The sequence below is a fragment of the Mobula hypostoma genome, chromosome 3 (genome assembly GCF_963921235.1).
Source record: "Mobula hypostoma chromosome 3, sMobHyp1.1, whole genome shotgun sequence".
NCBI lineage: Eukaryota > Metazoa > Chordata > Chondrichthyes > Myliobatiformes > Myliobatidae > Mobula > Mobula hypostoma.
In genome coordinates this window covers 118,361,751-118,505,929 of record NC_086099.1, presented here as the reverse complement: position 1 = coordinate 118,505,929, position 144,179 = coordinate 118,361,751, and the positions used below count along the sequence as shown (strand labels likewise).

General features: G+C 41.3%; 1 protein-coding gene across 4 annotated transcripts; it reads right to left on the bottom strand.

Moving 5' to 3' along the window:
- Nucleotides 1-25,159: 25,159 nt before the first annotated feature.
- Nucleotides 25,160-126,333, bottom strand: csde1 (cold shock domain containing E1, RNA-binding). Of its 4 annotated transcripts, XM_063043644.1 has the most exons (21): nt 126,193-126,333; nt 117,715-118,063; nt 104,703-104,847; nt 103,103-103,301; nt 99,112-99,221; nt 94,510-94,608; nt 86,668-86,765; nt 80,445-80,526; nt 79,283-79,411; nt 78,198-78,323; nt 77,068-77,280; nt 76,687-76,827; nt 75,028-75,192; nt 55,600-55,707; nt 52,280-52,455; nt 45,938-46,050; nt 38,645-38,764; nt 37,334-37,512; nt 34,328-34,491; nt 28,653-28,785; nt 25,160-26,135 (listed from the first exon to the last, which is right to left on the bottom strand). In XM_063043644.1, exons 3-21 carry the CDS (start codon nt 104,838-104,840, stop codon nt 26,088-26,090), a joined length of 2,541 nt encoding a protein of 846 aa, XP_062899714.1. In that variant the 5' UTR covers nt 104,841-104,847; nt 117,715-118,063; nt 126,193-126,333; the 3' UTR covers nt 25,160-26,087. The 4 variants fall into 4 exon arrangements, with proteins under 4 accessions (XP_062899714.1, XP_062899715.1, XP_062899716.1 ...); XM_063043645.1 differs by lacking the exon at nt 94,510-94,608; XM_063043646.1 differs by lacking the exon at nt 104,703-104,847.
- Nucleotides 126,334-144,179: the final 17,846 nt, after the last annotated feature.

Genomic DNA, 144,179 nt, shown 5'->3' with positions numbered 1-144,179 from the left:
GCCTTCTCCCTGTAACCTTAGATGTCATATCCAATCGCAGGGGTAAAAGGACCCTGATGGCAGTTATATAAAGGCCTCCAAACAGCTGCAGGGATGTGGACTACAAATTACAACAGGAAATAGAAAAGGCTTGTCAGAAGGGCAGTATTATGATAATTGTGGGGGATTTTAACAAGCGCGTGGATTGGGAAAATTAGGTTGGCACTGGATCTTAAGAGAGAGAATTTGTAGAATGTCTGCAAGATGGCTTTTTAGAACAGCTTGTTGTTGAGCCCACTAGGGGATCGGCTGTACTGGATTGGGTATTGTGTAATGAACCAGAGGTGATTAGAGAGATTGAGGTGAAGGAACCCTTAGGAGGCAGTGATCATAACATGATTGAGTTCACTGTGAAATTAGAAAAAGAGAAGCCGAAATCTGATGTGTCCGTATTTCAGTGGAGTAAAGGAAATTACAGTGGCATGAGAGAGGAACTGGCCAAAGTTGACTGGAAAGGGACATTGGCGGGAAAGACGGCAGAGCAGCAGTGGCTGGAGTTTATGCGAGAAGTGAGGAAGGTGCAAGACAGATATATTCCAAAAAAGAAGAAATTTTCGAAAGGAAAAAGGATGCAACCGTGGCTGACAAGAGAAGTCAGAGCCAAAGTTAAAGCAAAGGAGAGGACATACACCAGAAGCAAAAATTAGTGGGAAGACAGAGGATTGAGAAGTTTTTAAAAGCTTACAAAAGGAAACCAAGAGGGTCATTAAGAGGGAAAAGATGAACTATGAAAGGTAGCTAGCAAATAATATCAAAGAGGATACTAAAAGATTTTGAATGTATATAAAGAGTAAAAGACAGGTGAAAGTAGATATAGGACCGATAGAAAATGATGCTGGAGAAATTGTAATGGGAGATAAGGAGATGGCAGAGGAACTGAACGAGTATTTTGCATCAGTCTTCACTGAGGAAGACATCAGCAGTATACTGGACACTCAAGGGTGACAGGGAAGAGAAGTGTGCGCAGTCACAATTACGACAGAGAAAGTACTCAGGAAGCTGAATAGTTTAAAGGTAGATAAGTCTCCTGGACCAGATGGAATGCACCCGTGTGTTCTGAAGGAAGTAGCTGTGGAGATTGCGGAGGCATTAGCGATGATCTTTCAAAAGTCGATAGATTCTGGCATGGTTCCGGAGGACTAAAAGATTGCAAATATCACTCCGCTATTTAAGAAGGGGGCAAGGAAGCAAAAGGAAAATAATAAATCTGTTAGCTTGACATCAGTGGTTGGGAAGTTGTTGGAGTCGATTGTCAAGGATGAGGTTACAGAGTACCTGGAGGCATATGACAAGATAGGCAGAACTCAGCATGGTTTCCTTAAAGGAAAATCCTGCCTGACAAACCTATTACAATTTTTTGAGGAAATTACCAGTAGGCTAGACAAGGGAGATGCAGTGGACGTTGTATATTTGGATTTTCAGAAGGCCTTTGACAAGGTGCCACACATGAGGCTACTTAACAAGATAAGAGCCCATGGAATTACGGGAAAGTTGCATACGTGAATAGGGCGTTGGCTGATTAGCAGGAAACAGAGAGTGGGAATAAAGGGATCCTATTCTGGTTGGCTGCTGGTTACCAGTGGTGTTCCACAGGGGTCCGTGTTGGGGCCGCTTCTTTTTACATTGTACATCAACGATTTGGATTATGGAATAGATGGCTTTGTGGCTAAGTTTGCTGATGATACAAAGATAGGTGGAGGGGCCGGTAGTGCTGAGGAAACAGAGAGTCTGCAGAGAGACTTGGATAGATTCGAAGAATGGGCAAAGAAGAGGCAAATGAAATACAATGTTGGAAAGTGTATGGTTATGCACTTTGGCAGAAGAAATAAATGGGCAGACTATTATTTAAATGGGGAGAGAATTCAAAGTTCTGGGATGCAACGGGAATTGGGAGTCCTCGTACAGGATACCCTTCAGGTTAACCTCCAGGGTGAGTCGGTGGTGAAGAAGGCGAATGCAATGTTGGCATTCATTTCGAGAGAAATAGAGTATAGGAGCAGGGATGTGATGTTGAGGCTCTATAAGGCGCTGGTAAGACCTCACTTGGAGTGCTGTGGGCAGTTTTAGTCTCCTTATTTAAGAAAGGATGTGCTGACATTGGAGAGGGTACAGCGAAGATTCACTAGAATGATCCCGGGAATGAGTGGGTTAACATATGAGGAACGTTTGTCCGCTCTTGGACTGTATTCCTTGGAGTTTAGAAGAATGGGGGGGACTTCATAGAAACATTTCGAATATTGAAAGGCATGGACAGAGTGGATGTGGCAAAGTTATTTCCCATGATGCGGGAGTCTAGTATGAGAGGGCATGACTTAAGGATTGAAGGGCGCCCATTCAGAACGGAGATACGAAGAAATTTTTTTAGCCAGAGGGTGGTGAATCTATGGAATTTGTTGCCATGGGCAGCAGTGGAGGCCAAGTCATTGGGTGTATTTAAGGCAGAGATTGATAGGTATCTGAGTAGCCAGGGCATCAAAGGTTATGGTGAGAAGGCAGGGGAGTGGGACTAAATGGGAGAATGGATCAGCTCATGATAAAATGGCGGAGCAGTCTCGATGGGCTGAATGGCCTACTTCTGCTCCTTTGTCTTATGGTCTTATGGTCTTGTCTCAAGAACCTATCAATCTCTGTCTTAAATACACCCAACGACCACAGTTGCATGTGGCAACAGTTTCCACAAATTCACCACCCTTTGGCTGAAGAAATTTCTCTGCATCTCTGTTTGAAGGGCACCCCTCAATCCTGAGGCTGTGCCCTGTTGTCCTAAACTCTCCCACCATGCGAAACATTCTTTCCACATCCACCCTGTCTAGGCCTTTCAACATTTGAAAGGTTTCAATGAGATCCCCTCTCATCCTTCTAAATTCCAGTGAATACAGACCCAGAGCCATCAGGCGTTCATATCATCTTGTGAACCTCCTCTGGACCCTCTCCAATGCCAGTACATCTTTTCTAAGATGAGGAGCCCAAAACTATTCACAATACTCAAGGAGATGGTTCACCAGTGCCTTATAAAGCCTCCGCATCACATCCTTGCTCTTTTATTCTAGATCACTTGAAATGAATGCTAACACGGCATTTGCATTCCTCACCACTGACTCAGCCTGCAAGTTAACCTTTAGGCTGTTCTGCACAAGGACTCTCAAGTCCCTTTGCATCTCAGATTTTTGGATTTTCTCCCCATTTAAAAAATAGTCCACACATTCATTTCTACTACCGAAGTGCATGACCATGCATCTTCCAACATTGTATTTCATTTGCCACTTTCTTACCTATACTCCTAATCAGTCTAAGTCCTTCTGCATCCTACTCGTTTTCTCAACACTACCTACCCCTCCTCCGATCTTCGTATCATCTACAAATCTGGCAGCAAAGCCATCTGTTCCATCATCTAATTCATTTATATACAGCGTAAAAAGAAATGGTCCCAACACCAGACCCTGTGGAACACCATTAGTCACTGACTGCCAACCAGAAAAGGATCCTTTTATTCCCACTTGCTGCCTCCTACCAATCAGCTAATGCTCTAACCATGTTAGTAACTTTCCTGTAATACCATGGGCTCGTAACCTGGTAAGCAGCCTCATGTGTGGCACCTTATCAAAGGCCTTCTGAAAGTTCAAATATACAATGTCCACTGCATCCCCTTTATCTATCCTACTTGTAATCTCCTCAAAGAATTCCAACAGGTTCGTCAGGCAGGATTTTCCCTGAAGGAAACCATGCTGACTTTGTCCTATCTTGTCCTGTGTCACCAAGTGCTCCATCACCTCATCCTTAACAATTGATTCTAACATCTTCCCAACCACTGAGGTCAGGCTAACTAGTCTATAATTCCTTTCTGCTGCCTTCCTCCATTCTTAAAGAGTGGAGTGACATTTGCAATTTTCCAGTCCTCTGGCACCATGCCAGAGTCTAATGATTTTTGAAAGATTACTTCTAATGCCACCATAATTTCTAACACTACCTCTTTCAGAACCCTAGGGTGCAGTTCATCTGGTGCGGGTGACTTATGTACCTTTAGGTCTTTCAGCTTTTTGAACACCTTGTGTCTTGTAATTGTGACTGCACTCACTTCTCTTTCTTCGCCCACTACAACATCAGGCACACTGCTAGTGTCCTCCACAGTGAAGACTGATGCAAACTACACATTTAGTTCATCAGCCATCTCCTTGTCCCCTGTTGTATGATGGGTCAGCTAGTGTGTATATTTTAGTGCTGGGAGTTTTATGGGTAAAGGTGATGAACTTAGATCGTGGATCAGTACATGGAACTAAAATGTTCTAGCTATTACTGAAATGTGGTTGAGAGAGGGGCAGGAATGGGTCATTAATGTACCAGGTTTTCAAAGTTTTAGGAAGATAGAGGAAGTGGAGTTGCACCACTAATCAGGGACAATATCAGGGCTGCACTCAGGGAAGACATAATGGAGGGGTCAGACACTGAGTCCATTTGGGTGGAACCCAGGAACAGGAAGGGTGCAATCACACTGATAGGATTGTACTCCAAACCCCCTAATGGCCACTGGGACATTGAGTAACAGATACTGTATGTAATCAGATGAAGGAGATGTGTAAAAATAACAGGGTTTCTGTCATGGGGGATTTCAACTTCCCTAATATAAACTGGGACACTTTTAGTGTAAGCGGTTCAGATGGGGTTGAATTTGTGAAGTGTACAGTATCCAGGAAGGTTTCTGAAATCAATATGTGGAAGATCCAACAAGAGGAGGGTCTGCACTGGAACGGGTGTTGGATAATGAGCCTGGTCAGATGACTGATCCTTCAGTGGGTGAACAGTCAGGGAACAGCGACCTCAACTCCGTAACTTTCAGGATAGCTATAGGTAAGGGCAGGTGCGGTCTTTGTGGGAGAGTTTTAAATTGGATTCAGGCAAATTATGAGGGTATTAGGCAGGAACTAAGGAGAGTTATTTGGGAGAACCTTTTCTCTGGCACGTCCACGTCAGACATGTGGAGGGTGTTTAAAGATCAATTGCACAGAGTACAGGAAAGGGATGTTCCTGTTAGTAGGAAGAACAGGGATGGAAAGGGAAGAGAACCTTGGATGTCCAGAGAGGCGATGAACTTAGTCAAGAAGGAAAAGGAGAAGTATGTAAAGTTTCAGAAGTCAGGACCAAAGGAAACATATGAGTATAAAGAAGGCCAAAACGAACTAAAGAAGAGAATTTGGAAAGCCAGTAGAGGCCATGAAAAGTCCTTGGCAAGTAGGATCAAGGTGAATCCTAAGGCATTCTATACATACATCAGGAGCAAGAGGATAACTAGGGAGAAGGTGGGACCACCCAAAGATGAAGGAGGACACATTTGTTTGGATGCAGAGAATGCGAGTGGGGTACTTAATGAGTAAGTTGTTTCAGTATTCACCAAGAGAAAAGGGTATGGAGGACCAGGAGATCACAGCTGAGTGTATAAGTATGTTCAGGCATTTAGAGGTCAAGGAGGAGGATGTGCTGGGCCTCGTAATTAAGGTGGTTAAGTCCCCAGGGCCTGATGAGATTTACCCCAGGTTATTGAAGGAAGCAAGAGATGAGATTGCTGGGCCCTGGACCAGTATCTTTGTGTCCTCTCTGGACACAGGTGAGGTCCCGGATGACCAGAGAAAGGTTCTTGTTGCATCTGTATTTAAGAAAGGAACAAGGGAGAATCTGGGAATTATAAACCAGTGACTGTCATGTCAGTCAGATGGAAATTGCTGGAGAAAATTCTTAGGGATAGGATATATGAACATTTGAAAATCCATGGCCTCATTAGGGAGATGCAGCATGACTTTGTGTGAGGCATGTCGTGCCTTACCAACCTGATTGAGCTTTTTGACAGGGTGATGAGAGAGATTGATGAGGATAGGGCAGTGGATGCTGTCTACATGGATTTTAGTAAGGTGTTTGACAAAGTCCCTGGTGGGAGGCTAATCCCAAAGTTAAGATGGGATCTGCAGAGAATTGGCTGTTTGGATTCAGAACTGCTTGTGCAGAGAAGACTGAGGGTAGTGGTTGATGGGACTTATTTGAGCTGGAGGTTTGTAATTAGTGGTGTTCCACAGGGATCTGTGCTGGGACCTCTGCTGTTTGTAATGTATATAAGTGGCCTAAATTAGCCTCCCATGAGGTACTTTGTCAAATGCCTTACTAAAATCCATGTAGACAACATCCACTGCCTCACCCTTATTGATCTCTCTTGTCATCTTGTCAAAAAACTCAGTCAAGTTGGTAAGCATAACCTACCTGTGGCTAAAGACAACACAAAGATACCGGTCCAGGGCCCAGCAATCTCACCTCTTGTTCCCTCAACAACCTGTGGTAAAGCCTATCAGGCCCTGGGGACTTATCCACTTAAATACTCATCAGGAGACCCAACACTTCCTCCTCCTTGACCTCTAAATGCCCTAATGTATTCATACACTCAGCACTGAACTTCTGGTCTCCTGGTGTTTTATTGGAGTGGATTTCCCCGTGGACTGCATGGTGATAAATGGGAGAAAAAAACACAACAACAATGTGAAATAAAAGTATTATAAAGGAGTAGAAAAAAGCCAGAAAGGAACTAAAGAAGAGAATTGGGAAAGCCAGGAGAGGCCATGAAAAGTCCTTGGCAAGTGAGATTCAGGTGAATCCTAAGGCATCAAGAGCAAGAGGATAATTATGGAGAGGGTGGGAGCACTCAAAGATAAAGAGAGGATTATTTGCTTGGATGCAGAGGATGTGAGTGAAGTACTTGATGAATACTTTGCTTCAGTATTTACCAAGGAAAAGGACCAAAGCATCAGTATACACCATAAAAATCTATTCCCCAACCTTCTCTTTGGTCAGTGAAACGGCAACAGACTCTACAGAACTTTGGTGCTACATTTGATCTTCAATCACAGTACTCCCCTCACCGAGACCCCCTGTGACAGTCCGTCATCGAGACCCCCTGTGACAGCCCGTCACCGAGACCCCCTAAGACAGCCCGTCACTGAGACCCCCGTGACAGTCCGTCACCGAGACCCCCTGTGACAGCCCGTCACTGAGACCCCCTAAGACAGCCCGTCACCGAGTCCCCCTGTGACAGTCTGTCACCGAGACCCCCTGTGATAGTCCGTCACCAAGACCCCCTGTGATAGCCCGTCACCAAGACCCCATGTGACAATCCGTCACCAAGACCCCCTGTGACAAGCCTGTCACCGAGACCTCCTGTGATAGCCCGTCACCGAGACCCTGCATGACAAGCCCGTCACCAAGACCCCCTGTGACAGCTCGTCACGGAGACCCCCTGTGAGAGCTCGTCACCAAGACCCCCTGTGACAGTCTGTCACCGAGACCCCATGTGACAAGCTCATCACCAAGACCCCCTGTGATAGCCCGTCACCGAGACCCCGTGTGACAAGCCCATCACCGAGACCCCCTGTGATAGCCCGTCACCGAGATCCCGTGTGACAGTCTGTCACCGAGACCCCGTGTGACAAGCCCATCACCGAGACCCCCTGTGATAGCCCGTCACCAAGTCCCCCTGTGACAGTCTGTCACCGAGACCCCCTGTGATAGTCCGTCACCGAGACCCCCTGTGATAACCCGTCATCAAGTCCCCCTGTGACAAGCCCATCACCGAGACCCCATGTGACAGCCCGTCACCGAGACCCCCTGTGACAAGCCTGTCACCGAGACCCCCTGTGATAGCCCGTCACCGAGACCCCCTGTGATAGCCCGTCACCAAGACCCCGCGTGACAAGCCCGTCACCAAGACCCCCTGTGACAGCCCGTCACCGAATCCCCCTGTGACAGCCCGTCACTGAGACCCCCTGTGACAGTCTGTCACTGAGACCCCATGTGACAAGCCAATCACCGAGACCCCCTGTGATAGCCCGTCACCAAGTCCCCCTGTGACAGTCTGTCTGTCACCGAGACCCCCTGTGATAGTCTGTCACCGAGACTCCCTGTGATAGTCCGTCACCGAGACCCCCTGTGATAGCCTGTCATCAAGTCCCCCTGTGATAGCCCGTCACCGAGACCCCCTATGATAGCCCGTCACCAAGACCCCGCGTGACAAGCCCGTCACCAAGACCCCCTGTGACAGCCCGTCACCGAGACCCCCTGTGACAGTCTGTCACCGAGACCCCATGTGACAAGCCCGTCACCGAGACCCCATGTGACAGCCCGTCACTGAGACCCCCTGTGACAAGCCTGTCACCGAGACCCCCTGTGATAGCCCGTCACCAAGACCCCATGTGACAAGCCCGTCACCGAGACCCCCTGTGACAGCCCGTCACCGAGACCCCCTGTGAGAGCCCGTCACCGAGACCCCCTGTGACAGTCTGTCACCGAGACCCCGTGTGACAAGCCCGTCACCGAGACCCCGTGTGACAGTCTGTCACCGAGACCCCATGTGACAAGCCCATCACCGAGACCCCGTGTGACAGCGCCCCACTCTACCATGCTCACTCCTCTAGTGCCGAAACCACTACTCCTGCCTTTCCTCCACTCTTCCTCCTCTCCCTCCACCTTCGGACTCCTCATCTCTTTTTCTCCAGTCCTGCTGAGGGATCTTGGCCGGAAACATCGACTGTTTACTCTTTTCCATAGATTCTGCCTGGCCTGGTGAGCTCCTCCAGCATTTTGTGTGTGTTGTTCGGATTTTCAGCATCTGCAGAATTTCTCTCGTTTGACTCTTGCCTTTGTTGCTTTTAAACAGTACTCCAAAGTACAAAGCCCTCTCTTTCTCTCTCTAACTGCCCTCATTAATCTATAGCCAGGGACTAGGATCAATTGAGTAATCCTGGCCTCATCGTATTAGAGATCTTCCTTTTGTCCTCTTCCCCCCTCCCCCAACTGGAAACTAGTTCAGTTCTGATGAATGTTCTCTGACCTGAAACACTAGCTTTGTTTCTCTCTCCGCAGATGCTGTCTGACCCGCTGAGTGTTTCCAGTGTTCTCCGGTTTAATGAATTCCAGTGTCTTTCTCATTCGAACTTGTCAACTTGACATCAAGAAACATATTGTGCACCAGGTCCTGACTTACACTGACTACTGGGTAGAAACCCTCAGTCTGTAAACGTCTCAGCCTTTGGTTTCAAATTCCCTATCATCACCACCTCCATCATCCACCAGGTCCTCCTGAATAGCTGAGCTCTTCCGGTTTGAATCAGGTTATCAGCAAATGTAATGAATCCACTTCTTGCCTATAGACACCATGGTCCCAAGTTCAAGAACTCCCTCTCCAAATCTCTTCAGTGATCTACCTCCTTTCAAACAAACAATGTCATTAAAATTGTTGGGCATCTGAAGACTCCTACCCTTGCAGCGAAAATAATTTTGCTCATTTCACAGCTAAATGGCCTTCCTCAAGCTGTTTAACCTTTTCACACTCCCCTGCCCACCTGTTTTTCTCTCTTTTTCCTCTCCCATTTTGTCTGTTTCCATCTATCATTCACCTGCCACAGTCACTGCCCCGACATAACTTCTCATCTCCCTCTTTGGTCTACCAGTCTCCTCAGGATCCTTTCCCACTGCTTTCTGCTGGCCATCTCTCCTCTCCACTCTCAGCCCCCATACAGGGTTTCAACCTGAAATGTGCACAGTGCCTTTCCTGCCACGGATGGGTGCTGTTCGACCCACTGATTTCCTGCAGGTCCAGATTCCAGTATCTGCAGCCCCTGGCCTTCCTCCTACTTTGAGACTGTGAATCAGAGTCTCAGACTTCTTCTCTGGGGAACATCCTTTCTGCACCCACCTCTCCAAGGCTTGTTGGAATTTTCAAGTTCAACTTTATTGCCATCTGACTGTACATACAACCAAACGAAACAACATTCCTCTGGACCATGGTGCACCACACAACATATATCACGCACAGCACATAAAACAAAATATTTCCATAAATAAGTTAATAATAACAATAAGTACTTTATTGATCCCGAGTGGGAAATTCTTTCATTACAGCTATAACATTTAAAATGCACTTAGTAGTGTGCAGGCTTTAATAGGAGAGTGCAGAATAATAATAGATGCAATAATAATTTACCAATGTGCAATAATTTGCAATAATAATGTACCAAATAATACGATGGAGTCTATTGTACTGTGAAGTATCTTCTCCCGTTGCACAGAGATGAACTGTTGTATATGCTAGTCCTGACGAAGGGTCTCTGCCTGAAATGTCGACTGTACCTCTTCCTAGAGATGCTGCCTGGCCTGCTGCGTTCACCAGCAACTTTGATGTGTGTTGTTGTATATGCTTGTTGCACTTGGTAGGAAAGATTTTCTGTAACAATCCTTGTGACAGTGTACCTGAATGATGCTGTTCAAAAGGATGGTCCACTGCTGATTCAGTAGGTCATGGAGAGGATGTGCCTGATTGTCCATAATGGATAACAAACAGGAGAAAATCTGCAGATGCTGCAAATCCAAGCAACACACACAAAATGCTGGAGGAACTCAAGCAGGTCAGGCAGCATCTGTGGGAAAGAATACAGTTGACCTTTTGGGCTGAGACCTGTTGAAAGGTTTCACCCTGAAATGTCGTTTGTATGTTTTTCCATAGATGCTGCCTGGCCTGCTGAGTTCCATTAGCATTTTGTGTGTGTGTTGTAATAGATAACAGTTTGTTTAGTGACCTCCTCTCCATCACTAACTCTAAAGATTCAAATTAATTCAAAATGCAGCAGCACAAGTAAACAGTAGACTGTACAGATACAGTAAACAACACACCCACTGTCCCAGTGATCTTAGTTGTGGCAGGGTATTCATCAGTTTCACAGCCTGCAGGAGGAAGCTGTTATCCATTCTGGCAGTCCTAGTCCTCCTTCCTGACGATAGGGGGTCAGAGATTGTGGGATGGGTGGTAGGGATCCTCAACAGTGCTTTGGGCCCTTCATCTGCAACACTCCCGGTAAATGTCACAAATAATGGGGAGGGAGACCCTGGTGATGGTCTTGGAGATTTTAACTATTCCCTGTCAGGTAGTGCAGTCCGTTGCCCTGCAGCTTCCGTACCACAGAATGGTGCAGTCAAACAGGACACTCTGAATGGTACTCCTGTAGAAAGTTGTTAGAATGGGGGCAGAGGACCTTGCTCACCTCCATCTCCTCAGTGAGGAGATGTGGGTTCAGGTCAGATTCATCATGTGCACATCTCCCTCTCTGTGCCCACAGCAGAGTCCCTGTTGTGCAATGGAGAGTGGTCGACAGGCGCCTTCCTGAAGTCCACAATCATCTCTTCTGCCTACGCTGAGACTCAGGTTGTTGTTCCCACACCATTTGACAAGCCCCTCTCCCTCCTGTCTGCGTGCTGACTGGTCATTGTTGCTGATGAGGCCGACCAGTGTAGTATCAGTGAACTTGATGTTGAATCTGCCTGTGCAGTCCTGCGTCAGCATCATGGTCATTTTGTACATTTGACTGAGATCACCTTGTTATGTTAAACTATAGAGGAAAGAGACTTGATCTTGTATAACACACCTGTCTTCACAGGGACTAACCTGCTAAATTTTTGCAGCACTCTCTCTACAGACAGTATATGCTATTTTAGATAAGGAAATCAGAAAGGCACACAGCATTCTAGGTACATTCCCACAAAGGCTCCTAGACAGTTACATTAGCTTTCTTCCTCCTGTATTCCTATCTTCCTGGATGACAGGCAGGTAGTGCTAAGCAGGGGTGGTGAGTGGGGACTGTGGCAGGTGAATGATAGATTGAGACAGGTGGAAAAAGATGGAGATGGTTGAGGGGAAGTGTGAGATAGCTTAATATATCATTTGGTATTTTAACATGTTTTGTGTATGCCAGCCCTCAAGTCCAACTTCAATCAAATCCACCAAGATTTGGATGCACCTATTTTTGAATGCTGTGAAACTCAACTGAGTAATCATTGGATTGATTGAAATCAGTTATGCAGTGTCTCTCAGAAAGCAGCTCCAACACGAGATTCCGGACGCAACCAGCCACAACTTTACAACAGCAGGACAAGTGCCAGTTCTTAAAAGCTACACTCTTCATGTCAGCAGTACACACCATTGCTGCTGTGGAGGAGAGCGAGGCCAAGGGGAGAGAGAGAAAGAGACACATTTACTTAGCAATGGGAGTGGGACCCAGCAGTATGACCAAAACAGGAGCTTACAGGAAGAGGCTTGTTCACTCCAGGAGTGAGAATCCCTGCACAGTGAAATACTGTGCAAGAAATTTCATGACCTATGTACGTGAAGATGACCCGCAGACTACTGAAAATACAGACCTCTTCTACAGACGTGCACACACACACACACACAATCTATCAAACATCCCGCTGCTTCTGACCCAACAGTCACCCTTGATCCTCTACACACTGGTAAACCTCCAAATATAGGATAATACCATTCAACATAGCAGCAGAATTAGCCTATTCAGCTCATTGAGTCTATTCTGCCATTTGATCCTAGCCAACCCCATTCTCTTGCCTTCTCTCCATAATCTTTGATGCCCTTGTCACGAACCCCATGACGGGTTAAAGAACCAGCAGAGATGGAAAACACTTTGGAGTCCAGTATTGCTATTAACTAATGGCATTTATTAGTTCTACGTAATACAATAACATAAATGCAGATAAATGAAACAGGTTAGCAATGATTATATATAAGTAAGTGTGGAAATATATGAAAACCAAGCTTCTTCAAGTCAAGGGGTAAATAGATACTCTTACGATGATGAGTAAAGTTCAGTTCAGTTCATGGTATTGAGTTGAGTAGTGATGGAGAGAGAGAGAGAGAGAGAGAGAGAGATTTGAGTCTTCAGGCGAGCTGACGCCGTCGATCTTCCCGTTGTCCTCCGAAATCCTTTACAAGTCACTGGCTGTGACCACAACAAAGGGGACTGTTCTTCTGTGGTGGAGCTATCAACCCAGGCGAGGGTTGGAAACATGAATAACTCCCCACTGATCACACCCTGTTCACATTGCGAGAGCCACTGATCGATCCGCCTGATCGATCCTCCAAAAATTCACCTTTTCTGTGGGCACAACCAAGCTCATTCAGTGTCCAAACCCATGTGTCTCCAGGTCTAACAGCTGACCTCTTATTTATCTCACCGTGCTGAACACCAACCGTCCATCAAGCTGCTCCTCCCTTTTCTCCCTGTAAGAACTTGGAAGCTGCTAGTGTCCTTGCAAAAGTGTAAACAAACTGTGAGTAGTCTTCGCCTCGCTCTCTGTTTTTAACAAGGTGTCTGCGTTGAACAACTCTCTCTCTTTTCAACCAAGAATCTGTCAACCTATCAACAAGGTTATTCAATGTCCCTCATCTCCCCTTTTTTGAGGCCAAAACATGGAGGAAACAGAGGAGGTGCAACACCAGACAGGGGAAAGATAGTCCTCCCCCTTCTCCTCGTGGGCCAAGAGAGCATTAAGACGTCATGAGCAGAGACTATACAAGATCTTCCTGGTTTGCTTAATCGATGACCAACAATGCAAGTTACATTTCTGCTGTTTTGTTTATGTCCTTTCTTTTTCCATCTTTGCCACATCAGGACCAAGAAGATGGAGGGTGAGAAGATGGAGGTGAAGGGAGGGAATGATGATGTTATTATTGTTAGCAACACACAAAATGTTTGAACAAACAGTGGTATCAGTACATGCTCTGCCCCAACTCTTCATTTCACATATTGTTAAGATGGGGATGACTCCACTTACCCGATCGCTGAATTGTTCCCATGGACACACCTTCAAGGAGAATAATATCATTTAGACTCACTTTCAAGAACTCTTCATCTCAAGTTCTTGATGTTTATTGCTTTATTATTATATTTTTTCTCTTTCATTTTGTATTTGCACATTTTTTTGTGTTCTTGCACGTTAGTTGTCTGCCCTGTTGTGGGTGCAGTCTTCCATTGACTCTATTGAGTTTCATGTTTTTACTGTGAATGGCCACACAAAAAAATCTCAGGGTGTTTGTCCAGCACCGTTGAGTTGCTATTGACTTGTGTGACCCTGTGAATAGTGCAGTTGTCCACTGGAAGTCCATATAGAAGTAGATTGTCAGGCCATTCTTCCACGCAGACACTACTGCTGCCCAGATTTGAACTCAAGACCATCCATCTTGAAGCCCAGTGCTGATGCCACTGTTGCAATGGCTGGCCCCAATACACATACTTTTAATCATAAGATTACTTTGAACTTTGGTGACATTTGGGGTCTGTCTGACAGACATGGCTTCATTTATTGGAATGAAAAATAATAGCATTTGAAATCAAGGATGATGTACTTGAAATATTCAGTGGTGCTGAAGAATTATGGGATATTTCTGAAACATTATCACCTACAACTGCTATCCACATCCTGATGAAGGGACTTGGCCTGAAACATCAACTGCACTCTTTTCCATAGATGCCGCCTGGCCTGCTGAGTGTGTGTTGCTTGGATTTCCAGCATCTGCAGACTTTCTCTTGTTTTTTCATGTAAAAGAAACAGCTACAAGACTACAGATGTGGTTTATGAGGCAATCGTGTTCAAACGCACGAGGCAAGAAGCAAGCAAAACAGTGGATCAACACTGAACGTGTCCGCAGCAACTTGCAGATCAGCAGCACATTATCCCAAATAATTTTCTCTTGGAAAAGATATGAAACTGAAGAGTTTCTGAATTAGTCAGAAGGTAGAGCAGCTGGAAGAGTTCAAGCTGCTGTTGTGAGTAGGGTCAAAGAGGAAGATAAACATCAGAGCCGAAATCCCAGAGCATCTACCAGCATCACTGTCAGGCAGTTCAGAAACAGAATGCTCTGCAACAGGGCGAGTTATAGAGGACACCCAACTACTTGAGCCAGCAAACTCTGAAGAGTGTTGAAGCTCGTGCAAGAATCAATAACAACTCAGAACTTGTATTTGTAAGGTGTCCAAGCTTCTGACCACAGATGAAAGTGAAGTTCTGCAACTCGCAAGTCAATGTGGAGTTTCTGTCACTGACCTTTACCATCACCTGATTGTAACTCAGTGAGGACAAGGAGGGCATTTCCCTTCCAATCACTGCAGTTTGACAGTTCTGGGAATGATTTCATTGTAAATGAAATTCAGATCCAAATGTAATGTTCTAAGTAATCTCAGGTAACTTGATCTTGTGCTGAGTTTTGACACAGCATCAACTCCTCACATTGTCTTTATATCACATTGTTACAATTTCTATGAGGATGGGATTGTTGCTTTTAATTAACACAGGAGGGATGTGGTAGTTATTGTCATGTTTCTTTAAGAATTGTGTGCAATTCCTATTTAGACTGTGCAGTTCTGGACATACTTGTATCTTTTAGGTTGCGAAGAGGACATGACTTTCCCATATTTTCTTCAGAGTGGACAGAAATGAATGGGATTGACCATTTTGGAAGGAAAGGAAAAAATAGCAAGGAAGTCTATAGTAAGCTATCAGGATAGGAAATAATGTTATGGTTTCTTCCCAGGGGAAGTGTATACAACCTTAGGGAAAATATGCTTTAGTTAGGGAAAGCACTGGTGAATCTACATTTGGAGCACCATGTACAGTTTTGGTCTCCTTATTTAAGGATAAACTGGAAATAATTTAGAAAACATTGATTAGGCTAATACTTGAAACAGCACTTAAAAGAAAAGATTGACCAGTCTAGACTAGAATCCATAAGAATTTGGAAATGAAAGGCGACTTGAATGAACAACAACAACTTGAGAGGGGGTGGATGTAAGGAGGGCTTCTCTTGTGGGGATTCTGGAACTAGGGGGCTAATAGGAATAAGGCAAAAATTCAACACTAGTAACAGTTCAGAAGGAATGACCTCAAATAATTCAGAAAATACTGCTATTTGGGGAGAACAATTTGGCAGTGAACTCCATCTATTTAACCCACCCAATTAGAAATGCTAGCAATGTAGCGGTTGTGGTTTACTTGGTGACAAACTTGCCTCATCCTGACTTTGCTCATTGACTTGGCACTTTGGAAACGTTACGTTAACTTTCAATACAGATAATCCAAGTGTCCCTGTGATGTTAAGCATGATGTCTCAATCATCCCTGAACACCTGAAGCTTAAATTCAGTTGTATGCAACTTTACATTCCCAATGTTATCGCAGTTCCTGAAGACAAGTGAATGTATCACAAGCAGGAAATACTGGGGTACAGAGTGCTTTGGGTTAAAACAGCTGGTAGGTGAAATCCACAGTTCTTCTGCCTTTATGGATGTCTAAAGTCTGTGACCCTACACAATGATTCTAGTCCATCAACCTACCCACGTTGACTTAAAATGTACAACTTGCACCAGTTCAAGGTTTTCTTCCTGGTAAATGCCATATCTATCCTAAGTGGAGAGTCCCTGTGCCTGGTTGTGTATTGCACGACACCATGATATCCCATGTCAGGAAAACGAGGAAGATGGTGCACAATCAGTACAATAATTGTGTAACAGAGCTCCAGGAAATGGAGTTCATGAAAGGTGCCGGACAATTATGTAACCTGGCCAGTCACATTTCTGAATAGTAAATTTTCTAACGCCTATATGGCTATTTTTGAAGAGGAGTTGTGAGATTGACGAGGAAGATTCTAGGCCTATGGGCAATTCTGATAAGGTTGATGACAAAGTACAATCTGAGTCATTTCACTGTACTAGTGCAACAATGGACAGAAATAAGTCCGTATTTACAATGAAAGCTACTTATCAATATACTTTACATGGACTGGTGATCCAAGTTGTCCTATTGCATTGTGCCTAGTCTGTGGCAAACAACTTACAAATGTAGCAGTGCCTCCAGCAAAACTGAACAAACACTTAACTGCAAATCACAGAGTGCTGATTATTTTATACAGCTATTGGAATCTCAGAACAAGAGAAAAGCTTTTGTTAAAGTCACAGTCAATAAAAAGTTTCAGGAAGCAAAATTTATTTAGTAGCAGAACTTATTACCCAGAAAAGGAAAGTCACAGTTGTTGAGAACCTAATTAACACTAGTATATAAGATTATAGTGGGTAAAATGCTAGGACAAAATGCAGTATGAGAAATTGAAAAGGTTTCACACTCAAACAGTACAATAAGTCAACATATTGATGACATGCCACATGATGGTTTTGAGAGAAACTGAAAAACAGCTTATCTATCCAGGTTGATGAGTCAACAGATTTCACTAATAAATGTCATGTTGTAGCATTTATAATTAAAGAAAAAGATTTCTGCTGCAAAGAGCTGCCAGAAACAAGCAAAGGCCAAGATATATTTAACATTTTGTCTTCATCTCTGGAAACAGAAAGTGTCTTGGAGGAACTGTGTTGGCACCTGTACTGATAGTCCCCCATCAATTGTCGGCTCCGTGAGAGGTTTCCTTTCTCTCGTTTAAAGAAGAAAATCCTGACATTGTCATGACACTGCTTTCTTTGCAGAGGGATGCTAATGTTAAAAACTCAGATGAAGTGAAATAGTTCTGGATGATGCTGCAATAATGGTTAACTTTATTAAACAAAGACCAGTTCACTCGAGCACGTTTAAAAACCTAGACAAAGAGCTCGAATCTCCTGCTACATACAGAAATACAGTGGCTTAACAAAGTTAAGAGTTCTCAACAGGGTGTTTGAGCTGCAAGGTGAATTGCAGTAGTTTCAAGAAAATAAGCCAGATTTTGCTGAAGATGGAATGACTGCAGAAACTAGCCTACCTGGCAGACTGTTTTCATCATATGAACCCGTTGAAACAACTCTCTGTAAGGCCCTGGAGAAAATGTTTCGACTTCAAGTGACACGATTCTTGGATTTAAAAGGAAATGGAATCTTTGGAAAAATCATGAAATGTTCCCATTGCTGCTTGGGCTTGAGAGCGAGGAAGGATATCAGAAAGTTTCAAATCTTATTGAAAGCCACCTGGAAGGACTGCAGAACAAAACTGTACAGTATTTTTCCTTCTTTCAATGCAAGTGTATGACTGGGTGTGGGACCCTTTCTCTGAATCTCCTGCTTAGCCTGAGAACATGACTTTGAGAGAAAAGGAAGAACTTTGTGAGCTGCAGTTTGATCGTGCACTCAAGATGAGATTTACTGACTTGGCCCTGGAAAAATTTTGGATTTCTGTAAGAGAGTATCCTGCCATTCACAGGAAAGCAGTTTTCAACTTCTTACATGGGTGAGCAAGCTTCTTGTTTAAAAAGCAGTATCAAGAGGAAGGATAGAAATACTCTCATTTCAATTGAACCCACAATTGAGTATTTGTGCAACAAAAAACAAGCACAGGTTTCACATGCTGGGCCTATATTTGAGCCTGACATGTAAGAAAATGCTTTTTCAAATTCTTGTATAAAATTGTGCCTTAGGCTATATTTTTATTCATATTGCTTTGATTTATAGTAAAGTTCTAAGAACTATTCAACATTGTCAATAAATTTTCATCTTGTAAATAACATTAATTAAACTTTGCAATCTTTATTTAAATTAGAGCTGTTAGGGAGGGTTTAAACTAATTTGGCAGGTAGATAGGAACTGGAATGTTAGAGCGGAGGAGGGGGAGAACAGACATAAATCTAAGATAGTGAGCAGTAAAAATGTCAGGAAAGTCAGGCAGGTGATGGGGCAAATTTGCAGCCATTGTGATGAGTTGCAGTGCAATCAAAGCAAAAAGTACCAAATACTGGACTTAACTGTGTTATACTTAAATGCATGCAGCATAAGGAATAAGGTGGATGATCTTGTCATACAGCTACAGATTGGCAGGTACGATATTGTGGCCATCACTGAGACGTGGCTAAAGGATGCATGTCTCTGGGAGCTGAATGTCCAAGGATACTCGGTGTATCGGAGGGATAGGCAGGTAGGCAGAGAGGGTGGCATGGCTTTATTGGTAAAAGACAGGTGAGAGTAGATATAGGACTGATAGAAAATGATGCTGGAGAAATTGCAATGGGAGTTAAGGAGATGGTGGAGGAACTGAATGAGTATTTTGCAAACACGAGGGAATCTGCAGATGCTGGAATTTCAAGCAACACACATACAAGTTGCTGGTGAACGCAGCAGGCCAGGCAGCATCTCTAGGAAGAGGTACAGTTGACATTTCTGGCCAAGACCCTTCGTCAGGGCTAACAGGACTAGTATTTTGCATCAGTCTTCACTGAGGAAGACATCAGCAGTGCACCGGACACTCAAGGGTGTTAGGGAAGAGAAGTGTGCGCAGTCACAATTACGACAGAAAAAGTACTCAGGAAGCTGAGTAGTCTAAGGGTAGATAAATCTCCTGGACCAGATGGAATGCACTCTCGTGTACTGAAGGAAGTAGCTGTGGAGATTGCGGAGGCATTAACAATGATCTTTGAAAAAGTCAATAGATTCTGGCATGGTTCCGGGGGACTGAAAGATTGCAAATGTCACTCTGCTATTTAAGAAGGGGGCAAGGAAGCAAAAATGAAATTATAGACCTGTTCGCTTGATGTTGGTGGTTGTGATGTTGTTGGAGTCGATTGTCAAGGATGAGGTTACAGAGTACCTGGAGGCATATGACAAGATAGGCAGAACTCAGCATGGTTTCCTTAAAGGAAAATCCTGCCTGACAAACCTAATGCAGTTTTTTGAGGAAATTACCAGTAGGTTAGACAAGGGAGATGCAGTGGATGTTGTATATTTGGATTTTCAGAAGGCCTTTGACAAGGTGCCACACATGAGGCTACTTAACAAGATAAGAGCCCATGGAATTACAGGAATGTTACATATGTGGATAGAGTGTTGGCCGATTGGCAGGAAACAGAGAGTGGGAATAAAGGGATCCTATTCTGGTTGGCTGCCGGTTACCAGTGGTGTTCCACAGGAGTCCGTGTTGGGGCCGCTTCTTTTTACATTGTACATCAACGATTTGGATTATGGAATAGATGGCTTTGTGGCTAAGTTTGCTGATGATACGAAGATAGGTGGAGGGGCCGGTAGTGCTGAGGAAACGGAGAGTCTGCAGAGAGACTTGGATAGATTGGGAGAATGGGCAAAGAAGTGGCAAATGAAATACAATGTTGGAAAGTGTATGGTCATGCACTTTGGTAGAAGAAATAAACGGGCAGACTATTATTTAAATGGGGAAAGAATTCAAAGTTCTGAGATGCAACGGGACTCAGGAGACCTTGTGCAGGATCCCCTTAAGGTTAACCTCCAGGTTGAGTCAGTAGTGAAGAAGGCGAATGCAATGTTGGCACTCATTTCCAGAGGAATAGAGTATAGGAGCAGGGATGTGATGTTGAGGATCTATAAGGAGCTGGTGAGACCTCACTTGGAGTACTGTGGGCAGTTTTGGTCTCCTTATTTAAGAAAGGGTGTGCTGATGTTGGAGAGGGTACAGAGAAGATTCACTGGAATGATTCCGGGAATGAGAGGGTTAACATATGAGGAACATTTGTCCGCTCTTGGACTGTACTCCTTGGAGTTTAGAAGAATGAGGGGAGACCTCATAGAAACATTTTGAATGTTGAAAGGCATGGACAGAGTGGATGTGGCAAAGTTGTTTACCATGGTGGGGGAGTCTAGTACGAGAGGGCATGACTTAAGGATTGAAGGGTGCCCATTTAGAACAGAGATGCAAAGAAATTTTCTTTAGCCAGAGTGAATCTGTGGAATTTGTTGCCACAGGCGGCAGTGGAGGCCAAGTCATTGGGTATATTTAAGGCAGAGATTGAAAGGTATCTGAGTAGCCAGGGCAAAGGTTATGGTGAGAAGGCAGAGGAGTGGGACTAAATGGGAGAATGGATCAGCTCATAAAATGGTGGAGCAGACTCAATGGGCCTAATGGCCGACTTCTGCTCCTTTGTCTTATGGTCTTAAATCTACAGAGCCAACTTTAAGAAAAATTAAATCCCATTTTGGTTTCAGCCAGTTATTTAACAGAAATTATGTTTGCCTTGTTAGTTTTTAAAATTTAAGGGAAAATAAGATTCATTTCAAAAAATCTGTTTGACCTGTTTTTTTCCCAAAAAAGGTTGGCTAAAAATTCATTCACTGCTCAGAACAGCATTGACAATTACTTTGGATTATTTTATCTACAACTTACTGATCACATTAACATACCGTGAGCTGTAGATACAATTTTTTCCACATGGTGGTTCCCTGGGACCTGAAAACCATTTCAAGGGTTCCTCCAGGCTAAAAAGTTTGAGAAAGGCTCCATATTTACGCAAACATGCTAGTGATTTAGCTTTACTACTCACTTCTCCATATTTGTTATCCTCATTCCAGTAAAATTTCTGCCTCAGTTCCTCTAAAATTGCCATAGTTCACTTTCACTTGCATGAATGCAAGCGCTGAAAATTTGTTCTATCTCGCAAAGAATGCAGTTTCAGATCTGGTTCAGCAAAGTTTCATCATACATGGATGTTTCTCCCTAAAGCTAGCCCTTACTTTCAACATGTGGCTGCCACCCTGAAGCTCTCATTGTTCCAACTTTCCCCAGCTCTCAAATTTACCATTTCCACCCCCATTTGTCCTCCTTTATCCTCCAGCTACTGCGTTTACCTTCCTCAACAGGCTTACTCCCCAAGGAACCCCTTAAGAGACACCTTAATTTTGATCATGTGCTTTTCACTTTCAGTTAAAGCTACCAAAAGGTCACAGCATAAAGCCTATATTCTGCTCTTTGGACGTAAAAAAAAAAAATGGCAGGTTGCATGTATGCAATGGCAGTTCCTATTTGTGTGTTTGCCATCTCCAGTTGTTCACTGCTTGTCAGGCTGCATATTCAATAGAAAAAAAAAACAGCTAGATTTCAGACCCAAGCTAGTGTTTAGTCTCCAGCACAAACTTGCCCTATAACTTCATATCTTCCTGGCAACTGCCCAAATCAACCCTGGTGTATCATCTTGGTGTGGGCAGATGAAGTTTTGTCTATAAAATCTACTCCAACAAATACTTCCTCCTCCAACATACCATGTCTTTCTTCCTCAGCTCCCTTGCAAAAAACCTCTCACCCACATTCTTGTTGTGTTCTTTCGACAGTCTATTGTTTTACATCCCACTAACTTAAGTTACCCTGAATTACTCCCCATATTCTAACTTGTGATTTGTGCAGCTCACCAACCACCTTAACTTGCTAATGTACGACCTCCAACTTCACACTTCTATTGTAAAACTTTTTCAAAGCTTATTCTTTCCCCAAATTTCTGACCAAATGCTACATACAGGATTTGGAATGTCATTTTGGTTGCCTAAAGATAGAGTCTAGTGATGGGACAATGAGAATATCTCTGGAATTCTTTCCCTATCAAACTTCCCTTGTAATTTAAATTTTTGTTCACCTACATTGTTCTCAAGCAGTTTGCTGTCAGATTTTGTTTGTGTTCCTGTGAAGTAGTTGTTTTAGTCATCAAATAAAATGCAAACAGTTGAAGGGTTGATTCCTGTCTGGTGGCCAACTTCTGTATTAAGCATTTCATGATAGCACTTTCTACTTGTTACTCCTTCTACAAAAAACCTTCCGTATCAGTAAAAATCAGCAACTTGGTGATGACAAAATATGACCCTGTTCCAGGATTTTATTGATAATCTTTAGTTTCAGCTATAAAGTTCTTCGCTGTTCTTCAGTTTAATAGTAGCAAGGATAGAAACATAGAAAATAGGTGGAGTAGGCCATTTGACCCTTCGAGCCTGCACCACCATTCAGTACGATCATGGCTGATCATCCAACTCAGAACCCTGTACCCCCTGATCCCTTTAGCCACAAGGGCCATATTTAACTCCCTCTTAAATGTAGCCAATGAACTGGCCTCAACTGTTTCCTGTGGCAGAGAATTCCACAGATTCACCACTCTGTGTGAAGAAGTTTTTCCTAATCTCGGTCCTAAAAGGCTTCCCCTTTATCCTCAAACTGTGACCCCTCGTCCTGGACTTCCCCAACATCGGGACCAACCTTCCTGCATATAGCCTGTCCAATCCCTTTAGAATTTTATACGTTTCAGTAGGATCCCCCCTCAATCTTCTAAATTCCAGCGAGTATAAGCCTGGTCGATCCATATGAAAGTCTTTCTTCATATGAAAGTCCTGCCATTGCAGGAATCAATCTGGTGAACCTTCTTTGTACTCCCTCTATGGCAAGTATGTCTTTCCTCAGATTAGGGGACCAAAACTGCACACAATACTCCAGGTGTGGTCTCACCAAGGCCTTGTACAACTGCAGTAGAACCTCCCTGCTCCTGTACTCGAATCCTCTTGCCATGAATGCCAGCATACCATTCACCTTTTTCACCACCTACTGTACCTGCATGGCCACTTTCAATGACTGGTGTACAATGATACCCTGGTCTCGTTGCACCTCCCCTTTTCCTAATCGGCCACCCTTCAGACAATAATGTTTTCCTGTTCTTGCCACCAAAGTGGATAACCTCACATTTATCCACATTAAACTGCATCTGCCATGAACTTGCCCACTCACCTAACCAAGTCACCCTGCATCCTCCTCACAGCTAACACCGCCGCCCAGCTTCGTGTCATCTGCAAACTTGGAGATGCTGCATTTAATTCCCTTGTCTAAGTCATTAATATATATTGTAAACAACTGGGGTCCCAGCACTGAGCCTTTGAGTACCCCACTAGTCACTGCCTGCCATTCTGAAAAGGTCCTGTTTACTCCCACTCTTTGCTTCCTGTCTGCCAACCAATTCTCTATCCACATCAATACCATGTGCTTTAAGTTTGCACACTAATCTCCTGTGTGGGACCTTGTCAAAAGTCTTTTGAAAATCCAAATACATCACATCCACTGGTTCTCCCCTATCCACTCTACTAGTTATATCCTCAAAAAATTCTGTAAGATTCGCCAGACATGATTTTCCTTTCACAAATTCCATGCTTTGTCCGATGATTTCACTGCTTTCCAAATGTGCTGTTATCACATCTTTGATAACTGACTCCAGCAGTTTCCCCACCACCAATGTCAGGCTAACGCGTCTATAATTCCCCGGTTTCTCTCTCACTCCTTTTTTAAAAAGCGGGGTTACATTAGCCACCCTCCAATCCTCAGGAACTAGTCCAGAATCTAAAGTGTTTTGAAAAATTATCACTAATGCATCCACTATTTCTTAAATACTTCCTTAAGCACTCTGGAATGCAGACCATCTGGCCCTGGGGATTTATCCGCTTTTAATCCCTTCAATTTACCTAACACCACTTTCCTACTAACATGTATTTCCCTCAGTTCCTCCATCTCACTGGACCCTCTGTCCCCTACTATTTCCAGAAGATTATTTATGTCCTCCTTAGTGAAGACAGAACCAAAGTAATTATTCAATTGGTCTGCCATGTCCCTGCTCCCCATAATCAATTCACCTGTTTCTGTCTGTAGGGGACCTAATTTGTCTTAACCAATCTTTTTCTTTTCACATATCTATAAAAGCTTTTAGTCAGTTTTTATGTTCCCTGCCAGCTTTCTCTCAATCTTTTTTCCCCTTTCCTAATTAAGCCCTTTGTCCTCCTCTGCTGGACTCTGAATTTCTCCCAGTACTCAGGTGTGCCACTTTTTCTGGCTAATTTGTATGTTTCTTCTTTGGAATTGATACTATCCCTAATTTCCCTTGTCAGCCACGGGTGCACTAAACTTTCCTGGTTTATTCTTTTGCCAAACTGGGATGAACAATTGTTGTAGTTCATCCATGCGATCTTTAAATGCTTGCCATTGCATATCCACTGTCAATCCTTTAAGTATCATTTGCCTGTCTATCTTAGCTAATTCACGTCTCATACCTTCAAAGTTACCCTTCTTTAAGCTCAGAACCTTTGTTTCTGAATTAACTATATCACTCTCCATCTTATTGAAGAATTCCACCATATTATGGTCACTCTTACCCAAGGGGCCTCGCATGACAAGATTGCTAATTAACTCTTCCTCATTGCTCAACACCCAGTCTAGAATGGCCTGCTCTCTAGTTGGATCCTCAATATATTGGTTCAAAAATCCATCGCACATACATTCCAAAAAATCCTCTTCCTCAGCACCCTTACCAATTTGGTTCACCCAATCTATATGTAGATTAAAGTCACCCATTGTAACTGCTGTTCCTTTATTGCACACATTTCTAATTTCCTGTTTAATACCATCCCCAACCTCACTACTACTGTTAGGACCTACACTAAATCAACCAAGTCGTATCACCAAACAAATGAATGATAATGTATAGTCATCCACGTAGACAAAATTCACTCAAGATTTCAAAATTTATGGTAAAACTTTTTATTCTAGTTTTTTTTCATGACCATTAACAGAGACACAGGAGAAAGGCAGGTGTTGTTTTCCCTTCTTGCAAGAACAAAACCTTCTCCAGTTTAGACAACTGCAAACTGTGAGCAGAGGCAAAACAGAAACAGGACCCTGCCTCTGTCCCACATCAACATCAATTAAATTCCTGATCTTATTTGGTATAGGAACACCGACCAGTTTTTTTTTGATTACTAATGCTTGATATCAACTAGTCTCCCTGTTTCTATGCAAAAGGCATATATATATGTACAGTACCAACGATTAACATTTCCACATTGATGCATTAATATACTTTAAAAAAATTCAGCCACTTCCTTTTCCATTCGGCATTACACAGGGTGCCTTTTATGGGGAAATAACAGTGATATTTGTGTTTTTTTTTCCTTTAGGCACAAATCTGTTAGTTTCTGGGATTGGGAAAATGTGTTGCAAGGCTGCAGTGCTCCACTGAAAGGTTTAATGAAAGCCAGCACTCATGGCACTCAAGTTTCAGTTGTATAGCTTTCTTCACTGATTTCTCTCTCATTACTAACAAAAGGCAAATAAACTTAAATTTCAAATTAGCATTGATGTAAGATGCTTTTTGATTTTAAATCAAGCTCTATAAGGTTGTGAAACTAAGGCTTCCTGCTCATTCATTGCCCCGAGCCTGTGCGTTACCATTTTTTTTTGTTTTTGCTTCATTTTGTACTTTTTTTAAGCTTTTGATAAAAGCACAGACAAGTGGTAGAACTGTAGTTTTGCTTGAAAGTAGATAAATTGTGTTCCATTTCCATTTTGGACGAGGGAACACAGAGGGTGGTGGAGGCAGATAACCTTGCGTAAACCCTCCCCTCCCCAAAGATACTGCATTGGGTAATGTGCTTGCTGGGGGAAGAAAAGAAATCAATCTATCACTCCGGCTTGACGAATCTTTCTTTCCACAGTAAATCCCTGCAAAATAAAAAAAACAAAATAGTTAATTACCTCAAAGGTGTCACAGAAAAACTGGATAGACAGTTGACAAATGTGGACTTTAGAATTATTTTTAAAAATTGGTTAGACTGCTGAGATGGCAGGAAGTCAGTATAATAAAACACAGGAACCCAAGTCTTTGTACTGTAACTACTAATTCTAAGCAAATCTGGAAGATTTTTTAGCCTTCATTTGCAAGTCAAACAAGTAACCGTTAATGTGATTAAAAACAACACAAAGGTGGGAGACAGACTGCAAGTGCTCAACTCTGTTTGATTCAGAAATAGCAGAAGGGCTCACAGCCCATTCCCTCCCCCACTCAACCTTCACTTCACTGAATGGAAGAGTGGTTCAACAGGTGGCAAACTAAACGTCACAAATCAACATATCTTCATTCCAGATGTTACCAACAGGCCACTATGGGGAACCAGCATAATCCTAAACTCCCAAAAACTCAGAGACCAGAAATCTAAATTTTACAAAGAAAACACTTCCACAGTAAACAAAAACTGTAGAACTCCTACTGCAACTCCAGCCAAAAATTAGCACTGACATTGTCAAACCTACAATATTTTTGGTTCAGTTCCACATCAAATACAAATTACTTACAAGCCTGACAAGTGGGCTGAATTTTGGTTCTTCCGAACTATGAACCTATTCTTTAGCAGAAAACACAAAACCCATGGGAGGATGCACGCTGTTCACTAAATACAACTCAAGTTTCATTTCCCCTTGATCAGGCTCCCATTGCTCAGATTTAACCTTGGTGAATAACCAAGAGGACAGAAGATATATCAGTGCTTTGGCAGTCCACAGCACATCTACATCTCCATTCATTGCTTTTATTGGATATTGGAGTAACACTTGTACTGCAGCAGTTTGAGAAATCAAGACAATACTCAGGAAAGAGAAGGTGACGGAATTGATCAGGTAGCAGTAAATGTAGTCACACACATAGTATAGCTCAAGTCCCTCAGAGTCACGTCCTGTAGATTGCCAGTGCCTGGCTGCTGTAGGTAATCAGCCCGTCTTCCACCGGGCAAATACTGGAGAGCAGCACCAATGGGAGGGGCCTGTCCTATAGACAACACACCACACCAGCTGCGGGCTCTCCCCTCCTGGTCAGCGGCCCAGTCCGCGCTACAACCGAGGCCACACGGCTCCCCTGCTGGTCTCAACAATAAACCAGTGAGCAGGTCTTGCAATCACAAGTAAAGCGTTTAAGACAATCCTCGCTGTTAAGATTGCACACTGACTCAGCCACTTTCTGTGGCAGGCAGCAACCTAGCTCCCCTAACAAGCAACAAGCTGATGGGCTGAACCTGCAATACTTGCAGTTCTTAATGTCCAACAGTGTCTTGTGACCGGGAAAAAAAGACAAAAGCATCTCTGGCTGGCCTGAGAGGCTGCTGCATCTGAATGCGTTGCCATCTTACCAGAAGATCAAGTGCAAAACTTCAAGTTCACTGAATATGTCTGTACCTTAATATACTAATGACCAATTTTTAAAAATTAAGGTAAACAATGGACTCCACAACTGCATTCCCCCCAGTTTGCCACATAAATCGAACACATTACGAAAATCCATAAAGACTTCATCACCTACATTCATCCCAGAAACAACTGCTATTAAATCCAGTAAAATTAAATTCCATGTGTCTTGTCCTTGTTTAAACAATACTTTCTTAAATCTATTTTCCAGTAATTCACTGTAGGGATATTGGGTCAGCAAGTCTGTAAATCTTGTCTGATCCCTTTTAAAGACAGTGTAATATAAAACGAACAGGGTTGTTGAAAAGAGCCTGAGCAGAAGCCATTTCCTCACGCTTCCATTACCTGGGATACATTTGTCGGGACTGGTGAGATCTATCCACTTTAAGTTACTGGACCCTTAATATTTGCTCTCCATATTTTAAAATCACATTTAACAAGCAACTTGACTAACTTCAATGTTTGCCCTTATCGTGGCGGTGAGAAGTATCCCTAACTTCTGCTACCACATGTCCCTAACTAGAGATAGTCTGTTCCCTTTCTTTTTATACAAACAATGCTGACAGCTTCCTTGGCTTTACCTACAAGTTTTAGTACATCAATTCCCTTTACAATGTCACCCTTCTATACGTTTCTTGGTTTCAGCCATATTCAGCATTCATAAATTTTTCTTTCTTGTTGGTGTGCATGTGCGTGTATAGAGATTTGGTAGCTTACATGTTGTATAACCCTTTCTGTTGTGGGGTAAATACCTCTAGCACTACTATTCTAAGATTTCCACCTTGCAGTTTAAGCAACAGTCATTAGGTTAATCCTCAGCAGTATTGTTTTGAAAACCATGTCACCTTCACGTTTTAAAAGTACAATTAACTCCTGTACTCTGCCAAATGTTCATGAAGGTTCCTAACCAACTCGCTCATTTGCAATGCTGAGATGATATTAGGGAGCGGTATCTGGGTAATGTTGTCACCGGCAATAACACGTGGGATGATGTTCAGTGTTTACCTTGGTGTTATCAGGTCCCTTCGGCTGGCGAAGCACAACTAATTTTGGAGCACTTGCGTCATCCAAGGTGATACTCTTCAGACGATGTACTAAACGATCAGGACGTGGAGCTGCCACAGGCCTGACACCTTCACTAAAAAGAAGAAAGACACACCGTGAGAAATTCGCATTATTAGGATTCACAACTATGATAACATACATAGATTATAGGTATATTCTGGCAATAAAGTGTAGAACCATTAGGTCAGAATTCTTCTTACTAAACTTAGATTAGCCTATTTGTTTATTTGGAGAAAAGATAGATAAACTGTAGATAAAGCAACTCTTTAATAACTAATACAGTACTGGAGCAAGGAATTGAAGGAGGATTTGAACTTGTGTTCTAACTCAGGAACTGACATTCTCCATCAAGGGAAATTGTTGAATTTGGCATGGTAACAGTCAGTAAAAGTGTGCATCTTGAATTGCTCTCATTACATTGATTGTAAACAATCAAACAACCATTCAGAACATTGGCAGACACTTGATAAAGTTAGGACTGAAAGGTTACCATGAATAGATGGGAAAGTAAAACGCAGAAGTGAGATTACAGCCAGGCATGAAATTATTACAGCAGTCTGCTGCTTGGAAATTCCAATGGTTCAGCGCTTGGGTCTTATTTCCCCAAACACTGGGATCTTGGCTCCCCTACTCTTGTTAAACTCTTTCTGCCTACTCCTGCCCCACTGAACTCATGTCCACATACTTCAACTCCATTTTATCTTCGATTCAGTCCCTGCCTACTTATATCTGTGACACATCACATGCTCTCAATCTCCTCAAAAACTTTGAATTTCCTGACCACCTCAATTTCACCATGGATGTCTAGTCCCTAAACACTTGTATCCCTCATCGAGAAGGCCTTAAAGGTCTCAGTTTCCTTCTTGACAGCAGACCTGACCAGATCCCCTCCACTACCATCACCCTCCGTCTGACGGAACTGATCCTCAACAATTTCTTCTTGATACTCCCACTTTCCGCAAACTCAAGAGGTAGGGCATAGCAATGCTCATGGGCCCAGCAACACTTGCATTTTTGTTGACTATGGAACAGTCTACATTCCAAACTTTCCCTGAAAATGCTCCCCAACACTTTCTGTGCTACACTGACATCTGCATTGATTCTACTTCCTGCTCATGTGAGCTTGTCAATTTCATCAACTTTGCTTCCCAATTTCTAGCCTGCCCTTAAATTCACTTGGTCCATTTCCAACACTTGCTTCCCTTTCTCAATCTGTTTCCATCTCTGGGGATAAACTGTCTACCGATATATTTTATACACCTACCAATTTCCATGGTTATCTTGACTAACTCTTTCCACCACATTGGATCCCAGGATGAAGCTTTCCATTCCATGACAGAAATATCCTTTCTTTATTGATGCTGCCCTCACTCACATCCCTTCCATTTCCCAGATATCCACCCTCACCCTACCTTCCCACTGCTGTAACAGTTTCTCTGGTCCTCACCTATCACCACATGAGCCTCTGCATCCAACACATCATTCTCCACAACTTCCGCCATCTTCAACAGGACCCTACCACCAAACATTTTTATTTATTTATTTTCTTTTAAAGATCACTCCCCCTGTGATTCACTTGTCCAGTCATCTCTCCCTACTAATATCCTTCCTGACACTTATCCCCTGCAAGTAGAAATGCTACAACTGTCCATTCAGGGACCCAAGCAGCCCTTCCAGATGAGGCAACACTTCTCTTGCAAATGTATTCTTCCCGAAGTGGTCTTCTCTACACTGGTGAAACCTGAGGCAGACTGGAGGGCTGCTTTGCGCAGCACCTTTCCTCCATCAGCAAGGATTTCTCGGTGACCAACTATTTCAATCTCAATTGCCAGCCCCATTCAGACAAGCCTGTCCTAGGCCACCTTTTCTGCCACGATGAGGCCACTCACAGGTTGGAGGAGCAATACCTGATAATTCACCATGATAGCCTCCAACTTGATGGCATGAACATTGATTTCTCCAACTTCCACTCATTTCCCCACTCTGCACCCCCTTATCTCTTCTCACCTGGCTATCACCTCTCCCCGGTGCCCCCCTCTAGCTCTCCCGAGGTCCACTCCTTTCAGATACCTTCTCTAGCCCTTTACCTTTTCCACCAATCACCTCCCAGCTTCTTACTTCATCCCCCACCTGGATTCACCTATCACGTACTAGCTTATACTCCTCCCCCAACATTATTGTAGCACCCCCCCCTCCTTTTCCAGCTCTGACGAAGGGTCTGAGCTCAAATGTTGACTGTTTCCATAGATGTAATTGAAAGGTATTCTGTTTAAATGCTTCAAATATTCTCTCGTTGCACCCCCCCAAAATTATATCAAGCATATTTTTAAAAAACCGGGTTGACTGGGTAGGTAGTTTTAAAATCCAGAAGGATAGCATCAGGCCATTTGTCAAGTAGGTGTAAGGTTCTTGTAGTCTATGTGGATAAGAGCAAACACTTCAGGGTGAAGGAGCAGCATCATCCTAAAGAGAACCACTTAAGATAAGCAAATAAAAAAGGAATGTAGAGTGATGATTATAGGGACAATGGATTTCAGGAATTGATTCAATTCTCAGTAGCCATGAACTACGAAGGCCATGCTGCCACCCTGGTGAGAAGTGACTTCTCTTTTTAAATCTTTTTATTAATTTTCAAAATTATAAACTAAATAACAAAGTTGGTACAGAGAGATTGGAGTAATCTTAATCAGCATATACAGAGAGGATTTTAACATAGGTATAATAGACTTCCAAATTCATAATGAAATTAATCATAAAAAAATAAAAAGAAAATATATAAACAAAGAAAAATCCCCAAAAGAAAAAGAAAGAAAATAAAAAGAAACAGAACAAAACAGGGCTAGACCAATATCTTGAATCAGACACTTTCAGTAATGTCGTCAACTCCGCCCCTCTACTCATCTAATTTAAGTTTAAAAAAAAATTCGGAAAGGTCAGATTATATCATATGAAAATGTTGCATAAAAGGTTCCCAAGTTTCTTCAAATTTAACTGAAGGGTCAAAAATATCACTTCTAATTTTTTCTAGAGAAGTGACATCTCACTGGAGCCATAGGTGACCTCAGAAGAAAGGTCGGGGGGAGGGGGGAAAGGTCGGGGGGAGGGGGGAAAGGTCGGGGGGAGGGGGGAAAGGTCGGGGGGAGGGGGGAAAGGTCGGGGGAGGGGGGAAAGGTCGGGGGAGGGGGGAAAGGTCGGGGGAGGGGGGAAAGGTCGGGGGAGGGGGGAAAGGTCGGGGGAGGGGGAAAGGTCGGGGGAGGGGGAAAGGTCGGGGGAGGGGGGAAAGGTCAGGGGAGGGGGGAAAGGTCAGGGGAGGGGGGAAAGGTCAGGGGAGGGACCCTTAGGAACCAGTGATCACAATATGATTGGGTTCAACTTGAAATCTGAGGGACGAAGTGGATGGAGAGGATGTTGTATATTTGGACTTTCAGAAAGCTTTTGAGAAGGTGCCACACACGAGGTTGGTTACCAAGTTAGATTCCATGGTATTACAGGAAAGTTACTAACATGGTTAGAGCATTGGCTGATTAGTAGGAGGCAGCAAGTGGGAATAAAAGGATCCTTTTGTAGTTGGCTGCCAGTGACTAATGGTGTTCTGCAGGAGTCTGTGTTGGGACTTCTTTTTATGCTGTATATAAACTTAGATGATGGAATAGATGTTTTTTTTTGACAGGTTTGCAGACGCTATGAAGATTGGTGGAGGGGCAGGTAGCGCTGAGGAAACAGGTAGGATGCAGAAGGACTTGGACAGATTAGGAGAATGAGCAGGAAAGTGGCAACTAAATTACAATGTTGGAAAACACACGTCATGCACCTTGATGGTAGAAATAAATGTGCAGAACGAGGAGAAAACCCAAAAATCTGAGATACAAAGGGAATTGGGAGTCTTTGTGCAGAACACCCTAAAGGTTAACTTGCAGGTTGAGTTGGTGGTGAGGAAGGCAAATGTAATGTTAGCATTCATTTCAAGAGGTCTAGAATACAAGAGCAGGGATGTAATGCTGAGGCACTGGTGAGCCTCACCTTGAGTGTTGCGAACAGTTTTGGGCCCCTCAACTTACTGGCATTGGAGAGGGTTCAGCGGTGGTTCACAAGGATGATACCAGGAATGAAGGGGTTATCATATGAGGGACATTTGATGGCTCAGGGTTTGTGCTCACTGGAATTCAGAAGGATGGGGTGGGGGGGGGGATCTCATTGAAACCTTTTGTATGTTGAAAGGCCTAGACACGGTAAATGTGGAAAGGATGTTTCCCATGGTGGGAGAATCTAGGACAAGAGAGCACAGCCTCAGGATAGAGTGGCACCCTTTCAAGACAGATGTGGAGAAATTTCTTTAGACAAAGGATGGTGAATTTATGTAATTTGTTACTACATGCAGCTGTGGAGGCCAGGAACTGGGGTTGAGGAGGAGAAAGCAAAAAAAAAATCAGCCATGATTGAATGGTGAAGCAGACTCGATGGGCAAGATGGCCTACTTCTGCTCCTATGTCTAATGGTACTTGAAATCTCATGACTCAAATCCTAGAATTTAAAGAAGCAGCTGCAGAGATTATGGATGTTCAGTAAGCTCTTATTTGGTAAGTGTACACAATTCTCATGCAGCTAGTAAATATTTGAGAAATGTCAGATGCTAGCATAGACACAAGGGATCAATTTAGCAAGGCTAGTAAGCTTCTATTTCTTCAGCACCCAACTCCCAAGAAATGCCATTAAAATAGTCCAGAACAGTGAATAAATTGCACTAAATTGCATTTAGAATTAAGCCATTTCAGTTTAAGTGGTAACATAAAATAAGATTGCTTTTATGAAAATGTACTCAGTGAATTTCAAGTGTTATGCAATAGTTGTAAGCAAACTAAAATATCTTACAAATGTAACACAAGAGCAGTTCAGCTGTGGTTTGACCAGTAGCAACTCTCCCGAAGGTTTATATTGATTGTATTTTACATGAATGGCCTCAATATAGAATTATAGTTGAAACAAAATTGTTACTTCAAGGGATGAGGTGGCAAAGTTTAACGCACAGAATATTAAAAGGCAATGTACATTATTTTTTTAAGCAATCAGCAAGATCTTCAAAAATGTCACTGATATAACCCATGGATGGTCTACACTCATCTTCCAAAAACTCCAGTTCTCTCAGATGAAGAGATAGCAATCATAATCCTGCTACTCAGGAAAGAAGCTCTTTAAGCCTCCAAACAGGGAAGCATAGCCACATTCAGCATCTGAATTACTGATTTTGCTCCAAGGACCTTGAATGAAATGAGACAAATCTCAATCCAATTACCTTAGCACAAACTGATGTCAGGAGGAGACATCAGAAACAGCAAGGTGTCCTTGCAATGTTGAGCCAGTTTATACACACATGGGTTGGACAGATGTGCATTACAATGGACATGTTTGACTTCACTGAGAGTTAAAACTGGATTTGATCCAGCACTGCAGACTGCCAAAACAGATTGTGAAAAACAATGCAAATGTAACTTGGTATTGAATTAAAATTACAACTGTATGTCATTTAAATCCCAAAAAGACAAACTACTGAACACGCCACCTGCGAAGAACATTTAGCAATATTTGATAACAATGATTTGGATTTACCAGCAGCTTACCTGACACGGAATACATTGCAGGCACTACACTTTCCTGTACGCTGATTTAAGATGACAGAAAATTCAACTTCATCTCCAGGCTGTAACTCCACACCATCCAACACCTCATTCACACGGAAGAACAGCTTTTTACCATCACCAACTTCATAGTTAATGAATCCAAACTGGGAAAACACAAGTCACAATTATGTTCATTACCCAAGTATTCACATGCTTAAACAACTAATTACAAAGTACACAAACTCCAATTCAGATTCCAATGCCTGAGTAATTTTTTTTCCTGTATAGCAGTTTTTAGCAAAATAAACCAAAAAGAGCAAAAACATGGAGTAAAAAACTGCAAGAGGCACAGAGTGAGGAACCTCTCACTGTGATAAAACTGGTTATTGGAATTTCATAATTTGTATTTTAAATGAAGTATTATATGCAAGGACAAGTATCCAATTGCTACAATAGGGTGAAAGGCAGGTACTTGCAGATTGAATGGGACCAGGTAAAGGACTTGCCATTGTAGCCGCAGTGCAGGCTGGAAGGCTACAATGTACTCAAACAAATGTAGTACTGTTTCTGAAACCTGCATCATAACCAGACGTCACCGAGGTTAAAGTGGGATGGTAAATTAAAAAGGTATGCAACTACAGAAAATCTCACTACAGAATGCAAAGCAGACAAGGCAACCAACAGAGTGGATTGGAGTCCCTGCAAGAGGAACTGTCACTAGCTGTTGAACTTCAGCAAGACCAGGAAATTAGAAACTCAAATTCATGAGTCTGTGGTGAATATGTGGAACCCATTGTCACCGACATCTGTGGAGGGCAAGTCATTGGGTTTATATTTAAAGCGGTGATTGATAGGTTCTTGATTAGTCAGAGTGTCAAAGGTTATGGGGAGAAGGCAAGAGAATGAGAATGGGGTTGAGAGAGATAATAAATCAGCAGTGACGGAATGGTGGGGAAGACCCAATGCGCTAACAGCCTAATCCTGCTCATCTTGTGGTCTTCAGATGCCACTTACCATGGAAGTGAGGATGGAATCAAGGTAGGAAGAAATGAGCTTACTAAGGTGAGAGCATGCTGAAACAGTGAATTAACTTTAACAGTCCTACTTGTGGATCTGGAGATGGTAGGAAAGATGAGAGGGGATGAGGATGCATCAGAGTTGATGTTTCTTTTGCCGAAGCAATGATCTGCTCAATGCTTCCTGTATTGCTTTCACCTTTACAAGATTGAGTTGCTCAGCATACCTGCCAGTTTATTTCCCCATTTTGCTTTGATGGAAGGAAGTAAACTTAAAGTCAAGTCACTCATCGCCCATGATATGTTTTTGTGCAGCAATTCCTTCAACTGATTCACAAGGTAAAAAAATACTGCTATTTGGCACATTTTCAAGGAAATTATTAACATGCATCTTAATTAGCCAATTTTATCCTCTGACATGGTAATAGAAATTAACACTTTTTCTCAACATTACACTAAACTTTAGGATTTGTTGACTGTCAGTGGGAATACAAATTCAGCAAAAGGTTCCTTCAATTTTCTGTGCTTGTTGGAGAGAGGTGATGGAGCCAAGTTAGCAGTGCCATGGATCTATTAGTGCAGTTAGTGAAACTTGCACCCCTCAATACACCCTTTACAAAAATCCAGCACAAATTAAATAATCCCATGGAACCATCCCTGCAGGGCTACGCAGGATACTTTGAGCTGCTCTCATAATAAGTTCGATCTGTCTTTATTTTGTATGATTTATATTTTCTACAGTAAGAAGTTCCAAATGTCTTGCACTTTTCCATTGGGTCAGTAGCTCAAGTCATTATGGTAGCAGGTGTATAAAGACCACTGTATGAAGGATTCAAATGCAAGCATCTCCACTGTACAGAACTGGGGTGGAAGCAAATCACTGCTATCTCAAGGGGATATTTTAAGGCAAATCTTAAGCATCATCGTCCACTTCAAAATTGAGCCACTTGTTTCCTTCAAGGCCAGTGAAAGCAGGGAAGTTTCAGACCAGAGGGCTTAGCCTCTGAATATAATGCTGTCCCTTTAGAACAGAAGAGGAAGTTCTTTAGGCAGAGGGCATTGAATCTGTGGAATTCATTATCACAAGTGGCTATGGAGGCGAAGTCGTATATATTTAAAGTAGAGTTTGATAGGCTCTTGATTAGTTAGGGAATCAAAGGTTACTGGGTTGAGAATAGGCTTGAGGGGAATAAGCCATGATGGAATGGCAGGGCAGACTAGAGGGGTTGAATAGCTAATTCTGCTCCTATGTCTTAAGGTCTTATGGATAGAATTCATACACACTTGGAAAAGCATGGCCTGAATATGGACAATCAGCATGGCTGAATTGGGGAATTGTGGATGAAGTTTTAAACAGTTGTTATACACTAGAGCTAGCAGTTCGAATTTACAAACTCAATTGAGCTCTGAGATGATGAAGTTGATTGACATAGGCGGGACAAAGTCCTTGTGGATTTTAAGGCATTTGGGCAAGGTCCTTCTTTGTAGGCTGGTCCTGAAGATTAAGATGCGCTGGATCCATGATAACTCGGGAGTTTAGGCTCAGAACTGGATTGCTTACAGACCACAAATGGTAGTGGTAGGTGTTACTCTGGTTGGAGGTCTGTAACTAGTGGTGCTCTGCAGGGATCAGTGCTGGGGCCTCTTATTTGGGATGTATATACATGACCTGGATGAAAATGTAAATGGATAGGATATTAAATTTACAGATGAGAAAGACTGAAGGAGTTGTGAACAATGAAGGTGGTTGACAAAGCACAGGGATCAGTTAGACATTGGCAGGAAGTTGTTGGCCTGTCCACACCTCAAAAAAAGCATAAGTTTAAGTTGGTCTAATTGTCTGTTATTGTGGCAGTCTCACTGACAAACACGGGTACATATACCCGACTTAAATACAACAGGAAAGTCAGAAATTTGACTGCCTTAGAGGAAAAACACCAGAAAGCCCAGGTGCTGACCCAGGTGAAATAAACCAAACATTAATTCTCACCTGGTCTTTTACACAGTCCACAGTGCCTCTTCGTAAAGGTGTGGCATTGTAGGCCAACTTTTGTCCTGTTTGAGCCACAGTGCATAGCTGGAACTTGATAGTTTCTCCCTTCTGAAGACAATCTGTTTTGTTTGCCAAACTGATTATGCCAAAAGGATATACTTCACCTTTCATAGTCCCTGCAAGAGCACATTCATTAATGAAGAGTATAAATGTGACAATCTGTTGCATATTTTTATTAATATTTGTGAAAAATTCTTTGATTTTGCTGGCTTGCTGTGCGTATTTAGCTATGGTGAAGGAAAACAAAACTTGTAGGCATAGTTGAAGAGCAGTCCTGAAGCCAGAAGTGACTGGGGCATCATTGTTACGGATGTTTAAAAAAAATGCCCTTTGCTTTTGAATGATTTTCTACATAAAATAGAAACACTGAGGGAACAGACAAGGGTTTTAGTTTACATTGAAAAATCACTGTATGGACTTGCATGTAACAAGTAGCACTGCAAGCCACATTTTCAGGTTCGAAGATCAGAAAATTGAATGTGTGGCAAAAACAAACTGAAAACTAAACATTAATATTCTTTAGTTTTTGAGTACAAAGTAGGATTAAAAAACAGAATATCTAATTGAGAAACGCATGAGAAGAATGCCCAACTTAGGTGTTTATCCTGATTAATTTTTTAGTACTCTCAAACTGAGATATTAGAATTTTGAAAGTTTTAATAGCAACTTGAGAGAAAAAATGCTTTAGTACTGTAAACAAAGTGGCAACCAAGTTTGCTAAGAGGTGCATCTTAAAAGCAAATTGTAAAGGAATACAGGAAGATTGAGTTTAAGCACATGAAGTCACTTAGTGACAAGCCATCAATGGTAGGGAGGGGTGAAAGAGGAAGAAAACAGGATAATCAACAAAACTTGGGGAAAAAGGGCCAGGGCTGGGAAATATTACAGTGAAAATGGAAGACCAAAAGAGTTTTAAACATTGAAAGTTATGAGGGGATCTGGGAACCAAATGCTAATGCAAGTTATTAAAACAGGAGTAAAAGCTGAAAACCACTTGATGCAGGAGTATTTAAAGAAACTGAAGTTTGCACAATGAAAGATAGCTGGTTGACTAGGAACAAAACATGGATGAAGTTTTAAACAGTTGTTATACACTAGAGCTAGCAGTCCCTCCCCACTATATTTTTATCATTAGTCTTGCATTCCCACCGATGTCCACAATCATATGAAATGCTCATAACCTACTTTAACACTCAAAGGATAGATTCAGCAATTTTGAAATAATACAGCCACACAAGAAAAACTCACCTTCCTCCGTAATCTCAACAAGTCCCTGATACTCTGCCTGCTGTGGATCGACACTACGCAATGGCCTCAACACTTTCCCAGTATAGACTGTTGGATAGACTTCGTCACTGGGACCATTTACTGCAAGTAGAAAACATTTCAAAATGGAGAACATAATAAATTGTCACAACAACTATTGAAACTGTAGCAGCTGGTAGCAACAGAAACTGAGAAAGAACCACTTGCAGCAATATGAATTTCCCCAGATACACTTTGTCAGTTTTGAAACATGCCACACCAGTCAAATGGCAGATGCAAGGATTCTGCAAACTTGCCACATGATACTTTCAACTAAGATAAATCAAGGATACTGCGTCTATTCTTCCTGCAGTTAATACTAATCAAGGTTAACATCTGGCATCCTAAAATGATTTTAAAACAGTGTTTTTTTGTCAGATTAAATCTCTATCAAAAATGAGATAAAACCTTGAAATAACAGAACAATTTTTGAAGTAAATGAGATTCCAACACTGCATCACATTTCTGTAGATTAGCACTAATGAATCTCAAATCTTTCCACTTTCAAAACATTAAACAATGGAACTCCAAGAACATTCTGATTATGCATCTGGAATTGCAGTCTTCATCTTGCAAAGGGAACTTGTATAGGTTCCCAAATTTACTTGGCAGCAGAATCTATTTACTTCAAAGTTTCTAGTGCTTTAAAAACTTCAATAAGCAAAACTAATCTCTGATGGTTCTGTGAAAAACATCTACCTTCTCTTTATACGAATTGTTACAAGGATAGAATTAACACAAAAATTTGGTATTGTGCCTGAATGCACTGCTTATACAAATTTCAATGGATGTTAACAGACTACATGAACAAAGCAATCATGGAGACAACTTTTTTGTCAATGACCTTGAAATAGTTTTATTGTTGATTTAACAAAGGCAGCAAGACACCGGCTATACTTCATTAGGAGTTTGAAGAGATTTGGCATGTCAACAAGTACACTCAAAAACCTTTACAGATGTACCGTGGAGAGCATTCTAACAGTCTGCATCACTGTCTGGTATTGGCGGGGGGGCTTCTGCACTGGACTGAAAGCAGCTGCAGAGGGTTGTAAATTTAATCGGCTCCATCTTTGGTACTTGCCTACAAAGTACCTAGGACATGCCCTTTTCTCACTGTTACCATCAGGTAGGAGGTACAGAAGCCTGAAGGCACACGCTCAGCGATTCAGGAAGAGCTTCTTTCTCTCTGCCATCCATTCCCTAAATGGACATTGAACCTATGAACACTACCTCATTTTTTAAATATATAGGGTTTTTTTTTGCACAATTTTTAATCTATTCAATATACATACACTGTAATTGATTTACTTACTTATTATGGTTTTTTTTCCTTCTATATTATGTATTGTGTGTTGGTGCGTGGCCAAGTGGTTAAAGTGTTCCTCTAGTGATTTGAAGGTTGCGAGTTCGAGCCTTGGCTGAGGCAGCGTGTGTGTCCTTGAGCAAGGCACTTAACCACACATTGCTCTGCGACGACACTGGTGCCAAGCTGTATGCGTCCTAATACCCTTCCTTTGGACAACATTGGTGTCGTGGAGAGGGGAGACTTGCAGCATGAGCAACTGCTGGTCTTCCATACAACCTTGCCCAGGCCTGCGCCCTGGAAACCTTCCAAGGTGCAAATCCATGGTCTCATGAGACTAACAGATGCCTATTATAGAAACATAGAAACATAGAAAATAGGTGCAGGAGTGGGCCATTCGGCCCTTCGAGCCTGCACCGCCATTTATTATGATCATGGCTGATCATCCAACTCAGAACCCCGCCCCAGCCTTCCCTCCATACCCCCTGACCCCTGTAGCCACAAGGGCCATATCTAACTCCCTCTTAAACATAGCCAATGAACTGGCCTCAACAGTTCCTGTGGCAGAGAATTCCACAGATTCACCACTCTCTGTGTGAAGAAGTTTTTCCTAATCTCGGTCCTAAAAGGCTTCCCCTCTATCCTCAAACTGTGACCCCTCGTTCTGGACTTCCCCAACATCGGAAACAATCTTCCTGCATCTAGCCTGTCCAATCCCTTTAGGATCTTATACGTTTGAATCAGATCCCCCCCTCAATCTTCTAAATATGTATTGCATTGAAGTGCTGTTAAGTTAACAAATTTCATGTCACATGCTGGTGATAATAAACCTGATTCTGCTGTTCCTTCATTTTTTTTTTAAAACTCTTAATGCCAAAAAAACACTACAGTTTTGGAAAAACTCAGAACATGAAAGAGCCATTTATTTAACATTTCTTAACATGAAAACACAGGAAACAAAAGCTTTGATAACTCTCAGTTGTTCTAAATGCAAATTTCAATCAAATTCTCACAATTTTAAAAACATTTTGTCCCCGAGGACTAAGATGCATAAGTAGCATTATAATCACCATACTGTGATCCTCAGTGAACCAAATTAGACATAGATAGAACATTTGCACTTGAATGTTACAATCACTGATTGCAGGGCTTCCATTTTGTTCAGTGAACCCCTAACATGTAAAGTACAAGTCTTGTTCCTATAATTGTCCAAGGATATACGGTGTCTCAGAAAGGTAGTTTAGTCGGCAGAGGGGGTGGTGTGGCCCTGTGTGCAAGAAATAATATTAAATCATTAGAAAGGGATGACATAGGTTTGGAAGGTGTGGAGTCTTTATGGGTTGAGTTAAGAAATGGCAAGGGTAAAAGGACCCTAATGACAGTTGTATACAGGCCTCTAAACAGCAGCCGGGATGTGGATTAGAAATTACAGCAGGAGATTGAAAAGGTGTGTCAGAAGGGCAATGTCATGATAATCTTTAGGGATTTTAACATGAAAGTGGATTGGGAAAACCAGGCTAGTACTAGATCTCAAGAAAGAATTTGTAGAATGTCTAAGGGATGGCTTTTTAGAACAGCTTGTTGTTGAGCACACTAGGGGATCGGCTATGCAATGATCCAGAGATGAGAGATTAAGGTTAAGGAATCCTTGGGAAACAGTGATCACAATATGATAGAGTTCACTTTGAAATTGGAGGAGGAGAAACTAAATTCCAATGTGTCAGTATTTCAGAGGAATAACAGAAATTACAACTGCATGACAGGGGAACTGGCCAAAGTTGACTGGAAAGGGACACTAGCAGGAAGGACAGCAGAGCAGCAATGGCTGGAATTTCTGCGAAAAATGAGGGAAGAGCAAGACAGATATATTCCAAATAAGAAGAAATTTTCGAATGGAAGAAGAACACTACTGAGGCTGACAAGTCAGAGCCAAAGTTAAAGCAAAAGAGAGGGCACAGAAGGAAGCCAAAGCTAGTGGGAAGATAGAGGATTGGGAAGCTTTTAAAAACCTGCAGAAGAAAACTAAGAAGGTCGTTTGGAAGAAAAAGATGAATTATAAAAGGAAGCTGGCAACCAATATCAAAGAAGATACTAAAAGCTTTTTTTTTAAAAAAAAGTATATAAAGGGTAAAAGAGAGCAATAGAAAATGACACCAGAGATATTGTATGAGAGACACAGAGATGGCAAAGGAACTGAATGCGCATTTTGCATCAGTCTTCACAGTGGAAGACATCTGCAGTATACATTCAAGAATGTCAGGGACGTGAAGTATATGCAGTGAAAATTATGACTGAGAAGGTGCTCAGGAAGCTTAGTCTGAGGGTGGATAAATCTCCTGGACCTGACGGAATGCACCTTCCGGTTCTGAAGGAAGTAGCTGGAGAGATTGTGGTGGCATGAACAATGACCTTTCAAGAATTGATAGATTCAGGCATTGTACCGGAGGACTGGAAAATTGCAAATGTTACTTTGTTATTGAAGGGTGGGAGGCAACAGAAAGGAAACTATAGACCTGTTAGCCTGACATCAGTGGTTGGGAAGTTGTTGGAATCGATTGTTAGGGATAAGATTATGGAGTACTTGGAGGCACATGACAAGATAGGCCAAAGACAGCATGGTTTCCTGAAAGGAAAATCCTGCACGACTAACCTACTGCCATTTTTAGAGGAAATTACAAGCAGAGTAGACAAACGAGATGCAGTAGTTGTGGTGTACTTGGATTTTCAGAAGGCATTTGTCAAGGTGCCGCACATGAGGCTGCTTAGCAAGATACGAGCCCTTGGAATTACAGGGAGTTACTAGAATGGGGGGGAAGCATTGGCTGCTGGCAGAAAACAGAGTGGGAGGAGGAGAAGATGGCGGTGCGACGGCAGTGCGCGCGGCCACTTCAGTGGTGATGTCTGTTATCTGTCAAGTAGGGGACCGTGCACAATTCTGATTTGATGGAGACGGACGTGAGAGTGCGGAGGAACATCTGGAAAACTTCTGAAATGCCCACTTCGCTGCCGCTGCTACTGCATGGTAACCGGAATCTCCGGAGCAGAAGGCGCCAAAATCTGTTTCAGCGGCCGGGGCGAGGTCGAAGGTGCTCAGGAGGCTATATCAGACAGGCTGGTCGGAAACTCGAAGTTTTCGGACGGATGAACTCAGTGTCGGCTGCTTCCAAGGCATCGGCAAGTTGACGGTGCCTGGAGGTTTGTGGCAGGGAGTTTCTCCCTTTGCAGCCTGCTATCGGGGACTCGGGAGTCGATCAGCTCAGGGACTTTTGAGACTTTATTTACCGTGCCCATGGTTTGTTCTTCATCAAATTATGGTATTGCTTTGCACTGCTGTAACTATATGTTATAGTTATGTGGTTCTGTCAGTGCTAGTCTTTGGTTTGTCCTGTTTTCTGTAATATCACTCCAGAGAAACATTGTATCATTTCTTAATGCATGTATGCATTTCCAAATGACAATAAGAGGACTGAGTGTTCTCATAATCTAATCTAAAATAAAGGGATCCTATTCTGGCTGGCTGCCAGTTACCAATGAAGTTCCACAGAGGGACTGCTTCTTTTTACCATGTATGACAATGATTTGGACTATGGGATTAATGGATTTGAGGCTAAATTTGCCGACGATACAAAGATAGGTGGAGAATCCGGTAGTGTTGAGGAAACAGCCTGCAGAGAGACTTAGTTTAGGGGAATGGGCAAAGAAGCGGCAAATGAAATACAACGTTGGAAAGTGTATGGTCACGCATTTTGGTGGGAGAAATAAGTGGGCAGACTATTTAGATGGAGAGAGAATTCAAAATGCAGAGATACAAAGGGACTTGGGAGTCCTTGTGCAAGATACCCTAAAGGTTAACCTCCAGGTTGAGTCGGTGGTGAAGAAGGCAAATGCAACGTCGGCATTCACTTCTATAGTGTGATATTGAGGCTCTGTAAGGCACTCATGAGACCACACTTGGGAGTATTTTGTGCAGTTTTGGGCTCCTTATTTTAGAAAGGATATACTGACATTGGAGAGGTTTCAGAGAAGATTCGCGAGAATGATTCCAGGAATAAAGGATTGTCTGGCAGCTCCTCGGCTGTATTCCCTGGAGTTCAGGAGAATGTTGGGGGGGGGGGGGATTTCATAGACACATTCCAACTGTTAAAAGGCCTGAACAGATTAGATATGGCTAACTTATTTCCCATGGTACGGGAGTCTAGGACAGAGGTCATGACTTCAGGATTGAAGGACGTCCATTTAGAACAAAGATGTGGAGAAATTACATTAGTCAGAGGGTGGTAAATCAGTGGAATTTATTGCCATGAGCGGCAGTGGAGGCCAAGTCATTGGTGTATCTAAGGCAGAGATAGATAGGTTCTTGATTTGCCAGGGTATCAAAGGGTATGGGGAGAAGGCAGGGGATTGGCGATGACTGGAAGAATTGGATCAGACTATGATTGAATGGTGGAGCAGACTTGATGGGCAGAATGGCCTACTTCTGCTCTTATCTGACAAGAAAATAACTTCCTTAAAGTCAGGAGGCAATTGGTGAAATATTCATAGCATAGCCCATATGAATTTACATTACAAAGTACTTAAAATGCTCCATTGAAGGATTTTCCAAAGAAGTTAGTACAACTACATTCCAGAACCTTCAATACAAAGAGCCCAGTACCAAGCTACTTCAAGAACTTGATTTCTTTTTAATATCTTTGCTTATTCACGTTTTAAAGCTCAAAATCTTGCTTCTACTACATTTTCCTGAAGATTAACAGATCTCTCCTAAACCTTGACCTTCCTAACATCATACAATATATTTCATTTTATCAAACTATCTCAGTTTGGAAGATTTCCCCTCAGTCCTTAACGTAAAGAGCACAGGAAATCTTGAGAAGTTAAACCTCCCTACTGCATGACAATACAGGATTCAACACTTGGCCATAATAGCCTGTTTGGTGGAACCTGACAAGCATGACTTGAGGGAGATTACTGTTCAGTTTATCAAATTTCCCAAGGAAAAATTTCAATGAAACAAAAATAAAAATTGCAATTGTCAGAAACTCAATTAACATGAAAAATACTCCTCAGATCAGACAGCATCCATGACGGGACAGAGATTCAACAGAACTGAGCAGCAGGGTGGGTTGGGAGAGGGAACGTGATAGGGCAAGTACAGCTTTTCAATTGGATAAATAATAGTAATGTGTAGAGAGCAAAAACAGAATGCATCAATATTTCAAATGGATGATCTACAGGAAAACTGGCCAGGCAATTCTAGTACAACCTGTAAGGTTCATGCACTGGGTTAGAGTTCTGTGGTCAGTCTGCCATCACTAAGGCTAAACAGAAAAAGCCATTGGATGCAAAGGCAAAGATTACAAGGATAGAATATGTAATGTTGATTTTCAGTTGAACAATGGCCATTTAAAAAATCTGAATGTAGCAAAAGGAAATGTGGATTGATTTTGGGAATGAAAACAGTAATCAGAATTGCTTTTTTAAAACTACTTGTCAGGTACAAATACAATTTTCTGATCAATACACCCAAAATATTAACTAAAATGAAAATTTGAATATAATTTTTTTTAATGGATTTAGAATAACAATCATAAAATAAAGCATAGTTTTTAAATACAAGCACAATAACAGAAGATAACCAGGTCACCGATTATAGGTTTTATGTACTATTAACACTGAGTGTAGTTGAGATAGAAACACCAACAACTTCAAGGTATAACAGGCCTGCAGGTCACCTAATTGAATCTAGTTGTGACAGGTTTTGAATACAGGGATGTAGGTCATGGAAACAAATCTGATTAGGTCAATTTTGGCCAGATTTTAAGCACTCAAAGCATATAACTAATTAAGTCTTATTAAAATTGCCTCCTCACATGCAATGAAATTTTATCCAACCATATTTAACCAAAAAGTGATGACAATGATCTGTTTCTTACCTGCTGTAATCTTGGCAACTTTTTCAGCACTCACTTTGTTTCCTTTTCCCTTTGACAAACTGTATTCTACAATGTCTCCAACTTCCAACTCATCAACATCGCCCGAGAACTCACTGGGAATTGGAATATCAATGCACAAAATGTTAGTAAAGCGACAGTAATGCCCAAGTGTTGAAATGCATACAGCACAGACATCTATATCCATTTTGTGCCAAGACCAATATAGTCAAATACTGTCCACAAGAATGAATTAAACCAGCCGGCTTAAAATACATTTAAATCACCCCACAATACTTGTATCCATGTTTACATGGACAAATGGTTATACAATGGTCTTAAAGTAACCATAAACTATTTACACTATTTTCAAAACTGCTGGTCAGAGCTGACAGACAAACATTTCCAAAAAACACTAAAATAACCTGATTACAAGGCAACCTGAGAACACTGTAATCACTGTCAAAGTGCTTTAGATTAAAGGTGATTTCTAGGTTGTGTGCTGAACCATTACAATTGAGAGATACTCAGCCACAGTAACATTTCCTGTTTTATATACAACTATCCAGGTGTATGGATTAAAAACAACAGCATTCCAAAAATTTCTTAGACGAATGCAAGAACATGGATCTTACTATATCATGCAGCCAAAAATTCTTGATGTAGAGAGATTACTGAGGACAACGTGCAGGAACATTTCCCCATGACAAACTGGCTAATAGTGAAAGAACAATGCAGTATGAGCAGGGAAGAAAATCACAATGTGATATTCCACTTCACTTACAATAATTTAGTTTGTTAAATTTTGTTGTTTGAACTGGAGTTGGGTGTTGGGAACTCAAATGAATCAACAGATGTGATAACCGTATTCAAAACCACTACGCTACTAGGGGTGCCACTGTAATGTTACTGTTAGTGTGACACTGTCACAGATAAGAGCATTGGATTCAATTTTGGTACCGTCTATCGGGAGTTTGCAAGTTCTCCCCGTGACCATGTAGGTTTCCCCTGGGTGCTCTGGTTCCTCCCACAGTTCAAGGACAAGCCAGTTGGCAGGTTAATTGGTCAATGTAAATTGTCCTGTGATTAGACAAGGATTAAATAGGTGGGTTGCTGGGCTACACGGCTCATTGAGCCAGAAGGCCCTGTTCCATTCTGCATCTCTAAATAAAATTAAAAAAGAAATAAAATAGAGGCAGTATTTTGGAATCCACTAGTATCGCTATGATAGCATCATCACAATGTTCAGTATGAACTAACTGGGCAGAAAACATAGCTTTGCCAATGTTGTTTGAGCACCAATGAAAAAGTTGCTACATTTAAATTCACTCCTAGAATAGTGCCTTGAAAAATTATTCAGTCCCCACATTTAGTTTCACATTTTTCTCTTTTTCTAAATTTAATACTTTGAAGTAAGATTTTTTGCACTAATGTACAAAACATTGTGCATCATGTCAAATCAAAAGAGAAATCCCAAAACCCGTCAACAATTTACTAAAAATTATAAACCAAAATTGAGAGTCTGAAGTAGTATTCATCCGCTTTGTAGTTCCTATACTAACTTTTCTCAGGTGCAATACTGTGTATCATCTTACCAAGTCACCCAATTTGTTGATGTAGAAAACTGGGGGATCAGCTCAATAATACCCCCTAAAGGTAGATTTTCAACAGACCAAACCAAAATGAAGACAAAAGAGCATTAAAGGCAAATTAGGGAAACAGAGAAGCACATCTCAAAAGCACTTGAAAGAGGCTACTGTGACACCAACAGTCACTGAGTGAGCTGCAGAAGTCAGTGGCTACAACTGGAGATGAAGTCCTTGCACAAAAAAGGCTAGATACTTTACTGATCCCAAGGGAAATTACACTGTCACAGTAGCATTAGAAGTGCACAGATATACACGTACTGGAAGAGAGGAATAAAAAGTTACCTTAAAAAATAAGATGTGCAAGATTTACAAGTCAAAGATTAAAGATCTAAAAGACTTCCAAGTTTACACTGATAAGATGGTGGTACAGTTACCATATTATACAGCATTGGTGCACATTCACATTTCCCAGATAGGAATGATGATAGTACTGCATACTGTCTGCAATAGCAGGGTATAGTAAACAGAGGTTAATAACAGTCTAACAGGTCATCACTTCCCTAGCTTTTGGTTGACTCATTATAGAGCCTAACAGCCAAGGGTAAAAATGACCTCAGAGTGCTCTTTGCAGCAGTGCAGTTGTCTTAAGTCTATTACTGAAAGTGCTCCTCTGTTCAGCCAGGGTGGGATGCAGAGGGTGAGAAACATTGTCCAGAATTGCTAGGATTTTCTGAAGGGTCCTTTGTTCTGCCACAGCCTCCAGTATGTCAACGCTTCTATAACAGAGCCAGCCTTTCTAATCAGTTTACTGAGCCTGTTGGCATCACCGTGTTAATGCCATTGCCTCAGCATACCACCGCACAGAAGATTGCACTGGCAACAGACATGTGAAGGAGAGGCCCGCATTCTCCAAAGGACCTCAGACTCCTCAGGAAGTAGATGAGACTCTGGCCCTTCTTGTACGCAGCCTGTGTGTTGGTGCTCCACTCAAGTAATCCAGGTGCACCCCCAGTAATTGTAGGTCCTGTCCACATCCATGTCCTCACCAATAGTAACAGGGAGCAGTGCAGGCTTAGTCTTCCTAAAGTCCATCACCATCTCCCATGTCTTCCTGATGTTGAGCTGCAGATGATTCAGCTTGCACCATTCACTGCACATTTATGTAAGAGTAGCAATGAAGGTGCCTTGGCTTGAAACAAAGACATATCCTTGCCCATAAAAACTTTTGTAAAGCGTCACTTAGAAGATAAAATAAAGATGCTGAAATAGATCTTGTGGTTGGATCAGACTAAAAGTGGAACTTTCTAGCCTCAGAACTAGGTGGTACGTGTGGCATGTCTAATACTGTCCATCAGCCAGGTAACACCAGCCCCAAAGCTTGATGGAGATATTAAACTATCAATCCCGATCAGATTTACAGGCCTTGCTGCTGAAAAAGCATCCCCATAGCATCATACTATCATGCTTTTCAGCAGCAAGGACTGTAAATCTGATCAGGATTAATAGAAAGATGAATGCTAAATATAGAGATCATGGATAAAAGCCTGTTGACCTCTGCCAGAAGCTTAAACTGGGGAGGAAGTTAGTCTTTCTGCAGGATAACAACCCAAAGCACACTGCCTGAGAAACCATGAGCGGCTTCAAATGAAGAAAATTGATGTCCTTGAGTGGCCCAGTGTCCTGACCTTAATCCAATTGACCATCTTTGGCAAGCTCTCAAAATTGCTATCCATCACCACTCCCCACCTAACATTGCACAGCTTGAGTAATTTTGCAAGGAGGAATGGGCAAATTATACTCCTTCACATTGTGCAAAGCTAGTAGAGACTCATATAAAAACACTGCTGGCTGTAATAGGCTGTGAGAGATGGTTCAACTGAGCAGAGAGGGATAAATACTTTTGAACTGCGGTCATTTCAGTTTTTCATGCTTCATAGTTGTCCCTGTCTTTTGGGCTCTTCTGTGAAAAAGGAGCATGAGATTCACAAATAAAAATTCTCAGTTAAATTGATCAAAATCCCTAGTTGTAATACTAATTAGTGTGAAGAGTTGGGGATGAATAGTTTTACAAGGCACTTATTCCTTTTGTGGAGGATCTGCTATCATTTCTTGGGGATATTCTGAAGGAAAAAAGAATTCACCCAAGTTTGAAAATGGAAACAAGTAGTGGAAATAAAAAAATATTGTATCAAGCAGGTCATTTGTATGTTCCAGATATGCACAAAGGGATGAAATACCCATTTCTATTACACTTTGATTTCTATACATCTTTGGTAATCAACTGTGTGCCTTGGTTTGGTTAAAGTTCAAGATTTATGCAGGGGAAAGAGGTTTAACATTTGCATGGGTCTAAGATACAGTCAAACTGATTCACCAGTGCTGTTGCTTTGACATTGATAGTTAAACATCCAATGTCAACTAAAACACTGAGCTCAGTATCAGCAATACCACATTTTAAATTAAATGCATGTAGCTTTGCCAAGGTTAACCATGCACTTTGCAACATCCTGTCCAAAAAGATTTTCACTTCTAAACAGGAAGTCATTTTAGATTTGAACACAAGTCAGATCAAGCTCAAATTAGGCTGATGTTCCAACTTACAGGTAGGATGATAAAGACTCGATTTTTAAAAAAAACCTGGTCTGCTCCCAATTATACCACAGTCTCAATATACTTAACCAAATTGTGCTTAAATCCTATAGTCTACTGTTCCTCAGCAAGTACTACATCACTGTTAAGAGCTGTCTCAAACAGGATTAGAACAAAATGAATTCAACACCGATATGGATGAGATTGTAGTTGCATCACGAAATGGCAAAGTCAATGCTTCTTCCATTTTCAAATCTTGTAACAGCCAAGGTTTCCATAAAATCTGACACGCTACAATAAATCTTGTTAGCAAAGCCAAAGTTGTTTTACATTTATTAAAAAGTTTCTGTAATTTATGGATATGTCTAAATGTATCCAAAAGGTACCAGACTGTCTAATGCTTGGGTATCAATTAACTTTGTTTCACTGAGCATATTCATTGCAAGACTTTTACATACAATGGCATTTTGGAAAGGCACATTTGTGTTAGATGATTCTAGAGTGGCTATTGTCATGAAAAAGAATGAACTTTTGGATAAAATGTGCTACTGAACAACATCTTCCCTCTTCCTTTCTTCCAGAGTGATTTTCTCAGTGACTGTTCAATCTTTCAGCCCTTTCATCTTATTCCCATTCTTAGAGCCTTCCCAAGCAATTAAAGGAGATGCAATCACTTTCCAGGTGAAGCATAAACTTTCCATTTCATGTCCTGTTTGGTCAGCATTCCACATTGAAGTGAAAGTACTTTGCTTTTGTACTTTGCATCAAAACGGACAATGTAATCCACATTTAATATTAGCACATTATTTCCTTCTCCACAGACACTGTCTGATGTGCTGGGTATTTCACAGATTGTCCTTTAGGCTTTTCCCCCCAGCATTTCACAGCTTTAACTTGTAACTGTTTTACATTCAATGAAACATTGGAATTACCTGGCCAATCCTGGCCTCACTCCTTCATAAATATTCCCCTTACCCTATTATATCCCTCCTGTAAGTAAAAACTAACATTATTTTGATGAAGAATAAGGAAGTGATAACCATTTTATTGCATAGATGCCAGTTTCTAACATTGTTTTTATTTGTACTCAATGTTGTTTGGCTTTGCTAAACAGCTTTTAAAGTAACAAAAGCCATCATTTCTCCCCCACACAGATGCACTGCTTAGAATACAAGACAATCCCTCCCTGATCCAGATTCTCCTCGACCCAACCACACCCTCAGCACACTGCTTCCAAGTTTGCATTTACTATTTGCAGTCCTGCAGGAGTAATGAAGCTGTACCCAGGCAGTCTGAGCAGTCTTACGTGGGTGAACAACTCTCGTGGTAACTGAACCTCGAGCACCAAAGCCCTGCCTGGGACCTTTATTCAGCCCTCTATCACCTCTACATGTTGCCTTAATTAGGGATTTCAAAAATTGTTCAAACAGATTTGAATCAAAATGTAAATACTATTATAGTGCTTTAATTTAAGCTAAATGTAAAGACAAGGCATGCATCTTTCCTATCAAGAGTGAGCAGCCCTTTTAGGTTATACTATGTACACCAGTTGCAGCTGGCATGAAGTTTAAAGGTCAGATATAAAACGAGTCTGACCCATTGGTTGAATACGTCTGCATTCCGCACTGCTCAATGAAGAGGTCAGTGTTACCAATAGGAGTTCTTCATCTAGTTAGATCTCTCTCAATAGATCATAAGACTGCAAGATACAGAAGCAGACTTAGGCCATTTGCCCCACCATTCCATCATGCTGACTTTCCCTCTCAAGCCCATTCTCCCGCCTTTTCCCTATGACCTTTGACACCTTACTAATCAAGAACCTACCAACCACTTTAAATATACCCAATGACTTGGCTTCCATAACTGTCTGTGGCAATGAAACTGCTCATCTGTTGTAAAGAGACATCCTTCTGTTCTAAACTCTCCCACAAGTGACCAAATCCTGGTTTCCAAATTCCCCATTAATGCAAATCTGAAAATACTCACTTTCAAAAGTAACTATAATAAAGTGTAACACTGGAAATATTACAAAATAAAATATGCAAATATTTCAGCAAAATGCACGTCCAATGTAAACAAGTTTGCTGAGAAAAGGCAATGCTTAAAGCATTTTATGAACAGCGTCATGGTCTGTAAATGCAGTGCAAGTGTCAAATATGTTGCTCACCTGTAGTGAAAGAAAATTTCTTGATCATGTTGAGAAGTTTCGATGAAACCAAAATTATCTTTCAATGCTGCCACATATCCTACAAGTCTCTTAGCACTGGGGTTACGATTTAGAATTTTGATTGATACTGCACTCTGTAGACCAGTTCTTTTAACTTCACAAATGCTAAATTCAATCTATATGAAGGATTAGAGACAAGAGCTACTTTAAGCAAGTAGTAATTAAATTGACAATCAATGCCCATTTAACAAACTATCTGTACAAAGCTAGCACAGATCTATCAATGGAAATGCACATAACGGTACAGAACAGCAATAGGTCCAAAAGATACTTAGTGAGTTAACAATTTATTCAGCTGTTAGCTCATTTCACAAGTAATGCTAATGAATAATTGATCACTGACACTCTGGTTAAGTGAGTGAAACTACCTTGCAAGTTTAACACTGAATTGCAATAATATATCACTGTATTGTATTATTTAATCTTTTTATAACAAATATTGAGAGGCACCAGTCCACTCAAATCAGATGAGGCATTACAATTTTGTGGCCCAAGGCCCATAAAAATCAGGTTTTAACCAGCTAGATTTAAATTTCCCCACATCAGATGACAGGTGGGCCATTTGAAGAGGACTGTGTTGCAGCTTCATACAGGAGACAATTCAAATACTATTCAATGTTTCATTTTAACAATGCCAAGTAGGTAGGGGCATATTTACAAGTGAAGGCATCCAAAGACAGAAATTCCTCAGAGGGAAGCATGCAGTGGATGGACACAAGCTTTAAGCTAGAATATACCACATGGATTCAGTTTACAAACTTACCCCTTATTATAATGTAATACATCAGCAACACCCTTCGTTCAGCCAAACATTGAACACTGCTCCATTGAGAGAACCGTAAACTGAGAGCTTCAGTTGGAACTACTGCTACAAGCTCTCCAATGATAAAATGGGCAGAGGGAAGGTATAGTCATCCCAGACCTTGCTTCATTCCCCACCAGCCTCTACATCCAATACACCCTTTATCATATCTGCACATAGGAACAAAAACCTTCCACCAGCCACTCATTTCTCACCACTTACCTTCCCAATTTTCCCTTATGAACACATGAGGTGTAGCACTCCTTGTTACACCTCCTGCCTCACCACCATGCCTCAGGGACCCAAACAGTGCTTTCAGGTGAACTGGAGGTTCATGTGCACCTGCTCCAAACGGTTTATTGCATTCAGTGCTCCTGATATGGCTTCTTCTACATCAACAGGATCAAGGTCAGATAATTTGCAGAGTGCCCGCACTGTCTGTAATGGACAACCCAAGTTCCCAGTTGCATGCCATTTCAATACCCCTTCCCACAATGACCTGTACATCTGTGGTCTTTGCCACTGCCGGGATGAGGACCAATGTAAAATACAGGAATAACACTTCATCTGGGTGCCTACAACCATGTGGTATGAACACTGAATTTTCCAATTTCAGGTAAATCTTGTTGTGTTCTTTGAGGGCAAGTGCAGAGCACACCAGCAGGATACAACGGAGCTTTACTGATAACCCTGGTTGTACAGTATATGACCTCCTCCCATGTGGGACTGGCTAACTCAATGGCATAGGAAGAACACTCAACTACTACTACAACTCTCACTCTGGTTCTCCTCAACTACCACTCCCCCACCGCTCAATCCTGATGCAGGGTTTCAACCTGAAATGTTGACAATTCCTTCCTCTTCACTCCTTGCTCCTTGATTATGGTTCTCTAGCAGACTGCAGCATTATGAACATCATGTTTGTCATCCACTGCAACTGAGTTTGAATTGGCTATTTGGAACTATATTATTTATCAATGAAGAGGAATACAAATTTTCCATTTATCCTATTCTGAAGACAAACTGAAGAGAAAGGGAATTGGAGAATAGGGCTGTTGTCCATTACATTCTCACAAGCAAGATTGTAGAAGTATGCATCAGTAATGTCAAGCATAGTGGATTAGAAATTGACACCTGCACTGCAGTGGAAATCTTGCTTCACTCTCCCAAAGACAAACTGCAATCAAGACAATTTCCTACATAAATCTTACTGGACTCAGACTTGTAAACATACTGATGCAGCAATAACTGCACTTACAAAAATGTGCAGGGATGTGTGCACCAATACCTATGTTAAAGACAAGAGAGTTTGAAAATGTTATACATCCTGCCACAATACACAATGAGAACACCCATTAGGAACATACTTCTTGCTTGCAGTAAATATAGCTCTAGGCAACATAGCCAAAACAAATTGTTTTTAAATCTAATCTTACAGGACAAAAAATTCTTGACAAATAACTGCTGTTCTCAACTATAGCCACATGGTGGCTCTGCATCTGCTTAATTTAAATGGAGGCAAAATGAACCTGAAAATAGGTAAACATCATTATTAAGAGCTTGTTAATAGTCAAGAGCACCCTTTTTATTAGTCAGTATTATCACAATGTCTACTCAAATCAATCCTCAGAGAGGGGTGGGGGATAGAAACAATTATTCATTGACAGGAAACTGAACTGGCAATAAACGGCAAAAGCTACTTCATGATTTGTTTCCTGATTTTGCAAAGCTCTTTTATCAACATGTTAACTGTGATGGGAAAAAGTGCAGCTTCAACAAGCTGAATCCAATCTAGGGAAAAATGTTCTTCCATAAAAACCTGAAGGGCATTAAGCACATGGAAACCTTCAAAAAAAAAATCGCATACTGCCAACTGACAAATATCCAAGATTCATTTATTCTCAAAGAATGTATAAATTATACAACCTTGAGATATGCTTGCTCACAGGTAGACGCTATCCTTAAGCATACAAATTGTGTCAGTACCTTTGCTATACTGACAGCAACTGCTTAACGTGGTGGCGAGCCACCACTGTCAAGGACAAACAGGACTGAAGATCAGAAAATGCTAAATGAATCCCACATTTTGTAAGCTACTATTGAAAATGCTTCCACACTCCTCACCAGCCCACTTCACCTCCAATTTCCCCCCTTTCCCTGGATTAGCAGTTATTCCAGAATCCTCTAACAATCCTCAAACCATACAATCTCAAATCCCCATGTGTCAATTCTTAGAAGTGATTTCTCAAAATATTTTATTAAAACTGTATGGAAGGAAGAATTTGTTTTGTGGTTAAAATTCTACAATAAAGCACCTTAAACTCTTCACAAGATTTTTTCAGTGATGACTGAACTAAGGTTTAACGAGACTAAAATCTGGTTTCTTATTAAATCTTAAGAGCTGTCATTTTAATTTGACTAGCAAAGGTAATATTGACTGTAAAAAAGTTTCATGTACCTTATCACCAAGCTGTGGAATTGCACACCCTTCCAGCTCCTTTATATGGTATGGTACAGTCATTCTTATCCCAGCTTCATCATATGCAATTACTCCCTCTTCACAGTCCTATAGAACGACAACAGAAAAACTTCAGCAACAATGGTCAGCTCACAGATAGCACATTGATCAGATTCTTAGCAGAAGTCTTTATCATTAGATTCCTAAAAAATGTAACTACTTTCATTAAATGCACCATGCCAAAAAAATTCACAATTTAAAATCTACATATAAACTTTTCAATTTTAACAATTTATTATGCATTTTTCTCAAATTTAATGCTGCTTGCCTGTGAAAGATATTGCCATTTTTAACGTGGTGCTCAAAAACGCCCTCAGTAACAGCACACAGGGAACGACAAGGGAAGGATATGCCCTTGCATACAAAATCTCTGAAAGTGAATGTACAACTACAATGAATAGTGCCAATGGCACAATGGCTTGCATTGCAAAGAATTCCAACACTAGAGTACAAGATTTCTTGATCCAATTACAGAGGGTCCTGCAAAAAAACAAATCCTGAAATGACAAATCTTGTATACCCCTTTTAAAGACAGACAAGTAAAGGAATGTAGGAAAGGCTTACCAGATTGATTCCTAGGATTGCATGGGGCACTGGGTCAAAATACTGATGTGGATTGCCAATGAAGGAGAGTTTAAGTATACTTGGTCTTACACCCAATCAAGAATGAGTGGTAATTCCACTGAATTGTACAAAATTCTCACAAGACATTATAGGAAATATGCATGGAAGTTGATACCACCAGTGATTAGGAACAGTGGTAGTCCATTTTGAAACTGGTCAAGATTGAGATGAGACATTTCTTCTGGCAGAGGATGGCGTATCTTTGCAATTGTCTACCCTGTATGGCTGTGGAGGCTGCCAGGTCTCTGCAAAGAAATGCATTTATTTCTTGATATCAAGTGGGGGGGGGGGTGGGGAAGAAGAGAAGAATACTGGAGGAAAACAACTACGGTAGACAAATCAGCCATGACCTTGATCTGGCCCTTTGTATCTGTTCTATTTCTATTCCTAATTATGTGAATCAGGATGGGAGAACCTTATGAAGCCAGGATGGTGTGTTGCTTACCAATGCTAGGTCAAGGATGTCTCAAGAGTGGCTGCACAATATTCTCAAGAGGGAGGATGAGCAGCCAGAGGTAGTGGTGCACATTGGCTTCAATGACATAGGTAGAAAGGGGGAAAGAGATTCTGCACAATGAGCATAGGGAGTTAGAGAAGAGCAGGATCGCCAAAGTCATAATCACTAAAAATTATTCCCAGAGCCACGTGCTAGTCGGGGGGGGGGGGGGGAAGTGGGCTGATATAACAGATGAATGAGTGGTTGAGAAACTGATCCAAAAATCTGAAACCCTGCACCATTGAGATCTCTTCTGGGGAAGGTACGACTTTAACAAAAAGGACTGGCTACACACGAATCTGAGGGGAAACAACATCGTTGCGGATAGGCTTGCTAGAGCTGTTGGGTAGGATTTAAAATAATCTGACAGAGGAAATGGGAATCTAAGTGATAGAGCTGAGGTCGAGGCAGTTGTTATACAGTGTAGTAAGACTGGGCTATGGGGGCTCTGGATAGAGGTAGTACCTTTGATGTCTGGCATGCTGCTCCCTACAAGACATGGTGGACGGGCATCACTGGTCCTCATCCATCTCCTAAATCTCTCACGTGTGGGCTCCAAGCACCATACCCTGGTAAACTGCTTCAGCTGGCGGGCTAAACCAGGTGAGGGGGTGGTGTTAACACAGCACCACTGGACGGAGGACCTTCATGATGAAGTCACTGGCCGGGACGGAAAGGTTCTCAGATGAACTATAATGGCCACGTGTTCATGACCAAGGCGAGCCACCTAGTTGGAGGAAATTGGCTGTGGTCAAACCTGAAGAGGGTTGGGCTCCGCCAGGTTTCAGATGCCCAAGACACGCCGCATGATGAGCACACCAAAAAGCTGGTGCAAAGCTTGTCGTGACGGCGCCCCGAGAACCCCACCAGGAGTTAAGGGTGGAAGAAGAAGGAAGAAGAAGTAGTAGTAGTAAGACTGAGGAAGGACAAACAGATGATAGGGCAAAGTTTCAGTCGGTGTAAAAGGTGTCAAAATAAAAAAGGGTGATGAATACAGGACTGAAGGTTTTATATTTGAATGCACACAGTATTCAGAATAAGGCAGAATCTGTCGCGCAGGTGGAGATTGGTAGGTATGACATTGTGGGCATCAGAATCATGACTGGAAAAAGATAAGTTGGCAGTTTAACATCCAAGTATACACACACTAACAAAAAGACAGGCAGGTAGGCAGAAGGTGAGGTGGCACTGTTAAAAAAATATAATCTTTACAAAGAGGTGAAAGGATCAGAAGATGTTGAACCCACGTGGGTAGATTTAAGGAACTGCAAGGACAAAGATATTGATAGGAGTTACATACAGGTTTCCCAACAGTTACCAGGATGTGGGATAGAAATTACCATGGGAGATAGAAAGAGCAAGTTAAAAAGGGCAAATTTGTGATAGCCATGGGGAAGTTGATTGGAAGGGGACACTAGTAGGGATGACGGCAAACCACAATGGCTGGAGTTTCTGGGGGCAATTCAGAAGGCGCAGGATAGATACATCCAAAGTGAAGTATTCTAAAAGGAGGATGACTCAACTGTGACTTACAAGTCAAAGACAGCACAACAGCATCATGGGCATATAACAGCAAAAATTCATGGGAAGTTGGAGAATTGGGAAGCATTAAAAATTGCAGAAGGAAACTAGAATCCATAATGAGAGAAGAAATTTGAAGGTAAGCTAGCTAATATCAAAGGGGACACCAGAAGGTTTTTCAGATATACAAACAGCAAGAGGTGAGAGTAGATAGTAGATACTTGATCACTAGAAAATGACACTGGAGTGATAGTAATGGAGGGAAGAGACAAAAATGACAGAAATTTGAGAATGTTGGGGCAGAAGTGAGCGTAGTTGCTATTACCAAAGAGGTGGTGTTTGGGAAACTAAAAGGTCTGAAGGTAGCCAAGTCACCTGGACCAGATGGACAATACCCCAGGGTTCTGAAAGAGATATTTGAAGAGATTGTGGAGGCATTAGCAGTGATCTTTCAAGAATCACGAGATTCTGGAGGACTGGAAAACTGCAAACATAGCTCTGCTCTTTAAGGGAGGGAGGCCGAAAAAAGGGAATTACAGGCCAGTTAGCTTGATTTCAGTGGTTGGAAAGATGTTGGAGTCAATTATTAAGGATGAAGTTTTGGGGTACTCAAGGGAACACATGATAAAATAGGCCAAAGTTAACAGGGTTTCCTGGAAATCTTGCCTGGCAAATCTATTGGAATTCTTTGAAGAAATATAACAAGCAGGATAAACAAAGGAAATCGGTGGATGTTGTGTACTTGAATTTTCAGAAGACCTTTGACAAGGTGCAGCACATGAGGCTGCTTAACAAGCTAAGAGCCCCTAGTGTTACAGGAAAGATACTAGCATGGAAGATTGGCTGACTTGGCAGGAGGCAAAGATAGAAATAAAGGGAACTGGTGACTAGTGCTGCTCTGCAGGGGTCTGTGTTGGGACCACTTCTTTTCATGTTATAAATCAATGATTTGGATGACAGAATTGACATCTTTGTAGCCAAGTTTGTGGACAATATGGAGATAGATGGAGGGGCAGATTGTGTTTAGGAAGCAAGGAGATTTCAGAAGGACTTAGACTGGGAGAATGGGCAAAGTAGTGGCCAATTGAATATTATGTAAGGAGTATCAAGTCATAAACTAATAGAATAAAAAAAGGTACACCATTTTCTAAATGAGAAGAAAATTCAAAAACTCAGATGTGCAAAGGGACTTGGGAGTCCTTGAGCAGGATTCCCTGAAGGTTAACTTGCAGTATGTGTTGGTGGCAAAGAAGGTAAATGCAATGGTAGCATTCATTTCAAGAGGACTAAAATATACGTGCAAGGATGTAATGTTGAGGATTTAAGGCACTGGTCAGACTGCATGGAGTATTGAGTAGTTTTGGGCCCCTTTATCTAAAAGATGCACCGACATTGGAGAGGGTCCAGAGGTTTATGAGAATGATCCTGGGAATTAAAAGTGGTAACATAAGAGGAGCGTTTGATGGCTCTGGGCCTGTACTCACTGTAGTTTAGAAGAATGAGGGAGGATCTCATTGAAACCTACTAAATAATGAAAGGCCCAGATAGAGTGTATGTGGAGAGATTGTTTCATTTTAATAGGAGAATCTAGGCCCAGAAGGCACAGCCTCAGAATGTAGGGATGTCCATTTGCAACAGAGATGGAGGAATTTCTTTAGCCACATTTGGGTGCAACTGTGGAATTTATCTGCCATGGATGTCTGTGAATGCCAAGTCATTGAGAATTTTTAAAGTGGAGGTTGGTCAGTTCTTGATAGGTAAGGGAATGGAGTTACGAGGGATGATAAATCAGCCACCAGCCCAGATAGGCTGAATGGTCTAATTCTGCTCCAATGTCTTGCGGTCTAAGCACAAACAACAAAATCATTGCTACTCTTCAGACCACTGTCCTGAGTTCAAACCACTTTATCAATAATACTGCCATCATTTCAAGTTCTGGTGTGTGAATGCTTGATAACACCAGTGCTCAGCTGATCAACTCAAATTTGTCCTTGTTCACATACCTTAGACAGCATTCCAGCTTGATTTAATTACCTGGCACTGGCTGCATGTTATGACCATCTGCTGCAACATAGAATGTAACCACTATCCCTTAATAACACTGCCACTGAAGTTAACTGAACCAATGCTTGCTGCTGGGGTAATGAAGAGTACTGCAAAGGCAGGGTTTTCAGATACAAATTACTTACTCCCAACTCAAAGCACTTCACCACTGACAATACTTTGAGAAAGCAATGTGTGGCAGAATATACCACACTTGACCAGTGAATACAGTTGCAAAGCTAACACCATTTACAAAGCAAAGTCAATTGTCACTCATGCAGATCGATTGAGGTCACTCAATTCTACCAAAACTCATGCATTTTATTAATTGCTGACTGCTTTATCCATGATCCTTTCAACTTTTGCTTGAAAGCATTACATCCAAGGCAAAACCCTCTTAGGAGCACAAGTTTCAGTGTCTAAAGTAAGCAGACTCTTAATATGCAAACAACCCTTAGGTTGTTACCTCATCTTACTTTGCTTCAGCTCAAGTTTTCATTTTACTTCTGACAAGAGATTCTGCAGATGTTGGAAACTGGAGCATCACACACAAAATGCCTGAGGAACTCAGCAGGTCAGGCAACATCCAAGGACAGAAATAAACAATTGACATTTCAGCAAGAAACATCAAATGTTTATTCTATCCATTGATGGTGCTTGACCTGTTGAGCTTCTCCAGCATTTTGTGTGACATTTTCCTCTGTTCCTTGAGTTTATTGTCTTTTTTCTAAACAATTACTTTGCTCAAGTTGCTTTATAATTCTTTGGTTAACACTATTCACCCTGCATTCTTAAACAAGTTTACCGACAAACAGCCTGCAAGGCACTTCAGGAAGGAAGTGTTCTTTAGTAAACTAATCCAAATATCTTTCTTTTTAAAAATTTTAATGTGCAAATCACACAAACCATACATATCCAAAATTAGGTTTCTCAATTTTGTTCAAATCTGATCTTAGTGACATGCTTTTATAAGGCAAAGTATTCTATCAATTACAGCATCTGAATAGAATGGCTGTTTTATAACAATTTTATAGAACTGGAAAATAGCAATAGGAGATTACCATTTCACCTGAATTTCAGAGGATGCTGTTGGATGATGACCAGTCTCAATAATTAACCAAAACAGTCTCTACCAGGGTTCCTTAAACCTAAAAATACTTACCAAACAACAGCCAACTGGGTTTTCCAAATCTTCAGTTGATCTAGCCTCAATGCAATTTTGTGGAGATTGCACTAGCTAGTGTGTAAAGGTGCGCTTACATCTAACTCATATGCTACCCTGAGGAATGTTTTTATTTAAATTCATGTTAAATCCTCAGTTAGACCAATTCCTTGGAGCATAGGAGAATGATGTGAACTCAGAAGTTTATAAAATCTGAAGGGCATGGTTAAGATGGACAGTTTTTCCCCCAGGGTTGCAGAGTCCAAAAGTGAAAGGCATGGATACAAGAGGATAGATTTAAGAGACCTGAGCTAACTTTATACAGGGTACTGAGTACCTGGAATGAGTGACAGAAAGTGGTCAAGCTGTGGACAATTCTAACATTTAAGAGACATCTGGATAGGTAATGTTGGGAGAGGGCTTGGAAGGTTATATGCCAAACACAGAAATCTGGAACAAGCAGGAAGAATGTTATAGTCAGCACAGACCAGTTCACCTGAAAAGCCTGTTCCAAGCTTACTGTTGAATCAGTTTATGTACAATACCCTCAATTTAACCGTTGTCTGTACACACGTATTCGGACTGAGTGGAGGGTGAGATAGCTGCTATGAAGAGAAGTGGGAAGGGCGAGATAGAACCAGGTGTGGGGGGGGGGCAGGAGGTGGGGGAGAGAAGAGAAGAGGTGAAGGCCAAGACAGCTGCTGGAGGGTGAACAGGAAAATAAAAGCTGCCAGTGCTGGAATAAGGAAAATTGGACCCATTAAGGGATCAGCCCTGCCAATAAAATGTTTGCTGCCACATTTTACAATGTTTACAGCAAGTTCATGTTCAGAATTGGAATCATGATTGCACAGACGCACAAAGGCGATGAAATGCGATTATAAAAACTTCTCTGGGCCAAATAGATGGACCTCTTCTGGTGCGGCTCACTTGCCAAACTCAGTTTTAAAATCAGACTGTACACTTCCACTGAATTACCATAAAAGCCAAACTGATTGGAAGCGAGGGGGCTTCTCAGCAAATAAGAGTATGTCAATCTATCACTGACAAGGTAATTTAAAAACGCAAACACGAGGAAATTTGCAGATGCTGGAATTTCAAGCAACACACATAAAAATTGCTGGTGAACGCAGCAGGTCAGGCAGCATCTATAGGAAGAGGTACAGTCGACGTTTTGGGCCGAGACCCTTTGTCAGGAAGTGTGGTCGAAAAGTTGAAGAGCTGAAGAAATTATAGACACTCGGCCTTCTGTCCCACGATCCTCTCATATCCCTTTTGCCAATCAACTGTCCAGCTCTTGGCTCCATCCCTCCCCCTCCTGTCTTCTCCTATCATTTCAGATTTCCCCCTCCCCCTTTCAAATCTCTTACTAGTTTTTCATTCAGTTAGTCCTGACGAAGGGTCTTGGCCCGAAACGTCGACTGTACCTCTTCCTATAGATGCTGCCTGACCTGCTGCATTCACCAGCAACTTTCATGTGTACTGAAGGTAATTTATGAGTTGACGTAGCAGAAGGGACATTAACGTCTGCCTTAGTTTATCCACCCACTGCAAGAGCATATAGGAATTTTATTGCAAGCCAAATCAACTTAATGTTAAGGACCTTCTAGGAAGAGCAAGTCTTTTGGTCTCAACTGTGTAATCCATGCCAATTAGGCATTAGGCAAACTATCTGTCCCACTGTTCGAGATCCGAGAACTGAATTTTGGTTCAAAGATTTAAAATTAAAACTGGAGATGTTTTGGATTCTGATATAAAAGATGCTGAAAGCAAACTTTATAGTTGAGATCAACTATCTTATCTTTAAAAATACTAGTGTGAAAACAGCCTTCCCCTTTCCCAGTTGTAACAGATAGATTTTGACCAGAAATTATTTCCCCCCACATCAGCAGCCTGGCCTCGTGATTAAGGACAGCTCCACGTCCACAGCATTTCAGACTGCACAAGCTCTGATAAATTATTTTTTCCACTGGCACCCCTTTCCTCCCAGTAATATTTTATTTACATAACAAGCACAGTTTAATCACTCTGAAATACTAAAAGAAAGTAATGGAAGTGAAAAGTACAATGGCATGGAAATGTTTCTGATCAGCAAATAATATTAAAAGTGATAATCACCACCGGAGGTTTCAAATATGAAAATACCATTCTTCCCTCATCCTGAAGGTGAATTCTCCACGCACAGAAAATGAGTTTGCAGTGTAGGTTATAAATATTTTTACCAAAACTCAAATAAGGCAAATGCTGAGCAGTTGAATGTCATTGCCAATGCAATATTCCATACAGTACATATTGGTGTAAACAGAAAGTTACCAATGGAAAAGTTAATTTGTGTTGAGCAGAGATCAAGGCCTGTACCACCTGGATAAATTAGAATCCGAGAGTATTCTTGAGCACATCCTAATGACTCAATGGCAGAATAATACAAAACCATATACATTTGCCAGCTAAGAAATAAGGCTGTAGGTGTTCAGCTCCCCCACCCCCCCATCCACCGCTTCATTTCCTATTCTTGTACACCATCTCCAAATAGATCTGGATACATCTCCAGATAGTTTGTGGACTTCAGTGGGGGGGGGGGGGGGGGAGAGAGAAGAGAATGAAAGAACACAATCAGGAGAACCCTAATCGGTCCATATCAAAAGGTCAGCAGTGAAAAGCAGTAAGTTCATTCTGGACAATCTGTTGAGGGCTCAGCATATTGATGCAATTAAGGCAGTAGAGCAATGGCAATGAGGCGTTTGAGGAGATTTGGCATGTAAAAGACCAGCAAATTTCTACAGCTGTTCCATGGAGAGCATTGTCAAGTTGTTAGTCAATGTGCAGGATTGGCAAAAGCTGCAGGGTTGTAAATACAACCAGTTCCAATACAATCCTCTTCCTATCAAAGTCTTCGTCAGGCGGTGGTGTCTCACATCAGGGAAGAGGTACAGGTGCTTGAAGATTACGTTTTTATGAACAGACACTTCCGCTCCACCGGATTTCTGAATAGTCTATAAACCTATGAACACCAAGTCACAATCTGCCCTCTTTTTGCACTTTAAAATATTCTTATTGCAAGATAGTAATTTTTTGTCTATTGCACTGTACTGCTGCCACAAAATATCTTTCACTACAATGTCAATGTTAATAAATCTGATTCAATTAACAAGTTCTTAAACGCTTCAAAATATTTCCAGGACTTCAGTTTCAAAACACCCCAGTTTTTTGTTTTACAAATAATCTGATGGTCCAAGTTTAAATACAGTAGAAAGCAAAAACTTTGCAAATTTTCATGGATACTTTTCTCCCCAAAAAAATCTGTACACCCTTTTGTCACCAAGTTGAATTCATGCCGACATCCTACTTGTTGCCTTGAACCCATTTTGCAAGTGTATTTGCAAGGCCTGGATTATAGTACACGTGAACACCAGTACATTTTGGGTATGACAACTATTTGGACGGCCATATCTGCACCCGGTGTGTCGAGCTGCAGCTCCTAAGGGACTGAGTTAGGGAACTGGAGTCGCAGCTCGATGACCTTCGTCTGGTCAGGGAGAGCGAGGAGGTGATAGAAAAGAGATATAGGCAGGTGCTCACATGGGAGACAAACGAGTGGATAACAGTCAGGAGAGGAAAGGGGGAAGAGTCAGATACTAGAGAGTAGTTCTATGGCTGTACCCCATGACAATATGTACTCCTGTTTGAGTACTATTGAGGGGGAGGGAACAACAGCCTACACAGAATCTGGCACTGCGGCTCAGAAAGGTGATTCTGTGGACGTAGGAAAGAAACTCAGATGGTAGTTTGCCTCCCAGGTGCCAGGGTCTGGGATGTTTCTGATCGTGTCCACTATATCCTGTAGTGGGAGGGAGAACAGCCAGAGGCCGTGGTACATATTGGCAGCAATTACAGAAGCAGGAAAAGGGAAGAGGTCCTGAAAATAGACTAGAGGGAGTTAGGGAGGAAGTTGAGAAGCAGGACCGCAAAGGTAGTAATCTCGGGATTACTGCCTGTGCCACGTGACAGTGAGTATAGGAATAGAATGGGGTGGAGGATAAATGCGTGGCTGAGGGATTGGAGCAGGGGGCAGGGATTCAGATTTCTGGATCATTGGGACCTCTTCTGGGGCAGGTGTGACCTGCACAAAAAGGACAGGTTGCACTTGAATCCCAGGGGGACCAATATCCTGGCTGGGAGGTTTGCTAAGGCTACTGGGGAAGAGTTTAAACTAGAATTGTTGGGGGTGGGAACCAAACTGAAGAGACTGGAGAAGAGGAGGTTGGCTCACAAATAGAGGAAGTTTGGAGACAGCGCGAGGGAGGATAGGCAAGTGATAAAGAAGGGGCACGCTCAGACCGACGGTTTGAGATGGGTCGATTTAAACGCAAGGAGTATTGTGAACAAAGCAGATGAGCTTAGAGCGTGGATCAGTACTTGGAGCTATGATGTGGTGGCCATTACAGAGACCTGGGTGACTCAGGGTCAGGAATGGTTACTTCAAGTGTCAGGTTTTAGATGTTTCAGAACAGACAGGGAGTGAAGCAAAAGAGGTGGGGGTGTGGCACTGTTGATGAGAGATAGTGTCACGGCAGCAGAAAAGGTAGACGTCATGGAGTCTCTGTGGGTACAGGTTAGGAACAGCAAGAGGTCAATAACTTTACTGGGTTGTTTTTTTTTAAACAGGCCGCCCAATAGTAACAGGGATATCGAGGAGCAGATAGGGAAACAGATCCGGTAAAGGTGTAATAATAGTCATCGTGGGAGATTTTAATTTCCCAAATATCGATTGGCATCTCCCTAGAGCAAGAGGTTTGGATGGGGTGGAGTCTGTTAGGTGTGTTCAGGAAGATTTCTTGACACAATATGTAGATAAGCCTACAAGAGGAGAGACTACACTTGATTTGGTATTGGAAAATGTACCTGGTCAGGTGTCAGATCTCTCAGTGGGAGAGCATTTTGGAGATAGTGATCATAATTCTACCTCCTCTACAACAGCATTGGAGATAGGAACAGACAAGTTAGAGAAGTGTTTAATTGGGGTAAGGGGAATTATGAGGCTTTCAGGCAGGGACTTGGAAGCTTAAATTGGGAACAGATGTTCTCAGGAAAAGGTACAGAGGAAATGTGGCAAATGTTCAGGGGATATTTGTGTGGGGTTCTGCATAGGTACATTCCAATGAGACCGGGAAGTTATGGTAGGGTACAGGAACCGCGGTGTACAAAGGCTGTAATAAATCTACTCAAGAAGAAAAGCTTACGAAAGGTTCAGAGAGCTAGGTAATATTAGAGATCTAGAAGATTATAAGGCTAACAGGAAGGAACTTAAGGAAGAAATTAGGAGAGCCAGAAGGGGCAATGAGAAGGCCTTGTCAGGCAGGATGAAGGAAAACCCCAAAGGCATTCTACAAGTATGTGAAGAGCAAGAGGATAAGATGTGAAAGAATAGGACCTATCAAGTGTGAGAGTGGGAAAGTGTGTATAGAACTGGAGGAAATAGCAGAGGTACTTAATGAATACAGTCGGCCCTTATCCGCGAGGGATTGGTTCTGGGACCCCTCTGGACCTTAGGACCCAGCGCAACCCCGGACCTTATTTAACCTGTCTCAGTGCGGTCAGCATTAGGACCCGATGGCGGAGCTCTGAATCCGCAGTGTTTCTGTTCACGAAAATAATCACGATTTAAAATAAACTGGAAATAATAAAGTGATCGGAAAGAGGTGAAATGCCATCCGTCATTGGAAAAGCATTAGGCTACAGTCAGTCAATGATTGGAACAACTTTAAAGGATAAAACGAGAAAGGCCCAGCCCGATTAAAGCTACAATTATTACTAAGCAACGCAGTGGTTTAATTACTGAGTTTTGGGTTTTTGATCCTCCACATCAACCCGGCAGAGATGGACAGTACACTCGGGAGCGATCTGTCACTGGATCGAACTAGGGAACGGAAGTTCCCAAGCCCAGTGCTGAAACATAACGCTTAAGTATTTTATATGCATAGAAAGGTAAAACTAAGACAAACGTTTGACTAATTGACGCTACATAATACCGGATGTACCTGTTCCGACTTACTTAGTAAGAGAACTTGCGTTTTTTTTCGATCCCAAACACATCATCTCCAGATTACTTATAATACCTAATACAATGTAAATGCTATGTAAAATAGTTGTTATACTGCATTGTTCAGGGAATTCGCACATGCGGAACTCGCGGATAAGGAGGGCCGACTGTACTTTACTTCAGTATTCACCATGGAAAAGGATCTTGATGATTAGTGATGACTTGCAGCGGATTGAAAAGCTTGAGCATGTAGATATTATGAAAGAAGATGTGCTGGAGCTTTAGGAAAGCATCAAGTTGAATAAGTCACTGGGACCAGATGAGATGTACCCCAGGCTACTGTGGGAGGTGAGGGAGGAGATTGCTGAGCCTCTGACAACGATCTTTGCATCATCAACGGGGACGTGAGAGATTCCAGAGGATTGGGCTGCAGATGTTGTTCCCTTATTCAAGAAAGGGAGTAGAGATAGCCCAGGAAATTATAGACCAGTGAGTCCTACTTCAGTGGTTGGTAAGTTGATAGAGAAGATCCTGAGAGGCAGGATTTATGAACATTTAGAGAGGTATAATATGATTAGGAATCGACAGCATGGCTTTGTCAAGGGCAAGTTGTGCCATATGAGCCAGATTGAATTTTTTGAGCATGTGACTAAACACATTGATGAAGGAAGAGCAGTAGATGTAGTGTGTATGGATTTTAGCAAGGCATTTGATAAGGTATCCCATGCAAGGGTTAGAAACATAGAAAATAGGTGCAGGAGTAGGCCATTCGGCCCTTCGAGCCTGCACCATTTATTATGATCATGGCTGATCATCCAACTCAGAAACCTGCACCAGCCTTCCCTCCATACCCCCTGATCCCCGTAGCCACAAGGGCCATATCTAACTCCCTTTTAAATATAGCCAATGAACCGGCCTCAACTGTTTCCCGTGGCAGACAATTCCACAGATTCACCACTCTCTGTGTGAAGAAGTTTTCCCTAATCTCAGTCCTAAAAGGCTTCCCCTTTATCCTCAAACTGTGACCCCTCTTTCTGGACTTCCCCAACATCAGGAACAATCTTCCTGCATCTAGCCTGTCCAATCCCTTTAGGATTTTATACATTTCAATCAGATCCCCCCCTCAATCTTCTAAATTCCAAAGAGTACAAGCCTAGTTCATCCAGTCTTTCTTCATATGAAAGTCCTGCCATCCCAGGAATCAATCTGGTGAACCTTCTTTGTACTCCCTCTATGGCAAGGATGTCTTTCCTCAGATTAGGGGACCAAAACTGCACACAATAATCCAGGTGTGGTCTCACCAAGGCCTTGCACAACTGCAGTAGTACCTCCCTGCTCCTGTACTCGAATCCTCTCGCTATAAATGCCAGCATACCATTCGCCTTTTTCACCGCCTGCTGTACCTGCATGCCCACTTTCAATGACTGGTGTATAATGACACCCAGGTCTCGCTGCACCTCCCCTTTTCCTAATCGGCCACCATTCAGATAATAATCTGTTTTCTTATTTTTGCCACCAAAGTGGATAACTTCACATTTATCCACATTAAATTGCATCTGCCATGAATTTTCCCACTCACCCAACCTATCCAAGTCACTCTGCATCCTCCTCACAGCTAACACTGCCGCCCAGCTTCGTGTCATCCGCAAACTTGGAGATGCTGCATTTAATTCCCTCATCCAAGTCATTAATATATATTGTAAACAACTGGGGTCCCAGCACTGAGCCTTGCGGTAACCCACTGGTCACTGCCTGCCATTCTGAAAAGGTCCCGTTTACTCCCACCCTTTGCTTCCTGTCTGCTAACCAATTCTCTATCCACATCAATACCTTACCCCCAATACCGTGTGCTTTAAGTTTGCACACTAATCTCCTGTGTGGGACCTTGTCAAAAGCCTTTTGAAAATCCAAATATACCACATCCACTGGTTCTCCCTTATCCACTCTACTAGTTACATCCTCAAAAAATTCTATGAGATTCGTCAGACATGATTTTCCTTTCACAAATCCATGCTGACTTTGTCCGATCATTTCACCGCTTTCCAAATGTGCTGTTATCACATCTTTGATAACTGACTCCAGCAGTTTCCCCACCACTGACGTTAGGCTAACTGGTTTATAATTCCCCGGTTTCTCTCTCCCTCCTTTTTTAAAAAGTGGGGTTACATTAGCCACCCTCCAATCCTCAGGAACTAGTCCAGAATCTAACAAGTTTTGAAAAATTATCACTAATGCATCCACTATTTCTTGGGCTACTTCCTTAAGCACTCTGGGATGCAGACCATCTGGCCCTGGGGATTTATCTGCCTTTAATCCCTTCAATTTACCTAACACCACTTCCCTACTAACATGTATTTCGCTCAGTTCCTCCATCTCACTGGACCCTCTGTCCCCTACTATTTCTGGAAGATTATTTCCTTCGTGAAGACAGAACCAAAGTAATTATTCAATTGGTCTGCCAAGTCCCTGCTCCCCATAATCAATTCACCTGTTTCTGTCTGTAGGGGACCTACATTTGTCTTTACCAGTCTTTTCCTTTTTACATATCTATAAAAGCTTTTACAGTCAGTTTTTATGTTCCCTGCCAGTTTTCTCTCAATCTTTTTTCCCCTTCCTAATTAAGCCCTTTGTCCTCCTCTGCTGAACTCTGTATTTCTCCCAGTCCTCAGGTGAGCCACTTTTTCTGGCTAATTTGTATGCTTCTTCTTTGGAATTGATACTATCCCTAATTTCTCTCGTCAGCCACGGGTGCACTACCTTCCTTGATTTATTCTTTTGCCAAACTGGGATGAACAATTGTTGTAGTTCATCCATGCACCCTTTAAATGCTTGCCATTGCATATCCACCGTCAATCCTTTAAGTGTCATTTGCCAGTCTATCTTAGCTAATTCACGTCTCATACCTTCAAAGTTACCCCTCTTAGTTCAGAACCTTTGTTTCTGAATTAACTATGTCACTCTCCATCTTAATGAAGAATTCCACCATATTATGGTCACTCTTACCCAAGGGGCCTCTCACGACAAGATTGCTAATTAACCCTTCCTCATTGCTCAAAACCCAGTCTAGAATAGCCTGCTCTCTAGTTGGTTCCTCCACATGTTGGTTCAAAAAACCATCCCGCATACATTCCAAGAAATCTCTTCCTCAGCACCTTTACCAATTTGGTTCACCCAATCTACATGTAGATTGAAGTCACCCACTATAACTGCTGTTCCCCTATTGCACACATTTCTAATTTCCTGTTTAATACCATCTCCGACCTCACTACTACTGTTAGGTGGCTTGTACACAACTCCCACCAACGTTTTCTGCCCCTTAGTGTTATGCAGCTCTACCCATATCGATTCCACATCTTCCCGGCTTATGTCCTTCCTTTTTATTGCGTTAATCTCATCTTTAACCAGCAACGCCACCCCACCTCCTTTTCTTTCATGTCTATCCCTCCTGAATACTGAATATCCCTGAACGTTGAGCTCCCATCCTTGGTCACCCTGGAGCCATGTCTCTGTGATCCCAACTATATCATAATCATTAATAACAATCTGCACTTTCAATTCATCCACCTTGTTACAAATGCTCCTTGCATTGACACACAAAGCCTTCAGGCGCTCTTTTACAACTCTCTTAGCCCTTATACAATTATGTTGAAAAGTGGTCCTTTTTGATGCTTGCCCTGGATTTGTCGGCCTGCCACTTTTACTTTTCTCCGTTGTACTTTTTGCTTCTACCCTCACTTTACACCCCTCTGTCTCTCTGCACTGGTTCCCATCCCCCTGTTGTGAACTAACCTCCTCTCGCCTAGCCTCTTTAATTTGATTCCCACCCCCCAACCATTCTAGTTTAAAGTCACCACAGTAGCCCTCGCTAATCTCCCTGCCAGGATATTGGTCCCCCTAGGATTCAAGTGTAACCCGTTCTTTTTGTACAGGTCACGCCTGCACCAAAAGAGGTCCCAATGATCCAAAAACTTGAATCCCTGCCTCCTGCTCCAATCCCTCAGCCACGCATTTATCCTCCACCTCATCGCATTCCTACTCTCACTGTCGCGTGGCACAGGCAGTAATCCCGAGATTACTACCTTTGCAGTCCTTTTTCTCAACTCCCTTCCTAGCTCCCTATATTCTCCTCTCAGGACCTCTTCCTACCTATGTCATTGGTACCTATATGTACCACGACCTCTGGCTCCTCACCCTCCCACTTCAGGATATCTTGGACACGATCAGAAATACCCCGGACCCTGGCACCAGGGAGGCAAATTACCATCCGGGTCTCTGGACTGCGTCCACAGAATCGCCTATCTGACCCCCTTACTATCGAGTCCCCTATCACAACTGCCCTCCTCTTCCTTGCCCTACCCTTCTGAGCTACAGGGCCAGACTCTGTGCCGGAGGCACGGCCACTGTCGCTTCCCCCGGGTAAGCTGTCCCCCCCAACAGTACTCAAACAGGAGTACCTATTGTTAAGGGGCACAGCCACCGGGGTACTATTACCTGACTCTTCCCCTTCCCCCTCCTAACCGTGACCCACTTGTCTGCCTCCCGCGGCCCCGATGTGACCACCAGCCTGTAACTCCTATCAACTCCTCATCCTCCCTGACCAGACGAAGGTCATCGAGCTGAAGCTCCAGTTCCGTAACGCGGTCCCTTAGGAGCTGCATCTTGATGCACTTGGCGCAGATGTAGACGTCCGGGAGGCTTGGAGACTCCAGGGCCTCCCACATCCGACACCGAGAACAACAAACTGCCCTGATACTTATACTGCCCCTCTCCTCAAATAACAACAAAAAATGAATACCAAACCTTCCTCGCCTCGCTCGTTCCCGCCTAAGGCCGTTGAGCCGAAGCCCTTAAGTCTTCACTGTGCTCCCGGCTCACTCTGCCACCCGCAAACTCCGCTGCCCACTGTATGAGGCTCTGTTTCCTTTAAATCTGCCGCGCTGCACTGCCCAACGTCACACGCCTGCGCAGTCCCGCCTCTCTGAACGCCGTTGGAGAAAAAAAAAACGAAAATTTCAAAAATGTCTTCCTCCGCACTCCCGCTCCGACTCTCAGACTTCCTTCTTCGAATCAAACCCGAAGCAGGATTTCTGCCCTTTTAAATCTGCCGCGCTGCACTGCCCAACATCACACGCCTGCGCAGTCCCGCCTCTCTGAATGCCGTTGGAGAAAAAAAACCCGAAAATTTCAAAAATGTCTTCCTCCGCACTCCCACTCCGACTCTCAGACTTCCTTCTTCCTTCCTGGGGTTATTGAGAAAGTAAGGAGGCATGGGATCCAAGGGGACATTGTTTTGTGAATCTAAAAATGGCTTTCCCACAGAAGGCAAAGAGGGGTTGTAGACGGATCATATTCTGCATGGAGGTCAGTGACCAGTGGTGTGCCTCAGGGATCTGTTCTGGGACGCTTACTCTTCATGATTTTTATAAATGACCTGGATGCGAAGTGGAGGGATGGGTTAGTAAATTTGCTGATGACACAAAGGTTGGGGGTGTTGTGAATAGTGTGGAGGGCTGTCAGAAGTTACAGCAGGACATTGATAGGATGCAAAACTGGGCTGAGAAGTGGCAGATGGAGTTCAACCCAAATAAGTGTGAAGTGGTTCATTTTGGTAGGTCAAATATGATGGCAGACTATAGTATTAATGGTAAGACTCTTGGCAGTGTGGAGGATCAGAGCGATCTTGGGGTCCAAGTCCATAGGACGCTCAAAGCAGCAGTGCAGGTTGACTCTGTGGTTAAGGCGGCATACTGTGTATTGGTCTTCATCAATCGTGGAATTGAATTTAGGAGCTGAGAGGTAATGTTGCAGCTATATAGGACCCTGGTCAGACTCCACTTGGAGTACTGTGCTCAGTTCTTGTCGCCCCACTACAGGAAGGATGTAGAAAATGTAGAAAGAGTGTGGAGAAGGTTTATAAGGATGTTGCCTGGATTGGGCAGTATGCCTTATGAAAATAGGTTGAGTGAACTCCGCCTTTTCTCCTTGGGGCGGTGGAGGATGAGAGGTGATCTGACAGAGGTGTACAAGATGATGAGTGGCGACCTGACAGACGTGTACAAGACCTCTGACAAGACACAAGATTGTGTGGATAATCAGAGGCTTTTCCCCAGGGCTGAAATGGCTGCCACAAGAGGGCACAGGTTTAAGGTGCTTGGGAGTAGGTACAGAGGAGATGTCAGGGGCAAGTTGTTGTTTTTTTTAAAAACACGCAGAGAGTGGTGAGTGAGTGGAATAGGCTGCCAGCAACAGTGGTGGAGGCAGATATGACAGGGTCTTTTAAAAGACTTCTGGATAGATACATGGAGCTAAAAAAAAAAAAAGGGCTATGGGTAACCCCAGTAATTTCTAAGGTAGGGACATGTTCGGCACAACTTTGTGGGCCGAAGGGCCTGTATTGTGCTGTAGGTTTTCTATGTTTCTATTTCTTCACTAAAGCACTTTGAGGCTTTGGGCAAAATGAGACTGCACTTAGGTTGGGCGAACCACCTTTCGGATTCCATCTGGGTAGTCTCCAACATGGCATGAGCACAGATTTCTCCAATTTCCAGTTATTACTCCCCCTTCTCTTTCTATTCCCCATTCTGATTACCGTATCATCTGCTGTTTCTCCTCACCTGCCCATTCTTCTGATCAATGATCATCTTAGATTTCTCAGGCCTTGACTCCTTCCACCTATCACCCCAGCTTCTTTCTTCATCCCCCTTCCCTACCCACCTTCTCCCTCACCCATCATTTTGCCAGACTGCACTCCTTCCCCTCTCTACCTTTTTAATCTGGCTTAGACCCCCTTACTTTCTAGTTCTGATTAAGGACGTCAACCCAAAATGTCAACTGTTTATTCCCCTTCACAGAAGCTCACTTACTTGCCGAGTTCCTCCAGTATTTTGTGTGTGAATCCATTAGTGGGTATCGTTGGAGGCTATAGAAGACTAGACAACTGCACACTAACAAACTCTGGGCTCCAGTAGCTATAAAAATATCATGTATTTAGATTGTCCCAAAATTCAAGCCTTTTAACAAGTCATTCAGACTTATCTGCAATACAGATGAACAGCATTAGATCTCCGAACTGAAATGCAAGCCATGTAGTTTCATACCATTGCTTTCTTATCCGCAATTCTAAATTGCTCAAGTTCCCATCCCTTTGAAAATGACACTGAATTAACTTCTACATTTTGAATGTTATATTACAGTTCATGATTAAAAACTTCTCATTTCACATTCAAATCTTTTGGTTTTAAAATATGACCGTTACCTCTATATTGACCCACGAGAAAATTTACTTTGAAAATGCTGATCAGGGTACTTATAAATATATTTCAAAGTACTGTACATTCATACTGTAATCATTTTAGGTATAGAATTAAACTTCTCTTCAATTCCACAAGGCACCTTAAAATGTTTATAGAACCATTATCCCAAACTTGTACAAGTCCAGCCAAATAGTGCTCAATATTTGCACACTCCTTTGATTGATGTTACCTTTTCTTTACTCTTAACAGGGCTAGTGGACTTGGATACTGAACCGGTAGCTTCTTTCTCCACAATTCCAAAGTAACGCTGCTCAGACTGTGTGTGAAATGACACCGTCCCTTTTGGAAGCTTTTTAATACGGATTGCATGATTCCTTTGAGCTGAAAGAACGTCCTTAGGAAAAATAAACACATGAAAATTTCACAAATAAAACAAAGACACAAGGAATGTACTGCTATACAAATTTACTGTGTAATCTACAGACTAAATATTTTGAAAGTTATCTTAATTAAGAAATAATGTGAATACTGGTCTGATTAAAAGTGCCATAAATGTGAAAGCTTTCATCTTCCAGCACCATTCAAGCAGAAAGACTAAGCTTTATTTTGCAGGTCTATTGCCTTCCTGTCCCTCCTACATTTAAAACCGCCTAGGATTCAAACACCATCTGTGTTAAAAGTATGATTTATAGTTTAAAAGTCTAGAATCATTTACCAATAATCCTTAGTAACACAACTTCAAATGATTATCGAGATCATTCCTCAAATGCATACCACACCTAGGTGACATAGCCCCAAGCCCCTAATTGCTGTGAAATTAAGCCAAAACTCAGCTAAAAATAAGCTTCCTCTTTAATCTTGCACTGAAGTCCTACACTTGCTCAATTACTGGCTTATGAATTCCATGGTAATGTAGCTAGTGAAAAGCCAAAGTGATCACAAATGGTTGACCTCAGGTTGAGGGGTCTTGACTCATGTCACGAATATTAAATACTGGTCAATTTCTGGGTAGGTGGTTGAACTGTGGTGATACAGTCCCACAATTTATGCACATTTCTAGCAAATATGTCTGCATCTTGGTAATCACTAACTAGATGCATTCTACCAAGTAATACTGAAACCTGTTTCCAATCTTGCATCTTCATTCTTACAGTTGATCATCTACCCAGAGAACCATGTAAAGTCCCCAAACATACCTCTAATAATCTGAGTATTGATGCATAATCCAAGACTAGTCTTTTACATTTTTAACACACATCTGACAATCTTGGCATAATGCTGTTACTTCACTGTAGGTCAGTTTTCTTGTATCAAGGTAAATCTTACCCTTTCATTAACTTAAAACAATGAATGACTAGTGGTAAATTTAGTGGACAAGGATAAAACTATAGAAAATGTCTGCCTCAAGCAACTTGCTATCATTAAAAATTTCAAACTTTTGTTCATTTGCATTGAACCCCCCCCCCAAAAAAAAACATCTCCACTGCATTCACATTTTTTTCTTTAGTAAAGGACTTTGTGATCCCTGGGATACCATTCTTTCTGACAGCCAAGATGCTCCATTGTCAGAAGCTAAATTAAGAAACCAACAATAAGTTCAGTCAATCAACTGCACCATTCCACATTTATCAGAACTAGCATTCCTCCAAATGAACCCAAAGTTAAGTAGTATTGCACATAAAGTACCATGTTGGTTAACATGGCAGTTAAGCTCATTGAATGTGTTATCAAACTAACTTTCAATGTTAACACAGGCAATTTCAGTGTAAATTACCTTTACACAGTGTGTTCAACAAACCAAGAATTAGAGGACAGGGATGTTGCTCCTTTATCAGCTAACAACTTAGATTCTAATAAAAACACTTAATACAAAAACTAAATCACTTACAGGGACAACAGTGAATTCAACCTCATCCGAGATGTGAAGCTGCAGACTATCCATGATCTCACTAAAGTGGAAGAACATTCGAGTATCGCGATCTACACATTTAATGAAACCAAATCCATCGCGCATAGCTGCAATCACACCCTATAAAAACAAGAGAACCTGTAACTCATCAGGGAAAGAATACACAATTATAAATACTTTCAGTGCTATTTAAGTATTTTTAGTTCATCGATAAACTTCTCATCTATACTTGTGCTCCCAATGTTACGCCCATCATCATTTACCACCCCTTCCAAACCACCAGTGCTTTTAAGGTCATTAATAATTAGATGTATTTTAACAGGTTACTTGTATTAATTGTTAAAAAGATTTTAAACTTACCATTTCTCTAGTTTCTCCAGTTAACTCAAACGAATCAGTCAGAATTTCAATATTTGTAGCACGTTCTAATTTGTCACGTCGATCAGTAGAGATATTAAACCTGACATGGTCACCTTCTAATAGAGTAACTTTAGATCTGGTATCCTTATCTCCAAAGGGAAGCTCTTTGGAAATGGTAAAGTTTACTTTGATACGTCCTGGCAAAGGATCAGTCTACAATTTAAAAAAGTTGCAACGCTTAGTAAATAAAAGTGACAGATGTCTTATCATTAGTAATTATTAGAGAAACAGCAAACTCAAGTAATGTAATTTGAGCAAAACTATAGAGAAACATTTTTGCAGAGAAGAGTCCAGGCTATCAGTAACTAGAATTGTCTATGGACCAATTACTTGCAAAAGGATGTTTATATACGTACTGGAATATTTTGTGGTTTTACTCATTTGTTTGCACTTATTTCATTAATGTTCGAATATTTTGATACCACTGTCACATGACCCCACAGTCACATGACCCCACAAACTAAGCAGTTGAAACCAATGATAGCATTAACAATTACTGCTATTATCAGTGAGTGACTAACTGACGATGCCTTTTCAACACCACCTAATGGCATTAATCCACAATAAATTCCATTTCTCAGTTAGAAACTTCAAAGCAAGTAAGATTTTGACCAAGATTAGCCATGATTACTCCATACCTGATGGATAGTTTATACAATTCATTTCCTTATATTTAAGTTTCAAATGTACTGTTATTTGTTGAAATTTACTGTCATTTGTTCAGCCATTACATACTGGCATACAGAATTATTATTGTACTTTTCAGCACATTTCTCACTTTCCCATCTCCAACTTTATTGAAAAAATTGTTAATGTCATTTTTGTTAAAATATTTAGTTTTGCTAATTACCAAATATTTAACATGATAAACAGTAATATATTGTATAACTGCAAACACGAGGAAATCTGTAGATGCTGGAAATTCAAGCAACACACATAAAAAATAAAAATGTATAACAGCAAATTTGCCATACTTCTGCCACAGAGAACACTTGTTACTACATCATACAACTATGTATTTAAAAACATGTACATGAATGTTTGAAATAGTGAAATTGTACACGGTTTACCTGGGTTTTACTGGATACTTTTGGAATAACTTTGGTGACAGTTCCATCAAACTGTTCAATACTAACATCTTCAAATATAACAGTTCCTTGGGGTAACAGTTTTACTTCAGTGGCAACTTCTTTTCCCTAGCGGAGGGAGGAAAAAATCACTAGACCATTGTCTTTTTATTAAAGCTCAAGTTTACTAACTGAGAGCACTTAACACTTTGTACTAACTCTATACTGGCAGCTCATCAAGGTGAAGAAAAAACTTAGAAACATTCTAATAATTAAAGCTATCTTCCGACCAGCAAGAGCATCATGAAACACATACATTTTTTAGGATATCCACAAATGCTAATTGCTCACAAAATCATAATTATCCTACCCCTTTAAGATGGTTGTAATAGCAAATCTGAAATCTTTTGTAACTAGACACCACATAACCCAGATGGCTCTGATTATTACAGAAATTAGTCACATTACTGCACCTTCAGTAGTACACGCCACTTAAATGCATTATGGTAACTTAATGTTTACCTAGATTAATGCTCAATAGACATGGCTTGGAGTGGATTACAAATAGGAAAGCAGATATACTGCTCTCAGCTTACTTTAGAAAGAAATTTAAACAATACATTTTAATAGAGGCAAATGAATGCAGGCAGAATAATCCAAGCATTCTGAAGTCTACTATTGCCATCATGCAGAATGAATTACCAAATATTGAATGCCCAGGTTGATCATTCCACTAAAGCAATAAAGTGGGTCAAACTAATATTTCACTTGAAACCCATGGAACATGGGTGGAAGTCCTTTTGCAACTTCAGCAACTTAATAGATATACTGGGCAATCAAGTTGGTTGAACTGGAGTTCAGAAATAGCGCAATGCTTGTTCCCTTCCAGTTTTCCAAAAAAAACTTTTACCACAATCTGTCTTACACCAATTAACTACCTTAGCATAGTCTCAGAGTAAGCACACTGAAATAGTGTTGTTTCTTGAAAGAGTATCTTCATTGAATCCCAGAAAGTACAGCTTCTGTGGATTAACCAGCCAAACGTGCAGGTACCTTATAGTTTTTTTTGCATTTTAAATACTACTTACATTTCTTTCTTTGATAGTGAACTCCACATCATCCCCTGGCTGCAATGTGTCCAGATTTCCTTTGAATTCACTATAATGGAAGAAGATCTCTTTCACAAGGTCACCTCTTTCAATGAATCCAAATGCTTCCTGGGAATTTCAGTAAACAATATTGTTAACACATACAAGATCTTTAGATTAAACATGTAACAATGTTTTGATTCAATTATGTTGGCTTAACAATAAATGCAATAATTATCCTTTCTTGACAAGCAGACACCTGCAATAGCATAACCATTTGCCCATGCTATAAAAATTTAGCCAAATACAGAAAAGATGCCTTCTATTTGCATGCTCTCTGATACACACTCGATTTTCATTTTTAAAGTGAGAAAGAAATAAGATGGGAATGAGCTAAAAATTAGGTTTCTGATATAACATTTACAGTATTTCATAACTCAATTTGAAATGACTTCAAATGAATAAGATGTAGGATAATTTTTAAAAGGCATTTTGTATCTACAGTTTTTAGATCTGGTAACTTTCTTCAGGGAATTAGAGGACACTGACTGGACATGATCATCTGAATGATCAAAAAGGCTTAAGCAAAGTAACTTGTTCCAGTGGTCACTGGTTATAATTCAAGAATCCATCATGCACTTCTGAAACATCTTTTCAAATAAAATGGTTACTGCCAGGAACAGACAATTTAGCTCCCGCCCCCGCCCCCAAAACAAAACAGGTCTTAGAATATTAAAGAAACAGCAGAATATCTTCAGCGTGAGATTTTCCCCAACCTTCCCAAAATCCAGGAAATTTGAACACTGGGACTGAATATGAAAGTGGATTCAAGATTAAAATAAAACATGATCCAAATGACTAGAGGAGGCTCCACAGGTAACATCCTACTTTTTCCATTTCTTATATCCAAAACTTGACTCTTAACTTTTTAATATTTAAGCAAATATACATTTAGAATATTAAATGCATCCAAATTTTCCCCAGATTCAGATAAGATCAACCATTCTTGATTTTTTTCAAGAACAAATTGTGTTACTTTTGCCCCTGTAAATTTTTTAGTTAGGAAAAATAAACAAATCTGCCATCTTCCTTTCAATGGAAAATTTCCAGCTTTCCGTAAAAACATTGCATGCATCTCCTCCAGTATAAATGGGAAACATACCTTCATAGCACAAACTACTCCTTGACATCGGCCCTGTTTCTTCTTCACCAGTACAATATTGTGAGCATTTACAGCACCAGTACTGAGAAATACAATGATCTGTAGTTAGCAGAGATCATGTACATTACTGAACTAAATTTAGTGAGAAGCTGAGTGGCCAACTTCTGCTTATTTCTTACTCAATTATCAAAAATTGATTCAATGTATGCAGAAAACATCCACAAGTAACCTGTAAAATTTGGGCCACTTCAATTGGTGAGCAGCTGAACAATGACAACACCTGGGCCAGAACTTGCTGAATAAACAGTTTATCACAAGAAATGGAAATCCCATTTGTACTTGTTAAATTATATCCATACATTCAAGGAATATTAGAACTGCAATCTGTTTCTTTGAATACAGTTAAACCCCCTCAATGATGCTGTGATAAGTATTCCAATAATGAAAATTTATTTCAACATTACTCTTCTGCAGACAAGTTAAAGCAGAGTTTCTCAACCAGGGTTCTGTGATAGATTGTGATTAAAATAAACATTGTTTTGAGCATTTGCAGTGGTGGGCAGTGGTCTCCCAGCCTAGTATGGCACTGTGCAGTAGGATGGTGTTTATTTGGTTGAGTCCATTCTCACAGTTTTCAACATGAGACAGGCAAGGCTGTTGATAACTGGTGAGTGCTGTGGTGCACAGAGGCGAGGATGGTAAGCTGATGAAGAGCGTGAAGTGTATTTTCCGAGCAGTGAATGGCTTCACCCAACTTGGGCTGTGTCATCAGCCTCTCCCTCCCGAATTATCCAGATTGATGAGTCAACAGATTTCACCAATAACTGTCACGTTGTAGCATTTGTAAGATTTGTGAATGATGGTGAAATTCAAGAAAAATATATTACTGCTGCAAAAGCTGCCAAATAAAAGCAAAGGCCAAGATATTTAATGTTTTGTCTTCCTATCTGGAAACATGTCTATCTTGGAGGAACTGTTGGCTCTGTACTGATGGTACTTCATTAATGGTTGGCTCCATAAGAGGTTTCATTTCTCTTGTTTAAAAAAAATCCTGACTTTGTCACAACACACTGGTTTCTTCACAGAGAGTTGCTGATATCAAATACCCTTGGAGATGAAATGCAGAAGGTTCTGGATGATGCTACAAAAATGGTTAACAGACCAGTTCATTCGAGAATGTTTAAATACTGAAAACATGGACAAAGAGCACACCATACTCCTACTACATACAGAAATCCAGTAGCTTAGCAGAGGAGGAGTTCTCAACAGGGTAGTTGAGCTGAGAGGAGGATTGCAGTAGTTTCAGTAAAAGAACAGACCAGATTTTGCTGAAGATGGAATGGCTGCAGAAACTAGCCTACCTGGCAGACAGTTTTCATCATATGTACCAGGTGAAACAACTCTCTGCAAGAAAATGTTTTGACTTCAAGTAACAAGATTCTTGGATCTAAAAAGAAACTTTGGAAAAAATCTTGAAATGTTCCCATTGCTGCTTGGGCTTGAGAGCGAGGAAGGATATCAGAAAGTTTCAAATCTTATTGAAAGCCACCTGGAAGGACTGCAGAACAAAACTGTACAGTATTTTTCCTTCTTTCAATGCAAGTGTATGACTGGGTGTGGGACCCTTTCTCTGAATCTCCTGCTTAGCCTGAGAACATGACTTTGAGAGAAAAGGAAGAACTTTGAGCTGCAGCCTGATTGTACACTCAAGGTGAGATTTACTAACCTGCCACGGACAAATTTTGGATCTCTCCAGAAGAGTATCCTACCATCCATAGGAAAGCTATGAATATTTTGCCGCAGTTTTCACCTTCTTACATTTGAACACAAACTTTTTCTTGTTTAACAAGCAAACAGCAAGGACAGATACAGTCTTATTTCAGTTGAAGGTAAAATCTGCATGTGCTTATATCAAGTTCAACCCAGAATTGAATATTTGTGCAACCAAAAAACAAGCACAGGTTTCACATGCTGAACCTATTTTTGAGCCAGATCATGTCACTTACCAAGAAAATGCTTATAAAACTGTGTCTTGGGCTATATTCATATTGCCTTGGCTTACGGTTTTTGGAATTTTACTATTCAACATTGTCAATGTGTTGTAAATAGCATTAAAATCAATTTATAACCTTTATTTTAGATCTACTGAGCCTGCCTTTAGAAAAATTAAATCCCATTTTGGCTTAAGCCAGTTATTTAACAGAAATGTATTATGCTTGCCTACGAGTTTTTAAAATTTATGAAAGGGAAAGAGATAGATTTCAAGGAAGGGAAGCTAAGCTTAACTAGTTTTTTTTCCCCCAAGAAAGGTTGGCTAAAAATTCAATCTCTACTCAAAAGAACTTTGACAATTATTTTTGTATTATTATATCTACACTTTACTGATCACACTAATGTACTGCGAATGGTAGGCAGTGACTAGTGGGGTACCGCAAGGCTCAGTGCTGGGACCCCAGTTGTTTACAATATATATTAATGACTTGGATGAGGGAATTAAATGCAGCATCTCCAAGTTTGCGGATGACACGAATCTGGGCGGCAGTGTTAGCTATGAGGAGGATGCTAAGAGGATGCAGGGTGACTTGGATAGGTTGGGTGAGCGGACAAATTCATGGCAGATGCAATTTAATGCGGATAAATGTGAAGTTATCCACTTTGGTGGCAAAAACAGGAAAACAGATTATCTGAATGGTGGCCGATTAGGAAAAGGGGAGGTGCAACGAGACCTGGGTGTCATTATACACCAGTCATTGAAAGTGGGCATGCAGGTACAGCAGGCTGTGAAAAAGGCGAATGGTATGCTGGCACTTATGGCAAGAGGATTCGAGTACAGGAGCAGGGAGGTACTACTGCAGTTGTACAAGGCCTTGGTGAGACCACATCTGGAGTATTGTGTGCAGTTTTGGTCCCCTAATCTGAGGAAAGACATCCTTGCCATAGAGGGAGTACAAAGAAGGTTCACCAGATTGATTCCTGGGATGGCAGGACTTTCATATGATGAAAGACTGGATGAACTAGGCTTATACTCGTCAGAATTTAGAAGATTGAGGGGGCATCTGATTGAAACGTATAAAATCCTAAAGGGATTGGACAGGTTAGATGCAGGAAGATTGTTCCCGATGTTGGGGAAGTTCAGAACGAGGGGTCACAGTTTGAGGATAAAGGGGAAGCCTTTTAGGACCGAGATGAGGAAAAACTTCTTCACACAGAGAGTGGTGAATCTGTGGAATTCTCTGCCACAGGAAACAGTTGAGGCCAGTTCATTGGCTATATTTAAGAGGGAGTTAGATATGGCCCTTGTGGCTACGGGGATCAGGGGGTATGGAGGGAAGGCTGGTACAGGGTTCTGAGTTGGATGATCAGCCATGATCATACTGAATGGCGGTGCAGGCTCGAAGGGCCGAATGGCCTACTCTTGCACCTATTTTCTATGTTTCTATGTAGATACAATTTATTTATTTTAAATACAAGGGTTCCCTGAGACCCAAGAATTATTTCCAGGGTTCGTCCAGGGTAAAAAGGTTGAGAAAGGGCGAGTTAAAGGCAGATAGAACAACACAAAATTCTTCAGTGGATCCTGACCAGTTACTGTCAAACAGTCTAACCCAGTGATTTCCAGCACATTTGGGTTGCGTGGGGTATCATAAGCTTCAATGATATTGTTGAAATTTAATCACCAAGGTTTAGAAGTAAAATATATTCTGCATGCCAGCTAGCAAAAGCTAGCTCACAGGAACAGGCTACTCTGGGTATCAAATGAAACTACCTCTATAGGCAATATCTTCAGTTCCAGTTACCTGGACTAAAACTGGCACCTAGCAAGGAATTTTAAAAATCTAACAAAATGGCTACAACATAAGACCTGAATGCTGAATAATGCCTTATCTACAAGGAGTGTACTTAAACTTAGGGCAAACAGAGGTCATGAAATATTTGGCAGGTAAGATTCTACAAGTATATTTGGAACAAAACATTAGTCAGGGAAAGAGTGGGCCCTCTCATGAACCAAAGGGGAGCCAAGGGATGTGGGCAATGTCCTAAATAAATACTACTTGTTATATTCACCAAAGCTCAGGATGGAACACTATTCAAGAAGGGGTATGTTGACAATTTAAATTAGAGGTACTAGACGCCTTAGGATTTATTCATTTTTACATTCCAAGAGTCTCATAAAATCTCAGAATGGTATGGAAAACAGAGGATATTGTTAGGCCCTGACAATCTTCATTATCCACAATTCAGATACTCGAAGTCTGGAGAATAGTTGATGCTCAAATAAGGAAGGGTAACAGGGATAAACCAACTAGAGGCCAATGAGCTTTTATCAGTGGCAGGGAAATTATTGGAGAAAATCCATTAGCAGGGTTTATGTACATTTGGAAAGGCTGGGGCTGATCAGAGATAGCATGCTTTTTTTCCGGGGGGTGAAATCCTGTCTCATTAATTTGATTTTTTTTTTTTGAGGTTGTGAGAAAAGAGATTGAAGATTATGTAAAAAGGAGTTTTGTAAGACATTTGACAAGGTCCTGCATTGTTAGGGTGGCTGAGATCAGTGGTAATACATTTACAGTAAAATGTAGGGCACTAAGAAACATTGATAAGAGTCCTAGGGGTTCAAGAACAGTTTCCTGAAAGCTGTAACCTGGGTCAATAGGGTGATGAAGGCATATTGTATGACTGCCTTCATAGGTCAGTGCATAAAATATAACTAGGCTATTAAGTTTTAACTGTGTTGGCGTGTGGCCAAGTGGTTAAGACGTTCGTCTAGTGATTTGAAGGTCGCTAGTTCGAGCCTTGGCTGAGGCAGCGTGTGTGTCCTTGAGCAAGGCACTTAACCACACATTGCTCTGCGACGACACCAGTGCCAAGCTGTATGGGTCCTAGTGCCCTTCCCTTGGACAACATCGGTGGCGTGGAGAAGGGAGACTTGCAGCATGGGCAACTGCTGGTCTTCCATAGAACCTTGCCCAGGCCCGCACCCTGGAAACCTTCCAAGGCGCAAATCCATGGTCTCATGAGACTAACGGATGCCTATAATAATATTAACTAAAAGTAGGTGTATTGTGCACACTTCTGATCACACTTTATCAAGGTGTGATTCTATTGGAGGAATTGCAAAAGATATTCACCAGGATGTTGCCTGGATAGAAGGATTTATGGAGAGAGAATAGATAAACCAGGCTTGTTTGTTCGTCCAGCAGCAAAGATGACTGACAGGTGACTGAGAAGTATACAAGACAATAAAAGACAGAGATAGAGAAGACAGTTTAAAATCTTTTTCCCCATGATAGGGATAAAGTACAAAAGGGACCTGAAAAGCAAAATATGTCTTTAAGAAAACAGGGGCTACCACAGGAACATGTTGCCAGAGGGGGTAGAGGAGTGAATTATAATTACTGTTAATAGTCTAAGCGCAAGTTAGGTAGACAAGACATGGAAGGATATAGTCCTAATACACACAAATAGAATTAGTGCAGATGGGCAAGGTTGGCATAGATGTGGTTGGCCCAGGACCCATTGCAAGACCAATTCTTCCAAACCGAATAAGGATATCAGAATGTCAATCCACATAGCAAAATAAAAATAAGCCTTGCAAATGACTTAGTATAGCAAGCCATCCAAAAATCTAGTATTGATAAACAAAAAATTGCTTTGAGTTCCTAAAAGTCACATTTTTATAATGCAATACTGCATCAATGTCCTTACAAATTACATTGTATTGTTATGATGAGACTGTTTTCCTGGACAGATGAGAGGAAATAGAATTCTTTAGTTGGAGGTAAGTCAGTTCATTCTAATTTACTGGACCTAAATTCTGGAACAGTTTGAATTAAACCCCTAGTGAATTTATATTTAATTAAATAAACCTGGAAAACAAAGCTATATCAGTATTGACGACCATGGAACTAACATGGCTGACTCTTAAATGCCCTCTGAAATAACTGCTCTGGGAGAAAATATGAGTACAGGAGGTTTATACAGTCATTTTGATCCTTCAGTTACATCTGACCTCTCAAATAACCAGTGAATTTTGTTGGCATACTATTGGAGATCAACACAGCTTAGTAGCAAAATTTGAGAGGAAGCAAGCATTCATGAAACCGATACATGCTATTTAGGACATTAACAGTTTCAGAATATGGGATTATGTTTTGTTCAAATCATCAAGCAACATGTTTAATCACAAGCACCAAAATGGGCAAACCAAGGTAAGCATACGTACTGTTTATTTGTTTCCATGGAGAAAGAAACTTTATCTCCCGTTTCAAGTTGGACATTTCCATCAACATCTTCAGGTGTATATGTCAGATAAAACACTTCCTAAATGAAAAAAAAATTAATTAGATCTGGTAGTTTAAATACAATCACAGAACAACAAAAATTAGATTGTTAAAAAGATTTAAAAAAGCATGCCAAGATTTTTTAAATGACCTGTGGAAAGTACACAAGTGATGTTAGTCCATTTTTCACCTGCTGGCTTAGATTTGCAATGCTTTTACTTTTTTTTAATCAATTAGATACAAATGTGCACGAGTGACAAAAGCAGTCTCAATCTCACAGGGCAACTCAATCAAGTGTCATTCTACTTTTACCCAAACATCTTTGTCTAAATGTGGCCCTGGTCAGTCAGCTTTTAACTACCCCAAATCCAGAGCACCAAGGTCAATGGGATGCTGAAACTCTTAAGATTACAAGATGGCCAGCATATCAAATCTTGCACTTTTATAAAACCTAAACTGAAGAAACACCAGTGGAAATGCTGTTTCAACTTCTAAAGAGTTATTTACATAAAGCACCACAATAACTGCTGTTAATTCTCTCCAAACCTCCCAAACTCACTGCTTTTTTAAAAACACTTGTCTAAAAGGCTTTGCACCTTTAACAAGCTGGCAAAATGCTTGATTGACCTCTTGGACAAGTTGTGACAGTTTCACATTCCTTCACCACCTTCAGACATTCAACCAAAGACACAGTTTTAAAAAATCAAGAAATTAGTATGTGGAGATAGAGAGGAGCAATATGAGCAAACAATTTTAAGGTCAATTGGTTCAAAATAAAAACCACAGCTCAGAGGTAAGAAGACACTCAAAATTTAAACAAATCCACTCAAATAACTGATTATGAAATTATTAGAACACCATAAAATGCAAAATTCATTTCCCCCAAGTTATAGCACTGAAAATGGCCAACAAGATACCAAGTTTACCAATCCTCTGATGCTGCAAGCAGGTTATAGCCTTGAAATGGTACATATTATTTAACAAGAATGCTTGATGATAGTGCAAAAGTTTGACAGCAACATTAAGAAAGGCAAATTTCCTCCCAAAGCACTTTTGAAAAGGTGATAAAGATATTTGCTGTGTAGAAAAAGACACTGCCCACCTGTGACATCTGAGGTATATGAAATTCCTCAAAAGGTCAGTCTCCCATATACACGCATTCTGAATTTGTGAATTACGTTTTACTTTCTTCTGTACATAATTGCTTTCCCTATTGACATACTTCAAATGACAACTCAATATTAAGAAATTCCAAATTTAGCAGAGGGAAATGGGACAGCAGTCCTATAGAAATTGTAGCTGCAGTAGTAATTCCCTGCAAGATAAAGCTTGCAACTTAAGAAACTCAGTTATTTAAGACTATATAACAGAGACTGCACTTTTACACTTTTGGAAAGACTATAGATATCAAGTGTTCAGTGGATGAGATGAGGGACTGAACAGCAATAATTTATAAGGATTTTGTCACCAGGTTGCCTATCTACTTGAGTGATGGCACAGTACCTGACATTAAGCAGTGGCAACACTCCTCTTCTCCCTCCGTTCAAGCAAACCATGCACTGTTCCTTTAACTAACGCGAGTTAGGGCAGCTACTAAAGCAGATGTACTCAGCAGGGAAGATTCAAGAATACAGCATTTTCTACAAGCTATCAAAAAGATCTAGGGTTAAAGAAACATTAACTGCCTTTTTGGCCTTTAAATCTGTCTTCTTTCCCCATGTTAAACACATGAAAGTAGAAGCTGAACAGAGTAACACCAATTAAACAGAAGCAAACATGTAGCCCATAATCCCTATGCACAACGAGAATCACGTATTTCATGTTCACAATATGCACTCCTTTCCATCATTGAAACTAAAACTGCAATTGCTTTGTTAAGTGCTGTTTCTTGTCACCTGCCACCTCATTTTACTCTAATTCTGACCTGTGGCCTCCTGCATCGTTATAACAAGGTCCAAAAACCTTTATAGATAATGCCTTATCTTCCACTGGGAATGCTGCAGCCTTCTAGAATCGATAAAGAATTCCACAACTTTAGGTAGCTTCTCTTCTGTATGCAAAGACAGAACTAGCCACTTCTGCTGCAAATCATCCATGATATTGGCTTAGCGGCCTTCTCCCCTTCACCACAGTCTGACACTGGGCAAATTCCACAGCCCTATAATTACCACTACTCAATTAAGCCTAATCACACTCTAAATGCCCATTAACCCATTGGACCTAACCAAGGTGCTCAAGTTTGTCTTTTTTTTCCACCACCTTTTCAACAACCATGTGGAATATGTCCAAGCTAGTACAGTGCAGATGAGTGGTAGAGTAACAGAATCTTTGTGGTGGGAGGGGAGTAGGGCGATGGGAATGTTGGGGAAAATGGAATACTGTGAAAAGGGGTTTATTTGGACTTTATAGGCCTGCTTCCATGCCATCTCTACGACTCTAGAAATTAAACTTCCTTTATCTCTTTTCCATTTCTGATGGGACTGAAATATTAAATGTTTCTTTCCATGGTTGCTGCTTTACCTGTTGAACATTGAGTATTTCCTGTTTTGTAAAATATTACAAGTTTTTAAAAATAATGCCCTTCATATTTATAAATAATGCCCTCCACTGGTATCGCTCCCCAACTTTTCCTATGCTACATCGACAACTGCATTGGTGTTACTTCCTGCACCCGTATGGAGCTCGTCGACTTCAACTTTGCCTTCCACCCGGCCCTCTTCTGACATCTCCATCCCCTTTCACAATCTATCTCTGGATACAACTCATCTACTGATGTCCATTATTAACCCACTGTTTCTCACAGATACCTGGACTATACCTCTTCCCAGTGTTACTTGTAGAAACACCATCCCCTTCTCTTAATTTCTCCATCTCTGCCGCATCTGCTCCCAGAATGAGGAGTTTCATTCAAGAATCAAGATGTTCTTCAAAGGAAAGGGCTTACCTTACTCCACCATCTATGTATGCTGCCCTCTTCCATTTCACGCACGTCTACCTTGACGCCCATCTCTAGCCACCCCACCAGCCTCAGTCTCTAACTTCCACCATTTCCTGCTGGATCCCACCATAAAGCACCCCCCTCCTACTTTCTGCTTTCCGCAGGGATTGCTCCCTACACGACTCCCTTGTCTGTTCATCCCTCCTCACCGATTTCCCTCCTGGCATTTATCCTTGCAAGCTGAACAAGTGCTACACCTGCCCCCCTCACTACCATTCAGACTCCAAACAGACCTACCAGGTGAAGTGACACTTTACCTCTGAGTCTGTTGGGGTCATCTACTGTGCTCCCAGTGTGGCCTCCTGTATATCGGTGAGACCTGACAGACCAGGAGACTGCTTTGCCGAGCACCTACGCTCTGTCTGCCAGAAAAAGTGGAACCTCCCAGTGGCCACCAATTTTAGCTCCACTTCCCATTCCACAAGCCAGTCCATTGCCTCCTCTACTGTTTCGATGAGGTCACACTCAGGTTGGAGGAGAAACACCTTGTATTCCATCTGAGTAGTTTCCAGCCTGATGGGCATGAACACTGATTTCTTGAACTTCCAGTAATGCCCCCCCCCCCCCCGCCAATCATTCCCATCTCTCACCCGAACATCTTCTTCTGGTGCTCCTCCAGAGACATGACCTGTCTCCGCTCCCATCATATTTCCCCTTCTCCAACCCTGTAATTCTTTTACCAATCAACTTCCCAGCTCTTTCTCACCACCTCCCCCACCTGGTTCACCTATCACCTTGTTGTTCTTCCTCCTCTCCCACCCACTTTTAAAAAAAAATCCAACTCATCTTTTTTCTCCAGTCTGGATGAAGGGTCTTGGCTCAAAATGTCGTTACTCTTCCACAGATGCTGCCTGGCCTGCTGAGTTCCTCCAGCATTTTGTGTGTCCCCCTTCATATCTGGTTATTTGCACATTGCTCTGATTAAAGATTTGAATTTTTCACAGGACTCAAGTGCAGACATATTAAGTGCAGTGTCGACTATTTGAATCAATTGTCCGGTCCATCAATAACTCTGATCTATGCACTCATCTCCCTACAAGGAACAATCTTTACCAAATTGAAAACTGTGCTACTTTCCAGCGCATGTAACACAAAGCAATTTCCGAGTGAAAATTAATAGTCCAGAGATCTGACCAGCTACTTCACATTATAAATACTTGCATAGATTTTCCATGTCAAAAACATTAAACTTTTCATACTAATGACAGAGGATACTGACTGCTGGTGACCCACAGGTGTCCAAAAACAGTCTGCAGTAGCACAGATTAAAAGGGAAGAGGCTTCCAGACCAGCTCCAAACTACACTGGATCCCTCTTCATATGGTATTGATGTTTCAGCTTCCTTACCTCATGTTACCATTGCCACTTCTCAACACCCCAAAACTCTAGAACAGCATCCCAGCTCATGTTCCCAACACAGTTCAAACCTTTATCCACTGACAAATCACCCCCCCCCATGTTTCCAATCACGACAAACTCCCCACCTTAAATGCCAAATCCAATATCTTACCCAACCCCAGGCACTGATTTCACAACCTCACAACTCAGTCATCTGCATTTCCAATAGCAGCAGACTTTGCTCCAACTCTTTCTGAACTAAGATCAACTCCTCATTCTTCCCAAATTTACTGAATTCCTTTGTGCACTCTCCACCAGGCCCTTGGGTATCTGATGGCAGACTCGCTGTGCACAAGCACACAGTACTAAACAGTTCAGCAGCAAATATTACACTCCTGCAGCACTTAAATTCTAACCATTGGCTCTTCTCCATTTCTTCATTGGAAAAGGAGTCTTTTTGCTGAACTATGTTTTAATGTATCAACTAAATACAGGATGACTGTTCATATCATATCCACAGTGCCCATATGCAATGCTTTATTATAACCACAACCAAAATGAATCCAAAAGTAAGATATTCTATTCCATCTTAGTGTTATTAGACGAAAACACAAGTCAAATGTCCCCTTCCTGCACTAGGGACTGTTCCATGATTAGCAGATCCAAGACTCACCACAGTGTAAAAGCAAATCCAACTGTCCTCCACTGATCTATTTTCTTCTCGTACTGTAATTACACAAGTGTTCAGCCCATCAGGTCCATTGGAGCTCTCCCAAACACCAACTTAACCTCATTCCTATCAGTTTTCAACTCAGTGTTAACCTATATTAATGGTATTTTGTAGCAAACAATCAATCTTCTATCTTTGGGCGTGGAAAGAAACTGGAACACCAAGAGGAAACTGACTCACAGAGAGAATGTGCAAACCCCACACAGCATCTGAAATCAGCAATGAAGTGGGTCCCTGAAGCCAAAGCAGCAGCAATAACCATTTTTTATCTTCCAACAAATTAGGTTTAAGCAAATTCTCCTTGCTTTTAAAAAGGTGCTACACGTAACTAAAAGCTGACATCTAATCAAAATCTTGTCTACTAAAGTAAACAAGGCAATGCAACACTACTAAATGTATGTAATAAAGAAAAGGATCTGGAACAAAATGATTAGCATCAAATTCAGATAAGTAGAATATCATTTTACATCAAGTTTCTTAGTGGTTGAAACTCCCACTGTATGCCACCTCAAATAGTTAAGATAATAAAAAAACATCAGCTCTTAGTATAATAAAGGGCTGTGCACCCTAACTGTTCCTGGTCATTAATGGAACTAGGTCTTGAGAATGTCCCACAATGACGTTAAAATGTCAAATGGGCTTTCGGTGTTCAGATAAAGTGGCAGACATTCATTTCCCATTCGATCAATATCTAGTTGAACCACAAGAATGAAGCTTTCAAGCTAATTTGCCCCACCACCCAATTAGGGAGAAATCAATTTTTAGCCAAAGCAACTTTATACTAAAATTGTGGTAGTCCAGAAATGTATGAACAAAGTACTGAAACTAACAAACCTGCCCCTAAAAAGGAAATCACGGTTATTTCTCAAACAGCATAAAGCAGAGACCAACAAAATTTAGACTTGTACATTTGGAAATTAGTACTTAAAGGAAAATTTCTCAAAAACTCGGCAAAACTCAATGCAAGTTTAAACACAAACTCAGTATCTAAAGATTGTACATTTATAGCTTTCCACCATTATCCTATACAGATTAAACTATACTCGGCAATAGTGTTGGGGGGGGGGGGGCGGAGCTGTGATTTAAATAAATCTTCCAAGTAGATTTGCAGGAGTCTTTCATGGTATGTAGAGGATAATTCAGACTGAACTAAAAAATTAGATTTAAAAATCTGGGGCAATTTTGCTCTTCTTCCAAAGTAGTTGATTAGATGTTGAAATCCATTTGCTTTTCTCATTTCTACCTTGTGGCAACTGAGCAAAAATCTTTCAAGGCTCTTCTGTCAGCAAATGCTGAAGCAAAGAAATCAGAAACCTTTTGCAATGATGACCCCTGTAATGGGTCAGTATAACAGTTTCAGATACTCTGCATGTGCCATTGACATATTTAAACCATTTTCCATAATACTACAGTCATGTTTCAAGTTCCAGAGACCAACTTTTTAACATGAGAAAAAACAATACATTAGGCAAAATGGAATAAGACCGTAAGACATAGGAGCAGAATTTGGCCATTCGAGTCTGCTCCACCATTCATACTATCATGGCTGACTTATTATTCCTCACAACCCCATCAAATTAATGAACTGAAATGAACTTTACAATTACTCTGGCTCACTAACTGCAGAATGTTTATTTGCAATACACGAATGATGTTGGAACAAGACTAAGAAACATTTTGAAGTATACAGCTTTAAAATTTATTGAAGCCAGCCACTCGCCTACCTACCCCTCTCCCAACAACCTCTCCCCCCCCCCACTAGAAGATTCGCCAAATGAATTGACAGTTAAATCTTTCATTTCAAAGAAAAACAGCAAGGACCAAGGGGCCAAATATAGCAAGATAAAATAGAGCCCAGACAAACAATTGTGATTTCAACAGCACACAAACATTATTTACAGGCACTTATATCTTCATTACTTAATTTTTCCCACAGCTTTATTAAAGACAGCTTTGCCCCCCCCCTCCAAAAAAGCAACCAAAAGACCAAACACAAAATAGTCTATAACAATCTAGTGCACTCAACTTATACACCTCTGGGACACAGAAATTCATGACATGTGCTTATCTTATCCCTTCACCCCATCTACTCTATTTTTTTAAATATACATATAAAAATAGATACTGTTCCCTTAAACCAGAACAGGGTGGCACCTTGGAGCTTGCTAATAAGACATCATCCGCAGGTAAAAATACTGATATTAATGTTGCAAATACCCTAAAGGATCCAATGTTTCAGGGAATGAAATGTATTTTTAGAAGGTAAACCATTTCCCTTTTGTTAAAAACATGCACAACATTCACTGAAGGAAGAAGCTTGAGCTGAAGTCCTGCAGTTATAGAACTCGATTAATACTTTAAATTCAACATTTAGATATTTTCATGCTTTTGGCAAACATTTGTTGCTTAATTTTGAACATTTTTAGATTTTAGACTAATTTTGCAAAGACTGAACTATTTAAAATTAAACAAGTTCTGAAGGAACATTTTTCCATGAATTTTGTTCACATGCTATCGAAATGATTAAAACCAAAATCAGCACAAAGATAATGGGGTGTGGAATTTAATTTGAGGCAAGTGGTTACCCATATTTATAGGAACCATCTAATTTAATAGCAATCTGGCTGACATATGCATGCATGTCTAAACTCAGGTGCCTGCATGGGCAACCTACCTGAAAGATAATTTATTACCTGGAAAGACAAAATCCAATCTTACCCCATTGCGTTCATAGCACACACTGCCTGAAGTCTGACCAGGAGATGAAGGTTTCAGCCCAGATTTGTTCTCAAGGTTAAGGGGAGCAGCACAGACAACCTGGACATACCATGACATAACAAAGAATAATGTCAGGAGTGTACATGAAGGCTTTCCAGGGGTTGAAAATGCCGCTGGTCGAAGACACCAGGTGTGTCTAGTTTTGGGTTTAGACCAGCAGAAAATATTCCTCCAATGTCTTTATGAATTGGTAGAAAAAAAAATCTTGACATTATAGTACCAGATTTCTGCCACTATTCTACATTATACATATCAAGCAGCAGTAATTCGGTACTGAAACTAACAGACCCGTAAAGGTCTGACAGAATGATTAAAATTCCAGTCAGTGTCCATTTCCAAACTGCTACATCTAACTTTTCAACCCCTGATTTCCAGATGATTTGTTGGCAAAAACAGTTATCTTACAAGGTTCTCTTACAACTTTGCAGACAGTCAGAATATTTGATGACAATGTTCCATTAGATTCTAATGATTAGATAAAGGTAACTTGCATAGTTACATTACGTAAAAGTAACTTGCATTACTATTTAGGTATAGTTTCATTGAAACATTATCCTCCACATACCATGGGGGAAGAAAAAAATTATGCAATGGGGTAATCACTATTCACCTGTCCTTTTAAGAGATTTGCCCTTGAGCATCCCCAACTTTAGTCAGCAACTCTGCCACTTATGGTTATGCCTCCAACTACCTAGTTGCCACTTCAAAATATATTTTTCATAAGGTTGAGGCCATCCACTCCAATTCCTCCTTATGAGGCTTGGACCTACATTCAATTACATTGCTATAAAAGTGAATAGAATATTTCACATGAAAACATGTTTATTATTAAAATCCTCTTTCAAGTTACACCACTTCAAACCCACTAAGTTTATAATTTTGAGAAGGGTACTTGCACTAAGAAAGCCACAGCACATCAGACTGAGCTTCCTAGAAGCAGGAACAGAGTACAACAAAATAGAAGACTAGATACAAGGACCTGATTATTGAAGGTCTAGAACTGGTATGATGAATAAAGGACCAATAAGTTGAGTGCAACTTCAGCATGAAACTAAAGACGCAACAGTAATCCTCCATACACCATGTGCATCTCCACAACAAAACCTCAAAACCAGTAGAAAGACTAATCAGCTAATATTGATCAATCAGTAGCCAAATCATAGCATTTACAAAAATATAAATAAGGACATTCTGGTCAACATTAAGGTAAAACTAGAATTGAAAATGTAGGAATTGTAATGTTACCACAAATCACTAATCTCAAATAAAACATCACGACTAGCTGGTCACTCGCCCTACTGGCTGACAGTCAAGCCATAAGAATGAAACTTTCCCATTTTTTATACAATCTTAGCAAGCAAGTAAAAAAACATACTAACACTTACTGCTTTTCTCCCCCTTCATAATTTTAGGAACAGATTACCCATTCAGCCTCACTACTGGAGTACAGAATGCAGTTTATAATTCTTATGCATCACAATGGAAGTGTTCTACACCATTTTTATATAAACATTGCAGACTATAGTAGTATATTATGAACTGTACGCAAGGCAAACTCATGATGCTACCAAAAATGAGAATACCTCTTCACACTTAGTGATGTGCTGGATTCCAGATTCAAATCAAATATGAGGACAAGTTAAAATGCATTTTCAATTATTGAAGGAAATAACAAGTACCTCTATTTTAGGAACAAAAGTTATTAATTCAATTTCTTTCTTCTCTAGATTGTTCAAAGATTAAAATTCTTCTTAATCCTTCTACTTAGATGACTATCTATTGACTTAGAATAGTTAGGTATTTATCTGCCTTCAAAATGACTTCAGCTGCTTCTCCCCTGGCAAAATGGGCAAGTTTTGGTTCATTTTTATTAGAACACTTTAGTTGCTTGTCTTAATTTTGATTGTTAAAAATTTCAAGTATCCCGAGGAGCAAGGCACTCAATTTATCAAAATTCAACTACCTTAATGCTGACCAACTGATAGCAGTACTAAAATAGTACCCAGATAAAGATTACTCTTTCAACTGTATCCATAAACATGATTGAATCCCATGATATGTGCCGTTTCCTTTAACGTCTGTTTGGATTACTTCCTCAGATTAGCCCATATTTGCACAAGCTACACGCAAAAAGGTGAATACAAATTCCTCCTGCTCACTTTTTGGTGCAGGAATTAAAGTCAAGCTGAAGAGGATGAAAAGCACACTTGAGACCACAATCACCTATAAGACTGCCTCACCTACCACGCAACTACCCTCTCCATCCCAAGACAAAGCAGACCAATTAGGACCAAGTAGTTAAGCTACTTTATTACTCACAAGCACGCTAGTCTTAAATAGGGTTACTCAGCCTTAGTTTTATAAAATTTGAGGCAGTCAGAAAATAAAAGGGAATGATAAAGACTGGCTTAGAATACCTGAAAGTCAAACAAATAGAAGCTCATTTCAACTAAAGGGCAACTCCATTGGGAAAGTTCATTTTTCCTCTCTTCATGACAAACAGATAAGCTCAAATACCATAACTATTCACAGCCACATTGAAAACAAGCTGCAAAAATAAGACATCCTTAACAAAACAGGGTCTGTAATGTTAATCTAATAGGCCATAATTAAGAAACCCAATTTATTTTATTAAAGAACAAGGAGAAGTGCCCAAAAGTGGTAATGAAGCCCATCTGTAAACCTATAAACATGACCAGTAACACTGACCATTAGTGCAATAGCTATTTTTCCAAATGTAGCAAAAATAATGTAGTCCAACAGTATTCATCAAGCTACTGCATGCCAACTCACTTGCACTTCTTGACACACCCATTTTTTCACAAATGAACATGGACCAGAAAAAAACAGGCACAATGGAGAGGAATTAATCAGCTTATACCCTTCCTCAGCCACAATCATTTCACTTCAGTGCAAGTACAGCTACACAAAAACAAGAGTGTTTGTTTGAAGGAAATAGAACTTCTGTATACACTTCCTTGAGTGACTTTCACAAGTATTGCTTTATATTGGAATTCGCAAGAGAATTTGCCAGCAATTGACCAAAATAGTTTTCTGTGGATGTTAGAACTGCTTCCTTGTGAACAAGTTCTGCAAGTTTTTAAATCAATCTGATTAAGGGCCATGGTCTTTAGTCCAAGTATCCATGTTCCAAAAGAATAACAAGTCTGGCAGTGCTAAGTAAACACTCATCCACCCCCCCAAAATGTTTCATTTCATAACAAAGATGCAAGTTACTTTGTGTTGTGATTCAAACAATGTAACTAATCTCAAAATGAAAATCTTTAATGAACACAAGGTGATACAAATAACTCTTTTAATGCAAGGAACAAGAGGATTTCCCCCCCCCCAGAGAAAATCTATCCTGGTGCACACTACAGTAGTGAAAACACCATCACCCAAATACTAGAGCTTCTACAGATATGACAGCAAAAATTAAAGCTACTGACAGTCAAGAGCTGACTTTGCTTTAAGTATCAACTTTAAAAGGCCCATTCACCTTGATAAATGCAAGTACACACAGCAACTTTAGAATAAACTTAAAAAATGCAGCAAAAGGAATAAAAATGCTTGGATGTGCCTGAAGGACAAAAGCAGTATTTCACCAGAAGTTCATTGCATTAGAAGAGCACACAGATTGGGTTGGCGAGTAAAGATCACGCACGAAGAACAGCTAAAACTGGTGGAAAGAATCCTCTCTGGAAACCACCAATGAAAGAAGTTCAGAAAGTCAGCACTCTGTGAATTTTGACTTTCCCATCAGCTCAAATCCAATCCAACTGTGGCTCCTTAAAAACAGTTAACATATTGCAAATTAGGGCCACCAAGAAAAATAAAACTTGAAAAATCAGTAAGCATGATTTGTGGACAATGCATACTCAAGTCCCATCCAGCTGAAGATTATATGAAGTTTCAAAGATGGATCCTCAAGTCTAAGCCCAAGAGAGGACAATTTAATTCAATACCACCAGGTGGGAGATGCAGACAAGGTATTCTCTCAAAGGAGCAGGAATTCAAACATCAGCATTCCATTGAATTTATTGACTTAATGGAACTACATATGGTATGTGGAGAACAAAGAATTTAAAGTATTGACTTCCCTCACCCACTACCTATCACCAGCATTAATATTTTGAGATTTGAAAATAGACTTCTTGCATGCTGTTATGACGAGAAAAACTCCAATCCATTTTGAAATGGTAAGAATTATTCCAAAAGATATCCATTTCAATTCTCAATAAATCAAATTAAATTCAGGATGGAGCAAATAATGTGTTGCAAGCTTAGATTCAGAAGTGTAGCTTTAACAGAATAGTGCTCAGTGACGAAATTTGAAGAGCCACTATTACAGCACAGAAACAGGCCCTTTGGTCCTAGGGTGTCTGCACTGATGATCAAGCACCCATGCTCACTAATACGATTTTATATTCAGCCCATGTTACCATCTACTCTTCCCAATAAAGGTGCTGGCAACATTCTTCCCTCTCTTCCCTCCCCCCCCCCACCGCACTACAAAAGGCTGGATGCAGTAATGAGCTTTACCTGACCAGTGATCCTTTCTTCAGGCAAAATTTCAGGTTTTACTTTCAGCAATTTGACAGCAATTGGTTTTCCAGTCCGTCTGTCAGAGGACACTTCGAATTCCACATCATCTGCAGGTGATTTAGATTGGTTATCAAGGCATTAAATTGTCATACTACACCAAATGTTTTTACTGAGTTGCAGTGCTCCCTTTACCATCTTACATTCAGTTAGTCTACCAAAGCAGGCAACAAGTGGCACATGTATTGCAATTTGTCAAATACAATGGGTGTTCTAATTGCCAATGCTCCATGAATTTTAGCCCAACTCAGCAGATTTGCACGGTGGGGAAGACTGTAATACAAATTTCTTAGACTTCCCAACCCAGCTAAATTTGGCACAGCGTCCTAACAGTTATGTAACAGAGACAAAACTGATTTCTCATTTGGCACCAAGCTTCCTACAAAGAGCCTGAAACTGGGCCAGAAATTCTTAAATACAAACTTCTCAAAAGGATCAAACCATAACATTCGGAAGAAGGCAGGACTCGCATAGAAGCATTCTGGAGGGTGTAGCTCCAGAAATGACCAACTTCCCAACAATATTGATGTGGTAGGCCAGTAAAGAATACCTAGGGAGCCAGGAAGTATGTTGGGCACAGTCCAAACTCCAAAATCAGAGTGTAGATTCGTCTTTAAATGTAGGAATACTATATTAGCAGGCAAATGTGTCAGAGAAGATGGGGAAAAAAATCACATTAATGAGCACAAATCTGGGTTACTGCATTAGTGATTTACTGCTTAACTATCAACCCGGCAAAAGGTGTACCATCCTTTTTACTTATAAGAAAATGCTAAGGGCACGTACATGTGCGTGAACTCAAACAATTCCCAAACAGGACAGATGCCGCATTACATTTATGAAAATGCTTAACAGGAAATGTTTACAACACATTGGTTTTTCCTCTAGGAAATACAAGCCCCAGGGAACTGCATCAGCAGAATTTTAAAGCCTTAGCTTTCTTTTGAAAATTAAATGGGAGCACTGCTTTCAAAACACAATAGCATGGTAAATATTGAAAAACAATTCTGCAGAAGGTGGGACATAGCAAGATCTGTGGTGGAATGAGGAGAACATCAGATCTTTTATGGGTTGTAGGGCACAAGCAGCAGTGAAACCATAGTGTGGACCCAATTGAAAACACACCAATGGGAAGTTCTCATGTACAGGCAGGGCATCTTGTCTGAAGCAATGCACTATTGGGAGTTGCAGTAGCTATTGCAAGCTCCTTACGGTAATTCTGTTTCATTCACTTCCATCAAGTAACATTTTAGCTCATTACTCCCTTAAAGTGTTTACATCACAAACCTCAGCTCTTTCCCCAATATCCATTCTCCAAATCCTTGTCCCAAATGAAAGGCACAAGCTGCACTCCAAAAAAGCTACTCGTGTGATCAGGCAGGAGAGGGCATGGCAAGAAGGGCCTGAACTGCAACTGTCAACCCAATTAATGCAATCATATTACCCCACAGTATCACCTGACTTAAACTATGTTTCTTTTACACGTCTTGTCCTCTTCACTTATGCTGTCTACAGTTGTGGGTCACATTGTAATTGACAGTACAATGTTTTAACCATATATAACCATATAACAATTACAGCACAGATTCAGGCCTTAAAGATGAAAAAATCTTATTAGAACACATTTACTTAAATCATGAGATTCAATGGAAGTGTCTGTGTTACAGTGAAATGCAGGTAAGTGATTACCTTTATTTCCAAGAAAGCAAAAAGAGTGACCTCTCAGGACAATACTTGGGTGAATGACTTAAGTTTTCCCCAGGCCAGAATCAGAAAGTTTGGACTTTTACCCAGAACAGTCACTATAGTATAGGTTCAAGGAGGGCAAATAAATTCACATGGATGGGAATAAAAACAATATGGTTACGATCATTTAAGGGCCAGTTATATCCAGGACCTCTGAAGAGCAGTGTTCTGAGGTACTTAGCTGCACTATCCATAATACCCTTCCATCATATGGTCATAAGCACATCCATTGATTGCGATGCTCAGTTCCACATTCACATTTCCTCAAAGATTCCATGCCTGACGCTGCAACTGGTGTGGTCTGAATCTTGACAGTCAATGACCAATACCAACAAGAACAATCATCTCCAAATATTCTCATCAGCATTACCATGTCAAGTTGCTTAATGACCCTAAGGATCACCTAAAATTTAACTCGATCTATCATAAATGCCACAGCACATCACAGATAACATTGTGAAGCCTGGAGGAAGCTGGCTCCCATATAAGGAACTAAAAATCAGGGAAGACTATTCCCCTGAATTCAAATCCAATCCCCTCTGTCCATTCAACACACTGCAGCTGCATTAGGTGCTAGCTGCAATCATCAAGATAAATAATCAGAAGTCACAGTTCTTAAGGTGAATGACAATCTTAAGTATTCTAATTAGATTTTAAGCAATATTTATAAAGACAAAGTCTCTATAAATACAAAGTACAATTTCTGACCTTTAGAAATCCACTAGATTAAAACTTGCCTTGTGAAATAGGAAAATGGTTCTATATGCTCTAAACTACTGAATGTGGCCGCCGCTTTGACTAGACAAATACAGATGCAAATCTACCACCCAAGAAAATAAGCACATTTATGACTTGCAAAGACATTTTCCCTATGTCAATTAATGGTGAAGCTTGGAAAAGCTCTCAGATTAACCCTTCAGTTTTAAAAGAAAAACCACCTACAGTTCTGTATACCCTCATAATTTAAACACAGGAATACTTGAGGTTCTTTAAGGCAATGAGTTTTATTATTGTTTTCCTTCTCAATCACCGTTGCATTATACTTCATTAATTAACTTATGCATTGTCCCATGTTTACACAGAATTCTGATTTATGGCAAAAGTCTGCCAAAACAGAATTCTAAACTCAGGTAATACAGATTTACTGTAAAAGAGCCCCACCAAACTATGCTCTGTGACCAATCCTATTCCATAACAACTGTGGTTGATGGAGAGCTGAGCACCGAATGCCTCAGCATACTTTGCTGGGAAGAAAAACAGTTGTGCTCTTAGTCCCTTGACTTCACAAGTTAACTCTGTGGGTAAGGCGGCGTACGGTGTATTGGCCTTCATTAATCGTGGAATTGAATTTAGGAGCCGAGAGGTAATGTAACCCTGGTCAGACCCCACTTGGAGTACTGTGCTCAGTTCTGGTCGCCTCACTACAGGAAGGATGTGGAAGCCATAGAAAGGGTGCAGAGGAGATTTACAAGAAGGTTGCCTGGATTGGGGAGCATGCCTTATGAGAATAGGTTGAGTGAACTCGGCCTTTTCTCCTTGGAGCGATGGAGGATGAGAGGTGACCTGATGGAGGTGTGTAAGATGATGAGAGGCATTGATCGTGTGGATAGTCAGAGGCTTTTTCCCCAGGGCTGAAATGGCTGCCACAAGAGGAGACAGGTTGAAGGTGCTGGGTAGTAAGTACAGAGGACATGTCAGAGGCAAGTTTAAAAAAAAACGCAGAGAATGGTGAGTGCGTGGAATGCGCTGCCAGCAATGGTGGAGGTGGATATGATAAGGTCTTTTAAGAGACTTTTAGGTAGGTACATGGAGCTTAGTAAAATGGAAGGCTATAGGTAAGCCTAGTAATTTCTAAGGTAGGGACATGTTCGGCACAACTCTGTGGGCCGAAGGGCCTGTATTGTGCTGTAGGTTTTTTATGTTTCTAATATACTGCCCATGTACAATGTTTAATTATGCAACATTTAAAATGGTGCTCATTTAAAACATATCCAATATTTAACAGCAACATGACATTCACATTTCAAGACACTTGCTCATCTGATTTGAAGTAAATGATCTTGAAATAATTTAGTCCTGCTTATAACTTAACTCCACCTAAGAGCAAAACTATAAAACAAGGTTATCTTTGTAGAAGTTCCTCTAGTTGGAGTACTATACATATCAAGCAGTGACAATTTCTCACCTCCCACTTTCAGATCTTGAAGATTACCACTGTACTGTGAGCAATGGAAGAATAGCCTGGCTTGTCGTTCAGTGCACTGGATAAAACCATATGATGACAGCAGCTTCTCAATAATGCCTGTTTCACGCAGGGCTCCTGAGGTACCATTAGCAAAACCAGAGTGGCCATTGTTATGCAAGAGGTTTGGATCAAAGCTCATCTGTGACAAGAATATAAAAGATATTATTGAAATAATGAATTAACGAATTATTGAAATAATGAATTTAACAGAAAGTGTACCCTATAATCACTGCAAACCAAAGCAGACTAACTGTGTAAACAGTGATAATGATTACAGACAACCAGTATCTTAAGCCATTATTAAACTTACAGGTTTAATAAATTCAAAAATCACGTATGTAGAAATCATGAGAAAGCAATTTGTGCTGTGAGGGGAAGGCAGTGAAAGTACACTTTCAGCAAATATTCAATATTCTTCAGTTACTCACCACATACAAGTTCTTAGTAAGTGGTTAGTTGTGGTGGCTAGGATACAATAAGTGTTATTTTATAATAACATTGTTAAATTTTAAGTATTTACTGCTACAAAATTCAAGTATTTCAGAAAGAATATTTCTTTAAAGGTAAGAAAGCTGTTAATGATGTTACTCAAGGATGCCGAAAATGTAGATCACTCTGCATTCTAGATTTCAGCATTAAAACATACACATTTCAAGTCTAAAGTCTCTGGGATAAGGATAATTTAATCTTCATGCAAACAAATGAAATGTCATCCCAACTAACAACTCGAGTGAAGATTAAAGTTTAGATGATCACAGTATCTGCGACAAGAATAAGTGAAGCAAAAACAGAACAATATAATCACAAGTTTGAATTTAATATGCATTTAATTAGCAATACAAATCTGCTTTGAGCATCAAGAACTATTACTATCCAGAAATGTTTGCTTCTATTCAAAAAACCCAAGTTGCCCTAGCCTTGCTAAATTTTCTTTGAAACCACTGAGGCAATTCTAATACTTAAGCCAAAAAAAAAGGGTGCAACATTTGAATGGTAGTATTTCGAATATTCAACAAAATCTCAATTTCTTCATGCTAAATATGACTTAGAGTTTCATTAAGTAAAAATTGCTATGATTATTTTGGCTAAGATTCGTTCTTCAGCAGTAATTAGCACATTTTAATGCTGAAAATCTGTATCATAAACATTAACCTATTCTCTCCACATCTGATGGATCTTGGGTACAAATTACTTTTAAATATGGTGCTCATGCAAAAGGTGCAAGCCATCCCAGGTGTAGATATTTTGCTTCAAAGACCTCTGAAGCCAGTAATAGTTGGTCATGTCAGAACCACATACTCAATTCTCATTTAGATTTACAAGATTAAGACCGAAGTGGCTGATTAGTTAAGTACTACAGATTATATTACCAACTACAAATTTAATGCTGCTCATACCCCCTAAAATAGTCAAAGACTCAGTTTAAACCAAAAGCATTGAACTTCAGTCCATGCAACTGTATTTATAACCAAAATTAAACTATTGCTGTTACCACATGCTGTTAGCACACAGGATTAAACACTCAACCTTCCCCACTTACTGATCTCTGATAAAGTGGAATTCTCTTCTGTTTTTTAGCACTGATTGAGGCTGAACGTGTTGATGAAAGAGGGTGACAGAGATTATGAGAAGCTGAAGGAGTAAGATGCTCTGAAGACACAGCGTAGAGATTCTCCATTTTACAGCTGGAGTATGAAGGTAAAGTATTACAGAACAAACCTGGTCACATTTTGTAATCAATACCTATTTAAAAAAAACATGAAATTCACCACAAACTAAAACTCTGTGCCATAATATCTGGACATAGTGGATAAAACCTGTAATTCCAGAAATGTTCTCTAGCTCAATCTAGCAAAGAGCGGAGCAATGCAGTTTAGGAAATAGCAAATTGCATTCTTAATCTACTAATGGTCTCAGCCAATTGGTGTTCATGGCAAGGTAACTGAAAGACCCTTTTAAATCTTGTAGCCACCAGGGTGAAGATCAGTTTAAAGTTCAATTCAAAGTGCATAAATGTCACCCTAGACTACCTTAAGATTAATTTTCTTGCAGACATTCACGGTAGAACAGAAATACTATAGAATCAGTAAAAAACTACACAAAGACTAGCAACCAATGGGCAAAGGACAATGTGCAAATATAAAGTAAAGTAAATAAATACAAAAAACAGGAGTTGTAGAGTTTTTGAAAGTGAGTGTCCCAGATCATAGAATCAGTTCAAAGTTGAGGTGAATGAAGTTATCCACGCTGGTTCACATAGGAGAATCAAAATCTGATTGAATGGTGCAACAACCTCTCACTTAACGTCAGCAAAGCAAAAGAGATGAACTGCACCCAAGCTTTAAGTTTGCTTAAAGGGTGAATTTGTTGCTGGCTACAGTTAGAACAAGAGGGGCAGAGGGCACAATGGAGAAAGATAGAAAAAGCTATTCCAACATTTCTGAAGCTCAGTAGCTTGTTTAAGTGGTGAGTATAGCAATTTTACCAAAACGCAAACAAATGAGGTTCAGAGGCATTAAGTGCTCAATATCCAAATCAGCTTCAGTTTCAAGTTTTCCACAGGTCAGCTGCTTCGAAAACAGCTGCATAGAAGTACAAGCAGTTTAGAACATTTGACAACTGTCCATTAAGATCCAGATACGTCTCACATCCAAACAGAAATTCAACAGGAGTATTACCTACATTTCACCTACAAATATTACAGCCACAACAGCAAGTCAGTGTTGGGGTACTCACCTCCGACACCAAAATCTTTTACCATCTACAAGGTACAAGTTGTGAGCAAGATATCATATCCACTTGTTTGGGTAGGTGCACAGCTGCCATTTAAGCTTAACACTATGGAAACAGCATCCCATCTACTGAAATGACACCGACAGCACACCAGTGTACGACAGTTACAAAATGCACTGCCGTAACCTTGAAGTGAATGACTATTTCTCACATTCTTCACATACATGAGTAAAAATCTTTATGTTATGTCTATGTCTAAATGTGCAATTTATAATAAACAGTATGTACAGCAGGACAGTCAACATTGAAATACAGTTGTGTCAGCATGAATTAATCAGTCTGATGGCCTGGTGAAGAAGCTGCCCCAGAGCCTTCTGGTCCTGGCTTCTACGCTGCAGTACTGTTTCCCAGATGGCAGCAGCTGGAACAGTTTGTGGTTGGGGTGACTCGGGTCTCCAATGATCCTTCAGGCCCTTTTTATACAGCTGTCTTTGTAAATATCCTGAATCATGGGAAGTTCACATCTACAGATGCACTGGGCCGTATGCGCCACTCTCTGCAGAGTCCTGCGATTGAGGGAAGTACAGTTCCCATAGCAGGCAGTGATGCAGCCAGTCAGGATGCTCTCAATCGTGCCCCTATAGAAAGTTCTCAGAATTTGGGGGGCCATACCAAACTTCAACCGTCCGAGATGAAAGAGGTGCCTTTTTCACCACACAGCTGGTATGCACAGACCACGTGAGATCCTCAGTGATGTTTATGCTGAGAAATTTAAAGTTGTTCACCCTCTCAACCCCAGATCCATGGATGTCAATAGGGGTTAGCCTGTCTCCATTCTTCCTGTAGTCCACAACCAGCTCCCTAGTTTTTGTGCCATTGAGGGAGAGGCTGTTTTCTTGACACCACTGTGTCAGGGTGATGACTTCTTGTCTGTAGGCTGCCTCATTATTATTTGAGATTAGGCCAGTGCAGTGTCGTCAGCAAATTTAGTTAGCAGATTGGAGCTGTGGGTGGCGATAGTCATTGGTATAGACAGAGTAATGGAGGAGGTTTAGTACACAGCCCTGAGGGACACCGGTGTTGAGGGTCAGAGGGGCAAAGGTGAAGGAGCCCGCTCTTACCTCATGCTGGTGATCTGACAGGAAGTAGGGAATTATAGTGTTGAATGCTGAACTGTAATCTAAGAATAGCATTCTCATATTATCCTTCTCCAGATGTGTAAGGACAGTGTGTAGAGCTGTGGCTATTGCATCATTTGTCGATCGGTTGCGTCAGTAGGCGAATGGTGGGTTACTTGGCCAAGCCACTTCCAACAGCACAACCCAAACTAGTGATCTCAATACAGGAATAAGGAAAACAGGAATGAGAACACCAGCTACAGACTTCAATTTGCAGAACATGGCTTGGAAATCTCATCTCAACACCACCTTCTCAAAAGCAGTGGTGAATGCATTAAAACTAGTAAGATCAATGGCTAGAAAACTAGAAAAAAGGCACTAATATCAATTACATCTTTTCCCAAAGCAATACCTAGTTATAGCCAGAACTATACTAAATACCAACACCAACTTTATTTGAAAACAAAGTCCACTGAATTTACACTTGAAAATTTGCTTTTGGTTAGTTAACTTTTCAACAAGTTAACTTCGGCAACTAGGAGATTAAATGCAAAATTTCAATCTCAAATATCTTTTTGGTATTCAAATGCTTTTGGACCAAGTAAGCATTTATTTTTTACTGCAGTGTAATCACTCCACAAATGTTGATAACCAAGTGGGGAGATCAAGCCAAGAACAAAACCACCCCATTCAGTAAAGTGTACAATTTTGTTCTCACCCACAAAGCAGCTCAATACTGTTGTTTTATTAAAACTTTTGGATGAAGCTAGCATCCCTTATCATCATCACACCAGTGGTCCAACAGAATACTGTTAATTGTTGCTTTAGTTGCTGTGGACCCCAGCTACATATTTAAAAAAAGCTTCCAAAGCTTTTCCAAACTTGCATTCCTTGATGAGAGGTTGAGAAAGCTTTAGACTTTTGATCAAGCTCATCACCTGCCCTGACAGCTCTTTCAAATCAATGTCAAATCAAGGTTGTTCTGTGAAGCACTCTAGGATATTAAAAAGGTGTAAATAAAGAACAAACCGCACATTTAATCCCTGCTTTCCAACAGTGGATTTACTTTCTTTCCTTTGTACCATTACATTTCCTGTTTGTACAGGTGACTACCATATTACAGCCACCAAGGTTTATAGAAATTTGCCCTCAAGTAAATAATTACCCAAAAGTTTAACATACCAAATATATTTTCAGGAAATTTGTAAATAATTAACTAATTTTCTTTCTTTCAACTTGTTTCTTGACACATGTATAGGTAAAGACTGTTTCAGAAAAGGACTGGAAAAAAGTATTTCTCTCCAGATGCTGCACAGGCTCTAGAAAATTTCCAGCACTAATTACACTTCCAACATCACTATTTGACTCTTGGGATACACCAAATTTCTTGAGTTCTTTTGAGATAAATTTCCTTGAAGTTAACATTTTGGCACAGTCAATGGACAGTGGTAAATTATAATATAAACAGTAAAAAACTAACCATGGGTAACTGGTACAAAGAATGCAATTGAAGATTGTTTCAAGCACAAGAGCTCACATATCTGAAATAAAATGGGATTTTATTTTTGGAAATAAAAATGCAGATGTTAAATTGTCATTCCCAGCAGAGAAATTAAAAGAATTGCAATAAAATTTTCTCAAAATCAGTATCAAATTTTCATACATATACAAAGTTATATGTTGTGGACAGTCCCTTTTAGATTACATTTAAATGTAGACTTGCTTGGTGACAGCAAGCAATTAATCCTCATCAAACCAGGTTTCTGATGTCCCACCTGATGAGGACCATCAGGGAGACAGACGATGGGGCTAGACATGCCCAGGCATCATACCTGATGAAAATAGCAGAGTTTGTCATTGTAACATTGATTATAATCAATATTTGCACCTGGCTGGAAGCCCAAGAAAAGTTTATTCACCATACAAGCCAGGAAAGCATTAGATCCTTGTTTATTTAGAGATAATGTGCAGAATAGGCCCCTCGAACCATAACACCCAGCAACCCTCGATTCAACCCTAACCTAATCACAGGACAATTTACCTACTAACCAGTACATCTTTGGACTGGGGGGGGGGGGGGGGGGAGAGAGAGAGAAGGGAGAAGAGAACTGGAGCTCCCGAAGAACAGCCACACATTTCATGGAGAAGATGTACGCGGATTTCTTACAGAGTACTCAGATTGAACTCTGAACTCCGACACCAAGCTGTAATTGCATTGTGCTAACCTCTACACTACCATGGTGTCAATTGTTCTTTTCATGTCAGGTAATTTACAAATACAAGTCACAAGAGGAAGTATCAATTATGATAGTAACTAATATTCATACCATTTCCTTACTGTTCCACAGTATTACATCCACTTTGGGTCAATAGCAAATTCCTAATACTATGGGCAAGGGGGTTTGCAACCTAGGGATCAAAGACCCATTGCTTAATGGCATAAAACAGGCTGGGAATCCCTGCTGCAGATTATATAGGTTCAGTTGAAGGAGGGCTCAAGCGCATGTCATTCTTGACTTTTTTTTTCTGGTTTCCACTTGCAACCATTCAACTATTTTCTTGAGATACCACAGATTTCCAGGGAAAACATGTCGTAGTGAAATATACAGTCTGCACATAATACACTACATTTTGGTCATAAATACTATGCAAATGATAATGTAATTATTTATTTGAAGTGCTTTGGCATATTTTTACATAAGATACAGTTAAAGCAAAGACACGAGTTCAGAGATTCAGCTTCATAAGTAGACTCAGGAAGACCAAGCAGAATGGCTGATCAAATCACTAATTGTGAAATACAACCAGAATATTAGATATTTGTTCTCCAGAACTGTACATCAGGAACATATTACTATTTATAACAGGTACAATTAATAGACAAGTGCTTGTGAAGTTAGACCTAAAAGCTGTGGGGATTTGCCGAAGATAATGGCACTGCAAACTCAAGTGTCCAATACAATGCCATACACACTTTTATTCCTGTTCTTCCTCACCGAAGTAGAACACAATAACTTCAGAAGAGATAGCAATGTCCCTTTTATCTAACACTGGTTTACACTCCAAGTCAAAATATAATCAAAGTTCAAAGAAAATTATCAAAGTATTATATTATGTACAACCATGAAATCTATCTTACAGGTAGCCACAAAAACAAAGAAACCCAATAGGTCCCATTAAAAAAAACCATCAAACACCCAATGTACAAAAAGACTAAAGTTCGCGCAATAAGGAAATCAAGGATTCAGTTGCATGAAGTATTGAGGTCTAGGTTTTGAAGCTTATTGATTTATGAGTGAAGATGGTATTGAATGCCAAGCTGTAGTCAAAGAGCAGTTCACTGTCCAGATGTCCCAGGATTCAATGAAATGCTGTGGTCCTGTTATGATGGTAGACAAACTGGAGTAGATACAAGTCATTTATCGGGCAGTAGTTACTATGTTTCATCCCAACTTCTCTAAATACTTCATCAGTGGAAGCAAGTGCTGCTGGACAATAGTCATTAGGATAATCTTCTTGGGCACCAGTATAATTGAAGCAGGTGGGTAAATAAGACTGCTGAAGTGAGAGATTAAAGATAGCAGTGAGCACTCCAGTCAGTTGATCATCACAGATCTTCAATCATCAGCTGCTTTTCATGGGTTCACCATCATCTAGGAATCTCTCACGTTGCCCTCAGAGACTGAAATTACAAGGTCATCAGGGGCTGGGGGAGCTCCCTGTTTTGAGCGCATCTGGGAGTAAAACCTTGTTGTCACCCATGTTGCTTGGTTTCACTCTGTAGGAAGTGATGACATTCAAGCCCTGCCACAGCCATCAAGCATCTTTCAGTGATTCAAGTTTGGTCTAGAATTGCTACTTTGTATGCAAGATGGCTTTACATTGTACTTGGATTTTTTTTTTAAAAACTTGGTCATGAGGCTCAAATTCCACTGATCTGGCCCTCAGTAGATTGTGGATCTCAATTCATCTAGGGCTTCTGGGCGAGGAAGACTGAATAAAGTTGTTGAGAAGTACCTGTCTACGACTGATTTTATAAAGTCTGTGACAACTGTAGAATATTCGTTCAGATCCTCTGACAAGTCCATTCCAAAGACTTGGAACAATTTTATAACCACTCCTCTGCCTCCTACAACCACCTCTTTGTTGTCCTCATTTCTGGAGCATTACTCTTTAGTGCCTGCCTGTACGCAGGTAGGAGGAGGACAGCCAAGTGATCAGATTTCCTAAAATGAGGTCAAGGCAACGAATGGAAAGCATTCCTAATTGTGGTATAGCAGTGGTCAAGTATGCAATCTTTTCTACTGCACCCAAATCTAATCCATTTTCCCATCAGACATTGTATTGCTAATACCAGCGAAAACCTAAGCCAATTTTATTTCATAAAAGTTGCTGGTGAACGCAGCAGGCCAGGCAGCATCTCAAGGAAGAGGTGCAGTCGACATTTCAGGCCGAGACCCTTCGTCAGGACTAACTGAAGGAAGAGTGAGTAAGGGATTTGAAAGTTGGAGGGGGAGGGGGAGATCCAAAATGATAGGAGAAGACAGGAGGGGGAGGGATGGAGCCAAGAGCTGGACAGGTGATTGGCAAAAGGGGATATGAGAGGATCGTGGGACAGGACGTCCGGGAAGAAAGACAGCGGGGGGGGGGGGGGTCCCAAAGGATGGGCAAGGGGTATATTCAGAGGGACAGAGGGAGAAAAAGGAGAGTGAGAGAAAGAATGTGTGTATAAAAATAAGTAACAGATGGGGTACGAGGGGGAGGTGGGGCATTAGTGGAAGTTAGAGAAGTCGATGTTCATGCCATCAGGTTGGAGGCTACCCAGATGGAATATAAGGTGTTGTTCCTCCAACCTGAGTGTGGCTTCATCTTTACAGTAGAGGAGGCCGTGGATAGACATGTCAGAATGGGAATGGGATGTGGAATTAAAATGTGTGGCCACTGGGAGATCCTGCCTTCTCTGGCGGACAGAGCGTAGATGTTCAGCAAAGCGGTCTCCCAGTCTGCATCAGGTCTCGCCAATATATAAAAGGCCGCATCGGGAGCACCAGACGCAGTATATCACCCCAGCCGACTCACAGGTGAAGTGTTGCCTCACCTGGAAGGACTGTCTGGGGCCCTGAATGGTGGTAAGGGAGGAAGTATAAGGGCATGTGTAGCACACATTCTTTCTCTCACTCTCCTTTTTCTCCCTCTGTCCCTCTGAATATACCCCTTGCCCATCCTCTGGGTCCCCCCACCCCCTTGTCTTTCTTCCCAGACCTCCTGTCCCATGATCCTCTCGTATCCCTTTTGCCAATCACCTGTCCAGCTCTTGGCTCCATCCCTCCCCCTCCTGTCTTCTCCTATCATTTTGGATCTCCCCCTCCCCCTCCAACTTTCAAATCCCTTACTCACTCTTCCTTCAGTTAGTCCTGACGAAGGGTCTCGGCCTGAAATGTCGACTGCACTTCTTCCTAGAGATGCTGCCTGGCCTGCTGCATTCACCAGCAACTTTTATGTGTGTTGCTTGAATTTCCAGCATCTGCAGAATTCCTGTTGTTTCCAATTTTATTTCACTCTAACCAAGAGACAGCACTAACTGAAGCCTTAGCTGAGGCTTAATATTTAAAAACACCATTTTTAGAAAAGTAGTTTAATCCAATAGCTTGAATTAAGCAACCCCTATACAAACAAAATGCACAACTTTCAAGCATACTTAACTATTGGGTCATTTGAACACTACAGTGAATTTTATAGTACTAACTGTGGAACAAGTTACAAACCATATATAGCTTCAGAGGCCTGGATTCTACACCCACTAAAGTGTGCTTATTTCAAATTTGAACACCATGTTGAATGGGATACAAGATAGAAGGCGATAGTTCCCCTGTGGAATTGCTAAGGTTTTGATTGAGGGAAAGAGTGCAAGTGTAGGTTAGACTAACTGGAATCTTATATTATGCATAGAAACTTCTGCACACATACATAGGTCTCTTCGGATGGCCCAAGTTCCAACAAGCATTTTCCTCTACTGTACCCACACAGTGGCATCATAAAGGCCAAAGAAAATAAAAACTTCAAAATGAGTATAGGATCTGCCCGCAGTATCATCCTTATCAAAGTAGTCTTTAAGAACATGGGAGCAATTATAACAGGGAGCAAGATGAGGTATGATTTCCACCATTTTAAATCAAAAAGATTACTTTTGTGCACTGTAGGTTAACTCCATTCATCTGAAATGACACTGAAAAAGTGCTACAAATTAAAAATGCTCATGTTTTACTAGAAATGCAGATTTTGAAATCTTGGCTTGGTAAATAAGTGGAAAGTAGAAAACTTCACATGCACTCTCATGAATAATGGAAAGTTTAAATTTGTTGAACTATAGGGACCAGATGGAGAGACCAGTACATGGTACAAAGTTAAGTAACATTTACAAACGTACTACTCGCAAGATCAAGTTATGCAACTCCAGAAGGCCAGGAATGCTGCCGACTGAATAAGCCAGTTATCTCTGCCACTTCAAAGAGCAAAAAATCCAAGCCTTCCCATGAACAACCTCAAGTGCTTGCACCACTGGAAAAATTCCCTATCAAAGTAATTAAAAAATTCTGTATTAAAACTAACAGTGACAACAAGCCTCAGTCTGATGTACTGAAACATTAGAATGAGCTTTATTGTCACTGACATTTGTGAAATTTGTTTTATGGTAGTAGTACAGTGCAGTAAGGTCTCATGATCTGAAAGTAAATTACAAGTTACAATAAAAAAAATTAGTGTAAAAGGAATAGTGAGACAGTGTTCATGGATCACTCAGAAATCCTACTCAATTAACAAATAATTAAATCTGAAAGATCAAGAAATGTAGGACACCAAAAAACTACTACTATTCACAATGAACACAATGGTACCAGAAGTATTTAAAAGGTGATGAAATTTACAACACCCAATAAGTTTTTGAAAACAGAACTGAATCTTACACTAGGCATTCCAATTATCTACACCCATTCCCTACAAGTCTTCTTTTCCCTTCAAATATGCCAATGCTGCAAGCATCAACAGGACATTGCCAGCATATGAGCATCTAACTTGTAGTTTCAAGAAAAGGTCTGTGAATTCTTTGCAATAACCTGGCTTTCTACATTAATTACTCATAAATTGTGGTCCGATCATCTAAGTCACAATAATGGACAAATCCATCTGCCTAAACTAACAACACACAAACTCGTACTTCTCGTCAATACTGAGTACACCATTTAAATAGTCAGTCTAGGCTCAAAAAAGTATATGAACCTCAGGGATAATGCCCTCTACAAAAGCCATTTGGAGTCAGGTGTTCCAATAAATGAGATGAGATGAGGTGTGGGTTGTAGAGGTGCCCTGTCCTATAAAAGCAATGTCAGGTTACTGATAGAGCTTGCTTTTCCAGAAACTGTTTATGTACAACATGTCTCAATTAAAACAACTTTCACAGGTCCTCAGAATTGTGAAGATGCATGAAGCTGGAAAAGGCTATAAAGCCTTTTCTAAAGACCTGAATATTCATCAGTCCTTGGTGAGAAATTATCTACAAATGGAGGAAATTCAGTACTGTTGCTATTCTCCCTAGGAGTGGGCGTCCTGCAAAGATCACGCCAAGAGCACAACATGCAATGCTGAAGGAAGTGAAGAAGATCCCAAAGGTAACAGAAAAAAGTGCAGAAATCTCTAGTAACTGCTAAAGTCTCTGTTCATGTGTCCAATAAGAAAACACTGAACAAGAACGGTGTTCATGGAAGGACACCATGGAGGAAACCACCGCTCCCCAAAAAAAAAACAATGTGGAACATCTCAAGTTTGCAAAGACCACCTGGATGTTCCACAACAATTCTGGGACAATACTCAGTGGACAGATGAGATTAAAGTTGAACTTTTTGGCAGAAATGCACACTGCTACATTTGGAGGGAAATGGGCACTGCACACCAACATCAAAACCTCACCCCCAACTATGAAGCATGGTGGAAGGAAGATTATGGTTTGGGGCTGCTTTACTGCCTCAGGGCCTGGGCTGGGAACAATTAATTCAAAATTGTATCAAGCCATTTTACAGGAGAATGTCAGGGTAGCAGTCCATCACCTGAAGCTCATTAGAGGTTAGATAATGCAACTAGACAATGATTTGAAACACAAGTAAATCAACAACAGAATGGGTTAAAAAGAAAATTCATGATTTGGAATGGCCAAGTCAGAATCCACACCTTAACCCAGTTAGGATGCTGTGGCATGACCTGAAAGAGAGTCAACGTATCCCAGAAATATTGATGAACTAAAACAGATTTGCATGGAGGAATAGTTTAAAATTCCTCCTCACTGTTGTACAAGTTTGATCAGCAGCTACAGGAAATATTTGGCGGAGGTTATTGCTGCCACAGGTTTTACCGGTTACTAAATCAAGGGTTCTCACACTTTTTCCAGCTTAGACTGAATGATTGAACAATGTGCTTAATAAAGACATGAAAAGAATAATTGGTCATGCCAGAATAATTGTGTTATTGTGATTAGTTAAGGCAGATTGCGTTTGTTCATTACTGTGACTTAGATGAAGATCAGACCACATTTAGTAATTAATGCAGAAAACTAAGTTACTGCAAAGGGCTCAAACTTTTTCTTGCAACTGTATGTATTGCCACACATATGCTGAGCATTTGGGAGGCAGTGGTATTGATTTGTCTTCTACAGGTATCTTATACCACTTGAAAACTCACTTCATGGCTGTACCTCCAACTTGCAAATGACGAGTTACAAACAGAACACTGCCTTAACGTAGGGATGAAGTGCAATAGGATTTTAAACACATCATACTGCATTATTCGGAATGCAAGAGAATTAGGAATGAGAACCCCCAACAAAATGCAGAGGAAGTCACTTATACTGCTAAAACATAGCAACATAGTTTGTAATCAATGTTACCTATTGTAATATTTATCTTGCTTTACCTTCGGCCAAATCTTAATGCCCACTGAGCAAATATGCAGGAAGACTTGCATGTTAAAAAATGCTTTTTTACACAATGGACAGAAGTATTGCCAATTTTGAAAGTTCCCAGCAGCATGACAATAGAAAATACTCTTTTCAAAAAGTAAATTTAGCTGGCAGAAACTCCTGCCATTGTACCATTTTATCTGCCATGAGATAGAAGTTCAAGAACACAGCCAAAAGAACTCAAACTTGACTAGAATTTTTCAATATTCATATTAACTGAATCAATAGTCATGACAACGAATGCTCATAATTGCACTATTACATGCTAGTAGCAACTGAATTTTAGCACTGAATGATTCAAACCAAAGAAAGTTTGAGTTTGTATTCAAGCTTTTCTATGCTGTGTTAGAACTAAATTTGGGGAATATAATTTTTCATGGCATTAGCAGAGCAAACTTAAAATGGTAACCTGGTGGCTTACACAATCTGCTAACTGATTAATGTCAAGAGTCTATGAATATCTCAAAATTTCAATAACTGCCGATCACCAATGAGATCTAAAACTGAATTAAATACTAACTGCAAAATGCAGTGAATTTGCAGTGTTCACCATCTTCACTGAACTGTTTATTGTTTCATCTCTCAGACTTACTTCCGAATTTCATCTAAGCACAAGTGCTTTGCCATTTCTTAAGGTGGATGAATATGCTTCTTGTTTACTGGTCAGCACTCAAATTGCTGGAACTTTTACTAAAACCCCTGCAATGGAAGTGGTAGAGGGGATATGAAAGATGCCCCAGAGTTAAGTAGGAAGGGAATGACTAAGGGGAAGCAGGACAGAGGTATGAAGTTCAACGGAGCAAGAACAAGTGGAAAACAATGTGTCTACATGGCTGTCCTGTGTGGATCTAGATTTAAGTTAACTGTTAGAAGGTTTAGAGAATCATGAAAAGAAATTTACTCAACATTGAATGGGGTCATGGCTGCTCAAGGTTAGAGGAGCAGAAAACAGATTTAGAAAGTCTCTAAATGAAGACGTAAAGAACAACAACCAGCAGGTATATGAACCAGGAGTTGGATAATGGGATTAACCCAAAATTCATTTCTAGCCATCATGAATGCAGGCCAAACAGTCTACTCTTCTGCCTTTATTTTCTGTGAATTTTTGAAAACTACCAGTTTTGAGAACAGATTGCTTACAAGCTAGAAACAGATCATACAAAATGAGCCGATCAACTCCATCATTCATTCTATTGAGATTACATGTTGGACATCTGATGTCAACAATGAAGTTTATTGCCATTGATATTGACTTTGCATAATTGAGAATGAGTAAGCTGCGAACATCACATGATTATTAGGTCAATGATACAAAGTTGATTAGTCTTGTCAACTAGCAAGTTCATTGATGGCAAACTTAGCCAATTGCGTCTATTTCGTTGAAGATCAGTCTTTAAAAAGGGCAGGTGCAGTTCAAATAAATACTCACATGGACTAATACCCGCTTTCAAATGAGTCCTCACATTTTCCTCAATTACTGGCAATACCCTTAATTCCATTAAATGTCCACCTTTGACCCATCAATGCCTTAATTACAGGAACATAAAAATTACAGGAAAACCCAAGATAAAATGGTCTCAGTAAAAACGTTTCTCTATATTGTAAATTGATTTAACCAACCCGCCCCCCCCAACCATGATACAAACATTTCAAACTAGACTTGCTTACCGTCAAGTTAAAATCAGTGGATAACATACCTTGAAATGTTGAATATTGCACTTTCACTGCCGTCTAATCTGTTTATCGCACGCTCGAAGTTTACAAATGCTGGGTGGACAGAGACAGGATCTACTAAGCTAGCAGAGAATTCCTATTCTTGCTGCACTAGAGAGCATCCCAGGACAGCAACAAGAAGTGTAGAAGGTCTAGCAGCGGTGGGAAGTGCTCTTTGTAGGCTGTTGAGTAGGCACAAACTTCGGTTTCAGATCAAGCTTTCTTTAGCTGCAGTTTGCTCTTTGGTTGTTTCAGCTTATTTTTATTTGTCAACGTGATCTGAACTTGAAGCAGCAGTTTCAGATGGTAAATTCAGTTCTATTTCACTTCATACTGGAAAGATAATAAAATCAATGTTAAATTGATAAACAAAAAGCAGAAGCACTCAGTGTTAAACAGCATCCATAAAGGAAGAATCAGATTCAACATCTTGGTTCAAGGAACCTTTGCAGATTTAATAATGTTTGTCCCCAGTTGTCAATTGCCAACACAAAATGTTCTCATTTAGAGACACAGCGTGGAATAGGCCTTGAACTGCACCACCAAGCAACCCCAGACAACCCCCCAATTTAATCAATCTATCGTGGGACAATTTACAATGATCAGTAAACCTATTGAATGGAATGTCTGGTCTGTGGTGGGAAACAGGAGCACCAGGAGAAAAGCCACACATTCCCCTGAGAGTGTACAAATTCCTTATGGATAACACCAGTATTGAACTCGGAACTCCGAGTCCCCAAGCTGTAATAGTGTCATGTGAACCACTACACCACCAAGGCACCCAATCAAAAACAAAGTTTGCAGGCAACTGAAACTACACCTGCTGTAAAGAACAAGAGCATTTTGCAGACTAACTGCATCTTGCACATCGGTAAGCAAAACTCAAACCTTTTGAAATTAAAATACTACATCTACTTAATTTTTATTGACTGTTCCAATCTCTTGCAATACCCAGGTTTGTATGGTGGCAAAATAAATTATAATCAGAAGTTAGCTTGATTTCTCCTCACGTGTATTGTCTTAATATCCATGAGACATCACATGGGTGAGGAAAGGAAGAACGGGGAAAAAGCTCATGGTCAGTGACTTCAATTGCATTGCATCTTCTTGCAGATGCTAAACAGGGACAGGATTACATTTCATTCCAATTCATCTCCCCCCAATTACAAATTTGCCAACACTTCTAAGATCACTTCTCGAAATTAGTAACTGGGTTAAAATACCAGAGGATAGTTAATGCAAGTAAATGGAGAGCAACTATCATGCTCCTGATCATGAAAATAAATAAATACTGGATGAACGAGGAAACTAAAGCTCTTCTCCTAAAATGCAAAACATTTAAACTGAAATCATTGAAAAAACAAAATAAAAATTCTTCCAATTCAACACCATGATGAGTTCAAAAGCATTGTGGAATTAATTACAATAGCAATAGCAAGGAATAGCAAGGGTGTCTTGTCTGTTCTCCTAAAAGAGGATTATAGTTTAATCTTACACAGCTATACCTTTGCAGTTGCTCCCTCTCCCAAATACTAATCCAATTTGTAAGTCATGATCCTGTCCAGATGTTAACCATGTACTGCCCCATGCCCTGTATGGTTCTTAAGACTAGAGCTAAAATTAAGAAAATTAGGATGTTTTTGTTTATTAACTATATTGCACTGTTTGGAATGAAATTTCATCCAGCCATAAATCTGCCCTTTCCACCACCCTATATTCTTAAGACTAAGTACTCTGCAAAGTCGTGTATAATCCAAGCCACACCACCACTGATCCGCCATTCAATCATGGGCTGCTCCAATTCTTCCAGTCAACCCACTCCCCTGCCTTCTCCCCATGCCCTTTGATGCCCTGGCTAATCAAGAACCAATCTATTTCTGCCTTAAATGCATCCAATGACTTGGTCTCCACAGCCGCTCATGGCAACAAATCCCACAGATTCACTACCTTCTGACTAAAGTAATTTCTCTGCATCTGTTTTAAATAGACATCCTTCAATCCTGAAGTCATGCCCTCTTGTCCTAGACTCCCCTACCATGGGAAATAACTGCCATATCTAATCCGTTCAAGCCTTTTAACATTTGGAATGTGTCTATGAGATCCCCCCTCATTCTCCTGAACTCCAAGGAATACAGCCCAAGAGCTACCAGACATTCCTCATACAGTAAACCTTTCATTCTTGGAATCATTCTCGCGAATCTTCTCTGTACCCTCTCCAATGTCAGTACATCGTTTCTAAAATAAGCAGCCCAAAACTGAACACTAAGTGTGGTCTCATGACTGCCTTATTTATAGAGTCTCAACATCACAACCCTGCTCTTATATTCTATACCTCTAGGAATGAATGCCAACATTGCATTTGCCTTCTTCACCACTGACTCAACCTGGAGGTTAACCTTTAGGGTATCCTGCACTAGAACTCCCAAGTCCCTTTGCATCTCTGCATTTTGAATTCTCTCCCCATCTAAATAATAATCTACCTGTTTCTTTCTTCCACCAAAGTGCATGACCATACACTTTCCAACATTGTATTTCATTTGCCACTTCTTTGTCCATTCCCCTAAACTATCTAAGTCACTCTGCAGGCTCTGTTTCCTTCTGTTCTTTTAAAAGATCTGAAATGCTAATATAGTCCCATTCTAAGGAATTATAATTCCTTCACTACATATCAACTGCTCTTATGTTTATCAAGGTTCAGTTTTTACCCAAGTTCCAGCATCTGCAAAATTGATTCAATAAACTTTATAAATTGGAATGTACAATAGAATTTCCTGAAGAACAGGTGAAAAATTCAGTGGTTGGAACATTACAATGGGATTATCACTTGAACCTGAAAGACAAGACAGTACATTTCTGGAACTATACATCAACAAGACAGAAATTAATCTAGTCAATCTTCTTCATATTATTGTAAAAGGAAATTCACAACCTCCAGTCTAAGTGACAAAGTAAACACAATTTCCCTCCCTTAAGTTACAAAAAAAAATGCAACAGTCTGTCTAATACAGTTTGTTCCTTTACTGGTTCCATACTTGACACATCCTGCCCACTAAATGAAAAGCAGTTTTAGTCAATATTGACTTTCTCCAGAAACTAAACCAGCTATTCCACAAGTTTGACTGGGTGTCATTGGAACATGGCATGAAGGATCACTAGACTACAGAAGCCAACAAATGCAGAGTCTCGATTTAGACTGCATCCCAGTTGAGTTCAGTCATAATAAATTAATCCTAGGCTTCCTTCTGTTCATGTTTATCAACAATCTGCCATATATTTGCAAATGCCATAACCATACAAGAAAACAGATTGCCATGGATTTGAGAAAGGGAAGCCATGATTCGCAAAAACCCATTTGGGCAGCAATTTTAATTCTGCAAATCCATTTAGCAACAAACAGGTTAATTTAAAGTGGATAACGAGTCAGACTGAAAAATGATCACTGACCACTCAGGCAGGTTTAAATGGAGTATCAGGCAAGTAAAGCCAACCGGAGCAGGCTTGGCCTGCAGTGCAAAGATCAGGAAGAGAAGTCAGATGAGATTTACTAGTGGTCAAAATGATGTATCCCTTAAAGCAGTTCCACTTCTGGCCATGTCCAGGTTGAAGGAGTACAAGTATAACCAGGTCATAAATCATATCCGAACTTGCAGGCAGACACCAGTGAAGGATAATGGGAGTAACCTAAAGTGCTTCAAGGAAATATTAATTCACTTGGCCTACTCATTTCAGTAAACTAATGTTCTTTGCTTTCAGTGTCAAAATGGTGGTGCAAAACTTTATTGAGTACATGGTATAATTCTAGTGACCAATATTATTTCATGATGGAAACCATGGTATTAGAGAAAATATTATTAACAAACTGCAAGAGCCAGATAATAAGCCAGGAGATTCAAATACTATCTGTATTTTCTTAATGTAATGCAAATTAAAAATTAGTTTCAATTTTGATTCTTGGGAAAACTGCTGAGTATCAGCATCATAAATCACATTACTAGAATGAATTACCCCAGTTTATCATTGGGATGTAAACGTAACTTTGCTGGATCAAATAACGACAGCACAAAAAGATCATTACTTATCTTTTCACCTGTTTACTTCTTCGAGCTCAGCCGGCGAGTGAACTTGGACCCGACATCAGGGAGAGACCCTTTCTCATCTCCCCGGCGGTTCTACAAGTTCACTGCCCGATGTCAGAACTGTCAGAAGTTATAAGGCCACCGATACAAAAGAACAATCAGTTTGATAACTATTCCAGCCAAGTCAATGGACTAGTGATACAGAGAACAATCGGTTGATAACTATTCTGGCCAAGTCAATGGACTAGTGATACAGAGAACAATCGGTTTGATAACTATTCTGGCCAAGTCAGTGGACTATTGATACAAAAGTACAATCAGTTTGATAAACATTCCAGCCACCTTAATTAAAGAAAGGAATGTCCTACCTGGTTTGCTGGAGCCAAAACTTAATGACAAAGATAAGAACATCTGTCAAATTTGTGCTTTAATTAAGAAAGGAATGTTGTCTAATTTCCATCAGGTACTGCTTTTTGTCAAAATCAAAAGGTGTGAGAAGCCCAGAGACATCTGATGTAGATCTGAGTGAACTTCAATCATCTTGCTCCAAAGAAGGCAGCTCTGAGACATTATTCAAACACACTGCAGTCACAGACATAGTCAGTACTGAACCCATTGTTTACAGGGATCTGAGAATCCCCCATTCCCTTAAACTTTATCAGGGAGACACACTCAAGGTGCCAAGCTGAGTCTCTACACTACCCAAAATTCTATAAACCAAAAAATACAAACCCAATATCCTTAAGTTTGTTCTCCAGTTCATGTTCAAAATGTTATGACAACTGAGTTTGTGCATAGATTTTAATTGGCACTTGTTAAATTGGATTTCTAACAATTATGATAAAAAAAACAAATTCAACATCAATGCCACACCTTCAAAATTTACCCAAAGTTCTATCAAAGGATAGAACAAGCCATAATTTGAATGATTTCTACAATGACAATACTCCAGCACAAGATTAAATACCCAGAATGCAGGAAAGGTTGTCAATAATCAAGGATGACATTATAAAAGGTGGCATGCAACAAGTGAGAAAAAGAATGGTATGTGAAGTAAAATTTCTGAAATTCAGTAATTTGTGATCTTACAATTATAACAAACCAGGTTAGTACTTTCTAAACAAATAGCTTTCCAAATTTGATATTAAAAGTATATTGGAAATAGTGTGTGGAGCTGGAGATGCAGAAATAGGGAGGGGCATGGCAGTGTTGGAGGTTGACAATCAAGGTGAAAAGTTTTGAGAAATTGCAATAGCCTCCACACAAACTGTAGCAAGATCACAGTGGCTTGATGGGCAATTCGCTGAATGATACAGATATCCCCAAAACTACTGGCCTTAAAAGAAGCCTAAATGCATCACAGCAGCTAGCAATTTAAATTCAATTTCCAAATAAACACTGAATAAAAACTAGTTAGACAATGATTAAACAAGATAGCCTTTTCAAAAATATACGTTACTCACATTTCAACTCAAGGCATCATTGCCTTTTAACTGCTCGCAAGTGATCTCAAGCCATGAGCTCAGGGAGCCAAAGAGTAAATACATTTGATCTTAGAAGAGACACCCTACTGTACAACTGAACAATGAAACAAAAACTGAACTCTGTTACCAATGCACAAATGAACTCTACCAGAAGATTTGCTGGTTCTCAGATCTAGTTGCCTTCTCACAAGCGTCTTTAAATCAAGGAGGGAGAGAACCACACAGCTCTTCAAATCTGCCCTGCCATTCAATATGGGTGAACTATGCTAACCTCCAGTTCATCACAATCCCAAAATGCTTGAACTTTCAAATATTTATCCCTCTCCACCTTAAATTTATTGAATGATCTGACTTCCACCACCCTTGGGGGTGTGGGAGGAGGGAATTCAGGAGACTTACTAAACATGTCGTTTTTAAAAGAATGTCCTTTTGTTCAACACTCCACATAGTAGAAACATCTCAACATTTATCCAATCAAGCCCCCTTGGAATCTTGTATGCTTCAAGAATATCTCCCATTTCAAAAGAAACAAATCCAAACTGTACCACTTTGATAATAGAACAACATAATTTAGGGCAGTCTGTTTGGATAGCATAATGCTTTTACAGTGCCAGTAACAGTTCAATCCTGCTTCTGTCTATAAGGGGTTTGTATGCTCTTCCTGTGACCAGGTACTTTTCCTCCCATATCCCAAAGATGTACAGGTCAGTAGGTTAATTCGTCACATCGGACTGGAAGGGCCTATTACTGTGCTGCATCAGCAAACCATAAATCCTTAGATCCCAGGAATCAGACCACCAGTGAATCCCTTTAAGCAAAATGGCAATCCTACCAACACAATACCTGTTAAACCAGACACAGGGATAAAGTACACACCCCAATCAGATATACAAATCTTAATCACCATTTATAAATTCAGACAACATTGGTGAAATGTCAGATGGCAATACAGGAGGGAAATCAGCTGGTTGAGTGGTCTTGCATCAAGGACCCTGCACTCAACATAAGACTCGGATTGATTGCAGATTACAGAAAATCACACTAGTCCTCCTCAAAGGGTCAGCATCTCTGTCTGGGCCTCAGACATGAACAAGGTATGGCAGTAGCTCTACTTTGAAGAATGAGGGGATTTGGTATGTCGAAGACATTTGTATTTTTCTCTAAGGTGTAATGTGGACAGCATTGGTTGCATCGCAGCCTGGTATACAGGCTCCAATGTACAGGAACACAAGGACTGGAGACAGCCAGTTCCATCATAGGGACATCCTTCCTACTTCAAGACAATGACTCCAGGCAGTATGATCATTAAGGACCCTCAGTATTTAGAACATGCCATCTTCCAATACTACTGTCCAGGGGCCACAAGACCCACACTCACTACAGGAACAGCTTCTTCCCCTGTGCCATCAGTTTCTAAATGGGCAATGGCCTTTACATCTTTGCCCTGTAATGGTGCTGCAAACAAACCACATATTAGGCAGTGATAATAAACCTTATTCTGATTATGCAATCTCGCCCTTTAAGCTGCTCCTTGTGTCCTAGACTGCCTACCCTTTAAAGCTATAGTCATTGTCCATCGTTGTCTGACGGTGACAGAAAATCTGTGCGGGAGAGTTCTTAAAGTGGGGTCTTCCTTAGTTACAGTGGATGATCATGATGTCTTCTGAACTTTGTCACACCCTTCCCTTTCCACGGAGCGTTGCCGGCAAGCCTTCCTGGATCTCACCGATCGCCCAGCCTTTCTAACTGATTACGTATACTAGGACAGGCTCGTCCTCATCTTACCAAGGTACAAGGCCGCGCCCCCCGCCCGCCCCCGCCCTCCCCACCCCGTCGAAGCGGTATACCGGGGTGTAGACACTGACGCCTGTGACCAGCTACTCAGCTCTCACCTGTGGCTCCAACTCAATGCTCATGAGCCCAACCTTATCGACGCTTGTTCGTTATGTGCTGTGTCAGCCTTTAGACATCTCAGCCATTTAAAAAATCCATCCTGCTTCCATCCTAGTATGCCCGTACTCATCAACAAAAAATTCTAAAATTTATCTTGGAAATTATTTATAGTTACAAGATAAATCATTCATGCACGTATTTGAATATTGTTCACATTTCAACAATTATAACTCTACGAAACCTTTCGTTATCAAACACATACGGCTCCAACGCTACCCAAACGTTTGCTCTGTACTTATCCCGAAAATGCATTAGAATGACGAATAACAAATCCAAAGCAACCGAATTAATCAGTTTTTCGGTGAAGCTGCGGCCCCGCTGGTCTGTTTACAGCCTACTAACAGGGTTGCGCAATACCACCTACTTGTGCATAGGATCAATGCCGAACGGAAAGGGGAAAAAGCAAGCGCCATGCACGATGGTATTTGTAGTCTAAACTCATGACCGAACGCCCACCAGCCCGGAAACGAAGACCGAGCAGCTGAAGTACAGGAAGTCCTGCCTCTTTGCCAGGACCCGATTGGTCCTCGGCTACATTTATCAACGTCAATCCATAAAAAGGGGCTCTCCACACACGTAAAGAAAATTTCATGGGGGGAGGGGTGGGGGCTTCCGACCGGACAAAATAACGTCTAAAGAAGCCAAATGAGCCCCCAGAGGGGGAGGGAACGGGCAGCGCCCAATGTATCCACCAGGACCACTCAGGGAGCGCTGTCAGCCACCAGCGCGGAGAAACATGACGAACAAAAACAGCAGGCGCTCCCCCACGGTGGCGCAGCTCCACCGGGCCGGGCCAGGCCGTGCTGGGCCGGAAAACCCTGCCACCACCCTCCGTCGGCCAAACACTCGCCGCTCCGTGCCGCATGTCGCTGGCCTTACCGCCTTCACGGCCAACGGTGTTGTGAAGAGGGGACGAACCGGCGGGAGCCGTTTATCCGCCACTACTCACCCCAACAGCAGAAGCACTCCAGCGCCGCCATAAGCAGCACGGCACATTACGTCGGAATAAATCAAAATCTCGCGATAGTGTCCGGGGGCCCCGGCCAAATCACGCGCGAGCCCGCGTGGGCCGCGGTCGCGGCTGGCTGGCGTGAGCGTGCCGTGCTCGTGTACGTGTACGTGTGTGTCCCGGGCGGGCCGCGGTCGCGGCTGGCTGGCGTGAGCGTACCATGCTCGTGTACGTGCGTGTCCCGGCCGGGGGTACTTCAGCATCGACTTTCCCTGCATTACCGGTTCCAAAGCTACAATTCAAGTGTATCTACATTTACAAACATCCCACTTATCATCTTCACCCTGTACAAAAGCTGAAAATGCTAGACAGCATGCATCTGTGGAGAGAGAGAGAGAAGCAGAGAGTTATTGCCAGGGCAGGATTAGTACGGCAGCTTATTAACTTGGTACCAGGAGGTCTTTCCTTCCAAGTGGATTCGTTTGTTCAGTTGGAGTGTCGTGATACAGTTTAGTCGTTCTCCACAAGTCGCTTTGAAGGTGGAGTACAAAATGACTTCGCATTGTTGTCGGTGGATTCTATATCCTGTAATGGGATATGATGCTGAAGTTACCAGTAAAAAGGGAAAGCTCCTTAGCCTTGGAACTGTTCAAACCAAAGCGTGTACATATCATTTAGGATAGGTTAATGTATAAAGAAGTGAAGCCTGGCTGTTAACCAATCCTCAAATTTCTAGTAGAACTCTGGTACAGGAGAGATTAGGCACACATTCCTCTTATGTTAGCTGTATACACTTAAAATTGCTATTTGATCAAATAACCTCTGGACACTTCTCCAGATGGACTTAAGTCAGAATCTGGTTTATTATAACTGGCATCTGTCGTGAAATTTGTTAACTTAGCAACAGCAGTTCAATGCAATACATAATACAGAAAAAAATATTATAATAATGATAAATAAGTAAATCAATTACAGTACATGTATATTGAATAGATTAAAAATTGTGTAAAAAGAAATAATATATATTAAAAAGTGAGGTAGTGTCCAAGAGTTCAATGTCCATTTAGGAATCGGATGACAGAGGGGAAGAAGCTGTTCCTGAATTGCTGAGTGTATGCCTTCTGGCTTCTGTATCTCCTTCCTGATGGTAACAGTGAGAAAAGGGCATGCCCTGGGTGCTGGAGGTCCTTAATAATGGACGATGCCCTTCTGAGACACCGCTCCTTGAAGATGTCCTGGGTCCTTTGTCGGCTAGTACCTAAGATGGAACTGACTAGATTTACGACCCTCTGCAGCTTCTTTCGGTCCTGTGCAGTAGCCCCTCCATACCAGACAGTGATGCACCCTGTCAGAACGCTCTCCACGGTACAACTACAGAAGTTTTTGAGTGCACTTGTTGACCTGTCAAATCTCTTCAAACTCCGAATGAAATATAGCCGGTGTCTTGCCTTCTTTATAACTGCATCAATGTGGAAAGAAAGTATTGGCATTACACTTGTGTTTTGAATAGCAGTCTACAGAAGAATAGTGTATATGTTTCTTTCTGAGAGCGTTTATTTATGATGAGTTGTGAAGAACTAATGTTATAGAGCACTATTGTAAGGACACTAGCATTAGCATTGCTGGAAATCCTAAGGGTCTTAGGATCTACTTGCTTTCAAGATATGGCATGCCAAGGTACCAGGTTGTTGACGTAGGCGGGTCTCTGTACTATGTTTTCCACAGTTAAACTATCCAACAATACTAAACTTCCATGTCTTCACTGTTAGCATCCAGTTCTACTCTTCCCTCGTTCAGATTGCCGGAATGGCATGCAGTACTAGTTGTTTTTCCCAACTCCACTGAGCTGATAACAAGATCCCTCACCTCGGCAACCTTCTGAAACGGAACCAGGTTGTTCACCTACAATATCATTTGATGAAGCTATAATCATGATTAAAATTGTTATTATTGCCAGATTTCTACATTGCCTTATCGCCCTTGCACCTCCTCCAGCACTGTAACTTTCAAGGCAGCAGAACAGGTTGATTTGGCGCTCTGTCATCAGCAAATTAAATTACTTTAGGACTAATGGCCTTATGTTCACCGGTTTTGTGCCTGACCTCTGAAACCTCTTCGTGAACCAATGGTATCAGTCACAAAGCAGAACAGTACTGTACAGTGCAGCACTCACGACACGCTGGGGGAACTCAGCAGGTCGGGCAGCATCCGTGGAAAAGATCGGTCGACATTTCGGCTCGAAACATCGACTGATCTTCTCCACGGATGCTGCCCGACCTGCTGAGTTCCCCCAGTGTGTTGTGAGTGTTGCTTTGACCCCAGCATCTGCAGGTTATTTTGTGTTTACTTTACAGTGCAGGCCTTTTGGTCCATGAAGTTGTGCTGGCCTCAAAGTCTACTCCAAGATCAGCCTAACCCTTCCCTTTCATATATCCCTGCAATCTACTTTTATCCATGTGCCTAACTAAAGACTCTACTGTATCTGCCTATACCACCACCCCATGCTCTCTGCGTAAAAATAATGTCTTTCCTACATCCCCCCCCTGTAGTTTTCTCCAAATACCTTTAAGTTATGAACCCTTGTATTAGTCATTCCTGCACTGGGATATAGGCCTTGGCTGTATCATGTACACCTCTGTCAAATTGCCTGTCATCTTCCTTTGCTCCAAAGAGAAAAGCCCCCGCTTGCTAAAGCTATCCCCCTAAGACATGCTCTATACTCCAGGCAACAAGCTGGTAAATCCTCTCTGAGTCCTCACTAAAGCTTCCACATCCTTCCTGCAATGAGGCACCATAATGAATTTGTCCACCAGAAAAAAAAACGAAAGGCACAATTTCACAGCCAGTAGAGCAGTGCCTCAGTTCCAGTGACATGACTTCAATCCTGATCTCCAGTGATCTGTGTGGAGTAACGTTGATCTGCTGTGGGCGTCCAAGATTTCCTCTCGTATCCAAAGATGTGCAGATTGGTCACCATAAATTTCCCCTCAGATGTGGGCATGTGGCAGAATCTGGGAAGAGAGTCACTGTAAATGGTCAAAGTAAATTTATTAACAAAGTACATATATGTCCCCATATACAATCCTGAGATTCATTGTCTTGCAGGCATATGCAATAAGTCCATAATAGAAAAATAACCATAACAGAATCAATTAAAAACTGCACCAACTTGTGTGTTCAAAAGACAGCAAATTGCAAATAAATAAATAAATAAGCAATAAATATTGAGAACATGAGATGAAGAGTCCTTGAAAGTCAGTCTATAGGTTGTGGGAAACATTTCAAAGTTGGGGCGAATGAAGTTATTCTCTTCAGTTCGGAAGCCTGATGGTTGAGGGGTAGTAACTGTTCATGAACCTGGTGGTGTGAGTCCTGAGGCTCCTGTACCTCCCTCCTGATGGCAGCAGTGAGAAGAGAGCAGGTCCTGGGTGGTGAGGGTCCCTGATGACGGATGCTGCTTTCCCGTGACAGCATTTCGTACAGACATTCTCATTGGTGGCGAGGGCTTTACCCGTGATGGATGAGGCCATTTCTGGTACTTTTTGTAGGATTTTCCATTCGAGGGTGTCAGTGTTTCCATGCCAGGCTGTGGGGAAGATAAATGGAAGGTGTGTTTGATGCGGTGAACCAAAGGACCTCTTTCCACACCACATGGTTCAATGGTCCTTGTGTCTCTTTTCCCGTTAACCTTTTGGCAAAACTTTTGATCATTTTCCAAAATATATGTCTGTTACATTTTCCTCTTTGAAAACATTCCTGTGAATCCATGAGGACGTTTTTGTTTCTCAGATGGCAGAGCCTAAAAATCTAATCAGGATGGGGCCATGTTCTTGATTTGACAATCCTCGGGAGATAGCATGTGACATTTGGGAAAGGATATTCATTTGACTGCCGCTGCAGCTCATACCAACAGCTGTCAATGCCTTGTGATCTTTGCTGAACTCCTATCTCCCTCTTTTCCAGGGTCTGGAGAATCCTCTCAGTGCTCCTGAATGTCAAGCACAATTCTGAGTGTGCATTGGTGATAGAGCAAGGTCCAGCAAGTTAAACTGCAATTGCACTCTCTTGAATAAATGGACCTTTAATTACAATATGCCTGATATTGCAGATAACTGCTTTCTTAGCTTCACCCTGACCTGATATATATTTCTGTGTCTTAAGATATTTACCAACAGACATCCAAGTGAATGGATTGAAAATCATTCAATGGAAGTCCCCAACTTATAATTATGCATACAGAATCAATGAACTTGGAGGCTTGTGTAAAAAATTAATGGAAAGACTTGCATCTCTAGAGCATCTTTCACAATCCTGGGCACTCAGAAATGTTTAACAGCCAGCAATGTATGTTTTTGAACTGGCAGTAATGTAGGATATGTTGCATTCAGCTACTGCCAAAGAGTAATGTCATAATAACCACACAATCTGTTTTAATGACCTTGATAGAGAAATTAAAATTGGTCAGGGAATTAGAAAGAACAGTTTGCTCTTCTTCAAAGTAGCACCAGAGAACCTTGCATGAAGGCAGGCTTAACATCTCAGCCAAGACAGTGAAGTGCTCCTTCCCCCTGAGCATTGCATGTTTAGCCCTTTATTCTTCACTCTGCAGTGAACCTTCAAATTACAATGTGTATAATCAGTAGTAACAGAGCTAAATGAGCGATAGGACAGAAATATGATTTTGATCACTCAAATTAAACATTTGTGTGTGTATCAGTTTCCTATAGTCCTCACTACAGGCATTTGGCTACACCATAATCAGCTTAATTTCTCCCTCTCCCAATTCTTTCTCTCCATGACAGTATGGTGGCCGGGTCCCTAAGCAGCTTGTGTACACTAAACTAAATAATAATAACTAATCCTAGAAATCGGAATTTGCTAACCATGAAAATGAAACGACAATCGCAGTTCACATAACACTCAAAGGGCTTAGGGAATTTAGAAGGATGAGGGGGATCTCATTGAAACCTTTCAAATATTGAAAGGCCCAGGCAGAGTAGATGTGGAAGGGATGTTTCCCGTGGTGGGAGAGTCTAGGACAAGAGGGCACAGCCTCAGGATAGAGGGGCACCCTTTCAAAACAGAGATGTGGAGAAATTTCTTTAGCCAAAGGGTGGTGAATTTATGGAATTTGTTGCCACATGCAGCTGTGGAGGTCAGGTTGTTTTGTGTATTTAAGGCAGAGATTGATAGGTTCTTGATTGGACATGGTATCTAAGGTTACAGGAGAAGGCCAGGAACTGGGGTTGAGGAGGAGATTAAAAAAAGATCAGCCATGATTGAATGGCGGAGCAGACTCGATGGGCCAAATGGCCTAATTCTGCGCCTGTATCTTGTGGTCTTATTTTTAGTTCATTTTGAGATGCCTGGAGCACCTAGTGTCTGTTCCCACAAGGTTGAGGCAAATCATACATACGAACAATACAAAAATTTATAAAATCCTCTAATTCTGAGGATTTTGTTTTGAGTTTGTATTTAATGTGTTAAAATACACATGGTAGTATCAATAGTATCTAGAAATCATTGCAATTTCATCACAACTTATTGAACTATGTTGTTGTGTGAGCATTTAATCATCAGGAAGAATTCTGAGGTCCTGAAATTACCTTGGAGGGAAAGACACAATTGCATCTGCTCTCTACTTTGAGAATATTTGTCCATGTAATTATTTATTTTAGTAATCCAAACATCATGGTACAAATGTCCAGTTGAGATAATAAACATGAATATTCATAAACTCAGAAAATGAATATTGCCACAATAGTTATTCCTTTTGGTGTATGCATGGAAAAATCCTTGTTTTGCTTGCTTGAAGCATGACCCTTTAGATTGCACAATATGTACTTCCATTGCTAGGTTACCAGATTAGTGTGCAGCAATGACATACTGTACCTCCAGTGCAGAAACATAAACATGATCTGGAAAGTATGCATTGTAAGGTCAAGCAAGGGGAAGCGAGAGAAACAAATCCGACCTTCGGTCCGGCCTTTAATTGTTCACCCGATTCTCAACCAGAAGATAAGAGTGGAAATATAAATGTATTATTGCTGAAAATCCTCAGTTACGGGTCTTAGTAACAAGAGCTAATGTGTGAATGTCCTGTTGCTGTTTGGTCGGGCTCATGGCAATGGCATTAACCTCCAATCAAAGGAAGGTGCTTGTGATGTGGTTTGATATATTTAGAAGCAAGACAGCTGCTCTATAATTCAGGGACAGTAGCAGGTCACATGGAGATACTCGACACACTACATACTGAAGTTATGTTTCTATGTTAACTCAGTGCGGATCACTATCTTAAATGTATTTGCCTTCCAATCTCATTTTTACATCATCTTTCACACTCATAGTTATTTTGCTGTATGACGTAAATGAATATCTATTCACAGAGATGTATTAAATCTAGCCATTGTTGCAATATAGCACCCTTATACGATAGTTCAGACACTTGAACAGATCCTGAAATTCATTGTCTCCGAGGACAAGACAGTTGCTAGTCAGGAATGGGCTTGAAACTTACTGAAGGATTGGAGCTTTGGCATTCATGATAATGAGACGCAGGTGGTATGTTGTCTCCTGGGTGCCAGGATCAGGGACCTCTCAGATCATGTCCATGACTTTCTGAAGGGGAGTGGTGAGCAGCCAGATGTCTTGGTACATATTGGCACCAATGACATAGGAAGGAAAAGAGAAGAGGTCCTAAAGAGAGAATGTAGAGAGCTAGGTAGAAAGTTGAAAAGCAGGACATCCAGCGTATCAGTCTCTGGATTGCTGCCTGTGCCATACACCACTGAGGGCAAGAACAGGATGATTTGGCAGATAAATGCATGGATGAGGAACTGGTGCAGGGGACAGGGTTTCAGATTTATGGATCATTGGGATCTCTTTTGGGGAAGGTATGACCTGGTACAAAAGGGATGAATCCAGGGGACTAAAATTCTTACTAGAGCTGTTGGGGAGAGTTTAAACCAATTTGACAGAGGGATGGGAACCGGGGTGGTAGGGCTGAGAGTAGGGATATGGTTTACAAGAAGAGTTAGTGTATAGTGAATGCCAGGAAGATCAGGCAGGTGATAGGGCAAGGTTGCAGTCAGTGAGATGAGGTGAAGCGTAATGGGACAAAATTGGAAAGGATGTCGGATACAGGACTTAAGGGTATATGAAATGAGTTAGTTGATTTTGTACTGCAGTTAGAGATTGGCAGGTATGATGTTGTGGGTACCATGGCTGAAAAATGATTGTAGTTGGGAGCTTAATATCCAAGGATACACTATCTATTGAAAGCACAGGCAGATAGGCTAAGGAGGAGGATAGGCTCTGCTGGTAAAAAATGAAATCAAATCTTTAGAAAGAGGTGACTTAGGATCAGAAGATATAGAATCCTTGTAAGTAGAGTTAAGTATCTGCAAGGGTAAGAAGACCCTGACGGGAGCTATATACAGGACTCTGAAAAGTAACCAGGATGTAATCTACAAACTATGGTGTGAGATAGAAAAAGCATGTTGTAAAGGCATTGTTACATTAGTCATGGGGGAATTACAATATGCAGATAGATTGGGAGGATCAAGTTAATGCTGGATCCCAAGAGTGAGAATTTGCGGTATGTCCCCAAGGTGGCTTTATAGAGCTGCTTGTGGTTGAGACCACTTGAGGATTGGCTATTCTGGATTGGGTGTTGTGTAATGAACTGGATTTGATTAGGGAGCTTAAAGTAATGGAACCCTTAGGTAACAGTGATCATCATATAATAGAATTTTCCCTGCAATTTGAGAAGGAGAAGATAAAGTCAAATGTATTAGTATTACATTGAAGTAAAAGGAATTACAGAGGCATGAGAGAGGTGCTGGCCAAAATTGATTGCAAGGGGACACTAGTGGGGATGATGGCAGAGCAGCAGTGGCTGGAGTTTCTGCGAGCAATTCAGATGACGCAGGATAGGTACATCCCAAAGAAGAGGAAGTACTCTAAAGGCAGGATGACACAACCATGGCTGACAACAATGTCAAAGTTAACATAAAATCAAAAGAGAGGGCATATAATAGAGCAAAAATTAGTGGTAAGTTAGACGATTGGGAAATTTTTAGATACCAACTAAAGACAACTAAAAAAAATCATAAGTGGGGAAAAGATAATATATGAAGGTAAGCCAGCCAATAATATCAAAAGTGATACCAAAGGTTTCTTCAGATATATAAAGAGTAAAAGAGAGGTTAGATATTGGACTGCAGGTCTGGGGCCAGAGGCTCAGCCTCAAAATGGAGGGACATCCTTTCAGAACAGAGATGAGAAGGAATTTCTTTAGCCAAAGGGAGGTAAATCTGTGGAATTCTTTTCCACAGGGGACCGTGGAGGCCAAGACACTGGGTGCATTTAAGGCGGAGGTTCATAGGTTTTTGATTAGTCAAGGCATGAAAGGCTTTGGAGGGAAGGCAGGAGAATGGGGTTAAGGGGGAAATGGATCAGCCATTTGGTTTGATGGGCCAAGTAGCCTATTTCTGCTCCTGTGCCTTATCGTCTTCAATGCTGCAGTTGCAATAGTTGGATAGTCTTTGGTGGAAACTTATTGATGATTGTTCAGTGTCATTATTACAGAAAAAAAGCATTGTATGATGTCAACCTTTGCCATTTCAGAAGGCAAAACCTAAAATACTGAGGTACTACAAGCAATGTTTCCTCTAACGTGTGCACGTGCGCAAAGGAATTTAAATTGTGCACAAAAGGTTGTCGTGCTCTACCTCGTGGGCATGTTAAGTATATTTCACGATTGTACACAATCACATTTCCTTTTCCAGTTTCTGATGCAGACAGTGTTGGCAACATAGAGTTTGTGATGATTTATCTGCAGAATTTAGAACTGGCTGACATATACTATTTTTATTGAAGAAATTATTGATTCACTATTCCAAAGAAACAAAGTATGTGAAGTTGAAAAGGCCGGCTGGTTCATTTAAAGAGGAATGGCTTAATGAAACAGGAGAAACTGCTACACTGAAAGCTCTTGAGGTCAGGAACGTGCAGCTACGAGAAATATTTCTGTACAATACAGAAACTGGTGTTACCTGCGTGTATTGTCAAGATGCAAAAGTTGCTGGAGAATTTTCAAGTGGGAAGAAGTGGAGTGACATTTGGAAACCTGACTTTTTAAAGTGTCATTTAGCAAGCAAATCACATTAAGACGTATGTTTGGTGAGAGAGCAGATGAACGAGAGCAAAAACAATCAAACCCAGAGGAGCTCAAAGTTCTTATTGACAGTGTTTTACTAGCTGTTAAAATGAATCCCTCTATGTATATTCAGTGTGTATATGTTGTCACTGGGCTGAAAATTGCACAGCAGAAGATTTTTGCACACACTGGTCATCACAAATTACAGGGAACATTGACGTTAAGAATCACTGCCCTGTGTCATCATGAGCAGGAGCCTGAATCCCTCTATTAGATTTGCGTACGCTTTAGATGATCATCTGGTCATATCCTGCACTCTGAGTGGTGTGGCCGCTCTGCACAATGGCACAGTGTGTTGCACCGAGGCGTGGTGGTTAACACTACCCGTGGATAACTCGCAGCTCCAGAGATCCAGGTTCAATCTTGACTTTGGTGCTGTCCATGTGGAGTTCACGTTCCCCCTGGCACTCCAGTTTCCTCCCACAAGCCAACATGTTCTGTGAGGTGATTGGACTGCTGTAAATTGCTACTAGTGCAGGTGGGCGGTAGGAGAATAGGATGGGTGGGAGGAGAATAGAATGGGCTGAAGGCATTTTCTACGCTGCCTAGGTAATGTGGAAACGTAACTTGAAATGAGTCTCCAGAGCATCAAAGATCATGCAAGTGAATGGGAGCTGGAGCTGGAGCTGGAAAAGGAATAGAAACATGGTTCTGATGGTCACACTGTCGCACTGCCTTCAGCAAGCATTTGATAAGGTATGCCATGCAAGGCTTATTGAGAAAGTAAAGAGGCATGGGATCCAAGGGGACCTTGCTTTGTGGATCAGAATTAGCTTGCTCACAGAAGGCAAAGAGTGGTTGTAGACGGGTCATATTCTGCATGGAGGTTGGTGACCAGTGCTGTGCCTTGGAAATCTGTTCTGGGACCCCTTCTCTTCATGATTTTTATAAGTGACCTGGATGAGGAAGTGGAGGGATGGGTTAGTAAATTTGCTGATGGCACAAAGGTTGGGGGTGTTGTGAATAGTGTGGAGCGTTGTCAGAGGTTACAGCGGGACATTGATGAGATGCAAAACTGGGCTGAGAGGTGGCAGATAGAGTTCAACCCAGATAAGTGTGAGGTGGTTCATTTTGGTAGGTCAAATATGATGGCAGAATATAGTATAAACGGTCAGACCCTTGGTAGGGTGGAGGATCAGAGGGATCTTGGGGTCCGAGTCCATAGGACACTTAAAGCTGCTGCGCAGGTTGACTCTGTGGTTAAGAAGGCATACAGTGCATTGGCCTTCATCAACCATGGGATTCAGTTTAAGAGCCAAGAAGTAATGTTGCAGCTATATAGGAACTGGTCATATCCCACTTGGAGTACAGTGCTCAGTTCTGGTTGCCTCACTGCAGGAAGGATGTGGAAACCATAGAAAGGGTGCAGAGGACTTTTACAAGGATGTTGCCTGGATTGGGGAGCATGCCTTATGAGAATAGGTTGAGTGAACTTGGCCTTTTCTCCTTGGAGCGGCGGAGGATGAGAGATGACCTGATAGAGGTGTATAAGATGATGAGAGGCATTGATCATGTTGATAGTCAGAGGCTTTTTCCAGGGCTGAAGTGGCTAGCACGAGAGGGCACAGTTTTAAGGTGCTTGGAAGTAGGTACAGAGGAGATGTCAGGGGTATGTTTTTTGCCGAGAGTGGTGAGTGCGTGGAAGAGGCTGCCGGCGGCAGCGGTGAAGACGGATACGATAGGGGCTTTTAAGAGACTCCTAGATAGGTACATGGAGCTTAGAAAAATAAAGGGCTATGGGTAACCTTAGGCAATTTCTAAAGTAAGTACATGATTGGCACAGCTTTGTGGGCCGAAAGGCCTGTATTGTGCTATAGGTTTTCTATGTCTCTATGTAGGAGCAGAATTAGACCATTTGCCCATCAAGTCTGCTCTGCCATTTTATCATAGCTGATCCAAGTTTCCTCTCAGCCCCAATCTCCTGCCTTTTCCTCATGGACGCTGTCTCAGAAAGGCAGTGTCCATTATTAAGGACCTCCAGCACCCAGGGCATGCCCTTTTCTCACTGTTACCATCAGGTAGGAGATACGGAAACCTGAAGGCACACACTCAGCGATTCAGGAACAGCTTCTTCCCCTCTGCCATCTGATTTCTAAATGGATGTTGAAGCTTTGGACACTACCTCACTTTTTTAATTTACAGTATTTCTGTTTTTGCACATTTAAAAAAGTCTATTCAATATATGCAATTGATTTACTTTTTTATTTATTATTATGTTTTGTTTTAATTATTATTTTTCTCTCTCTCTCTCTCTCTGCTAGATTATGCATTGCATTGAACTGCTGCTGCTAAATTAACAAATTTCACGTCACATGCCAGTGATAATAAACCTGATTCTGATTCTGATCTACCTTCATGCCCTGACCAATCAGGAATCTATCAACCTCTGCCTTAAATATACATAAAGACTTGGCCTCTACAGCTCCAGTGGCAAAGAATTCCACAGATTCACCACTCTCTGGCTAAAGAAATTCATCCTCATCTCCATTCTATTCTGAGGCTGTATCCTCTGGTCTTGGACTCTCCCACCATAGGAAACATGCTCTCCACATCCACTCTATCAGGGCCTTTCACCATTCGATAAGTTTCAATGAGGTCACCCCTCATTCTTCTGAGTTCTAGTGAACAGAAGCCCAGAGCTATCAAACACTCTTTATATGACAAGTCATTCAATGCTGGAATAATTTTTGTGAACCTCTTTTGAACCCTCTCCAGTTTCAGCACATCCTTTCTAAGATAAGGGGCCCAAACCTGACTCACAATACTCCACGTGAGGCCTCAACAGTGCTTTATAAAGACTCAACATTACATCCTTGCTTTTATATTCTAGTTCTCTTGAAATGAATGCTATCATTGCATTTGCCTTCCTCATCACAGACTCAACCTGCAAGTTAACCTTTAGGGAATCCTGCACAAGGACTCCCAAGTCCCTTTGCATCTCAGATCATTGTATTTTCTCTCCATTTAGAAAATAGTTAACCTTTCATTTCTTCCATCAAAGTGCATAACCATACACTTCCGAACATTATATTCCACCTGCCATTTCTTTGCCCATTCTCCTAATCTGTCTAAGTCCTTCTGTAGCCTCTCTACTTCATCAAAACCACCTGCCCCTCCACCTACCTTCATATCATCTGAAAACTTTGCAACACAGCCATCAATTCCATCATTGACATATAACGTGAAAAGAATCGGTCCTGACACAGACCCTTGAAGAACACACTAGTCACTAGCAGCTAGTCAGAAAAGGCTCCCTTTATTCCCACCCTTTGCCTCATGTCAATCAGCCACAGCCTTATCCATGCTAGAATCTGTTCTGTAATACTATGGGCTTGTAGCTTGTTTCGCAGCCTCATATGGGCATCTTGTCAAAGGCCTTATAAAAAATCCAAGTACACTGATTCTCCTTTGTTTGTCCTGCTTATTACTTCTTCATAGAATACCCACAGATTTGTCAGGCAAGACAAATGAGGAAAACATGCTAGCTACGGTCTATTTTACCATGTGCCTCCAAGTATGCTTAGACCTCATCCTTAACAATCGACTCCAACATCTTCCCGACCACTGAGGTCAGATTAACTGATCTATCATTTCCTTTCTTCTGCCTCTTTCCCTCCTTGAAAATTGGAGTGACATTTGCAATTTTCCAGTCTTCCAGAACCATCCCAGAACCTAGTGATTATTGAAAGGTCATTACTAATTAGATTAGATTCAACTTTATTGTCATTGTGCCGAGTACAGATACAAAGCCAATGAAATGCACTTAGCATCTGACCAGAAATGTAAAGAATAGTGTTATTTACAAAATAACTGTGAATTTAAAAAGTGCTACAGCACACAAATATAAAAATACTGAGACAGTACAATAGGAATGCAATACTACTTAGCGCTGTGATGTGAGGTTCAGCAGGGTCACAGCCTCAGGGAAGAAGCTCTTCCTGTGCCTGCTGGTGCGGGAGTGAAGGCTCCTGTAGCGTCTACCAGATGGGAGGAGAGTAAAAAGTCCATGGTCAGGGTGAGATGCATCCTTGATAATGCTTTTCACCCTGCCCAGGCAGCGTTTATGGTAGATGTTCTCAATGGTGGGCAATTGGGTGCCGATAATCCGCTGGGCAGTTTTCACCACACGCTGGAGTGCTTTGCAGTCTGATACGGGACAATTGCCATACCACACTGAGATGCAGTTGGTGAGTATGCTCTCAATAGTACAGCAGTAAAAGTCCGTCAGTATCCTGGGACAGAGGTGAGCTTTCTTGATGCTCCGCAGGAAATAAAGGTGCTGTTGTGCCTTTTTGATCAGGATGGAGGAGTTCAGGGACCAGGTGAGATCCTTGGAAGTGTGGACACCAAGGAATGTGAAGCTTGATACACGCTCCACTACAGCTCCATTCATGTAGATGGGGACATGAGTGTGACTCCTGGCATGCCTGAAGTCCACAATGATCTCCTTGGTCTTCTGGGTGCTAAGGGTCAGGTTGTTGTCAGCACACCACGCGGCCAGGTGCTGGACCTCATCCCTGTAGGCCGTCTTGTCATCCCCTCTGATCAGGCCAACCACCGCGGTGTCATCTGCGAACTTGATTATGGAGTTAGAACCATGTACAGGAACGCAGTCATAGCTGAAAAGGGAGTACAGAAGAGGGCTCAGCACACAGCCTTGAGGCACGCCGGTGTTCAGGGTGAGAGTGGAGGAGGAGAGGTTGTCTAACTTAACTGATTGGGGTCTGTTAGTCAGAAAGTCCAAGGTACAATTGCAGAGGGATGAGCTGATACCAAGCTGGCGAAGTTTGGTGATCAGCTTGGAGAGGATCACAGTATTGAATGCCGAACTAAAGTCAATGAACAGCCTTCTGACGTAAGAGCTGGGGCTGTCTAGGTGGGTCAGGGCAGAGTGAAGTGCCGTGAAGATGGCATCCTCTGGTGACCTGTTGGTGCAATAGGCAAATTGATGGGGGTCCAGGGTAGTGGGCAGACAGGATTTCAGATGTGATAGAACCAGTCTCTCAAAGCACTTTGCAACAATGGGGGTGAGTGCAACTGGACGGAGGTCATTCAGGCCCGTGGCAGTGGAATGCTTCGGCACTGGCACGATGGCGGTGATCTTGAAGCTTGTGGGAACGACTGCCTGGGCCAGGGATGGATTAAAAGTGTCCGTGAAGACCCTGGCCAATTGCCCTGCCTCCACGATCTCTTCGGCCACCTTTTTCAGAACCCTGGTGTGCGTTCCATCTGGTCCAGGTGACTTATCCACTTTCAGACCTTTCAGTTTCCCAAGAACCTTCTTCTCTAGTAATGGTAACTCACACACTTCATGCCTCCTGACCCTTGTAACTTCCACTGTACTGCTGCTTTCTTCCACAGTGAAGACCGGTGCAAAACACTTATTCTGTTCATCCGCTAGTTTGTTGTCCTCCCATTGCTTCCTCTCCAGAATTGTTTTCCAGTGGTTCAATATCCACTCTCGCCTCTCTTTTACACTTTATGTATCTGAAGAAACTTCTGGTATCCTCTTTAATATTATTGGCTAGCTTCCTTTCGCATTCCATCTTTACCTTAATAACTTCTTTAATTGCCTTTTGTTTGTTACTAAAAAGCTTCCCAATCCTCTAACTTCTCACTAATCTTTGCACTATTATATGCCCTCTCTTTTGCTTTTATGTTGGTGTTGACTTCTCTTCAGCCACAGTTGTGTCATCTTTCCTTTAGAATACTTCATCCTCTTTGGGATGCAAGTATCCTGTGGCTTCCAAATTGCTTCCAGAAACTCCATCTATTCCTGCTCTGCCGTCATCCTTGCCAGCGTTCTTTTCCAATCAATTCTGGCCAACTCTTCTCTCATGCCTCTGTATTTCCTTTTACTCCACTGTAATACTGATACATCTGACTTTAGCTTCTCCTTCTCAAATTTCAGGGTGAATTTGATCATATTATGATCACTTTCTCCTAAGGGTTCTTTTACCTTAAGCTCTCTAATCTGGTTCATTGCACAACACCCAATCCAGAATAGCTGATCCCCTAGTGGGCTCAACCACGAGCTGCTCTAAAAAGCCATCTCGTAGGCATTCTAGAAATTCCCCCTCCTGGAATGCTGCGCCATCCTTATTTCCCAATCTATTTGCAAATTGAAGTCCCCCATGACTATTGTGACATTGCCCTTTTGGCATGCATTTTCTATCATGTAATTTGTGGAATACATACTTATTACTATTTGGGGGGGGTCTGTATACAACTCCCATCAGGGTCTTTTTACCCTCGCAGTTCCTTAGCTCTATCCACAATGATTCAACATCTTCCCACCCCATGTCACCTCTTTCCAATGATTTGACTTCATTTTTTCCCTCAGAGCCATCCCACCCCCTCTCCCTTCCTGCCTGTCTTTTTGATACAATGTGTATCCTGTAGTCTTCTTTCAGCCACGATTCAGTGATGCCTACAACATCATACATGTCAATCTGTAACTGTCTACAAGTTCATCTACGCTATTCCGTATACTGCACACATTCAAATATAACACCTTCAGTCCTGTGTTCACCCTTTTTGATTCTGTCTGCCTTTAACACTGCAACTCATCCTGTTGTCTGCAGTTTTGCCCTCTCAACAACCTCTCCTCAGTACACATTGTCTCTGCTTGTAAACCAGTGACCTCATCTTCGGCTCTATCATCCGCTTTTCCTATGATCCTCTTGCACTGAAATATACACAGCTCAGCATCATGCTCAATTTTTTGATTCCTGACTTTGTCTGAGGTCTTACCAACATCTGCCTCCACAACCTCTCCACTATCTGTTCTGGCACTCTGGTTCCCATCCCCCTGAAACTCTAGTTTGAACCTCACCATATAGCATTTACAAACCTTCCCACTAGGATATTAGTTCCCTCCAGTTCAGGTACAAACTGTCCCTTGTGTACCAGTCCCACCTTCCCCGGAAGAGAGCCCAATGATCCAAAAATCTTATGCCCTCCCCCCTACACCAACTCCTAGCCACATGTTAAACTGTATAGTCTTCCCATTTCTGGCCTCACTAGCACATGGCATGGGTAGCAATCCTGAGATCACAACCCTGGAGGTTCTGCCCTTTAACTTAGCACCTGACTTCTTGAACACCCTATGCAGAACCTAAGTTCCCTCTGTTGAACCTCGTCACTCGTCCTACCCATATCATTGGTACCTACATGGGCCACAACCTCTGGCTGTTCACCCTCCCATTTAAGAATGATGAGGACTCAAACCGTGATGTCCCAGGCCCTGGCACCAGGGAGGTAACATATCATCCAGGAACCTCCTTCTCGCCCACAGAACCTCCTGTCTGTTCCTCTAACTACTGAATACCCTATCACCATAAAGTGCCTTTTCTCCCCCTTCCCTCCTGATCCGAACTCAGTGCCAGAGACCTAACCACTGTGTCTTCCCTCTGTTAGGTCAATCCCAGCACTCCACCCCCCACTCGAACAGTATCCAAAGTGATATAACTGTTAATGAGGAGGATGGCACAGGGGTTCTCCACACTGGCTGCTTAAGCCCTTTCTCCTTCCTGACTGTAACCCGGTTTCCTGTGTCCTGCACCCTTGGATGTAACTACCTCTCTAAATATCCTATCTAAATATCCACCCCCTCAGCCTCCTGAATGACCTGGAGTTCATCCAGCTCCAGCTCCAACTCCTTAACCCGGTTTGTTAGAAGCTGCAGCTGGATGCACTTCTCACCGTTGTAGCCTTCAGGGACACTGGAGGTCTCCCTGCCTTCCCACATCCTGCAAGAGGAGCATTCAGCTATCCTGCCTGGTGTCTCTACTGCCCTAGCTCAGCAGATAGAAAGAAGGGAAGGAGAATAAAAACTTAACCTTGAGCTTCAAACACGAGGAATTCTGCAGATGCTGGAAATTCAAGCAACACACATCAAAGTTGCTGGTGAACGCAGCAGGCCAGGCAGCATCTCTAGGAAGAGGTACAGTCGACGTTTCAGGCCGAGACCCTTCGTCAGGACTAACTAAAGAAAGAGCTAGTAAGAGATTTAAAAGTGGGAGGGGGAGAGGGAGATCCAAAATGATAGAAGACAGGAGGGGGAGGGATGGAGCCAAGAGCCAGACAGGTGATTGGCAAAAGGGATACGAGAGGATCATGGGACAGGAGGTCCAGGAAGACGGACAAGGGGGTGGGGGACCCAGAGGATGGGCAAGGGGTATATTCAGAGGGACAGAGGGAGAAGAAGGAGAGTGAGAAAAAGAATGTGTGTATAAAAATAAATAACAGATGGAGTACGAGGGGGAGGTGGGGCATTAGCGGAAGTTAGAGAAGTAAATGTTAATGCCATCAGGTTGGAGGCTACCCAGACAGAATATTTCATGCCATCAGGTCGGAGGCTACCCAGACCTCTTCCTAGAATCGCTGCCTGACCTGCTGCGTTCACTAGCAACTTTGAGGTGTGTTGCTTAACCTTGAGCTTTCCATTTTTTGATTTCTCTGACTGAAGCCTCTCTTTGCAGTTGCTTCGAATAGCTAAAGCCTCAAGATCACCACTCTGACTCTGCCACTCTGATGATGCACTTGCCCCTGCCTTCCTTAAATTTACTCCTGCTATTCAATCTCAAACCCGGATTGGATGTTGGTCTTGGCGATTGTAGGGATGACTTGCAGCGGACTGAAAATCTTGAGCATGTAGCTATTATGAAAGAGGATGTGCTGGAGCTTTTGGAAAGCATAAAGTTGGATAAGTCACCTGGACCGGACGGGATGTACCCCAGGCTACTGTGGGAAGTGAGGGAGGAGA

Bases quoted from the DNA above. Each gene is read 5' to 3' on its own strand.
- csde1 (XM_063043644.1), bottom strand. From the start codon at position 104,840: ATGGAGAATCTCTACGCTGTGTCTTCAGAGCATCTTACTCCTTCAGCT. The intron at 103,302-104,702 runs GTAAGTGGGGAA...TTCTTGTCACAG, and splicing joins TTCCACTTTATCAGAGATCA to ATGAGCTTTGATCCAAACCT. The intron at 77,281-78,197 runs GTAAACCGTGTA...TTTAAATTGTAG, and splicing joins AAGTATCCAGTAAAACCCAG to ACTGATCCTTTGCCAGGACG.